The sequence below is a fragment of the Somniosus microcephalus genome, chromosome 7 (genome assembly GCF_052327205.1).
Source record: "Somniosus microcephalus isolate GS21.2 chromosome 7, FLI_Smic_1.0, whole genome shotgun sequence".
Classification (NCBI taxonomy): Eukaryota; Metazoa; Chordata; class Chondrichthyes; order Squaliformes; family Somniosidae; genus Somniosus; species Somniosus microcephalus.
The window spans coordinates 138,473,298-138,617,476 of record NC_140993.1 but is presented as its reverse complement, the minus strand read 5'-3'; the positions used below and the strand labels follow the sequence as shown (position 1 = coordinate 138,617,476).

General features: G+C 45.6%; 1 protein-coding gene across 2 annotated transcripts; it reads left to right on the top strand.

The window, feature by feature from the left end:
* Positions 1-32,426: 32,426 nt before the first annotated feature.
* nsmaf (neutral sphingomyelinase (N-SMase) activation associated factor) lies at positions 32,427-136,257 on the top strand. Of its 2 annotated transcripts, none has more exons than XM_085992997.1 (31): positions 32,427-32,602; positions 50,570-50,659; positions 51,832-51,910; positions 58,161-58,228; positions 58,329-58,365; positions 62,242-62,292; positions 64,624-64,695; positions 68,070-68,117; positions 68,550-68,602; positions 70,530-70,659; positions 72,756-72,827; positions 73,121-73,229; positions 75,238-75,414; positions 75,549-75,628; positions 82,141-82,231; positions 87,177-87,240; positions 87,332-87,383; positions 87,478-87,598; positions 89,901-90,032; positions 93,389-93,431; positions 94,342-94,508; positions 97,342-97,453; positions 98,186-98,244; positions 98,625-98,692; positions 99,817-99,881; positions 100,624-100,747; positions 111,083-111,166; positions 118,577-118,727; positions 123,805-123,907; positions 124,073-124,182; positions 133,849-136,257. In XM_085992997.1, the coding sequence occupies exons 1-31, from the start codon at positions 32,565-32,567 to the stop codon at positions 133,941-133,943; spliced, it is 2,745 nt and encodes a 914-aa protein (XP_085849123.1). In that variant the 5' UTR covers positions 32,427-32,564; the 3' UTR covers positions 133,944-136,257. The 2 variants fall into 2 exon arrangements, with proteins under 2 accessions (XP_085849123.1, XP_085849124.1); XM_085992998.1 differs by lacking the exon at positions 32,427-32,602 and adding an exon at positions 34,728-35,548.
* Positions 136,258-144,179: the final 7,922 nt, after the last annotated feature.

Here is a 144,179-nt window from a genome sequence, read left to right as displayed (position 1 = left end):
TATTAATCAAGAAATAATAGAGGCTTGTAAGAAAGCTACGGCTATAATCATGGGAGATTTTAATCTTCATATTGATTGGACAAAGCAAATTGGCAAAGTTAGACTTGAGGAAGAGTTCTTAGAGTGTATAAGGGATGGTTTCTTGGAACAATACATTGTGGAACCAACCAGGGAGAAGACTATTTTAGATCTGGTAATGTGTAATGAGGCTGGATTCATTAATGATCTCAAAGTGAAGGATCCTCTTGGGAAGAGTGATCATAGCATGGTAGAATTTCAAATTCAGTTTGAATGTGAGAAAGCTAGCTCTCAAACTAATGTCCTGAATTTAAATAAAGGTAATTACAAAGGTATGAAGGCAGACTTGGTTAAAGTGGACTGGGAAAATATATTACAAGGTAAGACTGTAGAAAAGCAGTGGCAAATATTTAAGGAGATATTTCATAACTCTCAGCAAAGATATATTCCAGGGAGAAAGAAAAACTCTAAGAGAAAGATGAACCATCCGTGGCTAACTAAGGAAGTAAAGGATGGTATCAAATTGAAAACAAAAGCATACAATGTTGCGACGAATAGTGGAAGGCCAGTGGATTGGGAAATTTTTTTAAACCAGCAAAGGATGACTAAAAAAATGATACAGAGAAGATAGCTTATGAAAGTAAGCTAGCAAGAAATATAAAAACAGACAGTAAGAGCTTCTACAGGTATATAAAAAGGAAGAGAGTAGCTAAAGTAAATGTTGGTCCCCTAGAGGAAGAGTCTGGGGAATTAATAATGGGAAACAGGGAAATGGCGGAGACTTTGAACAAATATTTTGTATCTGTCTTCACAGTAGAAGACACTAAAAGCATCATGGATAATCAAGGGGCAATTGGGGTAGGGGGGAAACTTAAAACAATCACTATCACTAGAAAGTACTAGGCAAACTAATGGGACTAAAGGTGGACAAGTCCACTGGACCCGATGGCCTGCATCCTAGAGTCTTAAAAGAGGTGGCTGCCGAGATAGTGGATGCATTGGTTGTAATCTACCAAAATTCCCTGGATTCTGGAGAGGTCCCAGCAGACTGGAAAACCACAAATGTAACGCCACTATTTAAGAAAGAAGGAGACAGAAACCAGGCAACTATCGACCAGTTAGCCTAACATCTGTCATTGGGAAAATGCTGGAGTCCATCATTAAGGAAGTGGTAGCAGGACATTTAGAAAATCATAATATAGTCAAGCAGAGTCAGCATGGTTTTATGAAAGGGAAATAAAGTTTGACAAATTTGCTGGAGTTCTTTGAGGATGTAACGAGCAGGGTGGATAAAGGGGAACCAGTAGATGTTGTGCACAAGATAAGAGCTCATGGGGTTGGGGGTAATATATTAGCAGGGATAGAGGATTGGCTAACTAACAGAAAACAGAGAGTTGGGATAAATGGGTCATTTTCAGGTTGGCAAACTGTAACTAGTGGGGTGCATGCCGCAGGGATCAGTGCTGGGGCCTCAGCTACTTACAATCTATATTAATGACTTGGATGAAGGGACCGAGTGTAATGTAGCCAAATTTGTTGAAGATACAAAGATAGGTGGGAAAGCAAATTGTGTGGAGGACGCAAAGAATCTCCAAAGGGATATTGATAGGCCAAGTGAGTGGGCAAAAATCTGGCAGATGGAGTTTAATGTGGGAAAATGCGAGGTTATCCACTTTGGTAGGAAAAATAAAAAAGCAAATTATTATTTAAATGGGGAGAGATTACAAAATGCTGAGGTACAGAGGGATCTGGGAGTCCTTGTATGTGAATCACAAAAAGTTAGCATGCAGGTACAGCAAGTAATTAGGAAGGCAAATGGAGTGTTGGCCTTTATTGCAAAGGGAATGGATTATAAGTAGGGAAGTCCTGCTACAACTGTACAGGGCGTTGGTGAGACCACACCTGGAGTACTGCGTACAGTTTTGGTCTCATTTCAGGAAGGATATACTTGCATTGGAGGCAGTTCAGAGAAGGTTCACGAGGTTGATTCCAGAGATGAAGGTGTTGTCTTATGAAGAAAGGTTGAGCAGGTTGGGCCTATACTTATTGGAGTTTAGAAGAATGAGAGGGGATCTTATTGAAACATATAAGATTCTGAAGGGGCTTGACAGGGTAGATGCAGAGAGGATGTTTCCCCTTGTGGGGGAATCTAGAACTAGGGGACATAATTTCAAAATAAGGGGGCACCCATTTAAAACGGAAATGAGGAGGAATTTCTTCTCTCAGAGGGTCGTGAATCTTTGGAATTCTCTTCCTCAGAGAGCTGTGGAGGCTGGGTCATTGAATATATTTAATATGGAGATAGACAGATTTTTGAATGGTAAGGGAGTCAAGGGTTATGGGGAGCGGGCAGGGAAGTGGAGTTGAGGCCAAGATCAGATCAGCCATGATCTTATTGAATGGCGAAGCAGGCTCGAGGGGCCAAATGACCTACTCCTGCTCCTATGTCTTATGTTTTTATGTTCTTATGTTCTAACTAAGGTGTCATCCTTGGCTCAGTGGTAGCACTCTCACCTTTGAGTCAGAAGGTCATGGGTTCAAGCCCCACTCTCAAGACTTGAGCACATAATCCAGGCTGACACTTCAGTGCAGTACTGAGGGAATGCTGCACTGTCAGGGTGCTGTCTTTTGGATGAGATGTTAAAATGAATCCCTGTCTCCTCTCTCAGGTGGATGTAAGAGATCCCATGGCATTATTTGAAGAAGAGCAGGGGAGTTTTCCTGGTGTCCTGGCTAACATATATCCCTCAACCAACATCATTAAAACAGATTATCTGGTCGTTTATCTCACTGTTGATTTGGGGCTTTGCTGTGCACAAATTGGCTGCTGCGTTTGAACATTGTATTCTATTCAGTCATGTATTTCATATAAAATAAACTACGTCTTTGGTTTACCATTGACCTTGTCTCACTAGACTACATATCAGTTCATCTTCCAGAGATAGGAGAAATGCACAGAGGGCAGGCACAGTACATACAATGAAATGTCTTATTGTTACAACCCTAATGTCACACTATTGTGTAACTAGATACTAGGTGATAATGGTACTTTCCAGGTGGCAGGGGACGCAAGGTCCACTTATGGGTGTGACTGGTGATGCTGAACCTCAGGGACTATCTATTGCATACCAGAAATTTGTAACACATATTCACACTTATTTAGTATTGTTTGTTTTGTTTATTGCAACTCCACGGTGATTTGATATTTTAGTGCCAAGTCTACTATAACTCTAATAATTCTTTCAAGTCCTCCGTTAGTTTTTTTTTTACGACATTCTAGCTAAGCTGTTCCAGTATAACTATAACACTGGCATCTACCCAACAATATGGAAGATTGTCCAGGTATGTCCTATCCACAAAAAAAGGATAGCCTGAAAGATCAACACAAATGCAATCTTGAAATGTGTCAGAGAGTAAGGTGAGAAGTTAGGAGAAATGTCTTTATGCAGAGGGTTGTTAGAGCATGAAATGCTTTGCCACATGGATTACTTGAGGCAGGGACTGTTCCATCTTTTAAGGGAAAATTGGATAATTATTTGAAGTAGAGGAAAATGCAGGATTATGGGGAGAGAGCTGAGCAGTGAGATTAGTTTTGGACTGCTTTAGCAAAGAGCCAGCAAAAAACACAATGGGATGAATGGCCTCCTTCTGTGTTGTAAACTTTGATGGTTCTATGACTTCTAGTTCTTGTAGGAGTATGTCTGTAATTTGCTGCTGATTCCTGTACAAGTATCTCTGTGGTTTACTGTTGGTTCCTATGGGACAGTCTCTGCTGGCTCCTGTGGGGTGGTCCATCTCTCTGCTGATTCTTGTATCTATGGTTTGCTGTTGGTTCCTGTGGAAACATCTCTCTGGTTCACTGCTGGTTCTGGTGGGGTGGTCTGTGTTTCTGCTGGTTCCTGTAAGAATGTTTTTTGGGTTGTTGCTGAGTGCTGTGAAATGGTATGTAATATGTATAAAGTTGAATATTTATCTTTGGTTAGAGATAGAATTGATATAAAAATACCATGTACAGGAAACTTTGGTTTATCCGGAGGTTGTATGTCCGGAAACCTCGATCTAACGGCAGAAATCAGCAGCCGTTTTGGTTAGGTTATTTTTCTTCTCCTAGCATTTTTTTTGTAACAGTCAGGCTCTGGAAAGCGTCTCTGTAGCTTAGCAACAGCTTCAGAGATGCTTCCTGTAAAGTCCGCGCCTCAATAATACACGGACTTCGGGAGAACAGTTTAACAGGTACTTTACTGAACAAGAGGCAGCTTGAAACTGAAACTACAGAAGCCTGCTAGGGCCTTTTATACAGGGGTGGTCACTGCCGGCAGTCTAAGACCAGTTATTCCCTTAAAGGTACATACACAACAATTCCTCCCCTTTTAGATAAACAGTACATAACATTCATTTAACAACTAAATAATAACTAATTACAATTACAATTTTCTCAGTAATATATACATCAACTGAAATAGTCATTTATAAGTTCAGTCTTTGAGGCGGCTTCCTGATCCGGACTGGATAGCGCCTTTCTCGAGTATCCTGTTCTGGCGGTGGAGTCAATTCTGGCTCATTGTCATTGGTTGGTTCGTCAGCTTCCAATACCCCTGCTTCTGAGGTAGGCGCAATCTGTACTTCGGGCTCATTACCAGGTGCACATGCTTGTGGTACAGGTTTGGCTTGTTCCTGTGACTCTGGAATCTGGTCAGCATGGCATCTCACGATGCTCTATCCAACGGCCACTGTGTACATTAGTGGTCCCTGCTGTGTGCATATCGTGCCTGGCTGCCTTTTTTCTGTTCGGTAGTCGCGGGCCAAGACTGGTTGCCCTATCTTGAAGCTCCTGGTTGGCTTCTCATTTATGTGCTGGAACTGCTTATCCTCAACATCTTGTCTTATGTTTCGTTTGAGCAAATCCAAGCGACATCTTAGTCTCCGGTTGAAAAACAGTACGGCTGGAGTTTGGTTGGTTACTGCATGTGTCGCATTCCGTAAGCAAACAGGAAGTTATCCACCTTGTGTTGCAGTGGTATGTCGTCATTATACATTGCCTTTATGGCCTTTTTAAAGGTCTGAACAAACCTCTCAGCCAATCCATTTGTGGCTGGATGATATGGGGCAGATGTGTAATGTTTCACCCCATTATTCTTCAGGAACCTCCGGAAATCCTCAGACACAAACTGTGGGCCATTGTCGGAACAGATCTGTTCTGGCAACCCATTCCTGGCGAAGATGGTCCTTAGGACTGCAATAGTTTTCTCCGTGGTGGTGGAGGACATTTTAATGACCTCTGGCCATTTCGAATGGGCGTCCACAGCGATTAGAAACATTGAGTCCATAAATGGACCAGTGAAATCAATGTGTACCCATTGCCATGGAGATGAGGGCCACTCCCATGGATGTAGCGGGGCCTGTGGTGGAGCGTTTTGGACCTTCTGGCATCCTGTGCATCTCTTGGTCATATCCTCGATTTCTTTATCGATTCCCGGCCACCACACAAATGCCCTGGCTAGGCTCTTCATTTTTACCCCTCCCAGATGACCCTCGTGAAGCTCATTGAGTACTCTATCTCTCAACTTGGGTGGAACTACCACTCGGGATCCACACATCAAGGTTCCCCGGCACACTGACAGCTGTTCCCTCCTTGGCAAGAATGCTGGCAACAGTGAGTCGCCATATGCTGGCCATCCCTTCACCATCAAATCATAGACCCGAGAGAGTGTCGGGTCATTTTGGGTTTCCTTCTCAATACTTGCGTTTGTAACAGGCAAACATTCGACTATGGTCACATGGAATATCTCCACCGGGTCCACTGCAGGTGCTTCTTCCGCCGTAGGCAACGATAGGTGCGACAGCCCATCAGCGTTTCCATGTTGTTTTGTACCTTTGTACTCTATGTCATACTGATGTGGCCCTAGAAAAAGTGACCATCTTTGCAGCCGTTGCGCCGTCATCACCGGAACGCCCTTCTTTGGGTTAAAAATTGAGACCAGGGGTTGATGATCAGTCAGTAGGGTGAATTTCTGCCCGTGCAGATAGTGATTGAACTTCTTCACCCCCCATACCAGGCTGAGGGCCTCCCTGTCTGATGTGCCTCAATAATGTCGAGACTCGAAGGTAGCAGAACAAAACAAGGCTTTTATTAACTTAGAACAAAACACGTAAGCGAGAGAGATGTTGTCCTTCTGGAGATTGGGGCTAGACTGAAGCTAGCTTACAAACGGGGCCAGGTATGGGCGGAGCCCTACACACAGCACATTCCAGCACATTCCAGTATACAATACAGCACATTCCAGTACACAATACAATGAGGTCTGGGGGAAGGGAAATGACACTGAAACCGATCTCAGTCACAGGCAGTGATGAATGGAAATATTTCATCACATTCACCCCTTCTATAGATTTAGTCTGTTCGGGGGTTTGATAGTCCTCTGCGACCGACGTGGCTGTTGCGGTGCCGCGGGTGTCGGCTGGGTGTCCCCGGTAGCCTCCTGGGTCTCTGCCGGGGGTGCCGCCAGGGTTGTTGAAGGGGTAGTTGGTGGGGGTGCCGTTGGTCGGTGTTCTTCCGGAGGTGATGAAAGAGTAGTGGGTGGGTAAGAGTTGCTGTGATCGTCGTTGCCGCTATTGCCGTGGTTGTTGTCGATGCCGGCTGGGGCGACGTCTTTTATGGACACGGTGTCCTCCCTTCCGTCGGCGTGCCGGACATATGCATATTGGGGGTTGGCGTGGAGTAGGTGTACTGGCTCCACGAGAGGGTCCGTCTTGTGGACCCTCACATGCCTTCGCACGAGTACCGGACCTGGGGTGGAGAGCCATGACGGCATGGATACGCCTGAGGTGGATTTCCGGGGAAAGGCAAACATTCGTTCATGAGGCGTGGTATTAGTGGCCGTACACAATAGCGACCGTATCGAATGGAGCACATCCGAGAGGACTTCCTGCCAGCGGGAGATAGGGAGGCCCTTGGTCCTTAGAGCTAGGGTGACTGCTTTCCATACTGTCCCGTTCTCTCGCTCCACTTGGCCGTTACCCCGGGGGTTGTAGCTGGTGGTACGGCTCGTGGCGATCCCCCTGGACAGCATGTACTGGCGTAGCTCTTCACTCATGAAGGACGCCCCCCTATCCGTATGGATGTAGCTCGGCATACCGAACAGGCAGAACAGGCTGTTGAGGCATTTAATGACCGTGGTGCTGGTCATGTCTGGGCAGGGGAAGGCGAATGGGAACCGGGAGTATTCGTCCACAATGTTCAGGAAGTAAACATTGCGGTCGACGGACGGGAGGGGGCCCTTGAAATCTAAGCTGAGCCGCTCAAAGGGCCGTGTAGCTTTGATTAAGTGGGCTCTATCTGGGCGGTAGAACCGAGGCTTGCACTCAGCGCAAGTGCGGCAGTTCCTGGTCAGGGACCGAACTTCCTCAATCGAGTAGGGTAAGTTACGGGACTTTATGAAGTGGAACAGCCGCGTGACCCCTGGGTGGCAGAGGTCATTGTGGAGGGTCTGTAGCCGATCCCCGGTGGCGCTGGCACACATCCCTCGTGAGAGGGCATCAGGGGATTCGTTAAGGGCCCCTGGCCGGTAAATGATGTCGTACTCGAAGGTGGAGAGCTCGATCCGCCACCTAAGAATCTTATCATTTTTAATCTTCCCCCTCTGTTTATTATTGAACATAAACGCTACCGACCGCTGGTCGGTAAGTAGGGTGAAGCGTTTGCCGGCTAGGTAGTGGCGCCAGTGGCGCACTGCCTCCACGATGGCTTGGGCCTCCTTTTCCACGGAGGAGTGTCTGATCTCGGGCCCTTGGAGGGTCCTCGAGAAGAAAGCTACGGGCCGCCCCGCCTGGTTGAGGGTGGCCGCCAAGGCGAAGTCAGACGCATCACTTTCCACTTGAAATGGAGTGTTCTCGTCCACTGCCTGTAGCGTGGCCCACTCAATATCCTGCTTAATGCTTTTGAAGGCGGCGTGGGCCTCAGCAGAGAGCGGGAAAGAGGATGCTTTCAAGAGGGGGCGGGCTTTGTCGGAGTAGTTGGGGACCCATTGGGAATAATAAGAAAATAACCCCAGGCATCTTTTCAGGGCTTTGGGAGTGTTGGGCAGGGGCAGCTCCCGTAGGGGGCGCAATCGGTCGGGGTCTGGTCCGATTTCCCCATTCTCCACCACGCTGCCTAGTATGCAGAGGCGCGTGGTGTTGTAAACGCACTTGTCCTCGTTGTAGGTGAGGTTGAGTTTTTGTGCGGTTTTCAGGAACCTCTCGAGGTTCGAGTCGTGATCCTGCTGGTTGTGACCGCAGATGGTGACGTTGTCGAGGTAGGGGAAGGTTGCCTGCAAGTGGTGGTCATCGACCATGCGGTCCATCTCCCTCTGGAAGACCGAGACCCCATTCGTCACCCCAAAGGGTCTCTGAGGAATTGGTAGAGGCGTCCGTTCGCCTCGAAGGCGGTGTACGGGCGGTCCTCTGGTCTGATAGGGAGCTGGTGGTACGCTGACTTGAGGTCGATGGTGGAGAACACCCGGTATTGGGCGATTTGGTTCACCATTTATGATATGCGGGGTAGCGGGTAGGCGTCTAGTAGGGTGTACCTGTTGATCGTTTGACTATAGTCGATCACCATCCGTTTCTTCTCGCTACCCCTGACCACTACCACTTGGGCACGCCACGGGCTGTTGCTGCGTTCAATAATGCGCTCTTTCAGGAGCCTGTCTACCTCGGTCGCGATAAACCGCCTGTCCTCCCAGCTGTACCTCCTGCTTTTGGTCGCTATTGGCCGGCAGTTAGGGGTAAGGTTCGCGAATAGCGAAGGTGGCTTTACCTTCAGGGTAGCCAGACCGCACACTGTGAGGGGCGGCTGGGACCCACCGTACTTGAGCGTGATGCTTTGGTGGTTGCACTGGAAATCCAGGCCCAAGATCACGCTCGCACATAGGTTCTTCATGATTAATACTTTAAAATTATCATATACAGTTCCATTAACGCACAATTGTACCGTGCAGTAACCCAGAATGGTCGATGTCTGGGTTTTGTCAGCCATAGAGATGGTACCCTGAGTAGGGACCACCTTTAGGGAGAGTTGTTGTGCCAGTTCTGGGTGGATAAAGCTCTCCGTGCTTCCACTGTCAATTAAGCATTTAACCCGGCACCCGTTTACCTCGATGTCCACCATTGATCTGGATAGCGGGTGCGGCCTGGTCTGGTCCACTGTGACCGATGCCACTGTAGGGCCCTGATCGATACAAGATGGCGTCCACGCTGTCTGCTCACAAGATGGCGGACCCCACGAGGTCGGGCAGGATGGCGTCCAAGATGGCCGCTCCCACGGCGCACATGCGGCGGTGGCGGGTTTTCCGGCGGGGTTCCCTCTGCACACCTTCCCGAAGTGCCCCTTCTTACCGCACTTAAAGCAGGTGGTGCCTTTCGCCGGGCACAGGTTTCTGGTGTGCTTTGGCTGCCCGCAGAAGTAGCAGTTGGGTCCCTGACGCGTCGCGGCTGTCGTAGGGCTTCTGGGGGGAGAGCGGGGCCCAGCCGGTGTCGGGCTGTCGGGCGGGGAAGATGCCTTCCAAGATGGCGGCGCCCTCGGTGCACACGTGGCGGCGTGGACGGCGCGGGCTGAAGAGTAGGCGTCCGAGTTTCTCTGGGCCACATCCAGGGATCGCGTGGTGTCCGCAGCCTGTTTCAGGTCCAACCCCGTTTTTTCCAGCAGTCTTTGCCGGATGTAAGTGGAGCTGAGGCCTGTGATGAAGGCATCGCGAACAAGCTCGTCAGTGTACACCGCGGCTTTTACATCTCGGCACTTGCAGTCTTTGCCAAGCATTTTCAGGGTGCTTAGGAACTCCTCCACCGATTCCCCAGGTCGCTGTGCGCGGGTGGCGAGCAGGTGCCTAGCATACACCTCATTCGTAGGCTGCTGGTAATGCGCCTTTAAGATGTCGCAGGCAGCCAGGTACATCTCGGCGTCTTGGATGAGGGGGTAAACCCGGTGGCTTACCCAATTCCGCAGAATTCCGAGTCTCATCCTTGCAGCGTCCGTAGCGTCTTTGACGGCTGCGGAATTGTCCAGGAAGAATTCCATACACTCAAACCAGTGTCCGAAGCGTGCTGATGCGTCCGGAGCATGTTGATCCAAATCCAAACGTTCGGGTTTCAGGAGTTGATCCATAGTGTTGAAAAAATAAGTTAATAAAATTGATGTGCCTCAATAATGTCGAGACTCGAAGGTAGCAGAACAAAACAAGGCTTTTGTTAACTTAGAACGAAACACGTAAGCGAGAGAGATGTCGTCCTTCTGGAGATTGGGGCTAGACTGAAGCTAGCTTACAAACGGGGCCAGGTATGGGCGGAGCCCTACACACAGCACATTCCAGTATACAATACAGCACATTCCAGTACACAATACAATGAGGTCTGGGGGAAGGGAAATGACACTGAAACCGATCTCAGTCACAGGCAGTGATGAATGGAAATATTTCATCACACTGTCAATCTGGGCGTAGTTACGCTCGGCTGAGATTAGCGAGCGCGATGCAAAGGCTATTGGCCTCTCTGAACCGTCACGGAATTTGTGTGACAGCACCGCTCCAATGCCGTAAGGTAACGCAACACATGCCAACCGAATCGGTAGTGTTGGGTTGTAGTGGGCCAATACTTCTTTTGAAGTGATTTGGCATTTACATTCCTGAAAGGCACGCTTACACTCATCACTCCATTTCCATGTTACACCAGTTTGAAGGAGGGCGTTCAGTGGGTGCAGAATTGTAGATAAATTCGGCAAGAACTTGTGGTAGTAGTGCACCAGCCCGAGGAACGACCTCAGTTGCGACACATTTTCTGGTGCTGGAGCCTTGGCTACAGCCTCAATCTTGTCCGGCGACTTATGCAACTCTTCCTCATCAATCATGTGGCCACAATACGAGATTTGTCTCCTGAAGAACTCGCATTTGGGACGGTTGGCTCATAGCCCATATTCCTGCAATCTCGTGAGCACCTGTTCCAGGTTGGCAAGGTGTTCATTGTCATTTTTGCCCGTAACCAGGATGTCGTCCAAATAACACTGGGTCCCCGGGATCCCTTGCAGGACTTGTTCCATTGCCCTCTGCCACATAGCCGGGGCCGATGCTACCCCAAATACCAGTCGATTGTACTGGTAAAGGCCTTTGTGAGTGTTTATCGTGAGGTATTTCCTCGATGCTTCTTCCACCTCCATTTGTAGATACGCTTGAGCCAGGTCAATCTTTGTAAAACTTTTCCCTCCAGATAGTGAGGCGAAAATATCTTCTATCCGCAGAAGCGGATACTGTACTGTGTGCAGGACTGGGTTCACAGTCACCTTGAAGTCCCCACAGATGCGAACCTTCCTTGGCTCCCCAGGCGTGCTGCTCAATGCTTTCTTCATTACAGGAATGATGGGTGTGGTCCACTCGCTCCAGTCCACCTTAGACAGCACCCCCGAACGCTCCAGACTCTCCAGTTCAGATTCCACAGCTGGGCGTATCGCGTATGGCACCGGTCTGGCCTTGAAAAATTTTGGGGTTGCGTTATCCTCAATCTTTATGGTTGCCTTTACTCCTTTTAGAGTCCCAAGTCCTTGTTGGAACACCTCTTCTGCATTAGATAGAATTTGTGACAGGCGTCCAGGTGCGACGTCATCATCTTTTTTGTCAGTCACAGTTAGTGCCAGAATGGAATGCCAATCCAATTGTAGTCTTCGGATCCATTCACGTCCCAATAATGGTGGTCCTCCATCTCGTAGTATATACATGTATAGTTTCTGTGTTTCCTTTCCGTTATATTCAACTGGCACGCTTATTTTTCCTCTGGGGTAGACCTTTTGCCCCGTGTATGTCTTCAATAAAATGGACGTGTCCTTTAAGGGTATGTGTGAGAATAGCCGCTCATAGTCTCGTCGATTCATGACAGTTAGGGCTGATCCTGTGTCCAATTCCATCTTCACTGGGGACCCTGCTATCATGAGGGTGACCCAAATGGTTCGGTGATCTTCTTTTGCGATCACGTTGTGTAACTTTAAACAACTTAGTCGCCTGCTCCCGGAGTCCTTATCACTCTCCTGATCTTCTGAACTACTATCTGTCAGTTTCTTTACTTTCCTGTACTGTTCCTTAGTAGTTCTTGTCATGTTGGTCTTCTTTCCCGACCTGCAGACTCTTGCTATATGTCCCATTTTCCCGCATTGCCTGCATATTTTGTCTTTAAACCAGCAGTCCTTCTGCTCATGGGTTGTTTTGCCACAGCGATAGCACTTTTCGGCTCCATACGCCATTTCGTTAGCGCTGTATTCTTGTGGTTTCTGTTGTATTTCCGCAGCTCCCCGTGCTGCTGCTTCGTAGGATACTGCCACGCTGAAAGCCTGTTCTAGCGTCAGGTCCTTTTTTGAAAGTAGTCGTTTCTGGGTTCCTTCACTCTGGAGCCCGCAGACAAACTTATCCCGTAAGGTGTCTGCCAGTCCTGCTCCGAACTGGCAGTGCTTCGATAACTTGCGTAGTTCTGTAAGATAGTCATAGATACATAGAAGATAGGAGCAGGAGTAGGCCATTCGGCCCTTCGAGCCTGCTCAGCCATTCAATGAGATCATGGCTGATCATCCAAATTCAGTACCCGGTCCCTGCCTTCTCCCCATATCCCTTGATCCCTTTAGCCTTAAGAAATATATCCAACTCTTTCTTGAATATACTTAATGAACTGGCCTCCACCGCCCTCTGTGGCAGAGAATTCCACAGGTTCACCACTCTCTGGGTGAAGAAATTCCTCCTCATTTCAGTCCTAAATGGCTTACCCCTTATCCTTAGACTATGACCCCTGATTCTGGACTCCCCGGCCATCAGAAACATCCTTCCTGCATCTAGTCTGTCCAGGCCTGACAGAATTTTATAGGTTTCGATGAGATCCCCTCTCAATCTTCTAAACTCCAGTGAGTATAAGCCCAATCGACACAATCTCTCCTCATACGTCATTCCTGCCATCCCAGGTATCAGCCTGGTGAATCTTCGCTGCACTCCTTCCATGGCAAGAACGTCCTTCCTCACGTAAGGTCAGCATTGCTCTCATCTTTGTGCTGGTTTCTTTTATGGAACTTGAATCTTTCTGCTATCAGCAGTGGTGTAGGGCTTAGATGTTCCTGTAAGATATGAACAATCTCCTCAAAACTTTTCTCCATTGGTTTAGCTGGGGTAATTAAATTCCGCAATAGGCCGTACATACTCGCACCCATCAGATTTAATAATACCGACGCCCTCTTTCCATCAGCCACCTCATTTGCCTTGCAGTACACTTCAGTTCTTTCCACATACGTGGTCCAGTCTTCTACCTCGTTGTCGAAAGCAGTGATACTGCCACTTTTTGGCATCTTGGGCGATTTACAATGGCGCCTCCCGCGCTTTTGCTTCTTCCCCAATGGAATAAAATGGCGCCTCCCGCGCTTTTGCTTCTTCCCCAATGGGATAAAATGGCGCCTCCCGCGCTTTTGCTTCTTCCCCTTACTGCCACGCTGCTCCTAGCGTTCTATGGGGTAATGGCGGCGACCCGCAGCTTCGGCGCGTCTCGCTTTCCTTCCCCCCCGTTTAGTTTCTCTCCGCTGTCCTGTTCTCGAGCACCGACCGCGCCCTGTGTGCTCCACCCTCTCTCTCGTTTCCTTTTCCCAGCGATGCTGCGCGGCCCGATTTGTAGAGCCGCTCGATCGAGCTTGAGCCCGCCGCAGTCCGGAAGGGTCAGCTAGCTACCTGCTACCAGCACGATTCGCTGGAACCACAGTCTCTCCCGCAATTCTCCAAACACCGATGGATTCTTTGGGCGGTTGCCCTCGGTCGATGCCCGTTGCTCAGACTACGACCTTCCAGGACCTTCCTTTCAGGCGAGATCCCCGTGAGATGATACCACACTGCAGGTGAGTTCGAACTTACTCGTCGCCACTGTAAAGTCCGCGCCTCAATAATACACAGACTTCGGGAGAACAGTTTAACAGGTACTTTACTGAACAAGAGGCAGCTTGAAACTGAAACTACAGAAGCCTGCTAGGACCTTTTATACAGGGGTGGTCACTGCCGGTACTGCAGTCTAAGACCAGTTATTCCCTTAAAGGTACATACACAACACTTCCAAGGTACGGGCCGAGTGTTTACAAGCTGTTGCTAAGCAACAGTGTTTGTTGTCAGATACGGAGATGAAAACCTCCGTATCCTTCAACATTAGCGCTGGTCTATCCGGAAGTTTTGATAGATCGGCAGCAGCTCGGTCCCGTCGGTGCTGGATATCGCGAAGCTTCCTGTATTCTGAAACCTGACCGAACAGCAGATAGTCTTCTTGCCGTGAAAATGTACTATAAACCGTCTTTGCTGTGAGTGGGTGTATCTGTCTGGATTGCACCTAGTTCACGTGGGACAGGCTAGCTGCTGGTTCCTATAGGAGTGTTTTTTGGTCTGTATCTCTGCTGGTTCCTGTGAGGCTATCTTTCAGTCTGTCTCTGCTGTTCCTGTTGAACTGTCTTTCAGCTGTCTCCATTTATTCTAGTGGGTGTATTTCTGGGTCCGTATCTCTGCTGCTTCCTACGGGATGGTCTGTCTCTGCTAGCTCTTGTAGAGATGCGTTGCAGTTTTAGTCTCTTCTGGTTCCTATGAAAGTGCCTCTCTCAGTTCATATCTGTGCTAGTTTCTGTAGGATGCTCTGTCTCTACTGGTTTCTGTGGGAATGTCTCTAGGTCTGTATTTCTGCTGGTTCTTGTAGAGCTGTATATTGGTCTGTGTCTCTCTTGGTTCTGGTGGCTGTGTCTTCTGGGTCTTTGCTCTGTCAGTTTCTGTGGGAATATCTCTCTCAGTCAGTGTCTCTGCTGGATCCTATGGAGTGTCTCGGTCTGTCACCTGCTAATTCCTGGGGGATGTCTCAGGGATTGTGTCTCTACTGGTTTCTGTGGGACAGTGTGCCCCTGTGGGTTCTTAGCTGTGTCTCTGCTGCTTTTTGTGGGAGTGTCTGTGGGTCTGTATCTCCTGTTGGAGTGTCAGATTTGCAGCTGGTTCCTATAGCAATGTCTGCTGCTTTCTACGAGAGTGCCTCTCTGTTTTGTAGCTGATTCTTGTACATCTAGTGTTTATAGGGAACGGTAGCATAGTAGTTATGTTACTGGACTAGTAATTCCGAGGCCCAGACTAATGATCTGGAGACGTGAATTCAAATCCCACCACGGCAGTGGGGGAATTTAAATTCACTTAATTAAATAAATCTGGAATGAAAAGCTAGTATCGGTAATGGTGACTGTGAAACTATCGGATTGTTGTTAAAAACCCATCTGGTTCACGAATGCCCTTTAGGGAAGGAAATCTGCTGTCCTTACCTGGTCTGGCCTATATGTGACTCCAGACCCACAGCAATGTGGTTGACTCTTAACTGCCCTCACAAGCCGCTCAGTTGTAAAATCCCGCTATGAAAAACAATAAGAATAAAACTAGACCACCTAGCATTGACCTTGGCACTGGCTACGAACACAACAATGGCACGCCCAGACCCTGCAAAATACTCATCAACAACAGCCTGACATAGTCATATCACAGAATCATACCTTTCAGCCAATGCCCCAAACTCCTCCTCCATCATCATCGTGGTATACAGTCAGGAAGGAGTGGCCCTGGGAGTCCTCAACATTGACTCCAGACCCCATGAAGTCTCATGGCTTCAGATCAAGCATGGCAAGGAAAGCACTTGCTGATTACCACCTACTGCCCTCCCTCAGCTGATGAATCAGTACTCCTCCATGTTGAAGAAGCACTGAGGGTAGCAAGGACACAGAATATACTCTAGGTGGGGGACTTCAATGTCTATCATCAAGAGTGGCTCGGTAGCACCACTACTGGCCGAGTCCTGAAGGACATAGCTGCCAGTCTGGGCCTGCGACAGGTGGGGAGAGAAAAACCTACTTGTCACCAATCTACCTGTCGCAGATGCACCTGTCCATGACAGCATTGGTGGCAGTGACCACTGCACAGTCATTGCGGAGATGAAGTCCCATCTTCATACCGAGGACACCCTCCATCGTGGTGTGGCACTACCACTGTGCTAAATGGGACAAATTCAGAACAGATCTAGCAGCTCAAAACTGGGCATCCATGAGTCGCTGTGGGCCATTAGCAGCAGCAGAATTGTATTCCACCACAATCTGTAACCTCATGGCCCAGCATATCCCTCACTCTACCATTACCATCAAGCCAGGGGAACAACCCTGGTTCAATGAGTGTAGAAGAGCATGCCAGGAGCAGCACCGGATGTACCTAAAAATGCGGTACTAACCTGGGAAAGCTGCAACATGCATGCTAAAAAGCGGAAGCAGCATGCTACAGACAGAGCTAAGCAATTCCACAATCAACGGATCAGATCAAAGCTCTGCAGTCCTGCCACATCCAGTCATGAATGGTAGTGGACCATTAAACAATTAATGGGAGGAGGAGGCTCAATGAATCTCTCTCTTAGGCAGTCCCTTGGAACCGAGGATGACTTGCTTCCACATTAAAAATGAGTTCTCAGGTTACTGATGAGTCCAATGCGGGACTTACAGTCTCTGTCACAGGTGGGGCAGATGGTGGTGGGTGGGGTGCTTGGGTTGATGTGCGTTCCTTCCGCTGTTTGCGCTTGGCTTCCGCCTGCTCCCGGCAAAGAGACTTGAGGTGTTCGGCGCCTTCCCGGATGCTTCTCCTCCACTTTGTGCGGTCTTGGGCCAGGGATTCCCAGGTGTCGATGGGGATGTTGCATTTTTTCAAGGAGGCTTTGAGGGTGTCCTTGAAGTGTTTCCTCTGCCCACCTGGGGCTCTCTTGCCGTGTCGGAGCTCCAAGTACAGCGCTTGTTTTGGGAGTCTCGTATCAGGCATGCGGACGATGTGGCCCATCCATTGGAGCTGATTGAGCATGGTCAGAGCTTCGATGCTGGGAATGTTGGCCTGAGCGGGAACACTGACGTTGGTGTGCCTATCCTGCCAATGGATTTGCGGGATCTTGCGGAAGCAGTGTTGATGGTACCTCTCCAGTGCTTTGAGGTGCCTGCTGTACATGGTCCATGTCTCTGAAGCATACGGCAGGGCGGGTATCACTACTGCTCTGTAGATCATGAGCCTAGTGCCGGGTTTGAGGTCCTGGTCTTGAAACACTCTCTTCCTCAGGTGACCGAAGGCTGCACTGGCACACTGAAGGCGGTGTTGGACTTCGTCTTCGACGTCTGCCCTTGTTGACAGTAGGCTCCCGAGGTATGGAAAGTGGTCCACGTTGTCCAAGGCCTCATCGTGGATTTTGATAATCGGGGGGGGGCAGTACAGTGTGGCGGGGGCAGGTTGGTAGAGGACCTTTGTCTTACGGATGTTTAGTGTAAGGCCCATGCTCTCGTATGCTTCGGTGAAGGTGTTGACGATGGTTTGGAGTTCGACCTCCGAGAGTGCGCAGACGCAAGTGTCGTCTGCATACTGTAATTCGATGACCTTGGGCTGGATTTTCATTGAGGAGTCGGGTAGGAGGCAGGACTACAACTTTTGGGGTTGAAATTTCATCTGTCAAGACCTTTTGACAGATGAAATATCAGCGTTTCACAGCTGTTTGAAGCTGTCAAACACTGACAATCTGTATTCCAGGTTAATTCCTTCCTCTCAGGGTGATTTAGAGATCTCCCCGGAACAGAAAGCTGAATGCTACAGATTTTGACAGCCGGCGGCCATTCTGCTTTCTGTGCCGGCGAGATGAGGGACTCCCGAGACCTGAAGGAAGTAAGGAAGGCTGTAAAGGTAAGTAAAGGTTAGTAGAACTTCTTTAAACACTTTACATACACCAAAAACACTTACCTCTGCACTCATGCACCCATCACTCACCTGAACACCAGACATCTCGACCCCTCCAAGCCCTTCATCCCGACGGCCCACCTCGCTAACTTGACGAGGTTTGGAGCCGTTTGGAATCCCACATTTCAACAATGAAAATAGGAATTAGGCTAAAAACTGCCTGTTACCTACCTGTTAACAGGCAGTTAATTGGCACTAATCCCCTTCCCGCCTCAGGGAGGCGGGTCCCAGTGTGGGGTGGGTACCCACCTCCTTTGAAACTGGCATGGAGGCGGGTTGGGGGCGAGATGGGGTCGGGACCCCCGATTTCGGGATTTTAAACCCCCACACGCCTCCAATCCCGACTCCACGGCCCAATGAAAATCCAGCCCCTTGGATCCGGACTGGAGGCGACAGAGGTTGAACAGTTCCCCGTTTGTTCTGTAGATTAGCGCCACTCCAGCGGGGAGCTTACTGAGGGTGAGATGGAGCATTGTAGCAAGGAAGATTGAGAAGAGCATTGGTGCGATGACACAGCCTTGCTTGACCCTGGTCCGTATGTGAATTGGGTCTGTGGTGGATCCGTTGGTCAGAATCACGGCTTGCATGTCGTCATGAAGCAGGTGGAGGATGGTGACAAGTTTTTGAGGGCAGCCAAATTTGAGGAGGACACTCCATAATCTCTCATAGTTGACAGTGTCGAAGGACTTTGTGAGGTCAAAGAATGCTATTTACAGCGGTTGGTGCTGTTCCCTGCATTTTTCTTGTAGTTGACGCACGGTGAAGATCATGTCCATTGTGCCCCTTAGTGGGCGGAATCCACAATGCGACTCTGGGAGGAGCTCTTCAGCCACTGGGAGAAGGCGATTGAGGAGGATTCTTGCGATGACTTTCCCTGTGGCAGACAGCAGGGAAACTCCTCTGTAATTACCGCAATCGGACTTGTCACCTTTCTTGAAGATGGTCATGATTACGGCGTCTCTGAGATTTCCTTTCATGCTCTTCCAAATAAGAGAAATGAATTCATGTATTCGCGCCAAAATGCTTCTCCGCCATGCTTTAGTGCCTCGGTGGGGATTCCGTCTGCTCCTGAGGCCTTGTTGTTCTTCAGTTGTCAGATGGCCTTTTCAACCTCATGCCGGGCTGGGGTTGTGCTGAGGTGGTGGCGGGTAGCATGCTGCGGGATGGAGTTGAGGACACTCGCGTCGAAGACAGAGTCTTGGTTAAGGAGATCTTCGAAGTGCTCCTTCCAGCGGGCACCGACTGCCTCTCTGTCCTTGATGAGTACCTCTCCATTCTTGGCCCGCAGTGGGGTAGGGCCTTGGGTGCTTGGGTGATCTTGACTGTGCTAAAGAATCCATGCACGTCGTGTTTATCGGCTAGCTGCTGGATCTCCTGAGCTTTCTCCACCCACCATCTGTTCTTTAGGTCGCGAGTTTTTTGTTGGACCTTTGCCTTCAGGCATCTGTAGAGCTGCTTTCTTGCTCTCAAGTTGTGTTGCTGTTTCCAGATCAGGAATGCCTTGTGCTTGCGGCTTATTAGCTCCTGGATGTCCTGGTTGTTCTCATCGATCCAGTCTTGGTGTTTCCTGGTCGAGTGTCTCTTCACAGGTGCTGATTATGGAGACCTTGAGTGCAGACCAGGCGCTGTGGACACTCTGTGATTCTGAATCACTGGGAGTCATCAGGCTGGTTCTGAGGTCAGATTGTGAATATCCCCATCCTCAATGATGGTGGAACCCAGCAAGTGAGAGCAAAATTCAAAGCTGAAGCATTTGCAACCATCTTCAGCCAGAAGGCCGAGTGGATGATCCATATCGGCCTACTCCTGAGGGCCACAGAAGCCAGTCTTCAGCCAATTCGATTCACTCTGCGTTATATCAAGAAATGGCTGAGCGCACTGGATACAGCAAAGGCTATCGTGCTGAAGACTTGTGCTCCAAAACTAGCCGCGCCTTTAGCCAAGCTGATCCAGTATAGCTGTAATACTGGCATCTATCCGACAATGTGGATAACTGCCCAGGTACATCCTGTCCACAAAAAGCAGGACAAAACCAATCCAGCCATTTACCGCCCCATCAGTCTACTCTCAATCATCAGCAAAGTGATGGAAGGTGTCATCGACAGTGCTATCAAGCAGCACTTACTCACCAATAACCTGCTCACTGATACAATAGCAAAGTACAGCGGATGCTGAAAATCTGAAATAACAACAGAAAATGCTGGAAATACTCAGCAGGCCAGACAGCATCTGTGGAGAGAGAAACAGAGTTAACGTTTCAGGTCTGGGATGCCCAGTTTGGGTTCTGCCAGGACCACTCGGCTCCTGACCTCATCACAGCCTTGGTCTAAACATGGACAAAAGAGTTGAATTCCAGAGGTGAGGTGAGAGTAACTGCCTTTGACATCAAGGCAGCATTTGACCAAGTGTGGCATCAAGGAGCCCTAGTAAAACTGAAGTAATGGGAATTGGAGGGAAAACTCTCCATTGGCTGGAGTCATACCTAGCATAAAGGAAGATGGTAGTGGTGGTTGGAGGTCAATCATCACAGGCCCAGGATAAGTATATTAAGGGCAAGAGGATAACCAGGGAAAGAGTAGGGCCCATTAGGGACCAAAGTGGCAATCTGTGTGTAGAGCCGGAAGATGTAGGTGAGGTTTTAAATGAATATTTTGCACCTGTGTTCACTATGGAGAAGGACGATGTAGGCATAGAAATCAGGCAGGGGGGATTGCGATATACTTGAACAAATTAGTATTGAGAGGGAGGAGGTACTAGCAGTTTTAGCGGGCTTAAAAGTGGATAAATCCCCAGGCCCAGACGAGATGTATCCCAGGCTGCTGTGTGAGGCAAGGGAGGAGATTGCAGGGGCTCTGACACAAATTTTCAGAACCTCTCTGGCCATAGGGGAGGTGCCAGAGGTCTGGAGAATAGCTAACATAGTACCATTATTCAAGAAGGGTAGTAGGGATAAACCAGGCCAGTGAGCCTAACATCAGTGGTAGGGAAATTATTGGAAAAAACACTGAGGGACAGAATTAGTCTCCACTTGGAGAGGCAAGGATTAATCAAGAATAGTCAGCATGGATTTGTCAGAGGGAGATCATGTCTAACCAATTTGATTGAATTTTTCGAGGGGGTGACTAGGTGTGTGTGTAGTGTATGTACCTTTAAGAGAGAACTACTTTTACAGCTCCTGTATACTGTAGTACCAGCAGTGACCACACCTGTATATAAGCCTTGAGCATGCCTCTGTACCCCAGTCTTGAGACTACCCTACTCCAGTAAATACCTGTTGATTGTTAAGTTACAGCATCCGTGTGGTTATTGAAAAACATCATACTCTCAGAATCACGGATCTAACAGTGGCGACGAGTGTCGATTCGAATCTACCTGCAACTCTGCATTTCCCTTCGAGGATTCGCTCCGGGAGGGCGGTGGAAGAAAGTCGAGGCCAGAAACATGGGCGTCGACCACGAGCAACCGCCCAGTTGTCCGGCAGAAAGTGAACATCGCAGGGGAGGCTGTGGAGAGCCGGGCTTGGTTCCCCAGCCACGACGATCAGCAATAGACTGACGACAGGTACAGCACAGACCCTTCCCGGACAGCGGCAGCTGGAGCCGACCGACGGCGGAGAAAAGCCGAGCAGCATCGACGGGGTAAGACAGAGGGTGAAGCGCACAGGGTGCAGCCGGGGGTTGAAAACCGAGCGGCGTCGAGGAAAAACAAAACGGAGAGAGGGTAAAGGAACAGCCGGGTTCAGGACCGAGCGGCGGAAACGGGAAAGGCGCAAAAAAAAAAAAGAATGCGCAGAGCACAGCCAGGGCTCAAGGGCTGAACAGTGTCCGCGGGGAGAAGAAGGGAGACTGCGGGAGATGCCATTGAGCCGCGGAGAAGGAAGAGCGCGGGAGACGCCATTTTTAGAAGCCGCAGCGGAGAAGAAGGGCGAGCGCGGGAAGGAAGGAAAGCGCGGGAGACGCCATTTTGTGCCAGCGGGGAAGAAGGGGTAGCGCAGGAGACGCCATTTTTGACAGTTAAATCACACCCAGGGATGCCGAAGAGTGGCAGTATCTCTACGTTCGACAATGAAGTCGAAGATTGGGCGACATATGTGGAACGTATTGAGGTGTACTGCAGGGCGAATGAAGTGCCAGATGCTAGGAAAGCACTGGTTTTATTAAATTCCATGGGTGCAAAAACTTATGGGTTACTGCGAAACCTAATAACCCCAGAGAAGCCTGTGAACAAGAATTTCGAAAGCATAGTAGAAATCCTACAGGACCACTTAAACCCCACACCGCTGCTGATAGCAGAATGATTTAAGTTCCATAAAAGGAACCAACACAAAGACAAAAGCAATGCTGAGTACCTAACGGAACTGCGCAAGCTATCGAAACACTGCCAGTTTGGAGCGGAACTAGCAGATACGTTAAGGGACAAGTTTGTGTGTGGGCTGCAAAGTGAAGGAACCCAGAAACAGCTTCTATCAGAAAAGGATCTTGCGCTGGACAAGGCTCTCAGTATGGCAGTATCACACGAAGCAGCCGCAAGGGGCGCTGCAGAGATACAACGGAGACCGTAAGAATATGGCACCAATGAAATGTCCTATGGAACAGGGAAGTGCTATCACTGCGGCAGAACAACACATGACCAGAAGGATTGTTGGTTCAAGGACCAAGAGTGCAGACAGTGTGGAAAAGCAGGACACATAGCAAGAGTCCGCAGGTCTGGGAAGAAAACCAACAGTAAGAAATCTCCACAGGAGAAGTACAAAAAGGTACACCAGGTGATGGACAGTAGTTCAGATGAACAGAAAAATGACAGAGACTCCGGAAGCAAGGAGCTGGGTTGTCTGAAACTACATAAGGTAACCAAAATGGAGGATCACCAGACTATCTGAGTTACACTCAAGATAGACGGAGTCCAAGTGAAAATGGAATTGGACACAGGATCAGCCCTAACAGTCATAAACCAAAGGGACTACAAGTGGCTATTTTCACATATACCCTTGAAAGCTACAGAGATTGTCTTGAAGACGTACACGGGGCAAAAAGTCTACCCCAAAGGAAAAATAAGGGTGAAAGTGATATATAAAGGCCAGGAAATGCCTAAAATGGATATATATGTATTGCCAGATGGAGGACCACCACTGCTAGGACGTGAATGGATCCGGAAGATACAATTAGATTGGCATTCCATACAGGCACTGAAGGTTGAGGCCAAAAAGGATGACGACGTCACACCTGGACGACTGTCAAAAATGCTAACTGACGCAAAAGAAGTGTTCCAGGAGGGACCCGGAACACTAAAAGGCATAACAGCAACGATTAAAATAGAGGAAAATGCAAGCCCAAAGTTTCTTAAGGCCAGACCAGTGCCTTATGCGATCAGACCAGCTGTCGAAGCAGAGCTGGAAGGGTTGGGACGTTCAGGAGTACTGTCCAAAGTAGACTGGAGCGAGTGGGCTACACCCATCGTTCCTGTAATGAAGAGGTCGTTGAGTAATACGCCTGGGGAACCAAAGAAGGTCCGCATCTGTGGGGATTTTAAGGTGACAGTGAACCCAGTCCTTCACACGGTACAATATCTGCTTCCACGAATTGAGGATATTTTCGCCTCGCTATCTGGAGGTAAACGCTTCACCAAAATTGATCTAGCCCAGGCGTACTTGCAAATGGAGGTAGAAGAAGCCTCGAAACAATACCTTACGATTAACACTCATAAAGGTCTTTATCAATACAACCGGCTGGTGTTCGGCGTAGCATCGGCTCCAGCTATTTGGCAAAGGGCGATGGATCAAGTCCTGCACGTGATTCCAGGGACCCAGTGTTATTTGGATGATATCCTGGTCACGGGCGAAAATGACAGTGATCACCTCGCCAACTTGGAGAAGATGCTCACCAGATTAAAGGAATATGGGCTACGAGCTAATCGCCACAAGTGTGAGTTTTTCCAGAAGCAGATCTCGTATTGTGGCCACGTCATTGATGAAGAGGGGTTACATAAGTCCCCTGAGAAGATTGAGGCAGTAGTCAAGGCTGCAGCTCCGGAAAATGTGTCACAACTGAGGTCGTTCCTCGGGCTGGTGAACTACTACCATAAGTTCTTACCAAATTTGTCCACGGTATTACACCCACTGAACACCCTACTGCAAACAGGGGTACCATGGAAGTGGAGTGACGAACGTAGACGAGCTTTCCAGAAGTGTAAAGAATTGATCACATCAAAAGAGGTGTTGGCCCATTTCAACCCAGCACTACCAATTTGTTTGGCATGTGATGCATCACCCTATGGTATTGGAGCGGTGCTGTCGCACAAATTCCCAGACGGGTTGGAGAGGCCAGTAGCCTTTGCGTCTCGGTCACTAACCTCAGCCGAGCTCAACTATGCCCAGATTGACAGGGAGGCCCTCAGCCTAGTATGGGGAGTAAAAAAATTCAACCACTATCTGCATGGGCAGAAGTCCACCTTGCTGACTGACCATCAACCACTTGTCTCCATCTTTAATCCTAAGAAGGGCGTTCCAGTGATGACTGCACAACGGTTACAAAGATGGTCCCTGTTTCTAGGGGCGAATCAATATGAAATAGAATATAAAGGCACGAAACAGCATGGAAACACTGATGGACTATCGCGCCTGCCACTGCCTACTGTGGAGGAAGCACCAGCAGCAGACCCTATCGAGATATTTTATGCGTCAATAATTGAACGATTGACAGTAACGAACGCGGATATAGAGGAGACCCGCAATGATCCGACGCTGTCTCGGGTATATGATTTGACGGTGAGGGGATGGCCAACACATGGCGACTCACTGTTGCCAGCATTCTCATCCAGAAGAGAACAGCTGTCAGTATGCCAGGGGACAGTGATGTGTGGATCCAGAGTGGTGATTCCACCCAAGTTAAGGGAGAGAGTGCTAAATGAGCTACATGAAGGTCATCTGGGGGGAGTGAAAATGAAAAGCCTTGCTAGGGCTTATGTGTGGTGGCCGGGAATCGATCAACAAATCGAAGACCTAACCAAGAGCTGCTCAGGATGCCAGAAGGTCCAAAATGCACCACCACATGCCCCTCTACACCCATGGGAGTGGCCCTCCTTTCCATGGCAACGGGTGCATATTGATTTTGCTGGTCCATTCATGGACTCAATGTTCTTAATAGCAGTGGATGCTCATTCGAAGTGGCCTGAGGTGATAAAAATGTCCTCAACCACTACAGAGAAAACGATTGCAGTCCTACGGACCATATTTGCCAGGAACAGCTTGCCAGAGCAGATTTGCTCTGATAATGGACCACAGTTTGTATCCGAAGAGTTTCAAAAATTTATGAGAAGGAATGGGGTAAGGCATTACACATCTGCCCCGTATCATCCAGCCACAAATGGATTGGCTGAGAGGTTCGTACAAACCTTTAAGAAGGCGATAAAGGCCATGTGCGATGATGAAATTCCACTACAGCATAAGGTGGACAATTTCTTATTAGCCTAACGAAACGCGACACATGCAGTTACCAACCAGACCCCGGCCATGATGTTCTTTAACCGAAGGTTGCGATCTCGTCTGGACTTGCTCAGACCAAATGTGCGAAGAAATTTTGAGGATAAACAATTCCAGCACATCAATGAGAAGCCGACAAGGAGCTTCGATGTAGGACAACCAGTCTTGGCCCGTGACTACCAAACAGAGAAATGGCAACCCGGAACGATATGCACATGGTAGGGGCCATTAATGTAAACAGTGGACGTCGGGGAGAACATTGTGAGACGCCACATTGATCAGGTCTTAGCATCACAGGAATGAGTCAACCCCATGTCTTGCGTACCTGGGGATGAACCCAACATACCGGTAGCATCTACCTCCGAACCAGTAGCAGTGGAACCCGATGAACTAACTGATGAAAAGGGGCCAGAATCGCCTCCGCACCAAGAACAAGAACCTCAGGAAAGGCGCTATCCCGAAAGGATCAGGAAGCCGCCCCAAAGACTGAATCTATAAATGGACTATTGTTGTTTAATGTACATGTTAACGTGTTAATTGTTATTTGAATATTATGGGTACTACTAATCTAAAAGGGGAGGAATTGTAGTGTATGTACCTTTAAGAGAGAACTACTTTTACAGCTCCTGTATACTGTAGTACCGGCAGTGACCACACCTGTATATAAGCCTTGAGCATGCCTCTGTACCCCAGTCTTGAGACTACCCTACTCCAGTAAATACCTGTTGATTGTTAAGTTGCAGCATCCGTGTGGTTATTGAAAAACATCATACTCTCAGAATCATGGATCTAACAGTGTGGATGAGGGTAGTGCAGTTGATGTAGTCTACATGGACTTTAGTATGGCTTTTGACAAAGTCCCGCATGGGAAACTGGTCAAGAAGAGCCCATGGGATCCAGGGCAATTTGGCACATTGGATCCAAAATTGGCTTAGTGGTAGGAGGCAGAGGGTGATGGTCGAAGGTTGTTTTTGTGATTGGAAACCTGTGTCCAGTGGTGTACCGCAGGGATCGGTGCTGGGTCCTTTGCTGTTTGTAGTGTACATTAATGATTTAGATATGAATGTAGGAGGTATGATCAGTAAGTTCACAGATGACACGAAAATTGGTGGCATGGTAAATAGTGAGGAGGGAAGCCTCAGGCTACAGGACGATATAGACGGGTTGGTTAGATGGGCAGAACAGTGGCAAATGGAATTTAACCCTGAAAAGTGTGAGGTGATGCATTTTGGTAGGACTAACAAGGCAAGGGAATACACAATGAATGGTAGGACCCTAGGAGGGACAGAGGATCAGAGGGACCTTGGTGTGCATGTATATAGATCCCTGAAGGCAGCAGGACAGGTAGATGAGGTGGCTAAAAAGGCATATGGGATACTTGCCTTCATTAGCCGAGGCATAGAATAGAAGAGCAGGGAGGTTATGATGAAGCTGTACAAAATGCTAGTTAGGCCACAGCTGGAATACTGTGTGCAGTTCTGGTCGCCACACTATAGGAAGGATGTGATTGCATTGAAGAGGGTGCAGAGGAGATTCACCAGGATGTTACCTGGGCTGGAGCGCTTCAGCTATGAAGAGAGACTGGACAGGCTAGGGTTGTTTTCCTTAGAGCAGAGAAGGCTGAGGGGGGACCTGATTGAGGTGTACAAAATTATGAGGAGCATAGATAGGGTAGATAGAAAGGAACTCTTCCCCTTAATAGAGGGATCAATAACCAGGGGGCATAGTTTCAAGGTAAGGGGCAGGAGGTTTAGAGGGGATTTGAGGAAAAGCTTTTTCACCCAGAGGGTGGTTGGAATCTGGAACTCACTGCCTGAAAGGGTGGTAGAGGCAGGAACCCTCACAACATTCAAGAAGCATTTAGATGAGCACTTGAAACAGCATAGCATACAAGGCTATGGACCAAGTGCTGGTAAATGGGACTAGAATAGACAGGGCTTGATGGCCGGTGTGGACACGATGGGCCGTAGGGCCTCTTTCTGTGCTGTATAACTCTATGACTCTGAGGGCTCAATTTTGCCATTGGGGTTGGGCTGGGGCGTGTCAGGTGGTTTTCATGTCAGGACCCCGACTCTGATGTGAAGTGGGAAAAAAGTGCGATTTCCCCCTAATTGGGCACTTGATTTCCAGCGTGTGGGAGCCACTGGCCAATTAGTCTTTCCATCCTGAAAGTCGCCTCCGATAACATCATCAGTGCTGCTGGATTTAAGGCCTGCAAGCAGCCTTGCTTCTTCTGGAGACTGGAAACGCTTTGGACATTGTATGAAGGACTTCATTTACCGACCATGTCCACCAACAAGCAAAAGTGTGCACCTCGCTTTGATGAGCCCTCCCTCCAAGCTCTGGTGTAGAGAGCAAGATCTAATAAGGAGGTGTTCTTCTCTTCCCCAGGGAGAAAAAAGCCACCACAACAGACTAAAGTTGTGTGGCTGCAAGTGGCCCAGGAGGTCAACTCCATCTCTATGTGCCGCAGAACCTGGCTGCAGTGCAGGAAGAGGTTTCATGACCTTCTCCGCACAGGAAAAGTGAGTATGACTTTCTCATCACCCTGAATCTGATACCCATCGCCTCTCCTCACCAGCACTCTGCTTTGCCAATCTCTTCCTCCACATCCCACTTGACACTTACATCCCTCTCTCTCTTTGGTAACATTCACTTAACTATTCGGCCATGCAGCCCTCACACTCTCTATCACTGTGATGCAATGACAACTTACAACACACAGGGAGGGCCCTTTGTCTCCTTCTAAACATCTATGCTATGGAATCTCTACACTCACTCCTTCATTCTCACTCAAACTCCACTTGTGTCCCTCATTGCAGGAAAAGAGAGCCCACAATAAGAGGGAAAGAATGAGGACAGGAGGGCTACCCTTAGTAGCACAGCTCAGCACCTCGGAGGAGGCGGCCCTGGAAATTGCTGGGATCGAGGAGGATTCCCAAGTGGAGGACGACCAGGCAGGCGCATCATAGCAAGCTGGTGACAGAATAGTTTGGCATCTCTCTCATTAACATTGCATGAGTCACTGATAATGAATCTGATGCTCTAACAGATTGACTTATGATCATCTGCACTATTCAATGTGCATGTAACCTTGACCTCACATCTCTAACTCTTTCTTTTACTCCCCCACAGGACCATCGACAGCCCCCATCCCCACTGTCCAGGAGGAAGAGCCTGAGCTTTCAGACTCTTCAGAGGAAGCGGCAACCTCTGAGGGTGCTGCGTCAGCAGAATTAAGTGCACACCTGCGCAGACAGTCACACCTCGGTGGGACCTTCGGGACATAGAGTAGTCACCTGGTGTATCCCAGCTCACAAGTGAGCATCAGCAGATGGTGGAGACAAGGACAGCAGTGGAGAGTCCTCGTCGGAGGGCGCAGGACGCTCCCAGCTCGGCTCCGCTGCATGACGACCCTGTGCCTCCGGGTCCATCCAGAAGGAGAGCGGTGCTGGAACTCCAGGAACAGGTGCAGGAGTCTCTGGCAGGTTTTGTCTCCAGGGTTGCTGCGAGTGTGGAGCGAATGGAGGAGTCCATCGCTAAACATAGAAACATAGAAGATAGGAGCAGGAGTAGGCCATTCAGCCCCTCGAGCCTGCTCCACCATTCAATGCAATCATGGCTGATCATCCAAATTCGGTACCCTGTCCCTGCTTTCTCTCCATATCCCTTGACCCCTTTAGCCTTAAGAAATTTATCTAACTCCTTCTTGAATATATTTAATTTAATGAATTGGCTTCTACTGCCTTCTGCGGTAGAGAATTCCACAGGTTCACTACTCTCTGGGTGAAGAAATTCCTCATCATCTCAGTCCTAAATGGCTTACCCCTTATCCTTAGACTGTGACCCCTGGTTCTGGACTCCCCCGCAATCAGGAAACAGCCTTCCTGCATCTAGTCTGTCTAGTCCTGTTAGGATTTTATAAGTTTCAATGAGATCCCCTCTCATTCTTCTAAACTCTAGCGAATATAAGCCTAATCGACCCGATCTCTCTTCATACGTCATTCCTGCCATCCCAGGTATCAGCCTGGTGAATCTTCACTGCACTCCCTCCATGGCAAGAACATCCTTCCTCAGATAAGGCGACCAAAACTGCACACAATACTGAAGGTGTGGTCTCACCAAGGCCCTGTACAACTGCAGCAAGACATCCTTGCTCCTGTACTCGAATCCTCTTGCTATGAATGCCAGCATACCATTTGCCTTCTTAACCGCCTGCTGCACCTGCATGCTTACCTTCAGCGACTGATGCACAAGGACACCCGGGTCTCGTTGCACTTCCCCTTTTCCCAATCTATTGCCATTCAGATAATACAGGAAACTCTTTTTTATCCAGCACCAGCGGGACCGGCGTGGTGCCAGTTTATCAAAAAGTCCGGGTTACAGAGAGGTATAGTAAAAGGTACGAGAGCCCCATACACGGCCACAGATCCAGGCGACCCTGTTGCATAACAACAGGTGCAGGAACCCCGGCCACAGATCCAGGCATCCCCGGCCACAGATCCAGGAATGGCCACTAATATGAAGTAAAACATACCTGAACCTACTCCTGAATTTTGCCGGTTAACAGAGATTTCCGGTTATTTAGGTGCCGATAAATCGAGAGTTTCCTGTAATCTGCCTTCCTGTTTTTGCCACCAAAGTGGATAACCTCGCATTTATCCACATTATACTGCATCTGCCATGCATCTGCCCAATCACCCAACCTATCCAAATCGTATTGGAGTTTCTCTGCATCCTCCTCACTGCACACACACCCACCCAGCTTTGTGTCGTCTGCAAACTTGGAGATATTACATCTAGTTCTCTCGTCTAGATCATTAATATATGTTGTGAATAACTTGGGTCCTAGCACCGATCCCTGCGGTACCCCACTAGTCACTGCCTTCCACTCGGAAAAAGACCTGTTTATTCCAACTCTTTGCTTCCTGTCTGCCAACCAGTTTTCTATCCAAGTCAGTACCTTACCCCCAATCCCATGTGCTTTAACTTTGCACGCTAGTCTCTTATGTGGGACCTTATCGAAAGCCTTCTGAAAGTCCAAATACACCACATGCACTGTGATGTAAGAAAAAGGAGACTTACCATCAAGTAACTTTAAAGTAAGCTTTAAGTAACTTATAAACACACTATATACACAAGAGAGGTCTTTACCATGCCTCTGGTAGAAGCCTCTTACAATACTGAACAGACCAGTATTTATACCAGTCCAACAGGAAGTGACATATGACAGGAAGTGAGGTATGTACACAGTTCATAGTTCATAGTTCACAGGAAGTGATGACATAACTTCCTGGAAGTTATCATTTTTATCACACACTGGTTCTCCCTTATCTATTCTACCAGTTACATCCTCAAAAAATTCCAGTAGATTAGTGAAGCATGATTTACCTTTTGTAAATCCATGTTGACTTTGTCCGATCCTGTCACTGTTTTCCAAGTGCTCTGCTATTACATCTTTTATAATGAACTCTAATTTTCCCCACTACCAATGTCAGGCTTACCGGTCTATAATTCCCTGTTTTTTCTCTACCACCTTTTTTAAATAGCGGGGTTACATTAGCTACCCTCAAATCCATGGGAACTGTTCCAGAGTCTATAGAATTTTGGAAGATGATCAGCAATGCATCTACTATTTCTAGGGCCACTTCCTTAAGTACCCTAGGATGTAGATTATCAGGCCCTGGGGATTTATCGGCCTTCAATCCCGTCAATTTCCCTAACACCATTTCCCTACAAATACTGATTTCATTCAGTTCCTCCCTCTCATTAGACCCTATGTTCCCCAACATCTCTGGGAGTTTATTTGTGTCCTCCTTTGTGAAGACAGAACCAAAGTATGTATTTAATTGGTCTTCCATTTCTTTGTTCCCCATTATAAATTCCCCTGATTCTGACTGCAAGGGACCTACGCTTGACTTTACCAATCTTTTTCTCTTCACATATCTATAGAAGCTTTTACAATCAGTTTTTATGTTCCCTGAAAGCTTACTCTCATACTCTATTTTCCCCCTCTTAATTAATCCCTTTGTCCTCCTTTGCTGAATCCTAAACTGCTCCCAATCCTCAGGTTTGCTGCTTTTTCTGGCCAATTTATATGTCCTCTCCTTGGATCTTATGCTATCCCTAATTTCCCTTGTTAGCCAATGTTGAGTCACCTTTTTATTTTTATTTTTATGCCAAACAGGGATGAACAAATTCTGTAGTTCATCCATGCGATCTTTAAATGTTTGCCATTGCCTATTCACCGTCAACCCTTTAAGTAACATTCCCCAATCCATCCTAGCCAACTCGCACCATATACCATCATAGTTTCCTTTATTTAAATTCAGTATCTAAGTCTCTGAATCAACTACTCTCCATCTTAATGAAGAATTCGATCATATTATGATCGCTCCTCCCCAAGGGGCCTCGCACAACAAGATTGTTAATTAATCCTTTCTCATTATATAATACCCAGTCTAAGATGGCCTGAGCTCTAGTTGGTTCCTCGACATATTGGTCCAGGAAACCATCCTGTATACACTCTAGGGATTCCTCTTCCACAGTATTGTTGCAGTGACTATACTTCAAAAGTAAAGCACTTTGGGACGTCCTGAGGTTGTGAAAGGCGCTGTATAAATGCAAATTATTTCCTTTTCCTGCTGGTTCCTATAGGAGTGCCTCTGGTCTGTGCCCTTTCTGTGGGGTGTCTCTGGTCTGTGTTCCTGCTGGTTCTTGTGGGAGTGTCTCTGGTCTGTATTCCTGCTGGTTCTTGTGGGAGTGTCTCTGGTCTGTATTCCTGCTGGTTCTTGTGGGAGTGTCTCTGGTCTGTATTCCTGCTGGTTCTTGTGGGAGTGTCTCTGGTCTGTATTCCTGCTGGTTTTTGTGGGAGTGTCTCTGGTCTGTATTCCTGCTGGCTCTTGTGGGAGTGTCTCTGGCCTGTATTCCTGCTGGCTCCTGTGGGAGTGTCTCTGGTCTGCTCTCCTGCTGGTTCATATAGGAGTGCCTCTGGTTTGTGCCCTTTCTGTGGAATTGTCTCTGGTCTGTATTCCTGCTGGTTCTTGTGGGAGTGTCTCTGGTCTGTATTCTTGCTGGTTCTTGTGGGAGTGTCTCTGGTCTGTGTTTCTGCTGGCTCCTGTGGGAGTGTCTTTGGTCTGTATTCCTGCTGGCTCCTGTGGGTGTATCTCTACTGGTTCCGTGGGGCGGTCCGTCTGCCTGGCTTCCTGTTGTGCCGTGATCGTGCTGGTTTCTCTCCGGTCCCGTTGCCCTGCGGATGTCACGTTCTCCGGATGGCATTTGTGAAGAAGCAGCAGCGCTGTAGGGAGAGGTCGGTACCGGCTCGGCCGGCGGGCGGGCATTGCTCTGGCTTCACGCCAACCCCCGGCTTTAGGATAGAAAACCAGGCCCGAGAACTGGGCCAAAAAATCTGTGGAGCCGGGCAGGAACGGAGGGTCCCGGGGGTGTCCCGAGGGGTGAGCCGGAAAGGGGTGGTAAGGAGGATCCTGGTGGTGGGGATGAGCTGGGTCGGGCGCAGTGAGGTGGGTCCTGGTGGGCGGTGAGAGTTGGTGAGGAGGATCCTGGGGGTAAGGGTGAGATGGGTCAGGCGTGGGCGCGGTGAAGGGGTCCCTGTGAGGGGGGTCCTGGTGGGCGGTGAGGCGGGTTCCATGGGTTGGGCGGTGAGGGGTGAGCCCCGGGGTCGGTGAACCCCGGGGTGGGCGGTGAGGGGTGAGCCCCGGTGTCGGTGAACCCCGGGGTGGGCGGTGAGGGGGGTCCCAGGGTCGGTGAGCAGGGTCCCGGGATCGATGAGGGGTGTCACGGTGAGGGGGATCCTGGGGGACGGTGTCTGTAACGTGTTGTGACTTTTCGGGCTGTAGTTGCAGCTCTTCGCGGGAAGCCTTATTTTGTGTTTAGGTTTTAATCACAATATGTTGCACCTTAAAGAGCCTTCTGTTTTCAGGTAGCTGCTGTATTCAAACTTGGATTTTGTCAGAATAATCTGATAATTTCCTGTGATGTTGAATATACATTATATCAAATCACTAAGTTTTATTTTTTTTTAATCTCACCCTGTTCAGTATTTGCTGCAGCTTTCTTCCTTTGTTGTTGTAGGGGTTGACTTCCTTATCTACAGGATTGCAATTTAAAATAATTTCACAGGGGTTCTTGTTCTCTAGCTGCTTCACTGTGTTGTAATTACAAAATAAAACTTCCTTTATTAATCAGTTTAAAAAAAATTAATAGTCACAACTATTATCCATTCCAAGTCATGTCTCATGTGGTAGAGAGGGCAGGAAACCTCCTTGGCCTTTACTTGGCTGTTTTGAACTGGCTGTTATATTTTCCCTGGTCTCTGCTCAGTGCGTCCCACATTAATTTGACCAAAATCGAAACTCAGTGATGTGAAGGATCATAGACAGACTCATGCTCTGTTCTGCAATGTATTTGTTAGATAGTGTACAAAATTAAGTGTACTTCCCAGATGGCTCAGGGATTTTATCCGGTGCCCAGCCACAGAGACCAGGAAGTTTAATAACCCCTCTTAGATGGTCTCGGCCGGAGTGGTGATGGGAGTTACATTTTCTCTCTGCTTCAGGATTAGGGAGCAGAAAATCAGCTGAGCTTATGCTCTTGATCACTATGCAGTAAATTATGTTAGAAGTGCAGAATGTAGACATAGGGTGTGGATAAGATTGTTATTGCTTCTGCAGTTAAATAATTTGCTGACGCTCATTGTCGAAGCTCAAAGATGAATAATGGGTATGGCCAGTTGGACGAGGTATCTGCTGCAATCCAGTGCGTGTGGCACTGAATACTGTCAGAAAGGTAGAAAATTGATGAGAACATTTAGAAAAAAATTAAGTGCAAGCCATAAGGTTGTAATTTAATAGCCTTCTGATTGATATGCAGCCTAGTGTTATTTGTAATGTGAATCAGAGTATTGAGTTGCAGCTTTTATTTACTGTCCTTTATTCGAGTAAAGCGTGCAAAGTGGCTTATGTGGCTCCTGGGCTGGCTGCTCCTTAATTGAGACATATCTGTCCGAATCTTTACCATGCCTATGTAGCCTTAATTTCCTCTGTCCATTCGCGTGGCCATTTTGGCAGTCACTCTGGACCTGAGCCCAGTACAACAACAACAACTTGTATTTATATAATGCCTTTAACGTAGTAAAATGTCCCAAGGCGCTTCACAGGAGTGTCATAAGACAAAAACTTGACACAGGGCCACATAAGATGTTACAGCAGATAACCAAAAGCTTAGTCAAAGAGGTAGGTTTTAAGGAATGTCTTAAAGGAGGAAAGAGAGGTAGAGAGGTTTAGGGAGGGAGTTCCAGAGCTTCGGGCCTAGGCATCTGAAGGCACATCCACCAATGGTGGCGTGATTTTAATCAGGGATGCTCAAGCAGACAGAATTTGAGGAGCGCAGATATCTCGAGGGGTGCGGTGGTTGTGGGGCTGAAGGAGATTACAGATGTAGGGAGGGGTGAGGCCATGGAGGGATTTGAAAACAAGGATGAGAATTTTGATATTGCTTAACCAATGTAAGTCAGCAAGCACAGGGGTGATGGGTGAATGGGACTTGGTGCGAGATAGGACATGGGCAGCCGAGTTTTGGGTGACCTCAAGTTTACATAGGGTAGAATGTGGGAGGCCAGCCAAGAATGTGTTGGAATAGTCAAGCCTAGAGGTAACAAAGGCATGGATGAGGGTTTCAGCAGCAGATGAGCTGAGGCAGGGGTGGAGACGGGCAATGTTACGGAGGTGGAAATAGGCGGTCTTAGTTATGCCATGGATAAGTTGTCGGAAGCTCATTTCAGGGTCAAATATGACACCAAGGTTGCGAACAGTGTGGTTCAGCCTCAGACAGATGCTAGGGAGAGGGATGGAGTCGATGGTTAGGGAACGGGGTTTGTGGCGGGGACTGAAGACAATGGGAAGGATTTTCATTGGGCCGTGGAGTCGGGATTGGAGGCATGTGGGGGGTTAAAATCCCAAAATCAGGGGTCCCGACCCCATCCTGCACCCAAACCCGCTCCATGCCAGTTTCAAAGGAGGCGGGTACCCGCCCTGCACTGGGACCAGCCTACCGGAGGTGGGAAGGGATTAGTGCCAATTAACTGCCTGTTAACAGGTAGTTAACAGGCAGTTTTTAGCCTAATCCCTATTTTTAAGGTTGGAAGTGTGGGATTCCCGACAGCTCCAAACCACGCCAAGTTAGAGGAGGCGGACCGTCGGGATGAAGGGCTTGGAGGGGTCGAGATGTCGGTGTTCAGGTGAGTGATGTGTGCATGAGTGCAAAGGTAAGTGTGTTTGGTGTGTCTAAAGTGATTTAGGAAGTTTGAATGACCTTTTCTTACCTTTTCAGCCTGCCTTCCTTTAGGTCCCGGGAGTCCCTCATCTCACCGGCACAGAAAGCAGAATGGCTGCGAACTGTCAAAAGTGACAGCCTTCAGCTTACTGTGCAGGAGAGATTTCTAACTGAGTCTGTGGAGAAGGACTCAGATTAGAAGTAAGACTCCGTGTTTGACAGCTTCAAACACTGATATTTCATCTGTCAAAACCTCTTGACAGATGAAATTTCAGTCTGTGACATCACCTGTTGCCGGGTGGCCCTTAATTGGCCTGCTGAGCCTGCTGGGCGGGCTCAACAAGGTCAATCAAGTTAAAATCGCGTGGATTGGCTGCATCTCGATGGAGGCGGGACTACAACCCTGAAAGTTGTAGTCCCGCCTCCAACCCGACTCCTGAATGAAAATCCTGCCCTATGGCTTCGGTCTTCTCAATATTTAATTGGAGAAAATTTCTGCTCATCGGACAAGCAGTGTGTCAATTTAGAAACCGTGGATGGGGTCGAGAGAAGAGGTGGTGAGGTAGAGCTGGGTATCATCAGCATCCAAGTGGAAACTGATGTTGTGTTTTCGGATGATGTCACCAAGGGGCAGCATATAGATGAGAAATAGGAGGGGGCCAAGGATAGATCCTTGGGGGACCCCAGAGGTAACGATGCAGGAATGGGAAGAGAAGCTATTGCAGGTGATTTTCTGGCTACAATTTGATAGATAAGAATGGAACCAGGTGAGTGCTGTCTCACCCAGCTGGACAATGGTGGAGAGGAGGATGGAGTGTCAAAGGCTGCAGACAGGTCGAGAAGGACGAGGAGGGATAGTTTACCTTTGTCACAGTCACAAAGGATCTCATTTGTGACCTTGATGAGAGCCGTTATGGTACAGTGGAAGCGGCGGAAACCGGATTGGAGGGATTCATACATGGAGTTCCGGGAAAGATGGGAACGGATTTGGGAGGCGACAAGACATCCAAGGACTTTGGAAAGGAAAGGGAGTTTGGAGATGGGGCGGTAGTTTGCAAGGACGGAGGGGTCGAGGGTTGTTTTTTTTTGAGGAGAGGGGTGATGATGGCAGATTTGAATGAGAGGGGGACAGTGCCTGAGGAGAGCGAACCTTTAACAATGTCAGCTAGCATGGGAGCCAGAAAAGGAAGTTGGGTGGTCAGCAGTTTAGTGGGAATAGGGTTGAGGGAGCAGGAAGTAGGTCTCATGGACAAGATGAGCGTGGAGAGGTCAAGAGGGGAGATCAGAGAGAAACTGGAGAAAGATGCAAGTTCAGGGCTATGGCAGGGGGGATCTTTAGAGGAAATTTGGCCCGGTGGTCATGGGGAAGGAAGGGACGTGGCAGAGGCAGCTGATCGGATGGTCTCAATCTTCGAGACAAAGAAGTCCACGAGCTCCTCGCAATTGTTGTTGGAGGTGAAGGTGGAGGAGACGGGAGAGGGGTTTAAGAAGACGGTTAGCAATAGAAAATAGTAGCCGGAGGTTATCTTTGCATTCCAGAATGATCCTGGAATAGTGAGCAGTTTTGGCAGACAAGAGTAGGACCCAATAATGCTTTATGTGGTCCAGCCAGATCTGGCGGTGAATGGCTAAACCAAGTGTGCGTTCCTTGGACTTGAGGGAAATCAGATGTGGGCCGTACCAGGGGGAACAGCCAGGGTAAGAGAGAGTAATGGTTTTAATAGGGACTAGGGCATCAAAGATGGTGGTGAGGGTGTGGTTGAGCACTTCGGTAGCTGCAGAAATGTTGTGGTGAATGGAGGGCCAAAGGCTGGACAGTTGGGATTTCGTAAGTGCAGTTGTAACAGAATTGGGAGAGTTTTTTCCAGGGGTGGACACAGAAGGAAGTAGGGTTGGGTGGGGGATGTGGGTGGAGAGCAATACAAGGAAGTGGTCAGGGATGGCCTTATCTGTGATTGACATGATGGGAGTAGCGAGGTCATGAGAGATGGCAAGGCCAAGGGGGTGGCCGTGAATGTGGGTTAGGGAGTTCATATGGAGGGAGAGATTAAGGGAGGGTAGTGAACTCAGAGGAGAAAGAGCATGATGAATTGACATGGAGTTTGAAATCACCGAGGGAGGAAAGCAGTGAGGATATCTTGGTGATAAATTTTTATTGCACTTGGGTGGGCAGTAGAGAACAAGAATTTTAAATGAGATGTGAGGGGGTGGAACAAGGTGCGATGCTCAAAGGAGGAGAAAGTGCCAGAGGAGTAGGGGGTCAGACCAAGGTGTGATTTGGTAATGAAAGCCACACTGCCATCACCGCGGTCTGAGCAGGGTAAGTGGTGGAAGGTATAGCCAGGTGGGGAGACTTCATTTGAGGGTAAGGCATCATCACCCCTCAACCAAGTTTCTGTCAGGGCCATGATGTCGATGCCATCGTCCACGATAAGCTCATAGATGGCAAGGGCCTTGTTCGCAAGTGAACGGACATTCTGGAGGGAGATGCGGAGAGGGTCAGTGATGGCTGACTCACTGCCAGCGTCCACAGGGTCCGCGCTTGGAGGGGTGAGTTGGACGGGGAGGAGATTGGCAAGATTAGTCCCCCGCAGGTGCGCTGGACGGGATGGTCAGTGAGAGAGTAGGATGGATCAGTTGGGGTTGCTACTCATGAGGAGACAGCGACGAGTGCCACGGTGAGCCCTTCGGAGGAAGCCAAGAGAGACACAGAGGGAGGCTGTAGGCTTACTTAAGAGGATGCCAAGCCTGGGACGGCGGCAGGAGTAGGAAGGTTGAAGAGTAAGGAAGAGTTAGGGTAGGGATTTGGGAGGGTATTGTATCCGAGAGAAGAGGTGAAGGGTGGCATGACGACAGGAGAGACCGGTCAGGGAGGGATAGAATGAAAAGAAAAGAGGGGGAGAAAAAAGTGGAAATAGAAGTGAACGGCTCGGGTCTGGAGCGGCAGCCAAAATGCGCACGCGAATGGACACGGAAAAACTCAAGTTACATAGGCCTGGTTATGTAGCAATCATAGGGTTACATATTTTCTGGTAGTGGCAGAGAATAGGTTGGTGACAATAGTAGGGAGTCCAGAGTTAACGTCGGAGGTCCCGTGGAAGGAAAACGTTGACATAGGTAGAATGGAGTCGGCATGGAGCATCAACGAACTGTTGTCCAAGTTCAGAGAGAGGTGTAGCAGGCGAGTGAAGTCCACAAGCTATTTGAAGGGTAGAGCATTGAAGGATGGAGTTTATTGCCGCGGTAACGAGAATCCGTTGCGGTGCAGGGAGATGTTGGCGAAGTTGGGGGTCACTGTAGATCAGAAGCAGCGGAGAAAATGTAAAACCACAAGCCAGTGACCAATAAAGCAGAAAAACCAGTAGAACGAGTCACCCAGCTCATCGGAGAAACAACAGCAACCAGCAGAAACCAACAAAGCAGAAAAACTAGTCGAATGAGTCATCCAGCTCAGCAGAGAAACAGCCACAGTGGGGAAGATAATTTCATAGCGGGGAGGAATACGCATCTTATCTTCCTTTTTCTTCCACTCCTCTTAATATCTCCTTCTTTGGCTCAGTGTTAACCTTTGTCTAATTACGCTCCTGTGAAGCACCTAGGGATGTTTTCCTACATTAAAGGCGCTGTATTGTTATGGAATATAAGGCATTGAATGATGGTTGGCCTAGTGAAAGTTTTATCTGTGCAAGTCCACTGTTTATTTGAGAGTAGTTTATTTCCTTTCAATCAGCATCTACCAGTATGTATTAAATAAAAGTGAGCACAGTGCCCATTGGATTTTCAGTTTACTGCATTATGATTTCACTTTCCCTTTAGTATTCACTCCACGGTTGTGTAAAATGTGATTGCAGAACAGAAACTATATTAAAGGTAGCGCTGTAATTATATTGAATGCTGTGAGAGGCTCATACATTGCTTGTGATTCACAGGATAGTATCGTAAGGATATTATTTTGCAGCTGGGAAGCAAAGCTATAAGGTACTTGAAATAAATTGTATCTTGAAAAATACACAGTACAGTGAAATGTACTATCATGTCCACATTACTTCACAGTGCACCAGTAATGAGACACTGATCCACAAAAGCTGCTTTCTGCGCATTGGTTATTGTTTTGGGCAGGAGGTGTGTATTGTAGAATATACATTATTAATATACCGTCAGGTAAAATGTCTCTTAATAACCTCTTTTTGTGGAGCCCAGTTTATGGAATGTCATGAAAATACTTGTAAATTGTGAAGGAATAAGAAATATACTTTACATAATTTAAGTTCTATGGGCAATTATCTAGAATCCTTTCTAAACAAATTGCAGTTTGTTGAGTTTTGAAACTGCGTCACCTTCTAGTATGTGCATACCATGTGATAGAGCCACATCTTGATCTACTGATTTTATTCCTGGCAAATATGTAGCATAAGATTGTAGTTGTCAAGGTCTGATTGGTCCACATCCATGTAACCCATGGGGGTGGGGACTTGACTTTTTTTTAACAGATAGAATCATACAGCACAGAAGGAGGCCATTCGGCCCATTGTGTCTATGCTGCCTCCTTGAACGGGCTGTCCAATTAATTCCACAGTTATAGCTGCTCTTTTGTCTCAGTTTTTTCAGACTTCTGTCTCAGTCCATCTGCCTCTCTCTCGCTCTCTCTTATTTAACAATGACAGACAGCTTGGATTGGTTATTTTGGAGCATGGGCGTGGTTTTCATTGCCATACTACCAAGTTGACCACTAATGAAGAGTGCTAGGCTTTCCCCACTGATGAGAGTACGCACCCAGCACTCTGGGCTGGGATCTCATTTTGTGCCCCCACTCAATTATGAGCAGGTAGCTAGACTCGTTATTGATCCGTCTTTCTGTTGGTCTTCCACTCTCTGTACAGATTGAATGCTTTCCTATTTCCTCTGTACATCTCTGATTGTCTCTGACTCTCTTCAATTACTCTTTTTCTCACTCTTTCTTTAAGTGTCGCTCATTCCTTCGAACTCTCCTTTATACATTCCACTCTTTCTGTGCAACTTTTTTTGTTAAAAATCCCACAGAAGAACGGGAGTCAGCATGTCAGAGGTGATTACTGGGACTGGGTAGAGAGAAGTCATAGGCTAGGCACAGAAAGGAGAAACCAACATGTGCTCGTGAGAGAGAACTCGGGACTTGGATCGACAGGAAGTTGAATTAAAGAGGACAACATAGAAGAACGAATCTTAGGATTAAAAAAAGAATAGGATCTCCCTGAGAAGAAGCAGGGGTGTGAGGGCTGGGAGGGATTGGGGTCACTGCAGCATGTGGCCAAGGGGAAGTGAGGGTGGGGCAGGTGGCTGGTTGAAGAAATGCAGAAGAAGTTCCTAAATACCAAACTGTTTACTTTTTATCTACAAGCAAGGGAGGATGCCCTAATTTCTTGTGTATTATTAGTAGTGATCCTTGTATATTTAAAAAAAAAAGGTAGAGCAGTATCTATGCTGTTTACTGTTTGTGAGGAAGATTGCAGTTACCAAATATTTGCAAATGTAGGAAGTCACACAACACCAGGTTATAGTCCAACAGCTTTATTTGAAATCACAAGCTTTCGGAGCGCTGCTCCTTCGTCAGGTGAAGTGAAGAGAAGCTTCTCTTCACCTGACGAAGGCTTCTCTTCACTTCACCTGACGAAGGAGCAGCGCTCCGAAAGCTTGTGATTTCAAATAAAGTTGCTGGACTATAACCAGGTGTTGTGTGACTTCCTACATTTGTCCACCACAGTCCAACACCGGCATCTCCACATCACAAATATTTGCAGAGTAAGTTCCTGATCCTGTTGGATGTTTAATGACAGCTCTGAGTGGCCCTGTTTACTAATTATTTGAACAAAGACAAGTGAGCAAGAGATTCAATGCCTTAACTATGAGTCATAGTTTAAACTGTGCTTCAGAAATATAGCTATGGAAATGAATTACTGTTTGCCACAAGCTGGCAATTTGAATTATCTGCTATAAATTGTGATTCCTGCTTAAAGCTAGAAAACATATTTTTTGTTTGCTGCAGTGCCTTGTTCTGACTGGAATAGCTCTTCCTAATTTTAGCATAGTGTTCTGCATTTTGACTTGACATATTTGTATACTGCCTGTTGCTTTAATACAATTTTGTAAATTTGAAGAACTGTTCATGCAAGTTTATGGATATAGGTTAAAATAACGCAGATTGATTTTTAAAATATTCGTCCCTGGGATATGGGCGTCGCTGGCAAGGTCAGCATTTATTACCCATTCCTAATTACCCTTGAGAAGGTGGTGGTGAGCCGCCGCCTTGAACTGCTGCAGTCCGTGTGGTGAAGGTGCTCCCACAGTGCTGTTAGGGAGGGAGTTCCAGGATTTTGTTCTAGCGACGATGAAGGAACAGCGATATACTTCCAAGTCAGGATGGTGTGTAACTTGGAGGGGAAATTGAAGGTGGTGGTGTTCCCATGCGTCTGCTGCCCTTGTCCTTCTAGGTGGAAGAGGTTGCGGGTTTGGGAGGTGTTGCCGAAGAAGCCTTGGCGAGTTGCTGCAGTGCATCTTGTAGATGGTACACATTGCAGCCATGGTACACTGGTGGTGGAAGGAGTGAATGTTTAAGGTGGTGAATGGGGTGCCAATCAAGAGGGCTGCTTTGTCCTGGATGGTGTTGAGCTAATTGAGTGTTGTTGGAGCTGCACTCATCCAGGCAAGTGGAGAGTATTCCATCACACTCCTTACTTGTGCCTTGTAGATGGTGGAAAGGCTTTGGGGAGTCAGGAGGTGAGACACTCGCTGCAGAATACCTAGCCCCTGACCTGCTCTTGTAGCCACAGTATTTATGTGGCTTGTTCAGTTAAGTTTCTGGTCAATGGTGACCCCGAGAATATTGATTGTGGGGGATTTGGCGATGGTAATGCCGTTGAATGTCAAGGGGCAGTAGTTAGACCCTCGCTTGTTGGAGATATTCATTGCTTGGCACTTGTGTGGCGCGAATGTTATTTACCACTTATCGGCCTAAGTGTAGTGTATGTACCTTTTATTAAGAGCCCCTGTGTACTGTAATACCGGTAGTGACCACTCGGGTATATAAGCCTGTATAGCGTCTTGTATCTTTTAGTTCACCTCCAGACTTTGTTCAGTAAACACCTGTTAAACCAACTCCTGCATTCCGTGTCTCCATTAACACACGGATACAACAGTGGCGACGAATTGGAAACGGACTTACCTGCAATTCAGCAGCACCTCAAGAAGATCGATTCCTCAGACGAAGGTCGAAGAAAAAAAAAGAAAAAAAAACAAACAAACACACTGGTTTCACCAGCTAGCCGGGCTGGTGGCAGGTACTGCACTAATCCTTCCTGGGCGGCGGGCTGGGGCTCGATCGGGTGGCTCTGCAGCGGGGCCGAGCAGCGAGTCGGAAGGCGGAGGCAAACAGAGACGGAGGGTGGAGCACTCGGGAGACGGCCAGCGCTGCAAAGCAGGTCGGCGTTCGGACCAAGCAGAGGGAGGGAAAAGTCCCAGAGTGTCCGGCGGGAACGAGTCTCCAACTATTAAAAATATCTGTGTAAATAAAAACCGCGGAGAACAACGTTGTCAGCGGCGGGAAAGCGCGGGAGACGCCATTTTCTTCTCGGCAGGGAAGAAAGGAAAGCGCGGGAGGCGCCATTTTTGATTTTCAGGATGCCTAAGACTGGCAATATTACTGCTTTCGATAGTGATATAGAGGATTGGACCACATATGTGGAAAGAGTGGAGGTATATTGCACAGCGAATGAAGTAGAGGATGATAAAAAGGCATCGGTACTTCTAAATCTGATGGGCGCAAGGACATACGGGCTGTTACGAAACTTAATCACTCCAGCCAAACCGATGGACAAGAATTTTAAGGAGATTGTTGATACCCTACAGGAGCACTTAAACCCAACACCGCTGCTGATAGCAGAACGATTCAAATTCTTCAGGAGGAATTAGCACAAGAATGAAAGTAACGCTGATTACCTCACCGAATTAAGAAAGCTGTCAAAGCACTGCCAATTCGGGGCAGGACTGGCAGATTCTCTACGAGACAAATTCGTCTGCGGTCTCCTAAGTGAAGGAACACAGAAAAGGCTACTTTCTGAGAAAGATTTGACACTGGACAAGGCTTTCAGTGTGGCTATATCATACGAAGCAGCAGCAAGAGGAGCTGCAGAGACACAGCAAAAGCCACAGGACTTCGGCACCCATGAAATGACACGTGGTTTCGAGAAATGTTATCGCTGCGGCAGATCCACCCATGACCAGAGGGACTGCTGGTTCAAGGACAAAGCATGCAGGCAATGCGGAAAGATGGGACACATTGCACGTGTATGCCGATCTGGAAACAAAAAATCCACTGACAGAAAAAAAATCAATAAGGAAAAGTACAGAAAGGTACAAATGATGACGGACAGTAGCTCCGAAGACCAGAAGAGCGATAGCGACTCCGGAAACAAGAGACTAAGCTGTCTCAAATTACATAATGTAATTGCCAAAGAAGATTACCAGACCATTTGGGTTACCCTCACGATAGCGGGGTCCCCAGTTAAAATGGAGCTAGATACAGGATCAGCTCTGACCGTCATAAGTCGACGTGATTACGAGCGGCTATTTCCGCATATACCTTTGAAAAACACATCCATTATCTTGAAGACATATACGGGGCAGAAAGTATACCCCAGAGGGAAAATAAGGGTGCCTGTTGTATACAACGGCAAGGAAATACAGAAGTTGTATTTATACGTTCTGCAAGATGGTGGTCCACCGTTGTTGGGACGTGAATGGATCAGGACAATACGTTTAGACTGGCACTCCATTCAGGCACTGACGGTGACCAGTAAGAAAAAAAATGATGACGTCATACCTGAACGATTAAAAGACATCTTGGCTAACGCCAAAGAAGTGTTTCAACAGGAACTAGGAACCTTGAAAGGCGTCACCGCCTCAATAAAAGTGGAAGATGCGGCAATTCCCAAGTTTTTTAAGGCAAGGCCGGTGCCATACGCAATTCGTCCAGCAGTTGAGGCAGAGCTGGAGAATTTGGAAAAAGCAGGCGTGTTATCCAAGGTAGATTGGAGCGAGTGGGCAACACCCATCGTCCCGGTCATGAAGAAAACGTTGAATAATGATAAATCTGAAGAACAGAGAAAAATTCGCATCTGTGGGGACTTCAAGGTGACTTTAAACCCGGTCCTTCACACGATACAGTATCCTCTTCCGAGGATAGAAGATATTTTCGCCTCACTATCCGGAGGGAAACGTTTCACCAAAATTGACTTGGCACAGGCATATCTACAGATGGAGGTTGAGGAGGCCTCTAAAAAGTATCTCACGATAAACACACACAAAGGCCTGTACCAGTACAATCGACTGGTTTTCGGAGTAGCATCAGCTCCAGCTATCTGGCAAAGAGCTATGGAGCAAGTCCTGCAAGGGATTCCGGGGACTCAATGCTACCTAGACGACATCCTTGTAACAGGAGAAAACGACAAGGAGCACCTTGCCAATTTGGAGCAGGTGCTCACTAGGCTGAGAGAACGGGGCCTACGAGCAAATCGCCCCAAGTGCGAATTTTTCCAGAAACAAATACCATATTGTGGCCATATAATTAACGAAGAAGGGTTGCATAAGTCACCTGAAAAAATTGAAGCGGTCATAAAAGCCCCAGCACCTGAAAATGTCTCACAATTAAGGTCGTTCCTGGGATTGATAAATTACTATCATAAATTTTTACCGAACTTGTCAACTGTTCTGCACCCACTTAACGCACTGCTACAAACGGGAGTAATTTGGAAATGGAGCGAAGACTGTAAATGTGCCTTCCATAAATGCAAAGGCTTGATCACGTCCAAGGAAGTGTTGGCTCATTACAACCCATCACTGCCAATCAGACTGGCGTGCGATGCATCCCCTTACGGCGTAGGAGCGGTATTATCGCATAGATTCCCTGATGGCTCGGAGCGGCCAATAGCTTTTGCGTCACGCTCATTGAACTCAGCTGAGCGTAACTATGCCCAGATCGACAGGGAAGCACTCAGCCTGGTGTGGGGAGTGAAGAAATTCAACCATTACCTACACGGACAAAAATTTACCTTGTTGACTGACCATCAACCCCTTGTCTCCATATTCAACCCTAAAAAGGGCGTTCCCATTATGACAGCGCAAAGGCTACAGAGGTGGTCCCTTTTCCTAGGGGCACACCAATATGACATAGAATACAAAGGATCAAAACAGCATGGGAATGCTGACGGTTTATCGCGCCTACCGTTGCCAACGGTAGAAGAGGCACCTACAGTGGACCCAGTGGAGATGTTTCACTCAACCATAGTGGAATGTCTACCAGTAACAAATTCTACCATTGAAAAGGAAACGAGAAATGACCCGACTCTCTCTCGAGTCTACGATTTAACGGTGAAGGGATGGCCAGCACATGGCAAACCACTGTTGCCAGCATTCTCGCAAAGAAGAGAACAGCTGTCAGTGTGCCGAGGAACCTTGATGTGTGGATCCAGAGTGGTGATTCCACCCAAACTCCAGGATAAAGTGCTAAAGGAGCTTCACGAGGGGCATCTGGGTGGAGTGAAAATGAAGAACCTAGCCAGAGCGTTTGTGTGGTGGCCAGGTATCGATGGAGACATCGAAGAAATGACCAAGAGCTGTCTAGGATGCCAGAAGGTCCAAAACGCCCCACCACAAGCCCCTCTACATCTATGGGAGTGGCCCTCATCTCCATGGCAAAGGGCACATATCGACTTTGCTGGTCCATTTATGGACTCAATGTTCTTAATCGCGGTTGATGCACACTCCAAGTGGCCGGAGGTAATAAAGATGTCCTCCACCACCACGGAAAAAACCATCACAGTATTAAGGACCATATTTGCCAGGAATGGGCTGCCTGAACAGATCTGTTCTGATAATGGACCGCAATTTGTGTCCGAAGAATTCAGGAAGTTCTTAAAAAAACAATGGGGTTAAGCACTACACGTCCGCCCCATACCATCCCGCCACCAATGGATTAGCTGAAAGGTTTGTCCAGACCTTCAAGGAGGCCATAAAGACCATGGGTAATGAAGACATAAATCTACAACATAAGGTAGATAACTTCTTGTTTGCGTACAGGAATGCAACACGTGGTTACAAACCAAACTCCCGCCATGATGTTTTTCAATAGAAGACTAAGATGCCGGCTGGATTTGATCAAGCCAAACATCAGAAGGGTCGTAGAGAACCGGCAATTTCAAGGCATGAATGAAAGGCCAACTAGAACCTTCCAGATAGGTCAACAAGTTTTGGCCCGGGACTACCGTACTGAGAAATGGCAGCCTGGAACTATTTGCACACGACTAGGACCGCTGATGTATACCATGGACATTGGTGAAAGCATAATAAGGCGCCATGCTGACCAGATTATAGTCATCCGAAAAGGGACAACCTACACCACAGCTCTATACGCCTAATGATGAAGCAGCGATACCCATAGTATCTACCTCCGATCCGGTGATACTGGAACCAGATGAACCCGACACTGGCATTCAAGCCGAATCAACCTTGCCAAAAGAACCTACTACACCACCGAAAACTACTACACCACCGAGGCGTTATCCGGACCGAGTCAGGAAGCCTCCAGAGAGACTGACTTATAATTGATTAACTGCAGCAAATGTGTAGATTATTGTTCTTGTAAACATGTTAATTAATGATTACTTAAAATGTTATGTACTAATTATCTAAAAGGGGAGGAATTGTAGTGTATGTACCTTTAAGAGCCCCTGTGTACTGTAATACCGGTAGTGACCACTCGGGTATATAAGCCTGTATAGCATCTTGTATCTTTTAGTTCACCTCCAGACTTTGTTCAGTAAACAAATGTTAAACCAACTCCTGCATTCCGTGTCTCCATTAACACACGGATACAACACTAAGCTTGAATGTTGCTCAGGTCTTGCTGCATGCGGGCATGGACTGCTTCATTATCTGAGGAGTTGCGAATGGTGCTGAACACTGTGCAGTCATCAGCGAACATCCCCAGTTCTGACCTTATGATGGAGGGAAGATCATTGATGAAGCAGGTGAAGATGGTTGGGCCTAGGACACTGCCCTGAGGAACTCCTGCAGCAGTGCCCTGGGGCTGAGATGATTGACCTTCAATCACCACAACCATCTTCTTTTGTGCTAGGTATGACTCCAGCCAGTGGAGAGTTTTCCCCCCGATTCCCATTGACTTCAATTTTACTGGGGCTCCTTGATGCCACACTCAGTCAAATGTTGCCTTGATGTCAAGGGCAGTCACTGTCACCTCACCTCTGGAATTCAGCCCTTTTGTCCATGTTTGGATCAAAGCTGTAATGAGGTCTGGAGCCGCGTGGTCCTGGCAGAGCCCAAACTGAGCATTAGTGCACAGGTTATTGGTGAGTAAGTGCCGCTTGATAGCACTGTCGATGACACCTTCCATCACGTTGCTGATGATTGTGAGTAGACTGATGGGGCGGTAATTGGCCGGATTGGATTTGTGCTGCTTTTTGTGGACAGGACATACCTGGCCAGTTTTCCACATTGTCAGATAGCTGCCAGTGTTGTACCTATACTGGAACAGCTTGGCTAGAGGCACGGCTAGTTCTGGTGCCCATAGCCTTTGCTGTATCCAGTGTGCTCAGCCATTTCTTGATATCACGTGGAGTGAATCGAATTGGCTGAAGACTGGCTTCTGTGATGGTGGGGACCTCGGGAGGAGGCAGAGATGGATCTCCACTCAGCACTTCTGGCTGAAGATGGTTGCAAATGCTTCAGCTTAACCAAACTGCTGCTTCAGCTTACCATTACTAGGAAGGTTCTTGTTAAAGAGAGGTCTACAGGAAAGGGTTAGTCCAGCTATTTGCTACACTTACATTTAGACTTGGTAAAATATTAAAATTACTAACGGCTCAGATACCACATGGCCCGGAATGGTGATGTCCTTCCACAAGCTTATGGCATAATCAGCCACAAGGCAAACTTCTGTCTGGAAGGAAATGTTGAGCTGTAATTTTCTCGATCTGACTTGCACCAAATTTTATCCTGGTTTCTATGCCGATCTTGCTGACAGTAACTTGCACAAAAATTTCTTGAGAGGTGCCGTAAGCTGCAAGGCTACGGACCAAGAGCTGGAAAGTGGGATTAAGCTGGATAGCTCTTTTTCTACCGGCGTGGACACGATGGGTCGAATGGCCTCCTTCTGTGCCTTAAATTTCTATGATTCTATGGCCTAGAAATTTGGCGCCAAGCTCACCTGGGCACCGGAAGTTCCGCCCCGGAAGAAGCCGATTGTGCCAGCGCGATTTCAGTTTCAGCGCCCCAAACGGAAGCGGGGCGCTGCTCAAGACGCCGCGCGTCCCTCTTGGGCGCTGAAACTGAATATCGCAGCGCAACGTGCCGCAGCGCCACACGCTGCGGCATGGCGCGCTGCGGTACTGCAGGCCTTCCTCCCCTTCTTAAAGGGGCAGGGCCTGCACCAGCGCGATCAGAGATCGCGAGTGCCGGCAAAAGAGCCTGGCACCGAGGAGAGGTGCCAGGCTCTTGGGACGCAGCCGGCACTGCCCGGGGGGGGGGGGGGGTGCTCAGGAGGCCGGGGACGGCGGCGCGAGGAGGTGCTGGCAGGCGGCCAGCAATAAAAATGGGCGCCCCACACCTCCCCTTTAATTAGCGCCACTACCGCCGCAGGTCAGCCCCCCTGAACCGGTCGCAGATTGCGACCAGCGTTACAGCGGGGGGCGCGCCCCAATATTGCGATCGGGGCGCTGCGCACACCGATGACATCATCGGTGGCGGCGCAGCGCTACAGGCTAACGCCGCCATTAGCGCCCCGCTAAATTTCGTGGGGTGTGTGGCCAGTGGCGCTAAAGCCACTAAGTGCCCTCTTTGGGCGCTAACTGGTGGCGCAGCCCACCGAATTTCTAGGCCTATGACTTGTATTAGCTTACAGCAGAATGTGAAGACTGATATAGAACAGGTGAAAATCAGTGCAAGCAATCGTGGCTCAAGGAAAGTGTGGGATATATGCCATTTTCTTTCTTTAAGTCCCTATTAATCTTAGCTTCAAACTTTAATTTTCATATCACTATCAAACCATCATTCATGCACATTAAGCACAGTGTGTTTATAAAAAAAAAAAAAGCAGGTGTAGCTTTTCTCTTTTTAATGCATCAGATTCTGATGCGATAAAAAAGCATTCAAGGATATAGAAAATACTTTGCAGGTCTCGGTAAAGAAAAAGCAAAAAATCGCTTTAAAACAACAGAAATATTGTCTTTGGATCCTGATGCGCCTAAAATATTGGTAACTTTATGCTGTTCAGAACTGGCGTGAATGCAGGAAACTTATGCTTGGGGGCAGAGCAATGTTAATCAGCTAAGTTGGGTTTCAGTGGATGTAACTTGGGAACAGCGCAAATAATTGAGGAAATTCGCACGTATCGATGTTTCAGTGTAAGACTATAGTAAGTCACTTGCGCGGAAATTTCTGCGGGCGGTGGGGGAGGGGAAACGGCACAACTCTGCTCATGCGTCGTATTTACGTTAACCTTCCCAGGAAATTTAGAGCCAATGTTTTACTTTCAGAAGAGTTTTTAAATAGTCAGTCTTGATGTTTTAGTGCAATTCTTTGTTTTCTGAAGTAAATTGCTATATATGTTGTATATATGCTTGGCTTGTTGGTAGAATTTTCTCTTTATATTTTGTTGTGTATGCATAATGATATATTCTATTGCGCGCATGTGTGTGTATCTGAGGGACATCCGTTTTAGTTCTGTAATGTTATGGCTGCATGGTTCCTGAATGCAGTATTTTGTATATGTTTTATTTAAAAGCTGCTGTGACCTAGTGTGTAAATATATTGTGTATAAATCTTATGGCTGTTCCTCTTAATATCTACTAAGCAATAACCTAAATATAAAGCTTTGGTGTTTGGAAGTGGAAATTAATTTTTTTGGCGCCCTGATTCATATTTATTTTTTATATCGCAGGTTTTCTCTGCTGCTGCTTGACCTCGAAGAGTATTACTTTGACCATCACACATTTTATTATGTATTTACCAACAACAAAGGAGAAAAAAGGTACTATATATATGAATTCTGGAAGTGCCGACTCAAGTTATTGTGTTGGGTAATTGGTACCTGCTTCTTACTACTGGTGTGTTCAAGCAGCACTGCTGAAGTGCCTCAACTTCCCATGGCAAATGGGAGGCTGTGTGAAGTATAGCAGCTAATCTCTAGGGTAAGAAAGAAACCGACCACAGTGTATTTGGAGGATAATTTTCCCCGAAGTTGCTTGCAAGTTAGAAAATTACTCTTATTTTTAAGCTTGCCCTAGGCTAGAAAGTGAGTTGAATTTCTAGTCCTTGTTCCAGGTGGTTAAAGGCCAAATACTTGGCCCATGTTCTGAACATTTTTGGAAATAATTAAATAATGCAATTTTTAAAAAACCAGCAGAGATGCTACAATTGGCCTCTGTCACCCTGGGCTTGGGAGAAGACGACTCAGTGCGGGCTCCCACTTCCGATTGCTATCTGGTGACTGTTGCTGGAAATGGATGTATATAAATGTCAGGTGAGACTAGGAGTAGGCTGGATGCATAGGCTGCCAATATCCACACTTGCAAGATGGATGGTCACTTGAGTGAGGTACTGGGGGGTGGGGGTGCTATCAGCACTTGTGGCATATCTCCAATCATTCTGATTTATTAAAAAAAATGTCAACTAACATCTTTATATCTAATCTTTTTGTGGTGTGCGATCCAACATAAAATGCTCACATCCAGAGAAAATCCTTCTACCTGTCTGCTTAAAGAAGTTTCTGATGAAAAGGATTGTGTGTCCCAATCAAGTGTTTGTCATACTTGATGCTTATTTTCTTTATATCCTTTACAGTTGATAAGAAACTGAATCTGTTTAGCTTTGGGTTGTGTTAAAAACCATAGTAAGTTCCTCGTACTTAGGATTTCATGTTTTATAAGAAAGTCTACAGCACACTTGACAACACTGCTGTTTGATTCTTTTTCCTTATCTCTTTCGATGTTCTGTTGTTTCTTTTGCTTACATCTGTGTATCCATGTTATAGTAACACTTTCAATGGGGGAAAGTTTTCTTTTTTACTTTCTGCTCTGGTTCCGACTGACCAGTTGCTGTGGGGCAGACAGAGATGCATAGGCCTGTGCTCACTATAATAGTTATCCATCATGATATGTTTATCTGACACCAACACTTATAAATGCCTTTTTTTTGTTACAGAACAATTAAAGGTTCCCTGAAGATATGTTCCAAATCACTGATCTTTGAACCAGATCAAATATCAGAACCTGTTTTAAAGGTACAGTCAGTAAGAACTGTTCTGCATGTTTACAGTACCTGGTGTATGTTGGTCAATATTTATGTATCGCTACAATATTTGAAAACTTTTAAATATAACGCACACTTATTCCTTCCAACTGGGTATTTTGGTGTATGCTGGTAAGGTTTAAATTTGACTATATACTTATTATCTCTACCTTTTAGTCCTTCCAGCTCATAATTTGCATTTCCAACGTAGATGGTGCTATCTTCCACAGAGCAACTCCCTTCATATTACTTTTTTTCCCTGGGTGTGATCATCTTCTGGCTTCAGATTCAAGGCTTTGTCTCTGGCCAGATTATCCTCTTGCCCCAATCAGCAGCCTGCACCCACAACCAGAAAATATACCGGGCTCCCCAGATCCCATTGCCGATCACCACCTGCAGCCCTGTCTGCACCTGCAAATAACGTAGCCTGTGGCTCTTGACAGCACCCTTCCCTCCCATACAATGCCATGCCACCCCACTCCACCCACCAGCTCCCATTCAAAAGTACAGAAGGGAAGAAGAGAAAGAGACACACACAAGCATAAGAAGACATAAGAGGGAAAAGCAGAAAAGAAGACAGAAGTGGGGAGGGAGGGAACCAGGAAAGAGAGGGACAGAAAGAGGAATTGAAGCAGATGAGGGAGAAAAGCAGCAACAAGATGACACAAGCCAGGTAACGATAAAAGAGTATTTCTTCCGATTGGCTATGCAAAATGCCACAAGATTTCCAAATATATAAAAGTGTATGCAAAGAAAGAAGAAATTTATCACAGTTGCACTAGAAGAAAGGCTGATTGAGCTGAGGAAGTGCTTTTCTTGATGGGTGATACTTACGGTCTTAAGTTGGCTTTTGGCCGCATGTACACTCAAAGTTGTGCTATGTTTTCTGTGGTTTTGGCCAGGATAGACATTGCCACAAATAAAATGGGATTATTTCATTTAAAAGTGTTCACTCAAAGCGTTGTGAATCTTTGGAATTCTCTACCCCAGAGGGCCTGTGGATGCTCAGTCGTTGAGTCTATTCAAGGCAGAGATCGTTAGATTTTTGAATACATAAGGAATTAAGGTATATGGGGATACAGCGGGAAAGTGGAGTTGAGGTAGAAGACCTGCATGATCTTATCGAATGGTGGAGCAGGCTCAAAGGGCCGATTGGCCAACTCCTGCTCCTATTTCTTATGTTCATTATGTAAAATTAAAAGCATGAGAGACAGTGGCAGCATGCGAGAGAGCAAGCAAGAGAAAGAGTGTGCACGAGAGACAGGGTGCACAACAGAGAAAAAGCACACATTCAAGAGAAATAAAGATGGAAAGATTGAGCGATTCTTACCTGACGATGTAATAGTTTAATTTTTTTAATGGGTTAGTGTCATTGAAATAGGTGCTGTAGCTGTAGGTGGTAATGCAGAAGTTGTGCTATGAAATTCCTTACTTCACGACTCATCCATTTTTTAAAGTAGAAATAGGTACAAAATATGGCAATGATCAGAAGTTTTCATCTAAATTTATATTTAATTGTATTACAAAATACCTCTATAAGAAATAACAACAGAAAATGCTGGAAAAACTCAGCAGGTCAGGCAACATCCGTGGAGAGAAATTTGAGTTGATGTTTCGGGTCGATACCCTTCTTCAAAACTGGAAAGAAAATAAAATAGATCGAAGGCAAGGCTGCGAGCGAACAATAGAGACAATAAAAGGTACTCGAAGCCAGACGAGATGGTAATAGGCCCGTGGAGACAAAAGGCAGCTGAGATTAGGTGTGAAGTGTACTGGCAGGTAAGAGACAGCTGCCAGGTGAGAGAGAGAAACAAAAGGAAAAGAGGGGGGGGGAAGGAGGACCCAAAACAAAGGGGTGGAAAAAATTATAAGTAAGTAAGTGGCTAAAGTAAATGTTGGTCCCTTAGAGGATGAGACCGGGAAATTAATGGTGGGAAATATGGAGATGGCAAAAACACTGAATGAATATTTTACATCAGTCTTTACAGTAGAAGACACTAAGAATATCCCAACACTGGACAAACAGGGGGCTAAAGGGGGGGGAGGAGCTAAACACGATCAAAATCACTAAGGAAGTGGTACTCGGTAAAATAATGGGACTCAAGGCGGATAAATCACCTGGACCTGATGGCTTACATCCTAGGGTCTTGAGGGAAGTGGCGGTAGGGATTGTGGATGCATTGGTAATAATTTTCCAAAACTCCCTGGACTCGGCAATGGCCCCGGCAGACTGGAAAACTGCTAATGTAACACCCTTATTTAAAAAGGGCAGTAGACAGAAGGCTGGAAACTATAGACCGGTTAGCCTAACATCTGTGGTAGGTAAAATTTTGGAGTCCATTATTAAGGAGACAGTAACAGGACATTTGGATAATCATAATTTAATAGGACAAAGTCAGCATGGTTTTATGAAGGGGAAGTCATGTTTGACAAATTTGCTGGAGTTCTTTGAGGAAGTAACATATAGGGTGGATAAAGGGGAACCAGTGGACGTAGTGTATTTAGACTTCCAAAAGGCATTTGACAAGGTGCCACACAAAAGATTATTGCTTAAGATAAAAAATCACGGGATTAGGGGTAATATTCTGGCATGGATAGAGGATTGGCTATCTAACAGAAGGCAGAGAGTTGGGATAAATGGTTCATTCTCAGACTGGCAATCAGTAACTAGTGGTGTTCCGCAGGGGTCAGTGCTGGGTCCCCAACTCTTTACAATCTATATTAACGATTTGGAGGAGGGGACCGAGTGTAACATATCAAAGTTTGCAGATGATACTAAGATGGGGGGGAAAGTAGTGAGTGAGGAGGACATAAAAAACCTTCAAGGGGACATAGACAGGCTAAGTAAGTGGGCAGAGATTTGGCAGATGGAATACAATACTGGAAAGTGTGAGGTTATGCACTTTGGCAGGAAAAATCGTAGAGCAAGTTATTATCTGAATGGCAAGAAACTGGAAAGTACTGTAGTACAAAGGGATCTGGGGGTCCTGGTGCACGAAACTCAAAAGGTTAGTATGCAGGTGCAGCAAGTGATTAAGAAGGCCAATGGAATGTTGGCTTTCATTGCTAGGGGGATAGAATATAAAAATAGGGAGGTATAGTTGTACAAGGTATTGGTGAGACCGCACCTGGAATACTGCGTACAGTTTTGGTGTCCATACTTAAGAAAGGACATACTTGCTCTCGAGTCAGTACAAAGAAGGTTCACTCGGTTAATCCCGGGGATGAGGGGATGGACATATGAGGAGAGGTTGAGTAGATTGGGACTCTACTCATTGGAGTTCAGAAGAATGAGAGGCGATCTTATTGAAACATATAAGATTGCGAAGGGGTTGGACCGGGTGGATGCAGGGAAGATGTTCCCGATGATGGGTGAAACTAGAACTAGGGGGCATAGTCCTAGAATAAGGGGCTGCTCTTTCAAAACTGAGATGAGGAGGAACTACTTCACTCAGAGGGTGGTAGGTCCATGGAATATGCTGCCCCAAAAAAACTGTAGAAGCTACATCATTACATAAATTTAAAACAGAAATAGACAGTTTCCTAGAAGTAAAGGGAATTAAGGGTTACGGGGAGCGGGCAGGAATTTGGATATGAGTCTAGGTTCGGATCGGTCATGGCCCTGTGGGTAGCGGAGTGGGCCCAGGGGCCGTGTAGCCTGATCCTGCTCCTATTTCGTGTGTCTAATTCTGTTAGATGCAGGAGATGGTTCTGTGATAGTGGATTGGCAGTTAGGATCAGATCAGCCATGATCTTATTGAATGGCGGAGCAGGCTCGAGGGGCCGATTGGCCTACTCCTGCTCCTATTTCTTATGTTCTTATTATGTAAAAAAGTAATAGGGGCCGAGGTTATGATCTGAAATTGTTGAACTCGATATTGAGTCCGGAAGGCTGTAAAGTGCCTAATCGGAAGATGAGGTGCTGTTCCTCGAGTTTACGTTGAGCTTCCATGGAACAATACAAGAGGCCAAGGACGGTGAGGTCCGAGTGGGAATGGAGCGGTGAATTAAAATGACAGGCGACCGGAAGCTCGGGGTCACCCTTACGGACTGAACGGATGTGTTCCGCAAAGCGGTCACCCAATCTGCGTTTGGTCTCCCCAATGTAGAGGAGACCGCATCGTGAGCAGCAAATACAGTATACTAGATTGCAAGAAGTACAAGTAAATCGCTGTTTCACCTGGAAGGGGTGTTTGGGGCCTTGGACAGTGGGAAGGGGGGAGGTATAGGGGCAGGTGTTACATCTCCTGCGCTTGCACGGGAAGGTGCCAGGGGAAGGGTTGTTTGGGGTGATAGAGGAGTGGACTAGGGTGTCTCGGAGGGAGCGGTCCCTACGGAATGCTGAAAGGGGAGGGGAGGGGACGATGAGTTTGGTGGTGGGATCACTTTGGAGGTAGCGGAAATGGCGGAGGATGATCCGTTGAATGTGGAGGCTGGTGGGGTGAAAGGTGAGGACAAGGGGAACCCTATCGTGGTTCCAGGAGGGAGGGGCAGGGGTGAGGGCAGAAGTGCGGGAGATCGAACGGACATGGTCGAGGGCCGTGTCGACCACGGTAGAGGGGAATCCTCGGTTGCGGAAAAAGGAAGACATGTCGGAAGCACTGGTGTGGAAGGTGGCATCGGAGCAGATACGGCGGAGACGGAGAAACTGGGAGAATGGAATAGAGTACTTACAGGAGGCGGGGTGGGAGGAAGTGTAGTCCAGGTAGCTGTGGGAGTCAGTGGGCTTGTAGTGAATATTGGTCGATAGTCTATCCCCAGAGATGGAGACGGAGAAGTCGAGGAAGGGAAGGGAAGAGTCAGAGATGGACCATGTGAAGGTGAGGGAAGGGTGGAAATTGGAGGCAATGTGAATGAAATTGTCTAGTTCGGGGCGAGAGCAGGAAACAGCACCGATACAGTCATCAATGTATCGGAAAAAGAGGTGAGGGAGGGGACCTGAGTAGGACTGGAACAAAGATTGTTCCACATAGCCCACGAAAAGGCAGGCATAGCTAGGACCCATGCGGGCACCCATAGCAACACCTTTGATTTGGAGGAAATGAGTGGAGTTAAAGGAGAAGTTGTTCAATGTGAGAACAAGTTCAGCCAGGCGGAGGAGGGTGGTGGTGGATGGGGACTGGACGGGCCTCTGTTCAAGGAAGAAGCGGAGCGCCCTCAGGCCATCCTGGTGGGGGATGGAGGTGTAGAGGGATTGTACGTCCATGGTGAAAAGGAAGCGGTTGGGGCCAGGAAACTGGAAACTGTTAAAGTGGCGGAGGGCGTCCGAAGAGTCGCGGATGTAGGTGGGAAGAGACTGGACAAGGGGAGAAAAGATAGAGTCGAGATAGGAAGAGATAAGTTCCGTGGGGCAAGAACAGGCTGAAACGATGGGTCTACCAGGGCAGTCCTGTTTGTGGACCTTGGGAAGGAGGTAGAAGCGGGCTGTGCGGGGTTGGGGAACTATGAGGTTGGTGGCAGCGGGGGGAAGATCTCCAGAGGAGATGAGGTCAGTGACAGTCTTGGAAATGGTGGTTTGATGTTCGGTAGTGGGGTCATGGTCTAGGTGGAGGTAGGAGGAGGTGTCAGAGAGTTGGCGTTCCAGCATCTGCAGTATTTTGCTACCTCTTTATAAGAGTTGTTTTCAAATTTTCTATCAGAGACTCCCTGCACATATTGGTATATTTCCACAGATCCCTTCTGCTAAAATTTCCAAAAGTCACCTTCAATATACTAATAGTAAACCGTGCTATTAGTGCAGAGGTTTTCCATGCAAATCAGGCCCTGCCGTTAAATTTGACATGGCCTGCGAGGAAACCCATTTTCCTGGGTTTCCCAACCATTTCCGAGACCCCCCCCCCCCACTCCCAACCCGCCTCCCATTAAAATTCAGGCCATTGTGCTTGGATGCTGATCTGTTGAAATTGCGGGTGCTCATGGATCCTTTGGGAAGATCTCGTTGACCCTAGGATATGCAAATTTCAGTTTGAAAACCATTGCTTTCCAATCCATTCTCAGTCAGCATTTCTACAAGGATCCGCTGTATTCGTACCCAATATGTAAAATAATTTTATACATGTACAATTTTGAACTAAGATGGGAATCTTTCCACTTTTTATTGTGAAGACTGACATTAGCAGTCTGTGTACAAAGTCTTTACATTTCTTCGATTGAATAGTAATTTCCTGTGTTTGAACTCCAGTCCTTGCATATAACTTTGAGATTGGAATTGTTGCTGTACACTAACCTTTGAAAATTTGCAGTTCCCTTTCAGAGACTGCAGCAGAATTGAAGAGATAGAAGATAAGAACAGTAGTAATCCTTTTGAAGAGTGAGTTTAGACATATCTATGTACAGGCTTTCAATTTTATGTGAGGTACAATGGCCAGTGGTGAATTCATGTTTATTTGTAATAAATCATGCTTTTTCAGAAATCGAATTTGTGGATTCATCATCACGTGCTGTCAGGTAAGATGCACTCAATATTTCCATCTTTATTTCTCTTGTGTGTGTGCTTTTTCTCTTTCGTGCACTCTGTCTCTCGTGCGCACCCTTCCTCTCGCAGGCTGTCATCGTCTCTCATGCTCATACTTCCCCTCTCACTCAGTCTATCACTTGCGTGTTCTTGTGCTCTATTGCTTGCTCAGTGCCTCCTTCCTCCACTTCTGTTTCTCTTTTTCTCCCTCGCTTTCCCTGCTCTTTTTCTTTTCCCCTTTCTTACTGTTCTCTTTTTAATCTATCTCTCTTTCGTTTGGTTTACAACCAAGAGCAGGGAAAGGTAGCAACACTGGACTCTGGCAAGCAGGCTGGAGGTTGCAGCATTGGATGCTTGGTGATGAGGGGCTATTTACTAAGCTGGGAGGGAGTGGTCTGAGAGCATCTGGGTTGCTGGCTTTCCATGGACAGTTGGAGCAGGGTTACTGGCATATCTAGCCTCAGCAGCCTCTGTAATCCACTTTAAGGGCTTGTTTGGTGGGCTGGCCAAGACTTGCCTCAAGCCTTTCTTACTTGCAGCACTGAACCATTGAATTTGGTGTTTCCTGTATCAAATCCCATCCCTTGCAGGGTGCTCTCCAACATAGCAAAATGGAACTTAAGTAAATCCTTTTGAAGATTGAATCTCAGAAGCGTTCCCTGTGTATGGAAGCATCTCCTTTAACACCTGCATTGTGCATTTTGCAAAATGTCTTTAGCTGAAGTAAAATTTTGTTATTTCGGCTATGTGGATAAATGGCTCAGAAGTTGATAATATAAAGCCCAAATTAATTTACTTTATCATTATTTAAAAGGCATCTGTATTTAAGTTCAATAACATACATTTATTACATGCACTGGAATCATTAAAACTTCTCCAAACACCTGGCCGAGACTTTGCGGGGGGTCAGCGGGTGCGATCGGTGTGGATCGGGTGGGAAAGTGTTTTTTTCCCTAGCGGGTCGGGACTCCACTGTGAACCCGCCACCATGCAACTTTCCCAATGTCAGGTCTGTCAGCGTTGAGCAGAGCTGACACGTAGTGGCGGGGGACCCAATTCAGGTAATTATGACCTTGTTTAGAGATTATTAAGAATACATTTGAGCTCATCTTTTGATTTTACGTGCTCGCCCACGGGGTCCACGCCGGACGGGGTCCTCGCCGGCCGCGGCCCACGGGGGCCGCGGCCCACGGGGTCCACGCCGGCCGCGGCCCACGCCGGCCGGGGCCCATGCCGGCCGCGGCCCACGGGGCCCACGCCGGCCGCGGCCCACGTCTCTCCAGCTGAGGCGGGTGTTCAGTGGCCATTGAATCAGTTGTTGAGTTGACAGCTTCAAATGTACAGTAAAAACTCTCACCTTACAGAGATAGCTTCCCTCAGCCACAAGCTCCTCCTCACTGCATTTCCACAACAGATTCACCATGCTGTAAGTCTTTACACAAGTCTCCATCCAGTCTGACGTCATTACCTCTCTCACCATTGACGGATCAATTCTGTTATCTCTACTTCACCTGCCATCTATTACATCAGCATGGGTGCCCTTTATACTCTCTCACCTTGGTCCTCAGAATCCCACCACGACCAGCATCACCAGGCACACCAACGGCACCAATAACAACACCAACAACCTTCTCCGCAATCACCTGATGCTGCACAGGACAGAGAGCATTAGCACCCGAGCACATTGCTGCCCGGGATGGCCTCACCTTGGCCACATTTACTTCACTTGACGCTGTAAACCCTGGCTGCCACATGATGCACCAGGCTGGCACCACCCCACACCAACACAATAAAGCATTCCTACAATGCCCAAGCCATTCCATTCACACCCATGACCATTGCGGGGGGAGGGGGGGGTGGTGGGTACCGTTCTGTCTCATCATTCACTGCAACTCACCAAGCCACTTCCAAAAGGGCACACAAATCTGTCCAAGAACGCAAAGTGTTGAAAATAAAGGTTTCAGTGTTTGACAGCACATTAACAGAAACTTTACATGAACATTGCATAAAACACACAACTGCCTTTCGTTGTGTGTTGTTAGTTTGTATGATTGCACAAGGATGAGGGTGAGTGTGAGGGGTGGCTAGTGAGTTGGGGATGTGATAATGTAGATAGGGATGGGTGGAGATGCAAGATAAGTTGGTGTGAGTAAGCATGTGCAGGAATAGGGTAGGGAAGGCAGAGTGATGGGGATGTGATGAGAGGCACAGCAGGATGAGGTTGAGTTTGGCTTTGTACTAACGTTTCGTGATCTACTGAGATCATTGAAATGTTTGCAGCACTGCACCAAGGTCCACCTGACCACATCCCTGCTTGTGCCCTCCTCTGCAATGTGCAACTAGGCTGAGTTGATTTCCTGGGGAGGTCTCTTCTGCCCATGGGAAGGGAAAAGGACCTCCCTGTGTGTTGTGACTCCCTCCATAAGAATATGCAGGGAGTCATGGGGAGAGCCTGGGTGCAGCCCTGCACCTCTGAGCAGTGCTTGTTAGTGTTTGCATCACCTCAGTGCTGTAGAACACTGACAGCACAAATGTCAAAAGAAAGTTGGCCATGGTCCCTTTAAGGAAACCAACTATTGACGCATCATCAAATGACTTCACCAGACCCGCTTCCTCTAATTGGGCGGGCTTAACAAGCCCCAGCAAAGGAAATTAATTTCAGAGCGGGATGGAGCCAGCAGCGGGATCGGGACCCACCACCGACGTCGCCCGCCACAGACCCGCCGAGGTTAGTAAAATCCTGGCCCTGCTATCTGTAGAAATGCTGCAAATCCTGAATCGTGTTTGGAGGTGAATAATTTTTCCTCTTTGCAAAATGTAAATGTTTCAGAATAATCTTGAGGAATATGGCATTGTTTTCATTCTAAAGTTTTAATGCCCTGTGGTTTTCTAAATTTTTTGTATCCTTGCCAGAACCAATTTCAACATAGGTATTATGTATTGATTAAAACAAAGGAAAACTTTAAAACTTAGCAATAATCCTGGAAAAATTAGTATTATTTATTTCTAGTTTATCACTTTATATTATTACAGGGCACACATTAGCACATCCATGTGTTATAGAGCAGTTAGGAGTGTGGGCTCATGTCTGTGCTCCTGCTGAGTTTCTAATCTTGGCTGTGCCAGCTTGGCATGGCACAGGATGGAGGGGAAAAAACTGGACAGCTTCAGAATGGCATTAGTGGAACATAAGAGCATAATAATTAGGAGCAGGAGTAGGCCATACGGCCCTTTGAGCCTGCTCCGCCATTCAATAAGGTCATGGCCGATCTTCGACCTCAACTCCACTTTCCCGCTCGATCGCCATATCCCTTGATTCCCCTAGAGTCTAAAAATCTCTCTCTCTCAGCCTTGAATATACTCATTGACTGAGCAGCCACAGCACTTTGAGGTAGAGATTTCCAAAGATTCATAACCCTCTGAGTGAAGAAATTCTTCCTCATCTCAGTCTTAAATGGCCAACCCCTTATCCTGAGACTATGCCCCTTGGCTCTAGACTCTCCAGCCAGGGGAAACAACCTCTCAGCATCTACCCTGTCAATCCCCCTCAGAATCTTGAATCTCTGAAGCCTGAGAACAGGACCATCTGCCTGCCATTTTGCGTGTGGATGATGCATATTTCAGTGACAACTTTGGGGAAGTGGAGGAAACATAAGGGCTGCAAGGGAAATCTTGCCCTTCAGTTACTCCAGTACAATAATTAGAAACAACTTGGCTGCATTACATTGTATGTGTCAGACTTTCACTGACCGGTAAGCTACCAACTAAAGCTGATTTTACTCTTGAAGTTGCAGTTAAAGGCTGGAATTTGGGGACTTGAACTTTTGTATTTTGCATTGGCAGTAATTGTGTTTTGTTTTGTCTTTTAGATCTGTTTAATCAAAGAACAAAGTCTAGTGGCTCCATATAAAATTGAAAGAGTAGGTTGTGGGGTCTCCCTTATTTTCCTTAGTTATTAACCTTGCTAATGAACTGCTGAATTCTGTGTATGTATGCACTAAATTTAAGCATGTGAAAGAACAAAATGATTTTAACTTGCATTAAAATATGTCTAATGTCTGCAGCAAGCTCCCACTGTATTTGATATATGCTTTGCTTGTAATGATCTCTTGATGTATAGTTCAGTGTGATCTGATCAGAAGTTCATTGTAACTCGTTTGAAATGAAATTGAGCAGACTGACCTTTGAAGATGTGGTATTTGTAGATCTATGCCAGACAAATGAAATTGCATTGGCCCCAGTTTGTTTTGTAAATGTCTCAAGTGGCCTTATTACTGTAGATCCACCTCATCAAAACGTGGTTGAAGATGGGTGAATAGCTTAAATTCTACTTACCCATTAAAAACCACTTTTTTGTGTGTTTGAATTTAATTCTTTCAAAATCATTTTGCCGGGGGACGCTAACTGGGCGCAAGCGACTTTCCGTCCGGGCGCGGCACCACTAACGACTCCTGCTAAATTCAGCGGGAGTTTAGCGGTGGCGGTAACTGGTAGCGGCCTGCTCTGCTGCGCAGGCGATGATGACGTCATCACCGTGCGCAGCTCCCCGTTTTCACACAGCCTGCAAAATTGGCCCGCGCCCCCTGAATCTGCGCCGGGCGATGACGGCGGCCGATTCAGGGGGCGGGAACGAAGCGGCAGGAGGCTTGCGGGGCGGTAACTAAAGGGGAGGTGGCGGGCGGGGGAAAGAAAATTGTCCGCCTTCTTGCGACCCGTTGCGTCTTTGAACGCGGGGTTCGTGCTGCGATCTGGCTCCACTTGAGCAGCCCGGCACCCTGCTCCTTGGTGGTCCAGGTAGGGCCCCGCAGAGTTATGGGCTTCGCCCCTCCCCTTTAATGAGGGGAAGAGCCCTTCCATGCGGCAGCGCTATGTGGCCCAGTGCATAGTGCTGCAGAACGCACCGCCCGATTCTCGAGGTTAGCGCTCTAAGAAGGAAGTGGAGTGCTTGAATTAGTGCTCCATCTCCCTCTTGGGGCGCTAAAACTGAAGTTAGCGATTGCCAGTGGTATTTTTCGCTGGGTTGTTAGCAACCCAAATGGTCGCTACCGAATTTTTCCTCCATACATTTTTCTATTCTAAGTGCATTCTTTAGATTTAGGGACCAGGTCTAGTTTTGCAGATTGGATCACATTTTTGAGGGGAGGGAAGATATCAACCTTGGGCATAAATTAGATGAAACATTGCAGTGCAAGCTTTTCCCAACACTTTTGTCATTACAGCAGTTCCAGAAATAGACCAAGGCTCCTATGAACCAAAACCTGCATTTTTGTTTGAGCCACCTTGCCAGGTTCAAAAATTAACCCCTAATTACAGTATATTGCCCATTGAAGAATATGTGGGATGCCCACTTATTTTATCCTGTTCCCTCTCAAAGGTGGGCAATAAAACACTGTCAGACCAGTGCGCAAAAGCTTAAACCGTTTGGTCAGATTTTGTAACAGTCTAAGTAATGCACAGAAGCCAAAAGAAACTGAAAGAGAATAAAATCAGTCCACAAGGGGTCAGCATATCCATTTTCGAATGGTATCCTTAGTCTGATAGGCAGCAAGACTTGTAAATGTAATAAATTTGTTTCTTGATAGACCTTCAAAATGGGAGGCTTGTGAACAATGCAGTTGGTAGTTTTCCTTAGGAGGTTAGTTGCTTTTGCTGAAACTAAAACTTTGCAGTTGTGTTTTATGCCTCAATGTTTTCATTTTAAAACCATTTGTTTGAAGAAAACAAAGTGAGAGTTTTAACAGTTCTTCTGCATTGTGAGGTGAGACTTTAATAGCTGGATGGAGTAATGCCCCATAATGGATTCTTGTAAAGGCTCAGTATTTTATGTACCCTGATGTGCTTTGAAACAAGGGATGGGGGTGGGGGGGAACTTTTTCGGGCAGACGTTTCTCTTTGAATGTGATGTGGATGTCTTGGTCTAATTGTGTGTATCCATTCACATGTATTGGTTACCACATAACCAACTTTACAAAAGAACAATGGGATCCTCACACAGATCTCTCAAAGATATAGCTGGCTGAAGCCATTTAAAAAAAATTGAATTTAGCCTATATAAATCACATAAAATAGAAATGTCTCCCATTTTAAAGTGATTACATTTTCCCTGTACTGTGCACTTTAGTTCATGTATCGTTGACAAGTTGAATATATATTTTGGCATGGTTAGAGTGAACTGCACAGGAGAAATTTTTAAATAAACTGATTCAAAGTAATTTGGGTAATTTAAGTAATTTCATCTCATTCTTAACTAGGGCCCAAAGGACTATGTTTTCCGGATAGAGGACACTTCAAAAGCAGAAGATGTTGTGCAAAGTTTACTTCAGGTAAAATGTTATGAAGTGAAAGTACTTTTGAGTCATTCTGTGATTCCTTGTAAAATGTTATTTCAGTTCACCACCATACACTACATCACAACGTCAATAACAGAAAAAAGTGGATGAGGACCAGCTTCGACAGTGACTATGGGCTGGATTTTCATTCAGAAGTCGGGAAGGAGGTGGGACTACAACTTTCGGGTTTTAGTCCCGCCTCCATCGACGTCCAGCCAATCCACGCGATTTTCCCTTGATTGACCTTGTTGAGCCCGCCCAGCGGGCTCAGCAGGCCAATTAAGGGCCACCCGGCAACAGGTGACGTCACAGACTGAAATTTCATCTGTCAAGAGGTCTTGACAGATGAAATATCAGTGTTTCACAGCTGTTTGAAGCTGTCAAACACCGACAGTCTTACTTCTAACCTGAGTCCTTCTCCACAGACTCAGTTAGAAATCTCTCTGGCACTGAAAGCTGCAGGCTGTCACTTTTGACAGCTCGCGGCCATTCTGCTTTCTGTGCCGGCTGAATGATGGACTCCCGAAGCCTAGAGGAAGGAAGGCTGTAAAGGTAAGTACAGGTAATTTAAACTTCTTTACACACACCAAACACACTTACCTTTGCACTCGTGCACCCATCACTCACCTGAACACTTGACATCTCGACCCCTCCAAGTCCTTCAACCCGATGGCCCACCTCCTCTAACTTGGCGTGGTTTGGAGCCGTTGGGAATCCCACATGACAACCTTCAAAATGGGGATTAGGCTAAAAACTACCTGTTAACAGGCAGTTAATTGGCACTAATCCCTTCCTGCCTCGGGTCGGCGGATCCCAGTGCGGGGCGGTTACCCGCCTCCTTTGAAACTTACGTGGGGGCGGGTTTTGGGCGGGATGGTGTTGGGACCCCCGAATTCAGGATTTTAGCCCCCCGCACGCCTAAAAGCCCGTCTCACGGCACACTGAAAATCGACCCCTATATGTCACAATGTCTTTCCAGCTACCTTCATAATAGATGACGATTCATTCAAGACAGTGGAATCATTGGTACAATTCACTTACTTAGGCGACATGATTTCCTCCAATGGAGACTGTTTTTCGACCTGCTGTAGGTGCATTGCACTTAAGCTCTGCAACAAACTCTCTCCCACATATGGAGATCAAACATAAGTTGCAAATCTCCAAGTATGTCTCTACAACGCATTAGTAATATCCATATCTAAACATAGCTCAGAAACTTGGGCCCACACCAAAGTAATGAATAGGCAAATCGATGGATTCGATTCTAGATGCTTCGCACATTACTAAAGGTTAAGCCTCAGAACAAAATCTTAAATGAGACTTTACGCATCCTAATTAACCATCATTGTCCTGTTTGGTTGATCATTACAAACTCCTCTTGTATGGGCACCTCATAAGAACATAACATAAGAAATAGGAGCAGGAGTAGGCCAATCGGCCCCTCGAGCCTGCTCCGCCATTCAATAAGATCATGGCTGATCTGATCCTAACTGCCAATCTACTATCACAGAACCATCTCCTGAATCTAACAGAATTAGACACACGAAATAGGAGCAGGATCAGGCTACACGGCCCCTGGGCCCGCTCCGCTACCCACAGGGCCATGACCGATCCGAACCTAGACTCATGTCCAAATTCCTGCCCGCTCCCCATAACCCTTAATTCCCTTTACTTCTAGGAAACTGTCTATTTCTGTTTTAAATTTATGTAATGATGTAGCTTCTACAGCTTTTTGGGGCAGCATATTCCATGGACCTACCACCCTCTGAGTGAAGTAGTTCCTCCTCATCTCAGTTTTGAAAGAGCAGCCCCTTATTCTAAGACTATGCCCCCTAGTTCTAGTTTCACCCATCATCGGGAACATCCTCCCCGCATCCACCCGATCCAACCCCTTCACAATCTTATATGTTTCAATAAGATCACCTCTCGTTCTTCTGAACTCCAATGAGTAGAGTCCCAATCTACTCCACCTCTCCTCATATGCCCATCCCCTCATCCCCGGGATTAACCGAGTGAACCTTCTTTGTACTGACTCGAGAGCAAGTATGTCTTTTCTTAAGTATGGACACCAAAACTGTATGCAGTATTCCAGGTGCGGTCTCACCAATACCTTGTACAACTGAAGCAATACCTCCCTTTTTTTATATTCTATCCCCCTAGCAATGAAAGCCAACATTCCATTGGCCTTCTTAATCACTTGCTGCACCTGCATACTAACCTTTTGAGTTTCGTGCACCAGGACCCCCAGATCCCTTTGTACTTCAGTACTTTCCAGTTTCTTGCCATTCAGATAACTTGCTCTACGATTTTTCCTGCCAAAGTGCATAACCTCACACTTTCCAGTATTGTATTCCATCTGCCAAATCTCTGCCCACTTACTTAGCCTGTCTATGTCCCCTTGCAGGTTTTTTATGTCCTCCTCACTCACTACTTTCCCCCCCATCTTAGTATCATCTGCAAACTTTGATATGTTACACTCGGTCCCCTCCTCCAAATCGTTAATATGCACCATTCTGAGCCTGACTCGACCAGAGCATTCACCATCAAACCACTACCAACATGGAAAAGGCCATGAGGCAGACCCAGAATAGGAATGACAACATAAGTTCTCAACATCGTGGTCCTTACTGCCAATGAGGTGCAAGTGAGAACCCTGAACCATAACGGTTGAAAGAAGCTGGCAGCAGCAACGTACTCTTATGGACAAGCCCCAGATGATGACCTTGCCTTGCCATGGGAATTTAATTAAATGGTTGCGTACAGCATCAGCTGAGTTACTAAGGGTGGAATTTTAAAATGGGAGGGCGTTAATTTGGGAAAAATTCCGAGCGAGTCGGGAAGCGAGCTCGAATCTGCCGACTTCTGGGTTTTACGGAGGCGGGGCAAGGGGCAAGCAGCCAACCCGCTCCCAGGAGGCAGGTTAGCATTTTAAATATATTGATGAAGCTGGAAGCCTCTGATTTAACCTGCTTTGCAGGTTTTACTGTGGGTGGCTGGGTTTCCCAGGCTGGACAGCTTCGGGGAGAAGGTAAATGCCTTCAAAGCACTGTTTGTGGGCCAGGAGGAGCAGGAATGCTGCTTCCCGAACCCCTGTGGCTTGCTCCGGAGTGCTCAACTGGAAGCCAAGCTGATCAATCAGGCTGACTTCTAGGTGACAAACCTGTAGGGGCCAAAAGACGCAATGCTTACAGGGAAATGCAGACTTCCGGATTTCCTGTCCGAAACTCCGCCCCAGTAAATATCTAGGCCTAAGTATTTGACGTTGTTTGCTTTATGTTTATCTTAACCAATATGAGTATTTTTGGTTAAAATACTTTAGTTCTATAATAAACCTCTAAAATGTTTAATTATGAATGTTTCTTTCATAGCTTCACAGAGCTTCTCAGTTGGACAAAATGGCAGACCAGATTGCCATGGTAAGTGATTTCTGCATGAAAATAAAAGTTCATGGTTTTTTTAAACAAGTGATGTAGCTCTATTTGTTTTATTGAATTTAACTCGAGATTCGGACAGCAGGCTACTTGGATTCTGAGCAGCAAAGCACTCCAAACAAAAATCCATTCCTATATCATTCTTAGCTTTAAATTTGTGTGCAACTTCATGAATTGTAATCAAATGAATGCAGAGTTTGTAAATTTTAGAAAGGTGTGCATATCTATTTGTTATGAAGTAGCTTCTTCGACACATTGTGCTTTCTTTAAGTATCATTTAATTTAATATATAGACATTAAAACTAGTGTATTGGATTAATCTTAGCTCATTACATTAATTTTATTTGTACTAACATTTTCTGGGATAAAACCTGCCTTCCTCTTCATACCTTTCTCTCTCCCCCTCTCCCATTGTAGATCACAGCCATTTTGCAATCTCGATTGGCTAGGACTTCATTTGATAAAAACAGGTACTGTACACGAGATATAATGATCAGATGTGTAATACTCAACCTATTAATATGTCTAGTGAATGCTGTTCTGTGATCTAATGCACAAGATTGAGAACAGGTTTCCAGTATCTAAATAGAAATTTCCACTGCTTTTAATTTTAAGTCATTTTTGGTGGGGAGTGCTAATAGTACTTGATTATAACACTTGGTTCTTGCTGATTACTGTGCAGTGATTTTATTACTGGGTAATGCTTTACTAATGAATGCATGTAACACAATAGTAGAAATGAAGTAAAAAAATCTTTTTTTGTAATTTCTGAAATATTTGTACCATGAATTAGGTTATGAATGCTGGACAAATTAAGAACCAGGTACTGAAGCATAGTATGTTAGTTTTGATGTACCTTTTTCATGGATGCTTGACAATGTATGTGAATATTCTTCCTCTTTTATTTCACTGTCTTTTGTTGTGTCTTAGAATATTTTTAATGCTATGATTTTTTTAATGAAAATGGAACAAATGGTATTTGATAGTCAACAAATAAATAAATGTTTATGGCTAGTTACTTAGACTACCAGCTACCCAAGAGCAAATCTGTTAAATTTAGCTTCAATAATAAATAATTTAGCTTTAAATAACATTGTTGTATTTGCCCAACCACTGCTATAACAGCCTACAGTTATATAATGCGTTTAATGTAGTGAACGTCCCATGGCCTTCACAGAGCCAGACAGAATGAGAAGAATTAGGGGAAACAGCCAAACACATGATTAAAGCATTTTGAGGAGGCGTTTGAAGGTGAAAGGATTTTGGGAAGAGTCCAAGAGTGTGGTGTCTGGACAACGGATAGCTCCCTTCTTTGCTGTTAAATATTGGGAAGACCGAAGCCAATGTCTTTGGTCCCTACCACAAACTTCACCCCTCTTCCTGGCCGCTGGCTGAAGCTGAACCAGACCGTTCACAAGCTTGGCGTCCTATTTGACCCTGAGCAGAGCTTCGGATTCCATATCTTCTCGATCACCAAGACCGCTGACTTCCACCTCCAGAACATCGCCCGTCTCCACCTCTGCCTCAGCTCATCTGCTGCTGAAATCCTCATCCATGCCTTTGTTACTTCTAGATTCAACTATTCCAACACTCTCCAGGCTGGCCTCCTACCTTGCACCCTCCGTAAACTTGAGCTCATCTAAAACTCTGCTGCCCGTGTCCTAACTCGCACCAATTCCCGTTCACCCATCACCCCTGTGCTCGCTGACCCGTGTCCTAACTCACACCAGGTCCCGTTCACCCATCACCCCCTGTGCTCACTGCCCCGTGTCCTAACTCGCACCAAGTCCCGTTCACCCATCACCCCTGTGCTCGCAGAGCTCCATCAGCTCCTGGTCGGTCAACGGCTCGATTTCAAAATTCTCAACCTTGTTTTAAAATCCCTCCAGCCCTACAACCCTCCAAGATCTCTGTGCTCATCCAATTCTGGCCTCTTGCACATACCTGATTTTCATGGCCCCACCACTGGCCTTCAGCTTCCTAGGCCCTAAGCTCTGGAACTTCCTCCCTAAACCTCTACCTCTCCTTCTTTAAGATGCTCCTTAAACCCATCCTCTTTGACCAATATCTCCTATGAGTCTCGGTGTCAACGTTTGTTTGATAACGCTCTGTGAAGTGCCTTGGGACTTTGTACTACATTCAAGGCGCTATATAAATGCAAGTTGTTAATATTTTATGGCCTGTTGCTGCTGACTAATTTTAGGAATCAATTTCTCCAACAGCTTTTTGCAAATGAAAAGAAAACATACTGGAATTCGTGCATCATAACAAAATAGTAATTTTATGATCTGTACAGTTTTGTAATGTATGTAATGTCTTATTAAACACATTGCTTTTAGGCTGATATTTACCCCCCCTTATTTTATCAATCAGTGGTATAACTGATGTCTCTTGTAGATTTCAGAGTGTCACTGAAAGGCCCCACATGGAGTGTGAGGCTGAAATGGTAACTCCTTTGGTATCTAATCCTGGACATGTCTGCATCACAGACCAAAACTTGTATTTCCAGCCTCTGAATAGCTATCCAGTAAGTTATTTGCTATCATTATATTACACAATATAATTTCAATAATTTGTTTAGAATCTAGAAGATTCCTTGATGTTGTACATTTACCTTTACACCTCAGTTTTTTTAAAGGTTTTTAAATTGTTCTCTTCCATTGAGCTTTTTGTTAATTTAAAAAAAAAAGCTGCTCATATCCCTAATGACTCACCGAGTGTATGTCCTGCCTGTTGAGCCATACAGACCAAGAAATCCCAGATTTAATCAGTGACGGCTGGTGACCTGTTTGACAGGTCTGTCACACATTATACAGGCTGAGCCACGACAGCGTGTTACCATGGCAATGGGCCTTGTGCAGTCAGCTATATATTTACACACTTTTTTTTCAATCTGTTGTAAACAAACCAGTTGGAATTATTTTCTCTTTTTTTAATGTCACATTGAAAAAGCAGCATTTCACAATCCCAAACAATTCACCCAAAGCACCAAGGGATTTGGTGTTTGGTGTTGGTTCTCAGGTGACCAGGGCACCAGTTAAAAGTAGATTCTTGTGTAGTACTTAGTTAAAAAGTTTAGAAAAGGCTTGTAATTAATTTAATTTTTGCATTTGACATTTGGTTAATATTTGTAAGAAAAAGTGATCGAGTTACTAATAATTTGGGTTTTTGGAAAAGAAAGGCTTGTTAATACTGTACAACTTCTATGGGTGCATTTAACAGTCCTCCTTTAAAGCTGGAGTGTAAACAGAGTCAGAAGTGATCTGACTCATGGTCACGCTTGGAATTGGAAAACCCAAACTACTGATCTCTGACTGCAATATAATGGTCTTCAGCAGTTCGGGTGCCAAACTATTTTTTCCCATCATGGGCAGTCCTGTAAAGTCATCGCATCAGAAGGCTAGAAAGAGGAAGTGAGAGGGGTTTGGAAGAGCCACAGTAAAAACAATTTGCTCTTCATTCGCTGTATGACTTGTAAATGCACCCTGAGTCAGCCTGTTGAATGTGATGCTGTTTAATATTGGCTGAACTAAATTCAGTGAACTTGATCACTGCATTAAATGTGAAGTTGTGTAGGTTATAGTGGGAGAGACATCTTTGCTCACAGGGCTTATCTAAGGAGCTCTATAATCCTCCCATTCTCAATTGACTTGTATGGAGCTGGCATTCGTGGATTGCAATGAGCCAGAGATTGTCTTTGGGATACCTGCTCCACAGCAAATGATCTTCTTTTGTCAGTCTGGTAACAACTGGCCTTAGTGAGATTTTGTTCCCTAAGTTTCTGTTATGGTGCAATGAAAGAGATTCCTGTTGGCTATCCTGATTTCAGCCTGTGCACTTCGTATAGGCAATGAGGGATGAATGTTTAGAGAGGAGCTTTGTAAGCAAAAACATTTCTCCCAAACCCACAATTCCATTTTTCTTTTAATTGAATCTACTATGGAAGAATTGACAGGTAAAGTGGGTCTCGGAGACAATTAGATGTGTCTGTGGTCAGAAAAGGGACGGAGACCTATTTCCACAGGGGACAGGCATATCGGTTGAATAAGGAATGCACCCATGACAGCACATATCCACAAAGTTGCCTTCTTTGACATTTACTTCATGGTGTACCATGTGTAAGGCGTGCAAGTACTAAAATTCAGAGCTTAACATTTTGTGGCCAGTGAGTACCGCCATCTCCTTCAGTCGCGCAGTATTTGTGTGTATATTGAAGCACATTTTCTACAGTGTATGTGCAGTGTCATTTTGGTGCAGATGAATATTTTGTGATCTGATCAGACTTTTATTATGGAAAACTGAGATACATTGTAATCTGGTTTCTCGTGCTTGAAGCCATACTGCACCATCTAATATACTTGATGCAGTTCAACTCATTGCAGTTTCTTTAACTGTTGCATCTCACACAATAAGCATGATTTTGAATTTCTTTGCCCTAACTGTTTGAAGTACTTAGTGGAGCTTTTAGGGTGAATGGCAGAATATCAAATAAATCAATGTATAAGTTACACTCGGGTGCACAGATCATAAAAGCCCGTGTAAGTGTGTGACACCAAACTCTTGTTTTGTAATACTCCTAAATAACTATTAAACTTTGCATTATTATCCTATTATGTGTTTTAGGAGACAGTTGTACAAATAAAGTTGCATGATGTAAGACGCATTTACAAAAGGCGGCACGGATTGAAACCTTTGGTGAGTAACTGGTGACATTAATTTGATTTGTTTGACTTTATTTTGGAACAATTTACAATCGATGTGCATAAATAAAACATTAAAAGAATTGGAAAATACTTCAATCATTGTTCAGTGTTCTATATTTTCTAATATCATCCCTAGTACTGTACAACAAGGTGTCTTGCTTTTAAAGTGAGGCCTATACTCTAATTTCACCATAGAACTTTGGAGATTATACAATGTTTGCTGTCATATGGGTTGACCTTGAGTTGTAATACAGTGACATTAACTACTTTTTTTTTTCCTTTTAGGGTCTTGAGGTTTTTTGCACAGAAAATGATCTTTGTTCTGATATCTACTTGAAATTTTACAACTCCAAAGATCGTGATGAACTCTATTACTATATTGCAACCTTTTTAGGTCAGTTAATTCACAAATATGCTACCCATGTATTTTAGCTTATTTTCCATTTAATTGTTGAATATAGAATAGCAAATGCCGATCCTGGAAAAAGAAAATTTAACCAACTCAAATCTGCTTGAAAACTGACCACATTTTTTGAACTGGGATAGGCTGATTCAAGTGGTAGTCAGACATGGGACTTGAACTAGTCTGTGTTTGCTCAGGTGAAAGTGCTACAACATACCATTTTATTTGTTGACATGTAAAATTATTATTTTGACATACAGCAAATTAATTCACTGAAACCAATGTGAGACTTTTGCACTTTGAACTTATAATTATTTGAACTTATACTTATTTGAACTTATGATCCTTTTTCAAAAGTGAAATGCAACAAAAAAATCGTGAACCACTGTATTGTCTTTTTCTGCCTGTTTCTGTTTATTTTGTGTGAGCAATGTTCAGGGTCAGTCAGGGGAGCTGGCATAGAAGATTTGTGAGATCCCACAAAGAAGCTGAATTGATGCACAGCAATGATTGCTGAAACACTCTGGGTTAATGAATAATAATTTTAGCAACCAAGTTCCCTGTTTTCAGTCACTATTTAACTAAGTGTTTATCAGAAATATTTTTACTTGATGATGAGGCCTGTTCTGTACTGTGTGTTTTGTGGCCTATCCGATGTGAATTTATATAACTGTTTAAGCATTGCAGCATCAATGAAATTTAGCTTTGTTTACTACTTCTGCCTTGTACCATATCTTAATTTTATTTCATGGTTTAACATTGTAGAGTGCCCCGCAAGTATTATATTTTGAGCAGTTTTAAGTTTTTAGCTGTGGATCAGAATCATAAAGTAACCTCTCATTGCTCAGTTTGTCTATTTTTGTGGTTTGACCCAAGCCTAAGTCAAAGGCTGTATTGGTAAGGATGAACTGAGGTGCCAAAGTGGTAAGAGGTGGGATTTATTATGTCCATAAATCCCTGTGTGACTATTCTCAATCTCAGGGGAGATGCTAAGTGGATTGGGTCCTTTGTCAACAGAAGGAAAGAAAACAAGCAAGTCACAATTGGGGTTCTTGTGCACTTGTTTCCTCTGTCGCAGAATTTTACACATCATGGCAATGGCGTTATGGAGTAGATGGGGATAAATGGGTTTAATTTAGCTCCTTTAATTTTTTTTCAGTTTTTAATGTGAGTTTTAAAAAAATATCAAATCCATGTTCTTACCCACTACTTAAAACCACCTCCAGCCCTACATTTCAGTTTGTACAGTCTGCTGTTCTAACTCTGATCCACATATGGTAGGGGTAATTTTGATGGTGTAAAACAGATGTTATATAGCTCCCGATTTTCATTTCCAACTTCAATGGAAATGAAAATCAGGAGAGATGAATAACGGGCGGCTGAATCGATATCGCCTATTTTACACTATCATCCAACGTGCAAATTACCCCCGGCGTGTCTACTTTATTCTCCCCCTCCTCCTCCTCCCCCCACTCAACCATCAGGCCCCTGGACTCTGGAATACTTTTTCTAAACCCCTCTACCTTGTTACCTCTCTTCCTCACCTTTTGAAAGTCTCCTCAAATTATATCTTTGACCATACCTTTGGTCACCTTCCCTAATTCTGCTCTTCCCACTGTTTTCTACTGTTCTCTCCTCAACCAATCCCCCTTTTTGCTGTGGTAAAGGTACCATATAATTGCAAGCTGTTTTTGGGTTGTCTTCATACATCATGTGCTGGTGTTGGCAAAGGACCAGGGCACCTCTCCTGTCTTCCTCCTGAAAGAAGAGATAGTGAGTGGGATGGGGCGTAGCTAAACTCAATTTATTACAACTATGTACCAGAAAAAGCCTTTGTGATTATACGATGTTTAATTTCAATCTGCAAAGTACATATAATTTAAAAGGATAAGATGAGTACAGAATTACTGGTTCCTTTATAGAAAGAAATGAACATTTAGTTACATTCTGAATCAGTAATTGTGAAGGTTTTGTTTCCCCATAAAATTTCTTTCTACAGAAAATCACATTACCGAGCACACAGCTGAAAGCTACATGCTACAGTGGCAAAGAGGACATCTCTCAAATTATCAGTACCTCCTGCACCTCAATAATCTGGCTGACCGCAGCTGTAATGACCTGTCTCAATATCCCATCTTTCCTTGGATCATAGCTGATTACACTTGCTCAGAACTAGGTAACACTGATATCTGTTATTTTCAGAAACTTAAGGGCCCACTTGTATCTTAAAATTGGCATGTTCTTTTAAATGGTGTTTGTACATATGTGTGCAGATATAATGGCACATCTCTAACTTTTGTTTTGAAACAGATCTGTCAAATCCTGAAATATTTCGTGACCTTAGGAAACCAGTGGGTGCCTTAAATAAAGAGCGACTAGATCGATTGTTGGTAAGGGTTCTTTTCAAATGGAAAAACATATTTGGTGATATAATTCTATGAGTATATCTTGTCAGCTTTTTGGTTGAAAGTAAATCTCTCGCTAGTCAATTGAATAACCATTGAAAATTCCAGATGTTGTTTTCAGTTTACAATAGCAAGTCATTTGGCCAAATCTGGTGTGCAACAGGGTATTTGTGTTTCTAGGTGTTAAAAGCTTTAAATGCAATATGGTGCAAACCATAACACTCAGCATTTCCCATCTCCATTTGTTTAGTGCAGGCTACTTAAAATGGAGGTGGTTAAACTAGAATCATAGAAATTTACAGCACAGAAGGAGGCCATTCGGCCCATCTTGTCCGTGCAGGCAGATAAAGAGCTATCCACCCTAATCCCACTTTCCAGCACTTGGTCCGTAGCCTTGTAGGTTACGGCACTTCAAGTGCATATCCAAGTACTTTTTAAATATGATGAGGGTTTCTGCCTCTACCATCCTTTTTAAGTAGTGAGTTCCAGGCCCTCACCACCCTCTGGGTGAAAAAAAATTCTCCTCAGGGCCCCTCTAAACCCCCTACCAATTACTTTAAATCTATGCCCCCTGGTTATTGACCCCTCTGCTAAGGGAAATAGGTCCTTCCTATCTACTCTATCTAGGCCCCTCATAATTATATACACCTCAATTAAATCTCTCCTCAGCCTCCTCTGTTCCAAAGAAAACAACCCCAGCCTATTCAATCTTTCCTCATAGCTAAAATTCCCTAGCCCAGGCAACATCCTCGTAAATCTCCTCTGAACCCTCTCTAGTGCAATCACATCCTTCCTGTAATTCCTAGCTGTGGCCTAACTAGTGTTTTATACAGTTCAAGCATAACCTCCCTGCTCTTATATTCTATGCCTCAGATAATAAAGGCACGTTTCTCGTATGCCGCCTTAACCACCTTATCTACCTGTCCTGCTACCTTCAGGGATCTGTGGACATGCACTCCAAGGTCCCACTGATCCTCTGCACTTCTCAGTGTCCTACCATTCATTGTGTATTCCCTTGCCTTGTTAGCCCTCCCCAAATGCATTACATCACACTTCTATGCATTACCTCACACTTCATGTGAGCATGTGGTCTACATGCTGAGAGCCCAGGGCAAGATATGAGATTTCTCAATAATGAGTCACCCACAAAAAATCTGTTCACTCCAATGCTAGTTACTACTGACCAGAGGCCTTTATCACCTTTACTTGTCTGATTTTCTTAAACCTGTTTTACCTTTTTTGTAATGATCGTGAATACTGCCTGGCCCAAATCTAAACTGGCTTGAACAGAAGTAATGTCAACTGATTGAATGCCGTTCCTCTTTCTCTCTCACTTATGATTGACTGTACTGTATTTTGCTGTTCTCCTCTCAGCCCTGTGTTTTAATGTTCCTGACTTCACAGCAGGGCCATGAGACTAACAAGTGAAAAATGTTTGTCACTTTAGTGATTTAATTCATATTAGACCGCTTTGTGTCTAGTTTAATTTAAAAAATGAAAAGAGCAGTAGCCAGAAGCATGTCTTACTTTGTTTATGCTGAGACTTGGTGTCCTAATAGAAACATAGTAACGTAGAAGATAGGAGCAGGAGTAGGCCATTCGGCCCCTCAAGCCCACTCTGCCATTTAATGAGATCATGGCTGATCATCCAAATTCAGTACCCTGTCCCTGCTTTCTCCCCGTGTCCCTTGATCCCTTTAGCCTCAAGAAATATATCCAACTCCTTCTTGAATATATTTAATAAATTGGCCTCCACTGTCCTGTGTGGCAGAGAATTCCACAGGTTCACCACTCTCTGGGTGAAGAAATTCCTCCTCATCTTAGTCCTAAATGGCTTACCCCTTTCCTGTCTGCCAACCAGTTCTCTATCCAAGACAGTACCTTACCCCCAATCCCATGTGCTTTAACTTTGCACGCTAATCTCTTATGCGGGATCTTATCGAAAGCCTTCTGAAAGTCCAAATACACCACATCCACTGGTTTTCCCTTATCCTACCAGTTACATCCTCAAAAAATTCCAGTAGATTAGTCAAGCATGATTTACCTTTTGTAAATCCATGTTGACTTTGTCCGATCCTGTCACTGTTTTCCAAGTGCTCTGCTATTACATCTTTTATAATGGACTCTAGCATTTTCCCCACTACCGATGTCAGGCTTACTGGTCTACAATTCCCTGTTTTCTCTCTACCACCCTTTTTAAATTGTGGGGATACATTAGCTATCCTCCAATCCATGGGAACTGTTCCAGAGTCTATAGAATTTTAGAAGATGACCAGCAATGCATCTACTATTTCTAGGGCCACTTCCTTAAGTACCCTAGGATGTAGGTTATCAGACCCTGGGGATTTATCGGACTTCAATCCCGTCAATTTCCCTAACACCATTTCCCTACAAATACTGATTTCATTCAGTTCCTCCCTCTCATTAGACCCTATGTTCCCTGACATCTCTGGGAGATTGTTTGTGTCCTCCTTTGTGAAGACAGAACCAAAGTATGTATTTAATTGGTCTGCCATGTCTTTGTTCCCCATTATAAATTCCCCTGATTCTGACTGCAAGGGACCTACGCTTGACATCACCAATCTTTTTCTCTTCACATATCTATAGAAGCTTTTACAGTCAGTTTTTATGTTCCCTGCAAGCTTACTCTCAATCTATTTTCCCCCTCTTAATTAATCCCTTTGTCCTCCTTTGCTGAATCTTAAACTGCTCCCAATCCTCAAGTTTGCTGCTTTTTCTGGCCAAATTATATGTCCTCTCCTTGCATCTTATGCTATCCCTAATTTCCCTTGTTAGCCATGGTTGAGTCACCTTTTTTGTTTTATTTTTATGCCAAACAGGGATGAACAAATTCTGTAGTTCATCCATGCGATCTTTAAATGTTTGCCATTGCCAATCCACCGTCAACCCTTTAAGTAACGTTCCCCAATCCATCCTAGCCAACTCGTGCCTCATACCATCGTAGTTTCCTTTATTTAAATTCAGTACCCAAGTCTCTGAATCAACTACTTCACTCTCCATCTTAATGAAGAATTCTATCATATTATGATCGCTCCTCCCCAAGGGGCCTCGCACAACAAGATTGCTAATTAATCCTTTCTCGTTATATAATACCCAGTCTAAGATGGCCTGATCTCTAGTTGGTTCCTCGACATATTGGTCCAGGAAACCATCCCGTATACACTCCAGGAATTCCTCCTCCACAGTATTCTTACTAATTTGGTTAGCCCAATCTATATGTAGATTAAAGTCACCCATGATAACTGCTGTGCCCTTATTGCACGCGTCTCTAATTTCACGTTTAATGCCATCCCCAACCTCAGCATTACTGTTTGGGGGTCTGTATACAACTCCCACTAACGTTTTCTGCCCCATGGTATTTCTCAGCTCTGCCCATACAGATTCCACATCATCCGAGCTAATATCCTTACTTACTATTGTGTTAATCTCCTCTTTAGCCAGCAATGCTACCCCACCTCCTTTTCCTTTTTTCCTGAATATTGAATACCCCTGGATGTTGAATTCCCAGTCTTGGTCATCCTGGAGCCATGTCTCCGTAATCCCAATTATATCATATCCGTTTACATCTATTTGTGCAGCTAATTCATCCACCTTATTACGAATGCTCCTCGCATTAAGACACAAAGCCTTCAGGCTTGATTTTTTAACACTCTTAGTCCTTTTAGAATTATTATTTACTGTGGCCATGTTTGATTTACACCCTTGATTTCTCTGCCTTCCACTTTTGCTTTTCTCCTTCCTGTCTTTTGTTTCTATCCTTGCTTCCCTTTCCTCTGTCTCCCTGCACAGGTTCCCAATCCCCTGCCATTTTAGTTTAAACCCTCCCCAACAGCACTAGCAAACACTCCCCTTAGGACATCGGTTCCGGTCCCGCCCAGGTGCAAATCGTCCAGTTTGTACTGGTCCCACCTCCCCCAGAACCGGTTCCAATGTTCCAGGAATTTGAATCCCTCCCCCTTGCACCATTCCTCTAGCCCCGTATTCATCTGAAATATCCTTCTATTTCTTCTCTGACTAGCACGTGTGGCATTGGTAGCAATCCTGAGATTACTACCTTTTTGAGGTCCTATTTTTAAATTTACCTCCTAACTCCCTATATTCAACCTCATCCCGTTTGTTACCTATATCGTTGGTACCTATATGCACCATGACAACTGGCTGTTCACCCTCCCCCTCCAGAATGCCCTGCAGCCGCCCCGAGACATCCTTGACCCTTGCACCAGGGAGGCAACTTACCATCCTGGAGTCTCGTTTGCGGCCGCAGAAACGCCTATTTATTCCCCTTACAATAGAACCCCTATCACTATAGCTCTCCCACTCTTTTTCCTCCCGTCCTGTGCAGCAGGACCACCCATGGTGCCAGGAAGTTGGCTGCTGCTGCCTTCCCCTGATGAGCCATCTCCATCAACAATATCCAAAGTGGTATATCTGTTTGAAAGGGGAATGGCCACAGGGGACCCCTGCACTACCTGCCTGCGCCTACTACTCTGCCTGGTGGTCACCCATTCCCTTCCTGCCTGTGCAGCCTTTACCTGCGGTGTGACCAACTCCCTAAACGTGCTATCCACGATATCCTCAGCATCGCAAATGCTCCAGTATGTATCCATTCGCAGCTCCAGTGCCGCAATGCGGACTGTCAGTAGCTGCAGCTGGATACACTTCCCGCACACGTGGTCGTCGGGGACACGAGAAGTGTCCCTGATTTCCCACATAGTGCAGGAGGAGTATGCCACGGGACCAAGCTGTGCTGCCATGACTTACCCTTTAATTAATTCAAATTAAATCAAATCAATACCACTAATTACACTACAATTAAATGATATATTCAAGGGCCCTTGTTTACTGCCACTCCCTGCTACACAACAGAGACCCTAGAAACTATAAACCACAAAAATTAAGTTTGGAAAAATCCAGGCTCAATATTAAAATTTGCTGCTTCCTTTTTATGGATCTGCCTTGTTTATACAGCATGCTGCTCTAAAAACAGAGAAGCAATAAAATGTCCTTGCTTCAGCTGCTTCCATGCAGATTTCTCTTTGCCTGATGTTAATTTTGCTTGATGACTGTGAAATTGAAGAAGGGAAAAACAGTTCTTTGTTAAATGGAGGGCGTGGTAAGAGCCTCTAGACCACCCTATTCAGAGAAAAAAGCAAAGTAGTGTGTCTGGCAGAGTTTCAAACAGAACATTAAAATATTAAGAGATATTTAAGTAGAAACACAGGCTTAAAACTGATGGGATTCAACATTGCCAAGTCCTGATTGAAAATTACTAAATGTTGGGAGATTTGGATATTCCAGGGCCTATTAAAGCTGTGTTCTCTCGCCTTATTCATGCCTTTGTCACCTTTGAACTCAACTATTCAATTGCTCTCTTGGCTGACTTCCCAGCCTCCACCCTCCATAAATTTCAGCTCATCCAAAACTCTGCTGCCCATATCCTATCCTTCACCCATAACCTCTATGCTCATTGACCTACATTTACAGTCCCCTAAAGCCTCACATGCAAAATTGTTATCTTCATGTTTAAATCCCTTCTTGGCCTCATTCCCTCCAATCTTATCTCTGTAACCTTCTTCAGCCCTATAACCCTACGAGAACTCTGCATTACTCCATCTCTTGCCTCTTGTGCATCCCCCCTACTTTTGCACCACAATTGGTAGCTGTGCTGTCAGCCATCTAGGCCCTACGCCCTGGAATCCCATCCCTAAACCTCTCCATCTTCCTCTCCTTTAAGACCTGCCTTAAAACTCAACTCTGACCAAAGTCACCCCTCATAAGGTCTCCTCCTTTGGCTCTTCGTCCAGTTTTGTCTGATTGTGCTTCTGTGAAGTGTCTTGGGGTGTTTTTCTATATTAAAGGCGCTATATAAATGAAATTATGTTGTGGGCTGGATTAGATTCCAGCCTAAGCTGAAGCCAGCTGTCATGAGTTCCTGCATGAAATGAGTTGGGACGGTCTCTGTCTGGTTTCTAATAAGTGTGAGTTCATGATACGATATTGCCCACAGGTTGGTACAGGTTGGCTATCTCACTCAAACGTCATAAAGGTGAATATTGTGAAAAGTGGAGACACTAGGCTGAGTTTGGGGCTAAGGTACATTGTTAGAGTAGAACGGAGGTGGCTAAAATCTATAATAACAACAGAAAATGCTGGAAAAACTCAGCAGGCCAGGCAACATCCGTGGGGAGAAATTAGAGTCAACGTTTCGGGTTAAAACCCTTTATCAAGGCTTAAATCTATATCTGGCCATGCCTGGGCGTACTCGCTGACAGTGAGTGCCCAAAATAGGGACGTGTTCCATTTCCCAGTACTAACATTTTTTCTGTTGATTAGTGCAAAAGTTCAAGGGGGAGAGTGGGGTGGGGACAATGATTTTACAAAACACGCATCTGTGTTCCTTATTAACTTTATCAAAATCAAACTGAGTAAATAAGCACAAACACAGCAAATAGATTGTCAATGTTCTTTCATTTTAGACTCGCTATCGAGAAATGCCCGACCCAAAATTCATGTACGGAAGTCACTATTCTTCCCCAGGCTATGTCCTCTTCTACCTTGTGAGAGTTGGTAAGGTTACATTTTTTTTTTACTACTGTTTGGTTGAAAATTCTCTCTGACTTTTTGTACGGGTAGAAAATCAAAGTCCACATAAAAGCAAATAAGCATAACTTCCCTTGTAGCTTGCCCAGGATAATACTGTAAAATCTGGTGCTGATGTTGCCCTTTGTGTTAAACCATCTGTGATTTAAAAAAATTCAAATTGTGCGTCAGGTTTCCAGGTCTTTGAAAAGCTGTCTGAAGAGGTGACCTAAACACAGATTTTTTTTATGATGATCTAAAACTTCTGATCAAATTGCAGTTTGTAAATATGTAATCTATTTAATGTTGTGCTGAAGAAAATTTGTATTGAGTGAGCAACTCCAAATTTATAGAATTTTTTATTTACTATTCCCCATCTTGTCCCCTCACCAAAGTCAACTGCAGCTGTGAGCATGGCGCTGCTGGTTCATCAGGACACTGCAATGGAAAAGCAGTGTTCAAAAGTGTTCTAATGCTGCATGCTTGACTTGACCAATAGTACCACTATGGAGTAGTGCTACCCTGCATACAAGTCACTAAAACTGTACAGTTCAGAAAGTGAAAGCGGGGAGAGGAAGGTAAAGATTAAAACAGGTTTTTAAATGACCTGTTGCCATTGGATGCTTTCTCTGCCCTTCAATCTTCCATTCTTCTTTGTGAGTGTTTGTTAGTAATATATTTAATTGATAAACATTACAAATACGTGCTCTTGGCATAGAATCTTGGGCCTAGAACTTGGATAAGATCCGAAAACGGGCACGGGTATCACAATGTGCAACTACCCGCGCCAGTTCCTTCTGCTGCAGGCAGCATGCAAACTTGGTATTGCCTGCTAATTTAAATGGCGGCAGCGTGCAGCCAGCGCTAAGCGAGCTGTTGAGTGGCTGCACCCCTCAGCAGGGGGCCCAAGTTCATGCGAGGCTTGCACCAATTAAAGCTAGCCTGCACTTCTTAAAGCCACTCTTAATGGGGAGGTGCATTCTGGCTGCAGCAGGTACTGGAAGAGGTTGGGGAGGAGTGTGTGGCCTACAGGAACAGCGAAGATGGCACAACATGGCAGAGAGAGGGCTCCCAGATTTTCTGATGCAGCACTCAAGGCCCTGGTGCAGCATGTGGACAGGAGGAGAGGTGCCATCTATCCACAGGGAGCCAGGATCGCCTCCAGAAACATGCTGAGAAGGGAATGGGAGCAGAATAGCTTTCGCTGTCAGTGCAAGCAGTGTAGCCCCGAGGACCTGGCTGCAGTGCAGGAAGAAGTTTAATGACCTCATAGGAGTGGTCCAGGTCAGTGAATTCATCTTCAAATTCCATATCCCACCATCTGCACCACCAGCCTCACACACTGCTCAATGCACATCATCCCCATCATTCACCTACCAACAATCTCTATCAAACACGACTCATACCTCACATTCATAGCTTTACCTCACCCTCACACAGGTACCACTGCTGCAAGCTTCACACGTACATCTCACAGCTTGCACACACAGCCAGCTATTCAACTATGACAGGCACACCACCCAAACACATTTCACCACATTCACTGACACACTTCCCTTTCTCTTGCAGGACAAGGTGGCTCATAAACAGAGGCAGCAGGGGCTACCCGCAGGGAGACGGGCATGCCTGCATGACCTAATCCCCATGGAGAAGACGGTGCAGGAGATAATTGGAGAAGCCATTGCTGAGCCCATGGCCAGTGGCGGGACTGAAACAATACAAGATGACTTTATCCTCATACCTAATCCGCCTTCTCATATCCCACTTCACCCTCATCCCACAATCTTTTCTGATTTATAAGATACAGATGGTGTAAGCATGCACCTCTTGCTTTCCCCCCCTCCCTTCACTGCATCCCTACCCTTGTGCCTTTCTCCTTTCAGATAGCCAAGAACTGAAAACTGGCCAGGCAGTGGTGGAGGAGCAGGAAGTGCAAGAGGAAGGAAGAAGTGATGCAGAAGATGCGCCATCACTTGATTTCACACTCTGAGCCACCAGCTCAGATACTGACACTTCGCCTACTTTAGAGGATGGGTTAGACACGGGATCTGCACCTGGTGAGACACCGGGCACGAGTGGCCAGCAGCCAGGGCACGGGGAAAGGGTAGCGCCGATGCCAGGCCCCCGGAGGATGAGATCACACATGAGTTCTGCTACACGGGACTCGGATGAGGACTTCGATGGGGCGGCCTACTGAAGAAGGCTGATGGGTATGCACAATGACATGCTTGGTGTATTGGTAGGCATGCCAGAAAACTTGAGTGCAATGTCAAGGAGCATGGAGGAGTCCGGCACCAACCTTGCGCAGGGTTTTGCGCAGAGCTTGGAGCCCATCCTTTCCAGCATGGAAGTGATGGGTAACTCCATTAACGCACTTGTGGACCCAGCCATGATGCAGCGTCTGATGGCTGATGTCTCATCTTCCATTGCAACACAAGCAGAAGCCACCCAACGTCTTGAGTGCTCCAGTGGGAAGCTCAGACTAAAGTCATGCAAGCACAGCTTGTTGCCATGAAAGCACAGCTTGCTACCACACAAGCTCAGACTGGTGTCATCATGGCTGCGGTTACCAGTGTTGAAAGGGGCTTGTAGGGTGTCGCAGCAGTCCAGCAACCTGTCCTCCAACAGGTTACTAGGATTGCTGAGGCGCCGCCCCGGGGGACGGTGGCTCTGTGGAGCACGAATCTGCTGTCCTTTCTCAGGATGACAGCACTCATTCTCCCATCACTGCCACTCCACCAGTGCCCTTGCTGTTGCCCGTCAGCCAGCTAGCCCAGACTGCTGCTGCCCATGCCAAGGTGGTGCAGTCTACAGCCGGGCCTTCTAGGTCCAGAACTGCTCGAGTTCATCCTGCAAGGTCATCTGCTGTCTCCCCCACTGAAAGCTATCAGCCTTCCACCAGCCATGCTGCAGCCACTGGGGTAGCACTGTGTAGGAGCACTAGGACAGCCAAAGGCACATGGAGGACAGGCACTAAGGGAATGCACAAGTGTGATTCGTTGACTTTGTTATGTAATATTGGATGGATAGATGTATAATGTTGGTTTGGAAGGTTTGTTTTGTGGTGGCTTTTATTGTAGCATTGTGGCCAAGAGGATGCTCTGATGGTTCGTAACAGAGGTAAGGTAAAGTGTGGGACTGCGGGTGAATGGGGAATTGGGGTTGCGTTCACTGGTAACACTGTCGGATCAGTTGATCATGGCAGCTCAGCCAGAAAGGGGCTGTGTTGCCTGCCTCCTCCCTATCGGCTATCTGCTCCCATTCCCTTCTCAGTGTGTGTCCTCCTTCTCGTGTTCGTCTCCGTCGTGCCCTATTGATGGCGAGGTTGTGCAGCTTGCAACAGACCACGACGATTCTTGAGCCGTGAGTACTGCAGGGCTCCTCCAGAGCGGCCCAGGCAGCGGAAGTGTTATTTAAGGACGCCAATGGTCTGCTCGATCAAATTCCGTGTGGTACCATGGCATTCGTTATATGCATACTGCCCACGTGTGGTTGGGTTCTGCACCAGAGTCATGAGCAAAGTGGTCAGCGGTTAGCCCTTGTCGCCCAGAAGCTGCCCTCTGGTTTGTCGTGGTGGCTGAAAAGCGGATGATACAGCGGACTGCCGCAGAATGAAGGCATCATGGCTGCCAGCAGGATACCAAGCATTGACTTGCATGATGCGCTGAGTATGGTCGCACACCAGCTGGACATTGAGGGAGTGGAATTCCTCCCGGTTGCGGTACATCTCCGAGTTCACTTGCAACGCCCACAAAACAATGTGTGTGCAGCTAATGACACCCTGCACCGTGGGGAAGCCTGCTATTCTGGCAAAGCCGAGTGCTTGCTCCACCTGCTTCTCTCTGGCAAGAGAGATTGAAAAGTATTCACCTCTCTTTACATACAGAGCCTCGGTGACCTCTCTTTTGCAACGGCGACTGGCGAACTGAGAGATGTTGCAAATGTCACCTACTCCAGCCTGGAAAGAGCCCGACACATAAAAGTTCATGGCCACGCTCACCTTCACAGCCACTGGCAATACCGTCCTCACACTGCTCTGAGGTTGCAGTTCTGCCTGCAACAGGTGGCAGATTTCAGTGAGCAACTCCGTGGCGAAGTGGAGACATTGCATACACTGTTCCTCGCTGAGGTCGTGGTTAGTATTGCTCCATGAAGACCCTGGGTGGATATGGCCTCCAGCTGAGAGCCCTTTTCCCCCTCCTCCTCCCCACTACCCCTGTCTTAAAGCAGCTTGTCCTCCTCTGTGTCGCCTCTGCTTATTCTCCCTGTCATGCTGCAGGCCAAGGGGGATACAAACTACTGCACCCATGTCTGTAAACAACTGGTCTGAGCAGAAGCCTTAAAGTAACCTGCCACACCACTCCCTGGAGACTTCAACTTCAAATAAGATAACAAACCACCAAACACCTCTACAAACTTACCAAGAGCCAGTAGAAATCAATCAGCAACTAACCTGCAAGTTAGTGATGATCCCTTTAAATAGCGCTGGTGTGGGGTAATTCCTGCTGCAGAACGCATGTTCATCCACTAAAATTAATAAATGGAAAATCATTGGGCATGTGTGCTTTCACAATATATGCTCCTGGTGGATGAGACTCCCTTTAATGTCTTTTTAACTTGGATAGGTGTTGCAAATCAAGTGTATATTTTTAAAAAATTAGTCATCTTTTTTCTGGGAAAGTTCCACTGTACTCAAAGGGTTAAAATGATTTAATTTACAATGTAAATATTTTAAAAACTGCAAATTCTGGAAATCTGAAATTAAACTGAGAATGCAGGAAATACACAGCCGGCACAGAATATTAACTGGGGTTTACTCTTTACAGATGCTGACAGACCTGCTGTATATTTGCAGCATTTTCTGTTTCTAAATTGAAGGATTATGTATATAGAAAGTTTTTTTTGAAAATAAGACATTCCTTTTCTTTTTCAGCCCCCGAGTACATGTTGTGTTTACAAAATGGAAAATTTGACAATGCAGATAGAATGTTCAACAGGTTAGTATTAATACCTTGGAACAATCTGATACTTCATTATAAATATTTGTGTGTGTGTGTATATATATATATATCTCTATACTATGTTCAGTTTTGCAGAGACCTGGAGAAATTGTTTAGAAGGTGCGACAGACTTCAAAGAGGTAAGAGATGAATGTTATATTTATTTTGGTACCATCCATGGAATAAAGTATCTGAATTGCCAACTGTTTTGCTAATAATTATTTCAATTTCTAGTTGATCCCAGAGTTTTATGGCACAAATTCCAGCTTCATTGTGAACAATTTGAAATTGGACCTTGGGAAGAGGCAGGGAGGGAAGACGGTAGACTCTGTGGAGCTTCCACCATGGGCTTCAGGTAATTAGACCTGATATAGCTTCTTAAGCTCTTTGTTCTACTATTCCATGCATGGAGGTGCCGCACATATTTCAATACTCACAACAACTTGCACTTTTAATGTAGTGAAACATCCAAGGCACTTAACAGGAGCGTTATCAAACAAAATTTTACACCGAGCCACATAGGGCAGGTAAAGAGGTAGGTTTTAAGGAGCTTCTTAAAGGTGGAAAGAGAGGTGGAGAGGTTTCGGGAGGGAATTCCAGAGCCTAGGTAGCTGAAAGCATGTCCGCCAATGGTGGATGTTTTTTTTTATAAAACGTGCCAGAGGTCAGAGTTGGAGGAGCTCAGAGATCTGAGGGTTGTACGGTTGGAGGAGGTTACAGAGATAGGGAGGGGCGAGGCCATGGAGGGATTTGAAAACAAGGTTGAGAATTTTTAAATTGAGATGTTGCCGGACCGGGAGCCAATGTAGGTCAGCAAGCACAGGGGTGATTGGTGAACGAGACTTAGTGCGAGTTAGGATATGGGCAGCAGAGTTTATGGAGGGTGAAAGATGGGAGGGTTGGATTAGTTAAGTCTCGCATATCCTGAGAATCAAAGGATTTATTCCCTAAGGGATGTAGTAGATGTTGAATTGCTCAAAGCCTTCTGTCTATTAGTAAGATGGAGCATGCTTCATTTAATTGAGAACATACAGTCCATCTCCCAGAACTCTAATTTTAGAATCATACAGCACAAAAGGAGGCCATTTGGCCCATCGTGCCTGTGCCGGCTCTTTGAAAGAATTATCCAATTAGTCCCATTCTCCTGCTCTTTCCCCATAGCTCTGCAAATTTTTCCTTTTAGAGACCCTTATGGACAAGGCCATCTTTTCCCTTCGCTAAAGGCTTAAAGTACCCTAAGGCTGAAACGTAAACAATAATGGTGTACATTTAATTATGAAAATAGAGGTTGCTAGTTAGGATACTTCTCAACATAAATTTTTAATTTATAATCTTGTCTTCTTCCCCGCCCTGCCATATACACATGGGGGAGGAAAAATATAGTAACTTGCTGACATTGTTTTATATGCTTCATGTATTTCACACAGGAGCATTTGTAATCAGTTAATCAAGCCTGTGGCAGTAGAATTGGTCAAGCAAACTGCTCTGTCCTGGATGGTGTGTAACCTCTTGAGTGTGGTTGCAGCTACACCCATCCAGGCGGGATGGCCTTGTCTGTGATTGAGAGAAAGGAGTAGAGAGGCCACGTGAGATGGCAAGGTCGAGGGCCATGCATATGGGTAGGAGAGTTTTTTTTTAGAGGATGAAGTTGAGAGGGGACCGGAAGGCAGTGAATTCAGAGTAGAGAGGGCAAGGTGAGTTGAGTAAGATTGGGAATGACATTGGGAAATGTTGGTGTTCAGAGGGACCTGGGTGTCCTTGTACACGAATCACAAGTACAGCAAGCAATTAGGAAAGCAAATGGTATGTTGGCCTTTTATTACAAGAGGATTTGAGTATAAGAGTAAAGACGTCTTACTGTAATTATATAGGGCTCTGGTGAGACCACACCTGGAGTATTGTGTACAGTTTTGGTCTCCTTACCTAAGGAAGGATATACTTGCCATAGAGGGAGTGCAACAAAGGGCCAAATGGCCTACTCCTGCTCCTATTTCTTATGTTCTTATGTAAACACTCCATGCAATATCGTACTGAAGCGGTGTGAGACTAATGCCTCCATCGAATCTCTGCTTCACTCCAGAGCTACATTGACTTCTTGACTCCAGAATTACGCTGCAAATTTAGCATTGGTGCAAAGCGGAAATCACTTTGAACTAATTCTAAACTTGCAGTGTATGCATCTTAACATTCTAGGTATTGCAATTTCATAAATTTAATATTTGTTCATTCTTCCACTGAACGTGCAATATAAAATAATGTTTAATTTCAGTACTTGATTTTCAATTAAAATTATTTGAAATAAACCAATATGATTACTCTTAATTTGGTTTGAGCAAAATTGCAATAATACGACAAAATGCAATATAGTACTTAATTCTGTGATAGATCTTTTTGTTACAGCATTAGTCATTGCTGACATTGAATAAGATTACACCAGTGAAATGTGAGAGTAAAGGAGCTTCAGAGTATGGTGGATGATTTATAAAACACAGTATTGAAAAATCAACAAAATTTACAGTGGCCAGCCAATTTGAAAACTAGGACAGAGTTGTGAGGGAACATGTTAAATCTGCTATTTTATCCATTTTATAAAAATACTATTTACATTACTGAGTTGACGTGGCTAAAGAAGAGTTCAAATTAATTGTGCCTTTTAGGTCCTGACGATTTCCTCCAGAAGAACAGAGATGCTTTAGAGAGCCAGTATGTTTCTGAACATCTGCATGAGTGGATCGATCTAATATTTGGCTACAAGCAAAGGGGGAGTGAAGCCATTGCAGCCTACAATGGTATGATTTTCTGAGCATTGTTAACAGATTTTAAAAACAACATTTTTTTTAACAGTTGTAATATGGAATTTTGTTAAGTAATAAAATGCATATTTATGTGTAAACATTTGTATCCCCATGCCAGTTAATCGTTTCAGCGATTGAAATGTCAAAACCGTGAATTTAAAGGCATAAAATGCATCTGTAACTTAATTTTACGGCCTTGCTGTCTGTGCAGTGTTTACTGAATTAGAAGCTTAAGCAGTTTAGCAGAAGTGGAACCTGTGGAGACTGAATATGGAGGGACAATCATCGTATCCACTCTCCACAAGCTCTGATTCAGACTTCAGATACAGTATGCTATTACTGATTCACCAGCCCCTTTGAAGGTACATTCCGACAGTCTGACTGGACCATTTTTTGTGCACAACCATCAGTACATTCAGCACACAGCATTATTAGGGCTAATAAAGTAGGGAACAGGATAGAAAGGGTACGATAGCAAAATACTGCAGATGCTGGAAATCCGAAAAAACAACAGAAAATGCTGGAAAAACTCAGCAGGTCAGGCAACATCCGTGGAGAGAAATTAGAGTCGACGTTTCGGGTCTAACCCTTTTTCAAAAGGGTGTTGTGGAGTGTATGGGAAGAGAGTGAGCAGCTCAAATGACACAAGGGAGTTCCACATTAAGGCCCAGCTATAGAGACATCACAACTTTCCCCACGATTTGCAGCGTTTTTTTCCATTAACAAATTACTTGCAAGCTATATTATATTCAATCAAAGAATGATTTAAAGATGAATAATTTACCTTTTATCAATCTATACAACCTTTTGATCATGCTTCAGGAAGAACCTAATGGAGACCTATTCGTTCATCAAGTCATCCTAAGTTAATTATGATGCATATGTTACATTGTTAGGCCTCCATCAGATATTTCTGTCCTGCTCGGTGCCAAAGACCACTCCCATAAGGGAATCCTTGTTCTCTACAAATCGAAGTGTGATTTTATATCTGGTCATGTAGCATTGCTCAGGGGTCAAACTAAAACCTTTTGTCAGTTTAAGTACTGTAGCTTTCTGAATTAAAATAAGCCCTTTTATGTTCACGCAGTCTATGAATAGTGAAAGAATAAACATGCTATAAGACCATGTGAGTTAAGCTAAAACTATGACCAATATTATTGAAAATAAAAAAACAATAGCCGAAAATTAATAGCCAATTTCACTGGCTAGTTTTTTTTCTTTCTTTCTTTCAAATAGCATTCCTTAATATCAGTTGCCCAGTGGTTGGAAACTTAAGTTTAAAGTTTGAAAACATATTCAGTGTTTATTAAAAATTATGATGAGTCTTCCAAGTTAAACCTTTACTTGTAGCCTACACTTTTGTCATTTAATTCTTGTGAATTTTATTGAAAATTTTACAAAAGCATGTGATGAATTTTGTTTTTTTTTTAACCTCCAAACCAGATTCTTTTGAATGCTTACTTTCACTGTACTGGATCCAAATCTGAGTATTTTCTGTATGTACTTCAGTGTTGATCAATCGGCTTTACCCTATCAGTGCTGCTTTGTGTTTCTTTTCACTTCAAAATGGTTGAACACAGGACTCTATGGGGATCCATGTAATTGGGATTATTAATTCTAAGTCATAGCTAATTCTTGTGTCGTTTCAAGGACAACACATACATGATGGATTGTTTCACTCTTTTATCCTAAGTTACTTGTATAGCTACAAACTATGCGTTATATTGCTTGTTTTCAGATGTTGAATATTTTAGTATGTTGTCTTGAGTGCCAAAAACAATCTCCAATTTGGCTTGATTGTAACTATAAAACTAGTAAATTTTAGTTCATTGGTATGAAATGACCCTTTTTGGTTAAGCTTCATTTATTTTCAGTATTGTAATGGAGAGTTCTTACAGCTACAAACACTTGATAGGCCCCTAGCTGAATTTATGCTGGCGAGAAAACATGCTCATCTGCCTTCTGCCTTGTCAATTCCTGTTAATAGTGTTAATAGTACTGTACGTGCATTAAATCATGCTTCTTTTCTAACTGTTGTAGAAAAAATGAAATTTTTGAAACTTTTCCTCTTCCGCTTGGATTTACAGTAATGAGAAGATAACCCCGATTCAATACAAGTCTTGTAAAAACAGTTTACATTCCTATATCAATCCACATGTAAATAAAATGTCTGAGAATTTAACAAATGGAAGAGAAGAAGCAGACGTTTGAGTTGGAGAGGAAAAGGAAAAAAGTGGGAGTTGGGGCGGGCAGGGTGCTGAAAACGCCCAGGGGGAAAAATTGGGTCGTGCTCCCTTTGAGGCGCTAACTTCGCCGCCCCAAAAAAACTAGCGCCCCCGTGGCCATAATTCTCCGGTCGTGCCCCAAGAGGGAGGCGGGGCGCCAATGCGCCCCGCCTCCCTCTTGGGGCACTGCGAGTGAATATTGCAGCATGTCGCGCCGCAGTACTGCAGGCCTTCCTCCCCTTATTAAAGGGGAGGGGCCTTGTGCAGCGCGACTTGGTGCTGGAGTGCCGGCAAAAGAGCCCGACACTCAAGAGAAGTGCCGGACTCACGGAGTGCAGCCGGCACTCCGCGGGGGGGGGGGCGGGTACTGTAGAGGAGGCCGCGGTCGGTAGAGGGGGCAGGTGCTGGCAGGTAGCCAGCAACAAAAATGGCTGCCCGGCACCTCCCCTTTACTTTGCACCACCCCGGCCGCAGGTAGGCCCCCCGACCCCGTCGGACATAGTGTCCGTCGGTAAGTCAGGGGGCGCTACCAAAGATCACGGCCGGGGCGCGAGCTGGGCGCTGTGCACGGTGATGACGTCATCGCCGCGGGCGCTAACGGTTACCACCGCCGCTAACCTCCCGCTGAATTTCGCGGGGGGCATTGACGGTGCCGGACCCAGGCGCTAGTTGCTTTGCGCCCCGTTAGCTCCCTCTGGGTGTTAACGGGAGGCGCAAATCAACCAAATTTTTAGGCCTGGAGTTTTAGGAAGACTTTTGAAAATTGAGTGGGAGATATAAAGGCAGAGGGATTTAGGGAGACTTATGGCTGGCAGAGATCACTGAGGTACGATGCCAACTACAAGGGAAGATGAGACAACGGCGGAAATAGGCTAGCTTTGCTTTTTACCACTGCATCAATATTTTATTATACACAGTAATACTCTGTGCCTTAGAATGCTTGAGGCCAGAACCCAGCTGAGAGTCTTAGCATAAAAGAGGTACTTGATGTTTGATTTACATATTCCTTAATAGTTCCTAATTGAGTTTTTTTAAAGTCACTGTTATCAATTCTGTTATGAAAAGAAAATTGTAAAATTAAATGCCCCCCAAAAAACTAACTGTAATAATTTTAATTTGTTACAGTGTTTCATCCTTTGACTTACGAGGGAGGAGTTGATTGGGACAGGTAATGAACTAACATTTTGCTTGCTTCTTTGAAACCTAATTTACATAATTTTGTAGCATGTTAAAGCATCAGGATGAAGGACATAATTTAAAATGTACAGTACTTTACCTGAACTGTTTGTGAGCCAATCTGGAAATAAACTTAGTGGGGGGGAAAATTCAGTTGTTTGCGCCTCTCGTTGGCGCCTTAAGAGGGTGCCAATTGGGGCGCAAAGCAACTAGAGGCCGGGCGCGGCGATGTTTGTGCCGCTCGCGAAATTAACGAGTCATTTTGCGGCAGCGCTAAACACTACCGCCACGGTCTCCTGCACCGGCAGATTGTGACATCAGTCAAGTGCGCAACGCCCCATTAGCGGCCTGGACCGGATATTGAGTGGCATCCCCGCCTTACCGCCTGCCGCTAGCAACGACAGGTTGAGGGGAGCGTTCTGCTGTCAGAAAGGGACTAGGGGAGCGCTATCTAAAGGCGACCGCTTCCTGCCTTTTTTTGTCGGTGACATTTTTGCACCACGCATTCTGAGAGAGAGAGAGACTTCTGGAGAGATTCAACGCTGTGTGAAGGAGTTTTGAGTACTGAGCAGCACTTTGCAGGTTTATTTTGATTTGCCCTTCCTTGCTTCGCCAGCGCTCTGAGGTAACGCCTCGCTCCTCGTCCTTTGCGCCTTAAGACAGGTGTGAAGCGCCTGATTTAGCACTCCAATCCCCTCCAGGGGCGATAAAAGCCAAGTTTGCTGTCGGAGGCGATAATTAGCGCCAGGCGCTGAACTTTGTGCACCGCCAATAATGGCGCCCCAAATGGGGCGATACCGAATTTTTCCCCCAGTGTCTTTTTATAGTAGCTTTCATTTAGCAGTTGCAAATGCAACACTGGGATCAGTTCAATACTCACATTTACAAACACTTGTCCTCAGCATCGAGGATCCAAATCAGAAGATAGCAATGCTAACCCAGATCCTGGAGTTTGGACAGACTCCAAAACAGTTGTTCATCAGTCCACATCCTCAAAGAATAATGCCAAAGTTTCAGAGTCTTTCCAGAGGATGCAACCGGAGTACTTCCATGGCAGAGTTGTCTCCAGGTAAACCTGCAAGATCAGTGGGCTGCAATTATAGTTACTCTGTACTAATAATGAACAAATCAGTGATCCAGAAGCCTGTGCCATTATTATGATAGGGTAATTTATTTTTTATACCACATTTACTTCAATGCTTTGCCACCAATTGCAGGCTTATGTGTGGTGACACAGCAGTAAAGTAAATCAACTGGTAGTGTGTACCACCAATCAGATAGTATGAGGCATTCTGTACCACCAACAAGGTGATATTACATAGAACGTACAGCACAGGAACAGGCCATTCGGCCCAGCTGGCCCATGCTGATGTTTATGCTCTACACGAGCCTCCTTCCACCCTATTTACATCTAACCCTATCAGCATCACTTTCTATTCCTTTCTCCATCATGTGTTAGTCTAGCTTTCCCTTAAACATATCTGCGCTATTCCCCTCTACCACTCCTTGTGATAGAGAGTTCTATGTTCTAACCACCTTCTGGTAAAGACATTTCTCCTGAATTCCCTATTGGATTTTTTAGTGACTATCTTATAATTATGGCCCCTAAATTTGGTCTCCCACAAGTGGAAACATCTTTTCTACTTCTACCCTATCAAACCCTGTCATAATCATAAAGACCTCTAATAGGTCACCCCTCAGTCCTCTCTTTTCTGGAAAAAAGAGCCCCAGCCTGTTCAATCTTTCCTGATAGGTATAACCTCTCAGTTCTTTATCATCACTGCAAATCTTTTTTGCACCTTCTCCAGTGCCTCTATCTCATTTTTATAATATGGAGATCAGAACTGTGCACAGTGCTCCAAGTGTGGTCGAACCAAGGTTCTATGCAAATTTAACATAACTTCTCTGCTTTTCAATTCTGTTCCTCCAGAAATGAACCCCAGTGCTTGGTTTGCTTTTTTTAATGGCCTTAACCTGTATGAACCAGGACCTCTGATTGTAACGCCACCATTGACAACAATCTAAGCCATTGGAGCACACCTTATAACTACCTCCAATGGTCCTAATTTTTTATTCATCGGCCTGCATGTTGTCTTCCCCAGGCATTGCCACGTCTCATGCTAAAATGCTGATCTGGTGTTGTAGCAACTGCTGTGTAAAATAAACAGTGTGGGTTTTTAAAGCACAAAGAGCTGTAATCTGGCATTGGAGAATCATTTCTTAGTCATTCTGCAATATAAACACAGTATTATACAAGACAAGTTATATCTGTTAAATTTATACTCAACAACAACAACTTGTATTTATATAGCGTCTTTAACGTAGTAAAATGTCCCAAGGCGCTTCACAGGAGTGTTATAAGACAAAAAATTGACACCGCGCCACATAAGAAATTAGGGCAGATGACCAAAAGCTTGGTCAAAGAAGTAGGTTTTAAGGAGTGTCTTAAAGGAGGAAAGAGGTAGAGAGGCGGAGAGGTTTAGGAGTTCCAGAGCTTAGGGCCTAGGCAGCTGAAGGCACAGCCACCAATGGTTGAGCGATTATAATCAGGGATACTCGAGGGCAGAATTTGAGGAGCGCAGATATCTCGGGGGAGGGGGTTGTGGGGCTGAAGGAGATTTCAGAGATAGGAAGGGGCGAGACCATGGAGGGATTTCAAAACAAGGTTGAGAATTTTGAAATCAAGGCGCTGCTTAACAGGGATCCAATGTACGACAGCGAGCCCGAGTGATGGGCAAACGGGACTTGGTGCGAGTTAGGACTTGGGCAGCTGAGTTTTGGATGACCTCAAGTTTACGTAGGGTGGAATGTGGGAGGCCAGCCAGGAGTGCATTGGAATAATCAAGTCTAGAGGTAACATAAGCATGAATGAGGGTTTCAGCAGCAGATGAGCTGAGGCAAGGGCGGAGACGGGCGATGTTACTGAGGTGGAAGTAGGCGGTCTTTGTTATGCTGCGGATATGTGGTCGGAAGCTCATTTCAGGGTCAGATATGACGTCAACATTGCGAATGGTCTGGTTCAGCCTCAGACAGATGCTAGGGAGAGGGATGGAGTAGGTGGCTAGGGAACGGAATTTATGGTGGGGCCTGGAGACAATGGCTTCGGTCTTCCCAATATTTACTTGGAGAAAATTTCTGCTCATCCAGTACTGGATGTTGGACAAGCAGTGTGTTAATTTAGAGATTGTGGCGGGTCGAGAGAAGTGGTGCTGAGGTAGAGTTGGGTGTCAGCGTACATGTGGAAACTGACACCGTTTTCGGACGATGTCGCCAAGGGGCAACATGTAACTGAGAAATAGAAGGGGGGCCAAAGATAATCCTTGGGGGACACCAGAGGTAACGATGTGGGAGTGGGAAGAGAAGCCATTTCATGCAGACCATTCGTTAATTTTAATCTCCTGCAATTATAAAAGTTGTGCTGGGAGAACTGGGCTCCAGGATTAATTTTGGATTGCTCTAGCAAAGAGCTGACACACAGGATTGAATTGCCTCCTTCTGTACTGTAATCTTCTACGGTGATGCAGTTTTCCCCTATATTATTTGATTATAATATGGCCAAATTATAAATGGATGTACTTATGTGGCACTTCTATTTATTGAATTAATGCAGACATTTTAGTAGTTTTATGATGTAAACTCATTCCAACTAGGAGTGGGATTTAAGTGCATGCAAATGTATTTCAGCAAAGAACTTTTAAAAGTGAAAACCATCCTATATATTGGGATTGAAGTTTTGAGGTGGGATCAAAGACAGGATTTTAGGTGCTACTCTATCCTCTTATCGAGCTAAGTTTTTTAATTCAAATTAAATTAGGTTTTGATTTATAAATAATATAGTACCGTGCTTTCTCTTTGGATGCTGGAGTTTCCTGTACCACTGTAACCAATTTTCTGTATTGCAGTTTCTCCCTGTGAAGATTCTTCATTTGAAGATTTGACAGAAGAAAGCCTAAAACTAGCATGGAGTAATATCAGTAAACTGAGTATAGTGTACCAGCAAAAGATTCACAAGGAGTAAGTTATATATCTCATTCCATGCAATTGAGTGACGAACAGTGTAATAAGGATAAGCTGACGATGTAAATATATTCTAGCTGGATTGTAGTACTGATATTTATGTATCCAGGAAGAGAAAAGGCCATCAAGCCTGTCATATTTGTTTGCTCCTATCCTTGACTGAGGTCATCCACATATACCAACCCATTCACTCGCTTCCCACCTTCTGGGAGAGGCAAAACACAGAGAACTGTAGTCAATTCAGAAGTTAAAGGTCCTTTCCAGCTCCCCATGGGTGAGCACGCAAGCTCTCGGATGCCCCAAATCCACAAATTATTTTTCAGAATAATCTACTCTTGCATTCCATATGCTGTGATAACCTCATTTTCCTGAACTCCATCTACTGCTTTCTTAAAGGACTGTAAAGAATCCGTATGGATAATTTTAACTTTTAGCGCTGGGTAAAAAATAGCTGATAGCGAATCGGCAGCCCGTTTTAAATCTCCCCCGATTTTCTTTTCCATTATTAATTAAATAAACATCATTGCCAGTAATTTCCATTATGGAACAGAAAATTGGACATGTAAAAAGGGCTGTTGATTCACTAATGCCCATTTTTTTGCCCGGTGATAAAAGTTAAAATGACCCCATCAGTCTTCACTGCCTCCTCCGGAAGGCTTACCTGTTACTGTTGTGGCTTCTGATTGTCTTTGTCTTTGGATTTTATCTTGGGTTCCTTTTTGCAATTAGGGCAGTGACTGGAATCGCTGTAGCTAGTAATGGAACTTCAGTCTTCACGACTTCTCAAGGTAATTTATTAAACTCCGAGTATGTGATCACTTGTAATTAGGAAAACTAGCCATGTGTTCTGTCTTCAGCTTGGTACTAGGCTACAAATTTAGATTTGATGAAGTAAAAGCAAATTTTTACCAAACTTCGTTTAGTGTATGGCAGTGATCCTGCAGCAATGGTTTACACTGCCTCTCAGTTGAGCTACTAATGATATTTCTGGGTATACTGCAAGATGATTTTTTAAAAATAATATTGTTTAGCAGTTTGTGTTGCTGACTAGCATAATATTCCATTTTATAGCACGTCTCTGTTTTTGTTTGCATTCTGTAATGTCTATATAGCTTCCAATTCCACAGCCATGAAGTTATGTTGTACTTTCTTCTAATTCACACCACAGATTCAACACTCAAAATGTTTTCCAAGGAAACAAAATTGTTACAACGGAGCATGTCCTTTTCAAATATGGTGAGTTCTGATGCTGTAGAAAAAAAAATTGTCAGACAAAGAATCCCCAAATGTTCATTGCTCCTGAGGGTAAAGTAGCAAATAATTTTAAACCAAGGAAAGTCTACTTTAATGCATGTTTTCGTCAAGGTCTATTCCAGAGGCTCGGTGGGAAACTGCACTGTGCGGCATACCACCGAGACATTCTAACCTGGAGCATGCCAGGTCTGATGCCTTTGTGGTGTGTTGAGATAGCTGGTCTCAGAACATTGGTGGGAGTGCTGTAATAAATCTCTGTTTCTGAGTAAGGGAAGGCACAAATCAGTGCGGGTTCTTGCTACTAGTTTCTGGTAAGCTGCTGAAAATGCACATATGGTCATCGGGTGATAACAGGATTGAGTTTGGCTGTAATGTCCCACTAGAGGTGATAGCCTACTGATGTTCATCATCTAGGCTTCCAATTGAAGACTGGCTTCTTAGATGAAGTATTGATGGACTACTAAAAGCTATAGTTTAGTCTTTCACGAGAGCTGGGGAAAAATCATCAAGACAACTGGAGGGTATTAAATATATTTTAGTCCATAGAAGTCTCCCTGCTTTGACTGATTTAGATTATATAGCTTCCCATATATTTCAAGTTTCAGTGTCATTCTGTGATCATTCCCGGTAAAGCCTCACCATTGAAATCTTATAGGCGCTTCATGGTATAAAACCAATAATTACATGTTTCTGTGCTTTGAAGGGAGAAAGGAACAGTTTTTTCCCCTCATTTCTGTGATGATATTGTTGATCTTGATTAACATTTTTGTCTGTATGCTAATTTAAGAAGGAAGTGTGGCCTATATTAAAATGATTACAAAATGTAAAATCATTAAATAAATAATCAACATCGTCAGTAATTTCCGCAGGGCTTCCCAATCTCTTGCCGAAGCTAGTGATCCTAATCTCTCGCTATAACTTCAGCAAAAGATTGATGGAAACTCGAGCGAAATGGCATAAACATCAATTTACGCTGTGTCTCCTGGGTTTCCACCAATCTTCTGCCGAAGTTACAGCATGAGATTTCTGCGGAGCATCTTCCCCCATATATTTAATTCTTTGGTCTGTAAACAGCCTGCTAAACTGACCCATCAATCTTTTGTTAGGCCCTGTCATCTTGTTTGTTACTGGAGGATACAACTGTCCTATGTTCATCGTGGGATAACAATGTGTAAGTATTGAATGGCCTGTTTACCAAATGTTGCTAATTATGGAAACGTGCTTTTAAAAGAAAATATTGTACACTGTATTCAGGAGGGAAAGACCTTTCAGGAGTGAAATTAGGAAACACTTCTCCACACACAGGGTGGTAGAAATTTGGAACTCTCTTCCGCAAACGGCAATTGATGCTAGATCAATTGTTAATTTTAAATTGGAGATTGATAGCTTTTTGTTAACCAAAGGTATTAGTTCCTCAGCCATCTCCTCTTTTTAAAGGCAGCCCGTTGTTTGTTTACAGTTTTGCCTGCCTATCTTTGATTCCAATTTACCCGGGCCAGATCCATTCGCAACCCACTGAAATCAGCTTTCCTCTAAGTATTTTTACTCTAGATTGCTCCCTGTCCTTTTCCATAGCTAGTCTAAACCTTATGATACTGTGGGAAATGAGGAGCAATGTTTTCACACAGACGGTTGTTCTGATTTGGAACGCACTACCTGAAAAGGTGGTAGGATCAGATTCTATAGGAACTTTCAAAAGGCAAGTGCACATGTACTTGAAGAGGACTAATTTGCAAAGTTATGGGGACAAAGCTGAGGTGTGGAACTAAATTGGACAGCTCTTTCTAAGAGCCAGCACAGGCACGACATGCCAAACGGCCTCCTTCTGTGCTGTAAGATTCTATGATTCAAGTAAGTGTGTTTAGTCAGTATAGTAGATAGTCTCTGATATTTCTCTGAATTTCCTGTTATAGATATTTTTACTCAGTAGCTTATGGACGAAGGCAAGATACACTGATGGGCCACGATGATGCTGTTAGCAAGATCTGCTGGTACAATGATCATTTATACACTTCTTCCTGGGATTCTACAGTCAAGGTTAGTGCTGCTGTTTATAATGGCCCAGAAATTCGGGTCTCCACGGGTGAGTACGCACGGGGTACTCGCCCGTAGGCCCGATGGAAGTGCCGGTTTCCTGCATACACTGCGCATGCGTGGGAAACCGGCACTTCCGTTCCTCTGAACGAAGGGGTTCAGAGGTCGTGCGCGGGAGAGGCTGCGCGTGCGCATCGAACTTCGTCTTTTTTTACAGGTTTTCCCACGAGGGTAAGCCTGCAGAAGTTAGAAATGTAAAAAGCAGGCGTAAGGCCTGCTTTTTACAAGGTAAGTGGTGAATTAATTAAAATTAAAACATTTTTTCCACAGGTTTATTATTTTTAAATACTTTAAAGCGAGGTAAGTTTATTTTTAGCCCCGTTAGAAAATAAAATGATTTTTTTCAAACATTTAAATTATTGTTTAAAATAGTTATTTCATGTAATTTATAGTTTATTTAAAAAATGTGATGTTTTTCAAAAATGTATTTGAAGATTTAGTGCTATTTTGGGGCCGTAGTATTTATAAGTCTTGACAGCACTTCCTGTCAGACTTATGAATGGAGCATTCCCTGCTCCGATTGGCTCCCCGTGGCCCACGTGATCCCAGGGGACGCATTGAACTAACTGCGCCTCTGGGATACGCAAGCACTGCGCGCCGTCAGCTGGACCAGGCCCCGGATCGGAATTCCGCAGGGGCCCAGAGCTCAACGGCCGGCGCGCAAGGTAAGTGCAGATCGGGGGCTTACACTCGCGAGAAGCCCCCGACCCGAATTTCTGGGCCAATAAGTACTAGTTCATCTCATGTGGCTTTGCAGATGGTAAGTCCAGACCAAGTGTAGTCTTCAGGTGAAGGGGAATAATTGGACTAGAGTACACAAATGTAATACAGATCTTGTAATTACATTTACATTATTCAGCTGTCAGCCTTGTCTCAGTGGTGGCACTTTCACCTCTGAATCAGAAGGTAATGGGTTAAAGCCCCACTTATGTGAGTTTTCAGCACATATTCTAGGTTGACACTTCAGTGCATTACTGGAGGATGCTGCACTGTCGGAGGTGCGGTTTTTCAGATGAGACATTAACTGAGGCCCTGTCTGCTTCTCGGATGGATATAAAATATCTCATTGCACTTGATGTGCCATCAATAACTCAAAGACAAGGAGTTTAAAGGATTCAACTAAAGGCTTTTAATCACTAAGAACATTGCAGGTCTTTCCACATCGGGTTCGTCTGATAGAATGACTCATACAGCTCTTGAGACCTTTATATGACAAAAGACAGGGGCGTAGCCAATACACACAATAGGAAAAAGGGGGCGGTACACACAATACAAAGCAGGTAAAACACAGGGGCTGATGAAGGCATATATTTCATCACATTCACCCCTTCTACAGATTTAGTCTGTCCGGGGGTGTGATAGTCCTTCCTGAACGTCGCAACAGTACCTCGGGTTCCGACCGGGAGTCCGTGGTGCCCTCCTGGGCATACCCATGTGTTGGGGGTGTTGCAGGTACTTCTGGGGGTGGTGAGCCTGGGGATGGTGGAGGTTCTTCTGGGGGTGGTGGTGATGGGTCGTCGTCGCTTCCTGCCGAGGCGAGGTCCTTTATGGACACCGTGTCCTCACGCCCGTCGGCGTGCTTGACGTACGCGTACTGTGGGTTTGCGTGGAGTAGGTGTACTGCCTCCACGAGGGGATCCGTTTTGTGGCCCCTTGCATGCTTCCGTAATAGGACTGTCCCTGGGGTGGAGAGCCACGAGGGTAGGGACACTCCTGAGGTTGATTTGCGGGGAAAAACAAACATCTTCTCGTGAGGAGTGGCGTTAGTAGCAGTACACAGTAGCGACCTTATCAAGTGGAGTACGTCTGGGAGGACCTCTTGCCAGCGGGAGGTGGGGAGGCCTTTAGACCTTAGTGCTAAGGTGACCGCCTTCCACACTGTCGCGTTCTCCCTCTCCACTTGCCCATTACCCCGGGGGTTATAACTAGTGGTCCGACTCGTGGCTATCCCCTTCGACAGCAGGTATTGGCGCAGTTCGTCGCTCATGAACGACGCCCCCCTGTCAGTGTGGATGTAGTTAGGCATGCCGAACGTGCAAAACAGGTTGCCGAGGCACTTGATGACCGTGGCACTGGTCATGTCTGGGCAGGGGTAGGCGAATGGGAAGCGGGAGTACTCGTCCACAATGTTGAGAAAGTACACATTGCGGTCGGTGGAGGGGAGTGGTCCCTTGAAATCTAAGCTCAGGCGCTCGAATGGCCGTGTAGCTTTGATCAGGTGGGCTCGGTCGGGCCTGAAAAAACGGGGCTTGCATTCCGCACAGGTGCGGCAGTCCCTGGTCATCGACCGGACCTCCTCGATGGAATAGGGGAGGTTACGGGATTTTATAAAGTGAAATAGCCGGGTGACCCCCGGGTGGCAGAGGCCATTGTGAAGGTCCTGTAGCCTGTCCCCCTGGATGCTGGCACACATCCCTCGTGATAGGGCGTCGGGGGATTCGTTGAGGGCCCCTGGCCTATATATTATGTCGTACTCAAACGTGGAGAGTTCGATCCGCCACCTGAGAATTTTGTCGTTCTTGATCTTCCCCTCTGTTTGTTGTTAAACATGAAGGCTACCGACCGCTGGTCGGTAAGCAGGGTGAAGCGTTTGCCGGCTAGGTAGTGCCTCCAGTGCCGCACTGCCTCCACTATGGCCTGGGCCTCCTTCTCTACCGAGGAGTGCCTGATCTCTGGCCCTTGGAGGGTTCTTGAGAAAAAGGCTACGGGCCGCCCATCCTGGTTGAGGGTGGCTGCTAAAGCGAAGTCGGACGCATCGCTTTCGACCTGGAAAGGGATGTTTTCGTCCACTGCCCGCAGCGCGGCCTTCTCAATGTCGTGTTTAATGCTGTTGAAGGCGGCGTGGGCCTCGGCCGTGAGCGGGAAGGACGTTGATTTCAGGAGGGGATGGGCCTTGTCGGAATAATTGGGGACCCATTGGGCGTAATAGGAGAAGAACCCCAGGCACCTTTTCAGGGCCTTGGGAGTGTTTGGTAGGGGTAGCTCCCGTAGGGGGCGCAATCGGTCGGGGTCCGGGCCGATTTCCCCGTTTTCCACCACGCAGCCCAGGATACAGAGGCGCGTGGTGCTAAAGACACACTTATCCTCGTTGTAGGTGAGATTGAGTCTGAGGGCGGTTTTCAGAAATCTCGCGAGGTTCGAGTCGTGGTCTTGCTGGTCGTGGCCGCAGATGGTGACGTTGTCTAGGTATGGGTAGGTGGCTGTTAACTGGTTCTCATCGACCATGCGGTCCATCTCCCGCTGGAAGAACGGGACCCCATTCGTTACCCCAAAGGGGACGCTGAGGAAGTGGTAGAGGCGTCCGTTCGCCTCGAAGGCGGTGTATGGACGGTCCTCCGGCCTAATGGGGAGCTGGTGGTATGCCGATTTTAGGTCGATGGTGGAAAACACCCGGTATTGCGCAATTTGGTTAACCATATCCGCTATGCGGGGCAGAGGGTAGGCGTCTAGCTGGGTGTATAGATTAACCGTCTGGCTATAATCTATCACCATCCGCTTCTTTTCGCTACCCTTAACTACTACTACCTGGGTGCGCCACGGGCTGGTACTGCATTCGATGATACCCTCCCGCTTGAGTCTTTCTACTTCCGACGCAATGAACCGTCTATCCTCCCAGCTGTACCGCCTACTCTTGGTTGCTATGGGTCGACAGTTGGGTGCGAGGTTGGCGAACAGAGAGGGCGGCTTGACCTTCAGGGTAGCCAGACTGCACACTGTGAGGGGCGGCTGGGACCCGCCATAGGTAAGCGTGATACTTTGGTGGTGGCACTGGAAGTCCAGACCCAAGATCACGCTCACACAGAGATCTGGCATTATCAATAGTTTAAAATCTCTGTAATCAGTGCCTTTTACCGACAACATAACTGCGCAGAAACCTGTAATTTTTGAGGTATGAGTCTTATCAGCCATGGCGATTTTGCCCTGTGTGGGGACTATCGTTAGTGAAAGTCGTTTTACCAGGCTAGGATGAATAAAGCTTTCGGTGCTCCCGCAGTCAATCAAGCATTTAACCTTGTTCCCGTTTACCTCTATGTCCATCATCGATTTAGACAACAGATGCGGCCTGGATTGATCCACTGTGATCGAGGCCACCAGTGGGTCCTGGAGGTCCATGTAGTCGGGGCAAGATGGTGGACTCCATGAGGGTGGACAAGATGGCGTCCAAGTTGGCCGCCCCCACGGCGCGCACGCGGCGGTGGTGGAGTTGGAGGCGGGGTTCCCTCTGCAGACTTTGCTGAAATGTCCTTTCTTCCCGCATTTAAAACAGGTGGTGCCCTTCGCTGGGCACAGATGCCTGGAGTGTTTGTCCTGGCCGCAGAAGTAGCATTTCGGGCCCCGATGCATCGCGGCAGTAGTGGGGCTCCTGGGTGGGGGCTGGGGCTCCGATGGTGCTGGGCTGGCCTGAGACCTGGGAGGTGAAGATGCCTTCCAAGATGGCGGCCCCCACGGCGCGCACGAGGCGGAGTGGGCCGCGTGGCCTGAGGAACAGGATTCAGAGTTCCTCTGGGCCATATCCAGCGATCGCGCTATGCCCATAGCCTGTTTTAAGTCCAGTCCCTCCTTTTCAAACAGTTTCTGCCGAATGTAATTTGAACTGAGGCCCGCAATAAAGGAGTCTCGGATCAGCTCCTCCGTGTACACGGTGGCAGACACGGCCTTACAGTTACAGTCTCTGCCCAGTACTTTTAGGCTTAGCATGAAGTCCTCTAGTGACTCACCATGCCGCTGCGTGCGAGTAGTCAGAAGATGCCTGGTGTACACCTCGTTTATTGGCCGCACGTAGTGGGCCTTCAGAATGGTGCAGGCATCCCCGTAGCTGGTGGCATCTTGGATGAGAGGGGAGACCGGATGGCTCACCCAGTTTCGCAGGATTCCCAGTTTCACGTCTCCGGTGGCGGTTGCGGCTGCTATGGCGGTGGATGAGTTTGCGATGAAAAATTCGAAGCATTGGAACCAGTGTCCGAACTGTGTGGCTGCGTCTGAGGCATGGGGGTCCAGATCCAAGCGCTCTGGTTTCAGGAGTCGATCCATCTTGGTGTTTTAGTGATTAAAATTGATGTGCCATCAATAATTCAAAGACAAGGAGTTTAAAGGATTCAACTAAAGGCTTTTAATCACTAAGAACATTGCAGGTCTTTCCACATCGGGTTTGTCTGATAGAATGACTCATATAGCTCTTGAGACCTTTATATGACAAAGGACAGGGGCATAGCCAATACACGCAATAGGAAAAAGGGGGCGGTACACACAATACAAAGCCGGTAAAACACAGGGGCTGATGAAGGCATATATTTCATCACAGCACTATTCAAAGAAGAGCAAGGGACTTCTCCCGGTGTCCTGTATTTATCCTTCAATCAGCATCACTCAGAAACAGGCTGTCTTGACATTACTCTCATTGCTATTTGTGGGGCCTTGCTGTGCACAAATTGGCTGCCACATTTACATTACAACAGTGACTACATTTCAAAAATACTTGACTGGCTGTGAAGTACTTTGGAATGTCCTGAGGTTGTGGAAAGTGTTATATAAGTGCAAGTTCTTTCCTTTCAAATTCCACAACTACGTTTGCAATGGAAATGACTAGTAACTGTATGTAAACTTGTCATGCTGTAATTATACCCTCCCTCCATTAGTGGAGGTACAACATATCCACTGATGGGAGAGTGTGTTTACAGCTTGACTAGTTTACACACAGTTACTATTATAAAAGTGGATATAGGAATTTATAATAGGAATCAATTGATGGAAGTGCACACACGTTTTTTTTTCTAATTCTCAATAGCGTCTTCTGAGAAAAATGTCTGCAAGTGCTCCACATAAAGTGAATTACTTTGAGACGTAGTGACCTTTGTTAAATTTTGTGCACAGCAAAATCCCGCAACAGCAGTGAGATTAATCTGTTCTGTGGTATTGATTGAGGGAGAAATATTGACCAAATCACCAGAAGAACACGTCATACTTTGAATACAAGGGGCCAGATTTTCAGTGTGCCGTGAGGCGGGCTTTCAGGCGTGCGGGGGGGGGAGCAAAACTCCTGAATTCGGGTGTCCCGACACCATCCCGCCCAAAACCCGCCTCCACGTAAGTTTCAAGGGAGGCGGGTACCCGTCCCACACTGGGACCCGCCGACCCGAGGCGGGAAGGGATTAGTGCCAATTAACTGCCTGTTAACAGGCAGTTTTTAGCCTAATCCCTATTTTGAGGGGTGTCGCGTGGGATTCCCGACGGCTCCAAACCACACCAGGTTAGAGCAGGCGGGCCGTCGGGTTGAAGGACTTGGAGGGGTCGCGATGTCAGTGTTCAGGTGAGTGATGGGTGCATGAGTGCAAAGGTAAGTGTGTTTGGTGTGTAAAGAAGTTTAAATGACCTGTACTTACCTTAACAGCCTTCCTTCCTCTAGGCGTCGGGAGTCCATCACTCAGCCGGAACTGAAAGCTGAATGGCTGCGATCTGTCAAAAGTGACAGCCTTCAGCTTTGAGTGTCAGTGAGAGTTCTAACTGAGTCTGCGTAGAAGGTCTCAGGTTAGAAGTCAGACTGTCGGTGTTTGACAGCTTCAAACAGCTGTGAAACACTGATATTTCATCTGTCAAAAACTCTTGACAGATGAAATATCAAAAAGTTAATCTGTCTCTTTCTCAATATTGAAACCGTATATTTCTGGTATTTGCATTTTTCAGTTCTAATCCCAGTACTCTGAGTTGATCTTGAACCTAGCCCCAGAGATGAAAGGGCACTAATTACCCAGTTGGAAATTTCCACTTGCCTGACTTTTATTTTTCCTTTTCAGTCAGATGTTTTATTCACCAGTAAAATTGTGTATATTTTGAGGGAGGGTGGAGGCGAGAATCTCCTGGAAGCAGTAAACTATAACATATATTTTCCTGAATGTAGTAATCTCTTGTGGTTTTTTAAAATGAAAGCCCTGTTCCTTTACCCAAAATGATACGTAAAGTGTACATCGGTGTTCACTTTCCTGTTTTCCCTCCTCCTCCCAGCCTGCAGCGGTCAGACTTCTGAAAGCTTCCCAGCACACGGAGAACATTAGCGGTATCAAGATGTCAGTTTGTGTTTGTTATCTGACCTATGAAACCATTTGCACAGATGTTCTGCTGTACAAGGACTGTTGGAAGATGGTGCATTGAGCAGTAGCAACAATTGACCATTCATACAAAAAAAAGTTTACATTTACAGTCTTTGTTTCCTGCATTTTATTATTGCACTGATATAATTTCCTTGTCAAATATGAGTTGGCCGCTAAAAGGTTTTATTTTAAAATACATAAACATCACAGTTCCGTTAATGTGGGTTTTGTTTTTTTGCTTCCAGTGTCCGTTTACCAGGATCTTCCATGGGTATATGTGCTCTGGTCAAATTGTCTTCACCTTTGGCGATGCTGGCACCCAATTTTAAAATCTGCAAAAATGTTGTGGATCCTTCCCAGAAATTAACATCCATGACACTTGTTTGCTTATACATCATGGGGACAAAATTGGATGGCTGACTGGCAGACTCCTGCCGTGTATCTGGCAAGAATCTGCCAGAACAACCACACACTTCGCTGATTCGCTTGACCTCGGACTTGCCTTGCAGTTTCCTGTGGTCTTGTTTAGGGGCGGAGCCTCTGCCGGCCCAAACAAGGCCACTGACTCAAAAAGGGTGCTGACTCTCTAGCTGGGAGCTCTTCTTTCTTGGCTTTACAGAGGATCAGTGTAAGCTTGGAGGCTGGTAAATGGATTAAGCAGAGGTGTACTGGCCTCTTGATGGGCGCAAGTGGGCTCGGTCAAGGATGGGGAGGGCAGGCCAGCATTGTGACCTGGACTCTGAAGAGAAGAGATAAGATAAACATTTTAAAGTGGCCCCCTTCCTTGGTGGCATAAACTAGTGCTTCTGGAGGTGCCCCAACACTCATTCCTTATATCCACCTCACCTTCCCTGGCCACCAACACCTCATCTTGCAGCCTTCCGGGTTGGCTGGTATCCCCAAGATGAGACCCTAGTAGCACAGGTGCCCTCCTAGCCCATTCAGAAATGCAAAGCCTGCTTCAAAGTCAGCAAAACAACAGCAACAACAATAACTTGCATTTATCTACTGTCTTTAAGTTATAAAAATGTCCCACAGCACTTCAGACATGTGGTGGGGAGGGTGGGTGCACAGGGCTTGTGTTTGCTGGTAGTTAATAGTACTGACAAATTCAGAGTTACTTGTATGCAATGAGTAATCTTAAGCTCTTGTTCCTCTAAGTACGTTCCAGTATCACACTCAGGAGGGCAAAAAGCATACCTCGCTAGAGCAATATTCTTTGTTTACCACTTACACACATGATTTGGACTTAGGCACAAGAGGATTGATAGAAGTTTTCTGATAACAAACTAGGGGGTGTATATGGAAGTATACAGGAGGACAAAGTCACAGATAACAAACTCTGTGTCTGTGGTGCATTGTTCCTCCTCATCCTCCTCGACTTCTATGCAGCCTTTGATACAATCAACAACATTATCCTCCTCCAACGTCTCACCTCCATTGTCTAGCTCAGTGGGACAGCCCTTGCTTGGTTCCATTCCTGCCTAAACTATCTTAGCAAGAGCACCTCCAGCAATAGCTTCTCTTCCCACCCCCACACCATCACATCTGGAGTCCCCCAAGGATATATTTTTGAACCCCCTCCTGTTCCTCATCTAAATGCTGCCCATTGGTGACATCTTCCACAGACATGGGGGCAGCTTCCACATCTTCAACACCCAACTCTACCTCTCCACTGCCTCGATGTGGTCAGACTGATCTTCAGTTTTGGATGAGCTGCAGTTTCCTCCAGCTAAACATTGGAAAGACCAAAACCATTGTCTTCCACCCGCACAAACTCTGTACCCTTGCCATTGATTCCATCCCCCTCTCCGGCCACTGTCTCCAGCTGAATCAAACTGTTTTCAACCTCAGCATCCTATTCAACACTGAGCTGAGTTTTCAACCATGTCTCCTTTCCATCACAAAAATTGCCTACCACCACCTCTGTGACATCGTCTGCCTCCGCCCTAACTCCGATATCTGCTGCTGAAACACTCATCCATGTGCTTGTCACCTTTAATATTGACTTTTCCGATCTCTTCTGGCTGGCCTCCAATCCTGCACCCTCTGTAAATTTCAGCTCATCAACACTTTGTTGCCCATAGCTTATCTGGCATTGTCCTGTTCACCTATCACCCCTGTCCTCAATGACTTAAAGTGGCTACCAGTCCCTCAGCATCTCAATTTTTAAAATTATAATCCCATATTTAAATCCCTTCATGGCCTTGCCCCTTACTATCTCTGTAATCTCCAGCCCTACAAGCCCCCTCCCCTCAAACTCTCCGTTCCGAATCCTCTGATTTCAGCTCCTTGTGTATCCCCTCTCTTCACCCCACTGTTAGCAGCTGTGCTTTCAGCCACCTAGGCCTCACACTCTGGAATTTCCTCCCTAAATTTCTCACCTCCTGCTCCTCCTTTAATACCCTGCTTAAAACCCACCTCTTTGGCCAGGCTTTTGGCCACCCTTCATAATATCTCCTCCTTTAGCTCGACAAAGTTATTTTGATTAAGCCTCTGTGAAGTGCCTTGAGACATTTTTCTACATATAAATGCAAGTAGTTGTTATTGTTTGGATCAGGATTCGGTAAAGAGGCCAAAGCAAGAATATATATGCCAGCAATGACTTGTGATGTCTGTGTGTAATGAAAGTCATCCTGTAATTGATGCGATTTGATGCCTTCTGGGGCTACAAATAATCTTAGGAATGTGCTTTATTACTGTTCTGTTGAATACTGCTCCATCTGCAATGAAATCAATATCTAGTATTACTTCATTTGAAAACTGGTCAAAGCAAGCTATTTTTATATAATGAAAGTGGCCCTGTGAATGATATGATACATTTCTCAGCACTTGCACTTTATTAACTGAATACTGCTTGGCTATTGTTGGTTTATGGTACTATGCGACGTATGATATCATCGGGAAAGAAGGCGTCTGTGTGTGGTTTTGTCATAAGTATGTTATATTTTCTGGCCCATTAAATACTTTAAGTCTGATATCTCAATAGTAGCCATGACATATACTTTTAAGCCTACTTTATGGCTTGCTATTGTTTGCTTTTTTTTAAATTGTCTATCTCTTTCCAGTATTGAAAGTTGTTTTTCTTTAATTTAGTTAAAAAAAATAACAATTTAGAAACTTGGCTTCTAATGATGAATAATCAAGTTTCAGTAGCTGAATAAAATTAAGTTTTACCTTTGGTTGGCTGTAGGTCTGGAGATGTGCCTCTGCTGATCTCTCTAGCTCTAGAAAGAATAGCTGTGAACTAATGGCTGAGTTGGAACATGATGCAGGTGTAAGTACACAACCCTTCAAGTATCTTGTTATCCATGCATTCATATGACAACTCAAAGGTCAAAAAATGTGTTTCTCTTTGATGTGGCCAAATCTTGATGAAAGGGAAGGGAATTTTTTCACTGAAAGAAACCTGAGCAAATTATCAAATTTATGCCCGCTTCATCTGAAGAGAAATTTGCGATGCAGGACAACAGCTTAAGGCAAAGCGCAATCAGTAATGAAAGAAAGACTTGTATTGATATTGTGCCTTATCACATTGCAGAAATATACCAAAGCACCTTGTGTATTGAATTACTTTAGCTGTTATGTAGGCTAAAGTAGAAGCCATATTAAGCATAGCAAGATCACAAATAGCAATGAGATGAATATCAGCTTGATCTGTTTTTGGTGGTGATTGAGGAAAGAATATTGTTGAGGACACTGGGAGATCTGTGCTTCAAAATATGCCATTGACCTTTAATGTCTGCTCAAATTATAAGGACAGGCAGATGAGACGTGATTGTCTCAGCTGAGGGATAGCACCTCTGTCAATACAACAGTTCTTCATTACTGTACTGAAGTGCCAGCCCAAGTTATGTACTAAGTCCTGGAGTAGAGCTTGAACCCACAACCTACTGACTCAGGCGAGGGAACTACCAACTGAGTCAAGTTGACACAAAATTAATTAGGCAAATTTATTGGATTGTTTTGCAGGTAGTGCCAGTTTTGTAATGTGTTTCCTATCGCCTAGTAAATATTTCAGCTTCTCAAACTAGTAGTTACACAGTTTTTAGAAAATGATCTATGATCGATAAATAATAATAGTTCTGCCTCATATTCTCCCTTTTTAAAAAAAATTCTCTCTCAATCTTCGCCCCCCCCGCCTCCACATGCACTATTTCCCTCTTCCAACTTGCTCTTTTGTACTTCACTTGTTTTTTTCCCTGCTGCCTACCAGGCATCAATGCCAGATGAAGGGCCAAGGCCAATAGTGCCTTCAAGGTTGAAAAGAGCAGAAATAACAACAGAAAATGCTAGAAATACTCAGCAGGCCAGGCAGCATCTGTGGAGAGAAACAGAGTTAACATTTCAGGTCTGGGACCCTTCTTCAGAACTTGAAAAAGCTAAAGATGTAACAGATTTGGGGAGAGGAGGGGGAAGGGGAAAAGAGCAGAAGTAGGTCAAGAAGTAGTGATTACATGACGCCAAATTTGACTTTTAAAACCATCTACATTGTAAGAGGGAGGAAACACTGAGGGGGGTAGAGTTTCATAGCTAAGGTCCTGAGAGAGAATGGCCTAGAAATTCAGTTGGGCGCGCCAGCCGTTAGCGCCTTAGGAGGAGTAGATCTCGAGCGCTAGGCGCTTAGCGCCCGGGCGCAGCGCGATCTGCGCCTCGCCCCAACTTCAGTACACATTTAGCGCCGGCGCAAAGTCTTAGCGCGCGCCCTGCTGCGCGCGCAGATCATGACGTCATTTACTAGTGCAACACCCTTTGTGCGCCCCGAACCGGAACTTCACTCGCGCCGGGCCATTGTGCGCCGGGCGGCCCTAACGACTGTGAAGTGGAACGGTACACAGCCGAGGCGGGCCGCGGGGAGCGCTAATTAAAGGGCACTTACCCTGCACTATAAAGGGCAGCCATTTTGCAGCATTCACTCTTGTGCAACGGTTTTTTGGAGAGAGACCAAGGAGGAGAGCTTACTGGTTTGGACCAACACTATGACAGGTATTTTTGGCTCAGGCCAGAGCTTAGCAATTATCTTTGCCTTCATTGAGAGCTCAGTGTTTGCCAGCATATAATGGGGGCTGCATTGGGTGCCAACGCTGACTTTCAGCCTTATGCCAGAAGAGCTTACAGACGCCGTGAGAGAGTGGCAGCCCTGGCTAGACGCAGAGGGGGCAACAGGCGTCGCCAACTGAGGCCTTACCCACCCAGGGTATACCGCCAGCAGTCCTCCTATCTGACCATGTCTGCCGCGATGTGTGTTAGGAGGCTGCGATTCAGAAGGGAGGTGGTTGCAGACATCTGCCAGCTGCTTCAGAGAGATCTGCAGCCACAGCTGATGCGCAGGACGTCTCTGTCGGTGGCAGTGAAGGTGACGGTGGCTCTCAACTTCTATGCCACCGGCTCCTTCCAATCCGCTGCTGGGGACATCGCTAACATCTCCCAGTTAGCCGTGCCTTGCTGCATCCGCCAGGTGACCGAAGCCCTTTTCAGAAGGAGACATCAATTCATCTCCTTCCCCATGACCCTGGACAAGCAGCAGCAGCGTGCAGTGGGATTTGCAAGAATAGCGGGCTTCCCCATGGTGCAGGGCGCCATTGACTGCACGCATGTGGCTTTGCGGGCACCTCTGGGGCATGCCGAGGATTACCGCAACCGGAAGGGCTACCATTCCCTCAACGTACAGCTGGTGTGTGACCACAGGCAGCGCATCCTAGCTGTCAATGCCCGCTTTCCAGGCAGCAGCCACGATGCCTTTAGCCTGCGACAGACAACTGTGGCTGACATGTTCCAGGCACAGCCTCCCCCAAGAGGATGGCTTATCGGGGACAAAGGCTATCCTTTGTGTACCTGGCTCATGACCCCGCTCCGCGCGCCCACGACCCCTGCTGAAGAGGCATACAACGAGAGCCATCAAGCGACTAGGAACATCATAGAACAAACAATCGGCGTCCTCAAGCAACAGTTCCGCTGTCTCGATCGCTCCGGGGGAGCCCTCCAGTATTCGCAGGATCGAGTCTCCCAATTCGTCGTCGTTTGCTGCATGCTGTACAACCTGGCTATCTGCAGGACTCGGGCACTGCCACCTCACGTTGGACCCCCACCTCAGGGGGAGGAGCATGAGGACGAGGAGTACCAGCCCAGGAAGGAGGCAGAAGGTCCAAGGGCCGCCCGTCGGCGGCTTATTGAACGTCACTTCTAGGCCCCCTGTCAGGGAATGGCTTGTGCCAATGAAAGAACATGATTGCAGCCGCTCCGCAAGCCCTCAGCCGGTTAAGGCAACAAACACTTCAAAGATCAAACATGGACAATGTTAATAAATAAAAAGCTTTATTGTACAAACTCGGCCCTTCACACATGAAAACCAAAAACAGATGAAACCCCCAAAAAACACTCAAACACATTACTCGCTCCCACAACCTGGAGAGGATTAACAAAACAGTGCAACTAAAATGGCCGTCATCCTCGGCCTTCGTAAAAAACAAACATCACATCCTCGGCCTCAAAAAAACAAACATCCAATTCTCGGCCTCAAAAAAACAAACACAACTGGCCACACATTTGACTTTTTGGCCCGCTAGGGCGATGCCTTGGCCATCTTTGTGTGGCCCCTGCCCGCCCTGCTGCTCCTCTTCAAAGTAAGGCCATTGGCTGCTGCAAGGCTGGGGGCAGGCTCCAGAGGGGCACATGTCGTGACGGCAGATGCCCTTGAGGGTCGGCCTAGTCGAGGTCTGGCCGTCGAGCGGGCGGCTGTTGAATGCTACAGCTGTGGCTGGCCAGCATCAGTCGCTGCAGCAGCTCCTGGCAGCTCCACTGGGGGAGTGGCAGTGGCGGCTGGAGGAATGGGGGCAAGCTGGCGGATGGCAGGCGCTCGCTAGTCGCCTGAGACACTGGCACTCGCCCGGGCCAGCACTGCAGCATGCGCACCAATCTGCCGAGGGACAGACCGCTGTGCTGCTGCAGCGCGCCGGGTGCCCTGGCGATGCCTGGCTGACACCGAGTGGCAGCAGTGAGTGCCCGTGTTGACCTGTTCAGTGACCTCATCAGAGCACCCAGTGACTGCACGGCACCACTGATCAGCTGGCCACTCGCTGCCTGAGCTGCCCCGAATGCCGCCCGACTCGCTGCCTGATCTGCCCCGAATGCCGCCCGACTCGCTGCCTGCTCTGCCCCGAATTCCGCCAAACTGATGGCCTGTGAGGCCCCGACGTCGGTGACACTCCGAGAGAGGGACTCGATGGCCTCAGGCAACCGTGCCACTACCCCCATGAGCTCCGTGTGCCGGCGCTCCGAGTCCGCGGACAAGTCCTCGAGGCGTTCCATCTCCTCGGCGAAGACCATCTCCGGACTGGAGGCCGGACTCTCCCTCTGGGGAGAAGGCCGCCGAGCTGGCCGACCCTTCCTGCGTTGCTGGACACCGCTGGGCCCAGCAATTGGACTCCCCTCCGACCCTTCCCCCCTCTGGGGAGAAGGCCGCCGAGCTGGCACCCCCCCTCCCGCGTTTCTGCAGGCCGCAGGTCCCATGAGCTCCCCTCCCCTCCGACGCTTCCGCCACGCTCCCCTCCAGGGAAGACGTGTCCCCTACATTCGCATGGGTTGCCACGGCTGAGGGTTCCCCTGATGGGCCGCCTTCCTCTTGCTCCTCCTCCTCCTCCTCCTCTTCTGAGGGGCTGTCACTGGCAAGTTCAGGGACCTCCTCCTCACCATCTGAAAGCAGGAAGGCACAAGAGTAGCTTTAGAGTGAGGAGAGGGCGTCAGCGAGGGATGCATGAGTGGTGGCATTCAGCGCATTGGTCGGACAGTGGCAAAGGATGTAGATCTGATGCGCAAGTGGGACGAGAGAGGTCCAAACGTTGATGTCCTTACCATTGGTGCCCAGAACAGGGTCGGCATCTCCACATGCAACGGGGCCAATCACCCGGCCACCCATGATGCGCTCCACGCGATGTTGCAGCTCGGTGAGCGGCTGGATCTGGGGTCGGCCTCCCCCGGTCGCAGTCCGGCTCTTCCTATTATTGGCCAGCTTGGCCTGCAAGAGAAAGGACGGCCTCTAAGTACAGTGTGTCGCCCTGATCTTGTGTACACTGCCTCCCATGGTGGAATAGCCTGGCCAGTGTGTCGCCCTGATCTTGTGTGCACTGCCTCCCATGGTGGAATAGCCTGGCCAGTGTCGCCCTGATCTTGTGTGCACTGCCTCCCATGGTGGAATAGCCTGGCCAGTGTGTCGCCCTGATCTTGTGTGCACTGCCTCCCATGGTGGAATAGCCTGGCCAGTGTGTCGCCCTGATCTTGTGTGCACTGCCTCCCATGGTGGAATAGCTTGGCCAGTGTGTTAAGTGCAGAATGTGCAATTGATGTTCATGCCTGTCCCATAGCTGCTGGATGAGGGCTGGCCATTAGGGCTTTCAGGTCCCTTTGCCCATAATGTGAGGTGCACATGCAAGGATGAGGAGGTCACTGGAAAGGGTACTCACCCTGACAATCCGCGTGAGGTCATTAAACTTTTTGCGGCATTGGACACCGGTCCTGGGGACCTCGCTGTTGGCTGACACCTTGCTGGCGACATGCCTCCAGGCGCGGACCGGCGCCTTCCTGCCATTGTCCGGGTACAAAATATGGCGCCTCTTCTCCACACCACCAACCAGCACACTCCGATCACGCTCTGAGAAGCGCTGCACTCGTTCACGGGCCTTCTGCATGGCTTCAGGCGCTATTTGGGTCCAGCAGCAGTGTTCAGGCCTAGCTGGAGGGCTCCACTACCCAGGGCGTGGCAGCAAACAAAGTCGACCCTTCCCCCTTAAGAGCTGGCCGGCGCCGGGGTGTCTGCTGTCAATCACGAGATGGCCGCACCTGCGCTGCGCCCAGCCTCGGCGCTCTCGCTCAGCACCTCCGGCTTAGCGCCTAAAGAGAGGCGTCCAGCGCCAGTTTTAGCGCTCGAGCAAACTCTTAGGGTGAAGCTAATGAATATCGGAGAAGTGGCCTCGATTTGGCGGCGGGCGCAAACTTTAGCGGCCGCCCGACTTTACCGCCCCAAAAGTGGCTACAATGAATTTCTAGGCCAATGTGTTTAAGGTCATGTGACGAGTTTTGGGCCTAGAAATTAGATTAAGCCACCACGGCCCAAGGTTAACGGCCACCGATAAAAAGAGTGCACAAGTACCGGTATTTTGGTGTTGCCTGCTGATTTAAATGAGCACAGCGCAGAACCTCCCGTGCAACGCACTCTTTCAGGCACTAAGATCAGCAGGAGGCCGAAGGTCGGGTCTAAAGTATCTGTGAGGTGTTATCAGGAAATCGCGATCGATGAAAGTGAAGTACAATGTTTCCAGTTACGTTTCTCAGTTGACAAGAGAGGGTATGCAGGATAAATGAAAGCCTAAAAATACACTAATCTGTCATATTTTAAAGAATGCAACCAATATTTTCGATTCTACTTCTTAGAAAGAAATAAAGCAACCTATTCTTTTAATACACATACATAGTGAATACCTCTGTCATTACAGAGGCTTTTCACTGCAAGTCTTTTTAGGAGTATATCCCTCTAGAAAGTACCCGGATCAGCATTTTGAAAGGGTAACGGTGCACTGGAATTGGGAGATTTGTTTGCAATACTGGATGTCCGAGCCGGCACAGGTGATCCATGATTCCTCCCCATCAATGGCTGAATGCACGGGTGTGCTTTGGGGAGGGCGGTAAAGGGAGCGGCGACGTCCAAAATTGCTCAGCGTGCGTCAATTTGGTGTTGCATGCTGATTGACGTCACGCTCCTGATCATTAAAATATTTGAGGCGAGTGCAGACAACAGCAGCACTGCCGACCTGCCCAAGATGGTAGCTGCCGTGTTCTGTGCCGGAAGTGGGTGGAAGCAAGGCAGCCGCCATTTTTTCTTCAAAACCGGTCTTAATGGCTGGCACTAAAGGTTTCAATTTCTAGGCCTTGATTTCAACAATGAGAAGGAAGTGTATGTAGGATGCAGTATTTGAAAGGTACAAGAGGCTGGCAACACAGAGAAGGGATAGAAGGCTAGAGGTGAGAAAAGGTTTGCCTATCACATCGTAAACTTTTCTTGTATCCTGTCCTGGAAAGTGAAAAAGTTCTGAATAGTCTAGTAGCCTTAAGAAATTTCCAAAGCACACCCGTGCATTCAGCCGTTGGCGGGGAGGAATCATGGATCACCTGTGCCGGCTCTGACATCCAGTATTGCAAACAAATCTCCCGATTCCAGTACACCATTGCTATTTCAAAATGCTTATCCAGGTACTTTCTAGAGAGATGTTTTTCTGCTTTATATTGATTCTCAGCATCCATGTTGCTGTAATGAGTAGCAGGGGGAAGGTGACAGGACCCAAGGCTCGGCATCAGAAAGTAAGACTATAGCGTCCTAATTGGGAAGTCTGTCACTGCATCGTGAATTATAAATTCCTTTAGAATTATATACAAGGCTCTATTCTCCAGGCAGATAATACACTTGTTTATTTTAAAGCAAAGACTGTAGATGAAGCTATATAACCAGAAGTGCACTATAAATATTCAAACCCATTGTTTCATTTTGTGGTGCCTGGCAGACTCCATAATTGGATAAATATATTTGAAGTCACTGTCAGGTCTGGAGGGTTTTTTTTTGTGTGTTTTGCATGAAGGGAAATTCTGGACTTGTGCTGTTCAGGATGAAAGTAATTTAGTTTGGATTTTTATTTGACAGGTAAATACGATCAGGCTGAATCCTATAGGCACAATGCTGGTTTCAGGCAACAAGGACGGGACTGTTAGCATTTGGGACCTCACCACCTTAACTGTTTTACATCAAGTTCATTGTCATTTAGGCACCATCAATGATGTTGCATTCAGCCCTGGTATGTTTCAGGCTTAAAAGTAATTTATTTATCAAGTGTAAACCTCATTATGGAATGTTTTTAAGGTGCATGAATTTGATGGCTTGCTTTAATTATGGTGCTGTATAAACAAATCCTTGCTTTACCATTAAGATAAAGTCTTTCTAAGCCAAATAAGAACATACGAACATAAGAAATAAGAGCAGGAGTAGGCCATACGGCCCCTCGAGCCGATCATGGCTGATCATCAACCTCAACTCCACTTTCCCGCCCGATCTCCATATCCCTTGATTCCCCTAGAGTCCAAAAATCTATCTATCTCAGCCTTGAATATATTCAAAGACTCAGCATTCACTGATACAAAATATTCATTCAGTGTTTTTTGCCATCTCCACATTTCCCACCATTAATTTCCCGGTCTCATCCTCTAAGGGACCAACATTTACTTTAGCCACCCTTTTTCTTTTAATATAACTATAAAAACTCTTACTATCTGTTTTTATATTTTTTGCTAATTTACTTTCATAATCTATCTTCCCCTTTTCTTAATCAATCTTTTTGTTATTTTTTGCTGTCTTTTAAAGTTTTCCCAATCCTCTATCCTCCCACTAGATTTGGCTACCTTTTATATGCCCTTGTTTTTAGCCGAATACTATCCTTAATTTCTTTACTTAGCCACGGATGACTGTCTTTTCTTTTACACCCTTTTCTTCTCAGTGGAATATATTTTCTTTGGAAGTTGTAAAATAACTCCTTAAATGTACACCACTGATCATGTATCGTCTTACCCTTTAATCTATTTTCCCAATCCACTCTACTCAATTCCACTCTCATACCTTGTCTCCTTTATTCAAGCTTAGCACGCTTGTTTGAGATCCAACCTTCTCACCCTCTAATTGAATATGGAATTCAACCATGTTATGGTCACTCATTCTAAGGGGATCCTTTACTAGGACATTTTTAATTAATCCTGTCTCATTACACAGGACCAGATCTAAGGTTGCTTGCCGCCTGGTCGGTTCAGTTACATACTGCTCAAGAAACCCATCCCTAATACACTCAATGAACTCATCTTCAAGGCAGCCCTGCCCAATTTGATTTGTCCAATTAATATGATAGTTAAAATCCCCCATAATTATAGATGTTTCCTTATTACAAGCCTCAACTATTTCCTGATTGATACTCTGTCCAACAGATTTGCAACTGTTCGGAGGCCTATAGACTACGCCCACTAGTGTTTTTTTCCCCTTATTATTCCTTATCTCCACCCAAACTGTTTCATTATCCTGATCTTTTGACCCAATATCATTTCTCTGTATTACAGTGATTCCTTCCTTTATTAACATAGCCACCCCACCTCCCCTTCCTTCCTGCCTGTCCTTCCTGATCGTTAAATAACCTGGTATGTTTAATTCCCAGGCATTGTCACCCTGCAGCCATGTTTCTGTAATGGCCACAAGATCATACCCATATGTAGTTATTTGTGCCATTAACTCGTCTATTTTGTTACGAATGCTACGTGCATTCAGATAGAGAACTTTCAAAGATGTTTTGTGACACTTAGTTCCTGCTTTTGCCCTTTTTATTACTTTACCTTTTACTCCATACCTTCAAATGTAACCCCGCTATTTAAGAAAGGAGGGAGAGTAGAAAACGGGAAACTACAGACCTGTTAGTCTCACATCAGTAGTTGGGAAAGTGCTGGAATCTATTATAAAGGATGCAATAACTGGGCACTTAGAAACTAATAGTAAGATTGGGCAGAGTCAACATTGATTTATGAAAGGGAAATCCTGTTTGACAAACCCATTGGAGTTCTTTGAGGATATAACTAGTGGAGTAGATAAAGGGGAACCGGTAGATGTGGTGTATTTGGATTTTCAGAAGGCCTTCGATAAGGTCCCACGCAAGAGGTTGGTGAACAAAATTAGGGCACATGGAATTGGGGGTAATATACTAGCATGGATTGAGAATTGGTTAACAGACAGAAAACAAAGAATATGGATAAATGGGTCTTTTTCAGGATGGCAGGCTGTGACTAGTGGGGTACTGCAAGGATCGGTGCTTGGGCCCCAGCTATTCACAATCTATATCAATGATTTGGATGAGGGGACTAAATGTAACATTTCCAAATTTGCTGATGATACAAAGCTAGGTGGCAGTGTCAGTTGTGAAGAGGCTTCAGGGGGATCTCGACAAGCTCAGTGAGTGGGCGAGAACATGGCAGATGGAATATAATGTGGATAAATGTGAAGTTATCCACTTTGGTAGGAAAAAACAGAAAGGCAGAGTATTTCCTAAATGGTGAAAGATTGGGAAATGCAAATGCTCAAAGGGACCTGGGTGTCCTTGTACATGAGTCACTGAAAGTGAATGTGCAGGTGCAGCAAGCCATTAGGAAGGCAAATGGTATGCTGGCTATTACAAGAGGATTTGAGTACAGGAGCAAGGATGTCTTACTCCAATTATATAGGGCCTTGGGGAGACCACACCTGGAGTACTGTGTACAATTTTGGTCTCCTTACCTAAGGAAGGATATACTTGCCATAGAGGGAGTGCAACGAAGGTTCACGAGATTGATTGATTCCTGGGATGGCGGGACTGTCATATGAGAAGAGATTGAGTAAACTAGGCCTGTATTCTCTTAAATTCAGAAGAATGAGAGGGGATCTCATTGAAGCATACAAAATGATTATAGGGCTTGATGGGGTGGATGCTGGGAGAATGTTTCCCTTGGCTGGGGAGTCTAGAACCAGGGACCACAGCCTCAGGATAAAGGGTAGGCCATTCAGGACTGAGATGAGAAGAAATTTCTTCACACAAAAGGTGGTGAATCTTTGGAATTCTCTACCGCAGAGGGCTGTGGAGGCTCAGTCATTGGGTATATTCAAAACCGAAGTCAATAGATTTCTGACTAGTAAGGGCATCAAGGAAGGGATATGGCAATAGGGCCAGTGAATGGAGTTGAGGCAGAAGATCAGCCATGATATCATTGAATGGCGGAGCAGACTCGAAGGGCCAAATGGCCTACTCCTGCTCCTATTTCTTATGTTCTTCCTTAGGTAAGGAGTCCAAAACTGTACACAATACTCCAGGTGTGGTCTTACCAGGGCCCTATATAATTGCAGTAAGACGTCTACTGTTATACTCAAATCCTCTTGTAATAAAGGCTAAGATACCATTTGTTTTTCTAATTGCTTGCTGTAATGTTAACTTTCTGTGATTCATGTACAAGGACACCCAGGTCCCCCTCAATAGCAACATTTTCCAATCTCTCACCATTTACAAAATATTCTGCTTTTCTGTTTTTCCGACCAAAGTGGATAACTTCACATTTCTCCACTTTATATTCCATCTGCCATCTTATTGTCCACTCACTTAACCTGCCTATAGCCTCACAACTCACTTTCCCACTTAGCTTTGTATCATCAGCAAACTTGGATACATTACACTCGGTCCCCTCATCTAAGTCATTGATACAGATTGTAAATAGTTGAGGCCCAAGCACTGATTGTTGCTGTACCCCATTTGTTACAGCCTGCCAACCAGAAAATGACCCATTTATTCCTACTCTCTGTTTTCTGTCTGTTAACCAATCCTCAATCCATGCTAATATATAAACCCCAGTCCCATGAGCCCTAATTTTGTATAACAGCCTCTTGTGTGGCACCTTATCAAATGCTTTTTGAAAATCCAAGTACACTACATCCACTGGTTCCCCCTTATCTACCCTGCTAGTTATAACCTCAAAAAGCATCAACAGATTTGTCAAACACGATTTCCCTTTCATAAATCAGTGTTGAGTCTGCCCAATCATATGATTTTCTACGTGCCCTGTTACCGTGTCCCTAATAATAGATTCTAGCATTTTCCATACTATAGATGTCAGGCTAACTTGTCTATAGTTCCCTGTTTCCCCTCTCCCTCCTTTCTTGAATAGTGGAATTACATTTGCTACCTTCCAATCCGCAGGGACTTTTCTAGAATCTAGGGAATTCTGGTAGATCAAAACCAATACATCCACTATCTTTGTAGCCACATCTTTTAAAACCCTGGGATATAGGCCATCGGGTCCAGGGGCTTTGTCGGCTTTTAGTCCCATTAATTTCTCCAGGACTCTTTCTTTACTAATACTAATTTCTTTAACTTCCTCATTCTCACTAGACCCTTGGCTCCCCACTATATTTGGAAAGTTTTTTGTGTCGTCTTCCGTGAAGACAGATACTAAGTATTTGGTTAATGTCTCTGTCATTTCCTTATTCCGCATTATAATTTCTCCTGTCTCTGCCTGTAAGGGACCCACATTTACTTTTGCTAATCTCTTCCTTTTTACATACCTATTTTATGTCTCTTGCTGGTTTACACTCATTCTATTTTCTCTCGCTCTTTATCAATTTCTTGGTCATCCTTTGCTAAATTCTAAAATCCTCCCAATTCTCAGCCTTGCTACTCTTTTTGGCAACATTATAAGCCTCTTCCTTTAATCTAATACTATCTTTAACTTCTCTTAACCACGGTTGGACCAATTTTTCAGTGGGGTTTTTATTCCTTAGGGGAATGTATATTCTTTGCGAATTATGAATTGTTTCTTTAAATATTTGCCATTGCTTATCTACCGTCATATATTTTAATCTAGTTTACCAATCTACCTTAGCCAGCTGACCCCTCATACCTACATAGTTTGCTTTGTTCAGATTTAAGACCCCAGTTTCGGACTTGACTAAATCACTCTCAAACTCAATATAAAATTCTTTCATATTATGATTAGTCTTCCCCAGAGGCTCCGTTACTACAAGGTTAATGATTAACCCTGTCTCATTGTACAGTGCCAGATCTAAAATAGCCTGTTCCCTAGTTGGTTCCTCAACATACTGATCTAGAAAACTATCTTGTATGCATTCCATTTATTACCTTTATTTGATTATGCATTCCATTTATTACCTTTATTTGATTACCACACTTTTATCAGTATGGTTACTTTTTTAAAATGTAACTTGAGCTTATGTTGATGCAATCAGAAACAGTTTTAAAGTTTAGTAGACTGTCAAGCTCAATAAATTCTAAAAAATGGTCAAACATACGTATGATTTAATTGCAGATAGTCGACATGTTCTCAGTGCAGGAGAAGACTGTTGTCTTAAAGTTATTGATGTACAGACAGGGATGTTGATCTCCTCTTTGCCCACAGATCAGCAACAAAGGTAAAAATTGTTACAGTAACATAGAATATGATACATAAAAAAAATGGGAGTGCCATGCTCTGTTATAGACAGAATAAGGCAATATAATTTCTTTAAGTTGAAGATTCTATTTTGCTATTGTAATAAACATGGGAGAGAAAATATATAACAAAGTTCTATTCACAGGTGTTTCTGCTGGGATGGAAACACTGTTCTTTCAGGCAGCCAGTCTGGTGAACTTTTAGTATGGGATCTGATGGCAGCAAAAATTACTGAAAGAATTCTTGCACATTCAGGTATGACCTCAGCATTGTTTTTCTATATTTGCTTAGTAAAACTGTCTGTCTGTCCGTCCCGTCCCTTCCCTTCTCTGAAGTCATGTAATCATTTCCGTTACTACATTTCATAACATAGGAGATAGCAGCAGGAGTAGACCATTGGCCCCTCGAGTCTGTTCCACTATTTAATGAGATCATGGCTAATCATCCAAATTCAGTACCCTGTCCCTGCTTTCTCCCCATATCCCTTGATCCCTTTAGCCTTAATAAATATATCTAACTCCTTCTTGAATATATTTAATGAATTAGCCTCAACTGCCTTTTGTGGTAGAGAATTCCACAGGTTCACCACTCTCTGGGTGAATAAATTCCTCCTCATCTCAGTCCTAAATGGCTTACCCCCTATCCTTAGACTGTGACCTCTGGTTCTGGACTCCCCCGCCATCGGGAACATCCTTCCTGCATCTAGTCTGTCTAGTCCTGTTAGAATTTTATAAGTTTCAATGAGATCCCCTCTCATTCTTCTAAAATCTAGCGAATATAAGCCTAATCGACCCAATCTCTCTTCATATGTCATTCCTGCCATCCCAGGTATCAGTCTGGTGAATCTTCGCTGCACTCCCTCCATGACAAGAACATCCTTCCTCAGATAAGGCGACCAAAACTGCACACACTACTCAAGGTGCGGTCTCACCAAGGCCCTGTACAACTGCAGCAAGACATCCTTGCTCCTGTACTCGAATCCTCTCGCTATGAAGGCCAACATACCATTTGCCTTCTTAACCGCCTGCTGCACCTGCATGCTTACCTTTAGCGACTGGTGCACAAGGACTATGATTCTAAAAAAAAATGAAAAAGCCTTCCTGCATTGGAATTAACCAATTTATAAAGCCTCAATATCCAAGATGTTTCAGTGTCACAATTTCAAATTCTGTTGTGGGATTTATCATTGGTAATTTTGGCAATATAATGGTAGTAGCTCCAAATAAATTCCCAGCTTTTGAAATTGGGCACAGTCCAAATCTAAATAAAACACCAACACCATTCCGGGTCAAATAGATTTCTCTAACATAGGAAGCTTATCATAGTTGGTTGTGGAATTAGTTTTCAAGAATATCAGTCAAGACCAATGGATTAGGAAAAAAAGGGAGGCTTTTGGCAGATACAAAGGACTAAAAACAGTGGAAGCCCTAGAGGAGTATAGAAAGTGCAGGGGGGTACTTAAAGAAATTAGGAGAGCGAAGAGGGGGCATGAAAAAAGACTGGCAGGCAAAATAAAGGAAAATCCCAAGGTGTTTTATAAGTATATTAAGGGCAAGAGGATAATCAGGGAAAGAGTAGGGCCCATTGGGGACCAAAGTGGCAATCTGTGTGTAGAGCCGGAAGATGTGGGTGAGGTTTTAAATGAATATTTTGCAGCTGTGCTCACTAAGCAGAAGGACGATGTAGGAATAGAAATCAGGCAGGGGGATTGTGATATACTTGAACAAATTAGTATTGAGAGGGAGGAGGTACTAGCGGTTTTAGCGGGCTTAAAAGTGGATAAATCCCCAGGCCCTGACGAGATGTATCCCAGGCTGCTGTGTGAGGCGAGGGAGGAGATTGCAGGGGCTCTGACACAAATTTTCAGAACCTCTCTAGCCACAGGGGAGCTGCCAGAGGACTGGAGAACAGCTAATGTAGTACCATTATTCAAGAAGGGTAGTAGGGATAAACCAGGGAATTACAGGCCAGTGAGCCTAACATCATTGGTAGGGAGATTATTGGAAAAAATTGAGGGACAGAATTAGTCTCCACTTGGAGAGGCAAGGATTAATCAAGGATAGTGAGCATGGCTTTGTCAGGAGGAGATCATGTCTAACCAATTTGATTGAACTTTTCGAGGGGGTGACTAGGTGTGTGGATGAGGGTAGTGCAGTTGATGTAGTCTACATGGACTTCAGTAAGGCTTTTGACAAAGTCCCACATGGGAGACTGGTCAAGAAGGTAAGAGCCCATGGGATCCAGGGCAATTTGGCACATTGGATCCAAAATTGGCTTAGTGGCAGGAGGCAGAGGGTGATGGTCGAAGGTTGTTTTTGTGACTGGAAGCCTGTGTCCAGTGGTGTACTGCAGGGATCGGTGCTGGGTCCTTTGCTGTTTGTAGTGTACATTAATGATTTAGATATGAATGTAGGAGATATGATCAGTAAGTTCGCAGATGACACGAAAATTGGTGGAGTGGTAAATAGCGAGGAGGGAAGCCTCAGGCTACAGGACAATATAGATGGGTTGGTTAGATGGGCAGAACAGTGGCAAATGGAATTTAACCCTGAAAAGTGTGAGGTGATGCATTTTGGGAGGACTAACAAGGCAAGGGAATGCACAGTGAATGGTAGGATCCTAGGAAGGACAGAGGATCAGAGGGACCTTGGTGCGCATGTACATAGATCCCTGCAGGCAGCAGGACAGGTAGATAAGGTGGTTAAAAAGGCATCTGGGATACTTGCCTTCATTAGCCGAGGCACAGAATGTAAGAGCAGGGAGGTTATGATGGAGTTGTACAAAACGCTAGTTAGGCCACAGCTGGAATAGTGTGTGCAGTTCTGGTCGCCACACTACAGGAAGGATGTGCTTGCATTGGAGAAGGTGCAGAGGAGATTCACCAGGATGTTACCTGGGCTGGAGTGCTTCAGCTATGAAGAGAGACTGGACAGGTTAGGGTTGTTTTCCTTAGAGCAGAGAAGGCTGAGGGGGGACCTGATTGAGGTGTACAAAATTATGAGGGGCATAGATAGGGTAGATAGAAAGGAACTTTTCCCCTTAGTAGAGGGGTCAATAACCAGGGGGCATAGTTTCACGGTAAGGGGCAGGAGGTTTAGAGGGGATTTGAGGAAAAACTTTTTCACCCAGAGGGTGGTTGGAATCTGGAACTCACTGCCTGAAAGGGTGGTAGAGGCAAGAACCCTCACAACATTCAAGAAGCGTTTAGATGCGCACTTGAAACGTCATAGCATACAAGGCTACTGACCAAGTGCTGGAAAATGGGATTAGAATAGACAGGGCTTGATAGCTGGTGCGGACATGATGGGCCGAAGGGCCTGTTTCTGTACTGTATAACTCTATGGGGTAGATTTTCATTGACCCGTGAGGCGGGATTTCAGGCGTGTGGTGGGGGAAAATCCCAAATTCGGGGGTCCTGACACCATCCTGGCCAAAACCCACCTCCACGTAAGTTTCACAGGAGGCGGGTACCCGCCCTGCACTAGGACCCGCCGACCCGAGGTGGGAAGGGATTAGTGCCAATTAACTGCCTGTTAACGGGCAGTTTTTAGCCTAATCCCTATTTTGAGGGATGTCGTGTGGGATTCCCGACGGCTCCAAACCACGCCAGGTTAGAGCAGTCAGGCCGTCGGGTTGAAGGACTTGGAGGGGTTGCGATGTCGGTGTTCAGGTGAGTGATGAGTGCAGAGGTAAGTGTGTTTGGTGTGTCTAAAGTGTGTAAAGTAGTTTAAATTACCTGTACTTACCTTAACAGCCTTTCTTCACCAGGTTTCGGGAGTCCATCACTCAGCCGGCACTGAAAGCAAAATGGCTGCGATCTGTCAAAAGTGACAGCCTTCAGCTTTCATTGTCGGTGACAGTTCTAACTGAGTCTGTGTAGAATGACTCAGGTTAGAAGTCAGACTGTCAGTGTTTGACAGCTTCAAACAGCTGTGAAACACTGATATTTCATCTGTCAAGACCGCTTGACAGATGAAATTTCAGTCTGTGACGTCACCTGTTGCCGGGTGGCCCTTAATTGGCCTGCTGAGCCCGCTGGGCGGGCTCAACAAGGTCAATCAAGGGAAAATCGCGCGGATTGGCCGTACGTCGATGTAGGCGGGACTAAAACCCAAAAGTTGAAGTCCCGCCTCCTTCCTGACAGCTTGAGGAAAATCTACCCCTATGACTCTGACCAGGTCTGTATATTTTTGTATCTCTGAAGAGAAACATTAGATTCATCCATGATCCAGCAGTCTTTCAACTCTTAACCGAAATATCTCTCTCATTAGATGCTGAGATAATTATGTAGGTGAGAATATCTGCTCTGAAGTCCTTCAGAGAAAAGGTGTAACCTTAGAATCTTACTAATGCTGATCTGACTGGAGGTTCAATCTGGAAGGTGTGTGCCAGCCGCAGCATTTCCATATTTGGTACATGCAACTCCAAGCAGGGTGTCCTGTTCCATATATTGGGTCTTCCTGAGCACCAATTGAAGTTGTTCAGACTCCTTTTTCAGAGTTTGGAGAAAAAATTTAAAGTGCTGGAACATTTTTCTAGAAAAAAATCTGAGAACTATCCCTTAATGACCCACATGAGATGGACAACTTCAAAGGCAGCAAGGCATCATCCTATAAAGTGAAATAAACTTCCTTTAGTGGACAAAGACACTTTAATGCACTTATTTTTAAACAATCTAAAATAGGAAATTAATTGCTTAACTTTCATAGACTGTTTTCCTTAGTGGCCAGCAGTGTCTGTTGGTCACCCTTTCACTTCTTTCTGGGCTAACTGCCGTTTTAAGGAAAATATTCTTGGGATGTTGGCGTTGCTGGCAACACCCAGTTACCCAGAGAAGGTGGTGGTGGGCCACATTCCTGAGCTTCTGCAGTCCATGTGGTGAAAGTAACAGTTTGATACAACTGAGTGGCTTGCTAGGCTACTTCAGAGGGCAGTTAAGAGTGAATCACGTTTGTGTGAGACGGAAGCCACGTATAGGCCAGATCGGATAGGATGACAGGTTTCCCATGGTCTTCTTACTCCCATGGTCTCGATCACTGATGAGGCCATCACTGAGTACTTCCTTGTATCCTTTATCACCCACATCTCCCTACCTTCTTCTAACCCAATTTCCTTTTCCTGGTGGAAAAAAACTCCCGCAAGGAGCTTATAACTGCACTTTCAAACTCCCAACTGCCTAGCCTTTTGCCCTCCATTCCCAATATCTGTGCAGCTGTTGATTTGCTTATCTCTACTTCTGCTGGTCTTGTCCCTAGCAAAATCTTTGCTGTCTCCCATCCTGTTCATTCCTCCAGTATGGCCCTCATTTTCACTTAACAAAGGCATGGCTGAGGTTTTCAGCAGGGGCAGAAACAGGTGATGTTACGGAGATAGAAATAGGCGTTATGCCGCGGATATGTGGTTGGAAGCTCATTTCGGGGTCAAATTTGACACCAAGGTTGCGAAAAGTGTGCTTCAGCCTCAGATTGAAGCTAGGGAGAGGGATGGAGTCAGTGGTTAGGGAACGGAGATTGTGGCGGGGACCGAAAATAATGGCTTCGGTCTTCCCAACATTTAATTGGAGAAAATTTCTGCACATTCAGTACTGGATGTCGGACAAGCAATCTAACAATTTAGAGACCGTGGAGGGGTCGAGTCGAAGTGGTGGTGAGGTAGAGCTGGGTGTCATCAGCGTACATGTGGAAACTGATGCTGTGTTTTCAGATGATGTCGCCAAGGGGCAGCATGTAGATGAGAAATAGGAGGGGGCCAAGGCTAGATCCTTAGGGGACAACATTATAAGCCTCTTTTAATCTAATATTATCCTTATCTTCTTTAGTTCGTCACGGATGGATCACTTTCCCCGTGGAGTTTTTATTTCTCAATGGAATCTATATTTGTTGAGAATTTTAGATTCTTTAAATGGTTGCCATTGCTTATCTACTGTCATACCTTTTAATCTAATTGCCCAATCTACCTTGGCCAACTCACCCCTCATGCCTACGTGATTGGCTTTATTTAAGTCTCTAATTTCGGACTTAAGTATTTCCCACTCAAACCCAATATGAAATTCTATCATATTATGATCACTCTTCCCCAGAGGATCCTTTACTATGAGATTACTAATTAACCCTGTCTCATTACACAATACAAGATCTACAATAGCCTGTTCCCTGGTTGGTTCCACGACATCTTGTTCTACGAAACTGCCTCGAATGCATTCCATGAACTTGCCCTCCAGACTACCTTTGCCAATTTGATTTGCCCAGTCTATGTGAAAATTATTGCATTACCTTTGTTACAAGCTCCTATTATTTCTTGATTAATACTCTGTCCAACGGTACAGCTACTGTTCGAGTGTTTATAAACTATTCCCAACTGTGTTTTCTGCCCCTTGTTATTTCTTATCTCCACCCATACTGATTCTGCTTCCTGATCTTCTGAGCCAAGATCCTTTCTCACTACTGTCCTTATGTCATCCTTTATTATCAGGGCAACCCCCCCCCCCCAGCTCCTTTTCTATTCTGCCTGTCTTTTCGATAAGTCGATAAGTACCCTGAAATATTTAGTTCCCAACCTCGGTCACTTTGCAGCCATGTCTCTGTAATGGCTATCAGATCAAACCCATTTATCTCTATTTGTGCCACTAATTCGTCTATCTTGTTACGAATGCTTCGTGCATTCAGATAAAGAGCCTTTAATTTGAATTTTTACCATTATTCCCTGTTTCCACCTTATTCGCTGATGTCCTATTACCATTAAACTCTCTGTCCCTTCCTGTCACACTCTGCTTATCTTTACCCAAATCGCTACACTGCTCCATTGCCTTGACTTTCCTTTTTAGATTTCTAAATTTCCCCTCACTTGACCTCTCTTTCCCCCACCCACCACCTTTTAGTTTAAAGCCCTATCTACAGCCCTAGTTATTCAATTTACCAGGACACTGGTCCCAGTCCGGTTTAAGTGGAGCCCATCCCAACAGAACAGCTCCCTCTTTCCCCAGTACTGGTGCCAGTGCCCCATGAATCGAACCCCCTTCTTCCCACGCCACTCTTTGAGCCACGCATTTAACTCTTTGATTTGCTTGTCCCTGTCCGTGGCTCAGGTAACAATCCAGAGATTATTACCTTTGAGGTTCTGCGTTTTAATTTGGACCCTAGCTCCTCAAACTCTCTCAGCAGAACCTCATTCCTAATTCTACCTATGTTGTTGTTTCCTACGTGGACCACGACAACTGGATCCTCCTACTCCAGTTTCTTCTCCAGCCACAAGGAATATCCTTAACCCTGGCACTGGGCAGGCAGCACAGCCTTCGGAACTCCCAGTCGCGGCTGCAGAGAACAGTATCTATCCCCCTGACTATACTGTCCCCTACAACTACAACATTCCTTTTCACTCCCCCCCCCCCCCCGCTTGAATGGCCCCCTGTTCCACAGTGCCATGGTCAGTTTGGTCATCCACCCTGCAGACTCTGCCCTCATCCGCACAGGCAGCAAGAACCTCATACCTGTTGGATAAGGGCAAAGGCCGAGGCTCCTCCAGCACTACACCTGGGGTCTCCTTACCTGCCTGAGTCCCAGTCACACCCTCGTGCCCGTGACCAATAACCAGACCCGTACCACTACCTAACCTAAGGGGTGTGACTGCCTCCTGGATCAGAGTGTCCAGGTAACTCTCCCCCTCCCTGATGCCCTGCAATGTCTGCTCAACAACTCTGAGCTGAATTTCCTCGAGAAGCAGACACTTACTGCAGACGTGGTTGTTTGGAATCATAATGCTCTCCATAAACTCCCACATGCTGTAGTTGCGGCACACCACCTGCACTGCCATCCTTATACAGGAAACTTTGTGCTATCCAGCACCCACCGGACCGAGCTGCTGCCATTGCCTAAAAAGTGCCGTACTCTCCAGAGTTAATGTTGAGAGATACGGAGATTCTTATCTCCGTATTTGACAACAAACACTGTTGCTTAGCAACAGCTTCTAAACACTCGGGTGTGGCCCTAAAGCTCTGTAGCTGAAGCTGTTGCTATAGCTACAGACCTTGCACAGCTTGACTGTTCAAACAAAGCAAAAAAAACAAAGAAAGAATAAAAAACGGCTGCTGATTTTTGCCGGTGGCTCCAGATTGCCGGATAGCTCACCTCCGGATAGCACAAAGTTTCCTGTATAAACTTGTTTTATTTATTTTATTAATTAGAGTTTATGTATTTAATTAACTTAGCGTATAGTTTTGTTTTTTAACTAATTACTTGATCTAGTTTAAGTTATAGGTAGATTATTAAATATTTACCTGTAACACAAAGCACTACAAGTATTGGAGGCAAAAAGCAGCACTTCCTTCCCCCTCTGCTCCGAATTCCCACTCTCTCCAAATTCCCAATTTTAACACTGTTTAGAAGCACTCCATTTAAAACCACGCTGTGCAGACCACTCGAACCCTTTCCCCTCACCTCTAATGAGAAGTGTGAGGAGCTCATGGACTTCTTTATCACCAAGAAAGACCATCTGTTCTGCTGCATCCCCCCTTTCCCTTTCCCACCAAGCCAAACCTCGCTCCTGGCCCTCCATACTAGCCTGAAATTCAGCTCTTTTTAGTTTCTCTTTTATCTCTGCCCACGACCTCTCAAAGCTCATCTCATCCATGAAACACACCTCATGCTCCCCAACCCCACTTCTCTCTCCTCAGACACTGTCCAACGTCCTAGTAGCAACAAATAAAGATGCCTTTCACAAATGGTTCTAGTCGAGAGGAGCAGGCTTATTTTGCTATCCTCCGTTTTTTCTCCTCCACTTCTCTGCTGAAGCTGTTGCTTTCTTGCTGGGGTATGATTCCACAGGCACTGATCACTCTCTGGTACCTTGGCCATTAATCTTGTGTAAATCTTAGCAGTAGACTGTGATATGGGGGAAGTTCCAATATGTTGTGTCTCATAAATCAAATACTACACAGATCCTGTGGATTCAACTAGATGTGGCATGCATGGCATATTACCCAAGTTATGCAGTCAAATCCACTCATTGTGTAAATGTTACCTAGTCCCTGGACAAAATATGAAGCCTGGAGTGTCTCATTAACCTTGCAGCACCCATTAATTGCTTGTGGAGTTGGTCTTTTTTGTCACCAGATTTAGTTACCAATGGTACAGGATAAGATCATAATCCCTTTTGATCACAATTTAATCCTGTACAAATGAATCAACCTTATCCTTGTCGGGTTGGATAGTATCCCAGTTATATTAATGAAAGCACTATGCAATTGTCTAGATGCAGCTTTGTTGCAACTTTTCAAATAGAAATCTCAGTTGGCTGAGCATCATTCAAGACTGTGCTTAGACAGAATGCAGCCATATTAATATTTGAATGTGAGCATAGTAAAATTGCATAGTGAGGTATCAGTTTAACTCAGAACCATGTTAACTTTGTGCAATGATTTTGAAAATAAGCTAATAAAATTTGATTTTTGATTTTTTTTTTAAACTTGGCTGTTTCATTTATATCTGTCTATGCAATTTATTTCATTTAAGTGCTGCATAACGCCTATGTTTGGATATTGCAAATTACATAGGATTACAAAGGATATACAGCGCCGAAACAGCCCAACCAGTCCATGCCGGTGTTTATGCTCTACTCGCGCCTCCTCCAGTCTTTCCTCATCTAAATCTATCAGCGTAACCCTCTATTCCCTTCTCCCATATACGCTTATCTAGCCTCCCTTTAAATGTATCTATACTATTCGCTTCAACTACTCCCTGTGGTCGCGAGTTCCATATTCTCACCACTCTCTGGGTAAAGAAGTTTCTTCTGAATTTCCTATTTGATTTCTTGGTGACTATCTTATATTGATAGCCTCTAGTTTTGTTCTTCCCCACAAAATTGCCAAAGGAATTCATTTTTTTTAAAACATCATTTGACATAATTGCTTTATTTTGTTTTTGTCAGGTGCTGTCACATGTATGTGGATGAATGAGCAATGCAGCAGCATCATAACAGGAGGAGAAGATAAACAGATTATTTTCTGGAAGCTGCAGTACTAAGTGCCTTTCTCTGAATTCCTTCGAGACTTCAGCTTCGAGCACTTTTTTAAAAATAACATGAAGCAAGAACTGTTTTAAAGTTACATTGCCCACAATCTATAAGTAGTCATTAAGACAGTAAGATTAACCTACTTCTCCCGCTCCCTGTGGAAATACATCTCTCCATTCAATAAACCTCCCAAAGCTGAGAATTCAGCAGCCTGGAAACATTTGGCCTGTGTCTTGATAGCTTGCGAGATCTTGCATTGGTCCTTCCAATATGCTGTGTCACTGCAGCGCAGGAGCAAAGTATTTTTGAGTGTTTCTGATAATTGGAAAAAATAGTAAACCATGGGGAAATAGAACTAATTTTATTTGGATTTGACCAAATTTTGTACTGTTAAAGATATTTATTGCATTTTAGTTGCTGTATAGTCAAGTGTTCTGCATCAAGTGCAATATATAGTAACATGCATTTATCATAAGTTTGTGACGTTCATCTAGTATTAAGAATGTGTGTGAGTCTAGTCAACTGGATTGAATTAAGATTAGTCATGAAGTAGCAGAATCATCTGTCATAGAAGAATTCTGAACCTGAGCTGAGCTAAGGTTTTGCTTTCATTAGTAACTCTTTCAGTTCAATGGACTGGAGCCCTTTCATGCCAGACCAAATTGTGTGTCTATGAAAACTGATGTACCTTCATAATACACAAGTGCTTTTATCTTTAGATAAGTTGTGAAGTTTAAAACATGTTCTGACACAGTTAATGTGAATATGGTTGGTTGTCCACAATAGTTTTTTTTTATTATGATTGTGCCTTGATACCCTTTAGTAGCTGTAAGAAATTACTTGAGGACATATGCATCTGTGATGGTTACTGAAGAAAAATTAAAGGTTACGTAAAGTATTTCAGGTAGTGTCGAAGATAAAAACTTTGCCAGTGACTAAGTCCTCTGGGTAAATGATTTTGTGGATGGATGCTGCTGAGTAAACTCTGTCATTCTGGGGAGTATTTCATCACAAAACAAAATTTACTCTATATGTGGCATCAAAAGTATTTCTTGTCAACTGAAATTATACTAGATAATCTTTTTTTATATCTGTAGAGTTATTGTAAAGAAAATTTTTGGGATGTATGGGTACAGTTTGGAATTTTTATGTACTCTGGTTCATCTACTAATGGATTATATGTTCAAGATGACAGCAGATTTACATTTATATTTTAGATTCTGTTCTGCACAGCAGCATTGCAAGGCACAAACTATCACTAAAATTGGATATCGAATCACAAACGTGAGAATGTCTCCCTCCCCATTTCCTGAACATTATTTTGGTGCCATGTTGTGAAATCCAGGCCAACTATTAGATTTGTTTTAAGTAGTAAGAACCCTTATACTGGAGATCTGTTTCTACTCCCTCCTCCCACCATAGTTTTAGGTAGCTCTTGTCTCCTAATTGTCTAATTCCTTGTGGAATGTCAGTTAAATCTCTCCACCATTTGGCACAAATTAATATGAAAAATTATTTTTAAAGTTCTCGATAGGAAAAGGATAATTTAACTGGTTTATTTGTGGTAAATATTAGGCCCTGTCCCTCTGCTGAGCTACACCGGCTGTGCGCATCCTGTCTTGTGAATCTTCCACACACCGTAAACTCTGCAAGTGTATTTCTTGCTCAAAGTGAGACGGTGCATTAAAACCGATTTTTATTTGCTAGCATATTTGACTTGAGAGCACCAAAATATTTGTGTATAGTATTCCCAGTTAGAGTTAGAAAGGTCACCACAGAGAAGGGAAAGTAAAATGAATGTGGAAATGGGAATTTTTTAACTTGCACAAATGTTTTATTGCTGCTGATTTACATCATTCAGAGCTCATTGGTTTATGGTGTTTTTGGAGATGCATAACTTATAATGAAAAGGAAGTTTTTATTCTGTTCTTTAAAGTTGTTTGTGGACATGCTTAGGTGTTTGTTATATCACACCAAATATTACATTATTGTAAACAGTAAAGAAACAAGTATCAGTCATAATTTAACAATATATATTGAATGTGTTTTGATTAAATTTGTATAATTTCATATTTCATTTTGTTTTGCAGTATTTGAAATTTCTCATTGGTGTGGGAGCATAGTTAAATTTAAAAATTGCAATATATTTTTGCACGTATAATATCAATGACATGCACTTTTCCCAGTTAAAAATTTTTCTTAAATTTAAAAATTATATTAACCAAGTACTTCAGTTAAGGCTGTGCACTAGATGGAGCTGACCATAGCTAATTATATGGCCACCATGCACATAAAAATAAACTGTATTCTGATGCACCTCAAGAAGTATCCTGTGTTGTTTATTCTTCTAACTCGAACATAAATAAATTTACTATTCTGCGTTTTACGTAGCTAGTACACCTATCTGATAATCACAGAATCACACAGAAACCCCACAGTGCAGATAGAGGCCATTTCGGCCCATCGAGCCTGCACCGACACATATCCCACCCGATCCCCGTAACCCCTACACCAACACATATACCACCCTATCCCCGTAACCCCACGTATTTAATCCCCCTAACACTAAGGGTCAATTTATCATAGCCAATCAACCTAACCCGCACATCTTTGGACTGTGGGAGGAAACCGGAGCACCCGGAGGAAACCCACGCAAACACGGGGAGAATGTGCAAACTCCACACAGACAGTCGCCCGAGGACGGATTTGAACCCGGGTCCCTGGCGCTGTGAGGCAACAGTGCTAACCACTATGCCACCGTGCCATCCCAACCTTGAAAACAACTCATGACCACAGGTTTAATCAGCATTCTGGTAATTAAGTAGTGTGGTTACTACGGCTTAGAAATTGGAATCTTTAACGCCGGCTGTTAAGGCCGGTTTTGAAGAAAAAATGACGACCGCCTCGCTTCCGACACGGAACACTGAGGCCGCCATATTGGGCAGGTCGGCAGCGTTGCCGTTGCCTGCGCTCGCCGCAAGTATTTTAATTGCTGCGCACGCAGCGATTTTGAACATCACCACTCCTCTTGCCGCCCTCTCCAAAGCACGCCTGTGTGTGCAACCGCTAACAGCGTGTAGAGCCGGGAGAAAACGGCGGAGATCATAGATCGATCTCCGCCAAAGTCTTCAATAACTGCAGTGTGTGTCCAGTCCAGTGAGGTGGCTCATGGTGATTGCTGCAGAAACGCATCAGATTTAAGGCCTATTCTACACACATTAAGATGCCAGCACTCAACCAGAGCAGGTCAGTGAGTTCTGGCACATAATATGCACAGAACAACATGTGGTTACAAACAGTCTGGGGAACTTGTACTGCATCTAAAGGCCTGATCCATTACTGTCGCTTCCAATTGTGTCAGTAAACTGGAAATGAAATTATATTTGGGCTTTGTAAATATTTACTGTTATTGTTACAAACGTCATATTGAATATGCATCCTGTCCCTCTGAAGTAACAGGTGTGAGCTTATTACATTTTCAGTTAAAGGAGACCTAATGACTTTTTCCTGTTTCTGAAGGAATTTGTTCGTCTGCATTTACTGGTATCGATATTCAGGTGTTCAGGGTGTCCAGTAAACTTTTCACATCTCTTGGTCTATTCAGGGAGGTATCATAGATCACCTGTGCCGGCTCTGACATCCAGTATTGCAAACAAATCTCCCAATTCCAGTACACCGTTGCCCTTTCAAAATGCTTATCCGGGTACTTTCTAGAGTAGGGGTGGGCAATTATTTGGGTTGGAGGGCCACTTAACAAGGTTTGGTGAGCTGTTGAGGGCCGCACACCAATGTTCTCACTAAGGTGCACGGCTACGCACCAATCGCGAGTCGCCAGATCCCGCGCAGGCCCCTCACCAGTTAGAGATGCCGTGCATGTGCGGCCCTGCAGCAAATTTAAAGGGTCCGTGCATGAAAAAAATTAAATGGAACGTTGCATAAACATAAACATAAATTCAGATAGTAGTCAGATACTATCTTAAATACATAAAATGTAGTGTAAAATGTTCCGTTATTAAATGAAGGAAATGATTGAGCGATCAATTAGATGTTGTACTGAAAGCTGTGACTCGAGTCTGCGGGGCCTCCGACATGAGAGGTGTTCTCTTTAGTGTGCTGAGTACTGGAGCCCAAGGCTTCGCAAGGCCTGAACTACAATGGCATTACTTGGAACTCCGGGATCCATTCCCGTGTCTAAGAAGGCAATGCGAACTCTCCTACCATCGTACTCTGGGTACCATGGACGCAGCGCCAATCTCTTAGGTAAAACTGAGTCATCTGGCTTCAGTGTGGGGTGAGTTCAGGGCTGGGAGTGTGGGGTGAGTTCAGGGCTGGGAGTGTGGGGTGAGTTCAGGGCTGGGAGTGTGGGGTGAGTTCAGGGCTGGGAGTGTGGGGTGAGTTCAGGGCTGGGAGTGTGGGGTGAGTTCAGGGCTGGGAGTGTGGGGTGAGTTCAGGGCTGGGAGTGTGGGGTGAGTTCCATGAGAGGAAAGACACAGCACCGGTCTCTTTGGTAAAACGAAGAGTCGTCGAGATGAGCAGCCATGACGTGCCGGAGGAGGAACGTCCAGTGCATACGTGAGTGGCAGATTTGGCGGGTTTTAGAAAAGTGGTTCGCAGGAGAGAGCTGACGTTAGGCCGGCTCCGAGACACAAAAGGGAAGCAGATCGGCATCAGACATATAGCAGCAGTCCCAACAGCTTTTTTTAAATAGTCCCAGTTCAGGGTCGCAGCCTATTCCCAGGCTGCAGTAACCCTGAGTGAGCTCTCCTCGGGGCCTCCCTTCGCAAGACACAGACGAATGTGTAGCTCAAGCTCCAGCGGACCGGATAGAATGAACTGCTGGGCTGGATACATTGTTCCAGAAAGATACACTCCTAAAAAGACTTAGTGAAAAACCTTCACTATGTCTGTGTATTAAAAGAATAGGTTGCATTTATTTGTATTTTAGGGAGTAGAATCAGAAATATTGGTTGCATTCTTTAAAATGTGACAGATTGGTCTATTTTGACGCTTTCATTTATCTTGCATACCTTCTATATCAACTGAGAAACATAACTGGAAACATAGAAGTTCACTTTAATAAATCGCGGTCTCCTGAGAACACCGCACCGATCCTTTAGACCCGACCTTCTGCCTCCTGCTGATTTTACCGCCGGAAAGAGCAACTTGCACGGGAGCTTCTGCACTGCCCTCATTTAAATCAGCCAGCAGCACCAAAATAACTGGTACTGCCTGCACTCTTTTTGCTGGCGCCGGTTAACTTTGGCGGTTAAGCTAGGAGGAGCATTCCAGCTCCTAGCTCCACAGAAATGTAACTATTTAAAAGTTTTCCAGCTGTTTTTTGAGCAGCCTCCAGTGGTAAGCCTCGGGCACAAGCTCTGCCCATTTGTAGACTACTTTCAATCTGGATCCTACAACCAGTGTTAGGTGCCTTGCATATGCAAATCATAGTCCTAACGCCCTTTTCAGATGGGCACCCTCCACACCTAAAAGTTGCCAGTTTTCAATTTTACAGCCAGCACACTTCCAGGGGACAAAAGCAAAATACTGCAGATGCTGGAAATCTGAAAGGAAATGCTGGAATTACTCAGCAGGTCAGACAGCATCTGTGGAGAAATAAACAGAATTAACGTTTCAGGTCGATGACTGGAAAAAGTTAGTGATGTAACAGATTTTAAGCAAGTGCAGGGGTAGGGAAAGGGGGGAGGTGAAGAAAGAACAAAAGGGGAAGGTCTGTGATTGGGTGGAAGACAGGAGAGATTAAATGACAAAAGGGATGATGGTGCAAGGGAATGTTAATGAGACAAGTAAAGAAACACAATACGGGTCCAGAGGAGGTGAGCAGAATCATTACCAACAGGTGCTGCCTGGAAAAATTGGAGTGGTGGTTATGAGCTGAAATTGTTGAACTCCAGGATGGTGTGTTGCCTCCCTGGTGCAAGGGTCAAGGATGTCTCAGAGCGGCTGCAGAACATTTTGGAAGGGGAGGGTGAACAGCCAGTTGTGCATATAGGTACCAACGATATAGGTAAAAACTGAGATGAGGTCCTAAAAGCTGAATAGAGGGAGTTAGGAGGTAAATTTAAAAAAAAATAGGAACTCAAAGGTAGTAATCTCAGGATTGCTACCAGTGCCACGTGCTAGTCAGAGTAGAAATAGAAAGATATTTCAGATGAATACATGGCTAGAGGAATGGTGCAAGGGGGAGAGATTCAAATTTCTGGGACATTGGAACCGGTTCTGGGGGAGGTGGGACCAGTACAAAACAGACGGTTTGCACCTGGGCAGGGCCGGGACTGATGTCCTAGGGGGAGTGTTTGCTAATGCTCTGGAGGAGGGTTTAAACTAAAATGGCAGGGGGTTGGGAACCTGAGCGGAGAGACAGAGGAAAGGGAAACAAGGATAAAAGCAAAAGACAGGAAGGAGAAAAACAAAAGTGGCAGGCAGAGAAATCAAGGTTTTAAATCAAACATGGCCACAGTAAATAATAATTCTAAAAGATCTAAGAGCATTAAAAAAACAAGCCTGCAGGCTTTGTGTCTTAATGCAAGGAGCATTCGTAATAAGGTGGATGAATTAGCTGCACAAATAGAGGTAAACGAATATGATATGATTGGGATTACGGAAACATGGCTCCAGGGTGGCCAAGGCTGGGAACTCAATATCTCGGGGTATTCAATATTCAGGAAAGATAGGCAAAAAGGAAAAGGAGGTGGGGTAGCATTGCTGGTTAAAGAGGGGATTAACACAATTGAAAGGGAGGATATTAGCACTGATGATGTGGAATCTGTATGGGTAGAACTGAAAAATACCAAGGGGCAGAAAACGTTAGTGGGAGTGGTATACAGACCTCCAAACAGTAATGCGGAGGTCGGGGATGGCATTAAACGGGAAATTAGAGAAGCGTGCAATAAGGGCACAGCAGTTATCATGGGTGACTTTAATCTACATATAGATTGGGCTAACCAAATTAGTAACAATATTGTGGAGGAGGTATTCCTGGAGTGTATACGGGATGGTTTCCTGGACCAATATGTCGAGGAACCAACTAGAGATCAGGCCATCTTAGACTGGGTATTGTGTAATGAGAAAGGATTAATTAGCAAACTTGTTGTGTGAGGCCCCTTGGGTCAGAGCGATCATAATATGATAGAATTCTTCATTAAGATGGAGAGTGAAATAGTTGACTCAGGCTAGGGTCCTGAATTTAAATAAAGGAGACTGCGAAGGTATGAGGTGCGAGTTGGGTAGGATTGATTGGGGAATGACACTCAAAGGGTTGACGGTGGATGGGCAATGGCAAACATTCAAAGATCGCATGGATGAACTACAGAATTTGTTCATCCCAATTTGGCATAAAAATAAAACAAAAAAGGTGACTCAACTGTGGCTAACAAGGGAAATTAGGGATAGCATAAGATCCAAGGAGAGGACATATAAATTGGCCAGAAAAAGCAGTAAACCTGAGGATTGGGAGTAGTTTAGGATTCAACAAAGGAGGACAAAGGAATTAATTAAGAGGGGGAAAATAGAGTATGAGAGTAAGCTTGCACGGAACATAAAAACTGACTGTAAAAGCTTTTATAGATATGTGAAGAGAAAAAGATTGGTGAAGTCAAGCGTAGGTCCCTTTGCAGTCAGAATCAGGGGAATTTATAATGGGGAACAAAGAAATGGCAGACCAATTAAATACATACTTTGGCTCTGTCTTCACAAAGGAGGACACAAATAACCTCCCAAAGATGTCGGGGAACATAGGGTCTAATGACAGGGAGGAACTGATAGAAATCAGTATTTGTAGGGAAATGGTGTTAGGGAAATTGATGGGATTGAGGGCTGATAAATCCCCAGGGCCTGATAATCTACATCCTAGGGAATCCTACATCTTAAGGAAGTGGCCCTAGAAATAATAGATGCATTGCGGGTCATCTTCCAAAATTCGATAGACTCTGGAACAGTACCCATGGATTGGCGGGTAGCTAATGTTACCCCACTGTTCAAAAAGGGTGGTGATGCGCCATCAATAACTCCAGAAGACTAAGAGTTAAACTTATAACAAGTAGGCTTTTATTAACAAAAGAATACGAGCATGCCTCTGCTGGTAGACCGATCCTTAAAGCCAGGGGGACTGGAGGTCAATCACCTTTATACCTGGGCTTAGGGGTGGAGCTAGGGGCGGAGCCAGCTGAGGCATGCCCAGACATGTTCTGTACAGGCAGATTAGTGGTTTACCACAGGTGGTAGAGAGAAAACGGGGAATTATAGACCGGTAAGCCTGACATCGGTAGTGGGGAAAATGCTAGAGTCCATTATAAAGGATGTAATAGCAGAGCACTTGGAAAAAAGTGACCGGATCAGACAAAGTCAACATGGATTTACAAAAGGTAAATCGTGCTTGACTAATCTACTGGAATTTTTGAAGATGTAACTGGTAAAATAGATAAGGGAGAACCAGTGGATGTGGTGTATTTGGATTTTCAAAAGGCTTTCGATAAGGTCCTGCATAAGAGATTAGCATGTAAAATTAAGGCACATGGGATTGGGGGCAAGGTATTGACTTGGATAGAGAACTGGTTGGCAGACAGAAAGCAAAGAGTTGGAATAAACGGCTCTTTTTCCGAGTGGCAGGCAGTGACTAGTGGGGTACCGCAGGGATCAGTCCTTGGACCCCAGCTATTCCCAATATAAATGATCTGGATGAGGGAACTAGATGTAATATCTCCAAGTTTGCAGACGACACAAAGCTGGGTGGGCGTGTGTGCTGTGAGGAGGATACTGAGAAACTCCAGTATGATTTGGACAGGTTGGGTGATTGGGCAGAAGCATAGCAGATGCAATATAACGTGGATAAATGCGAGGTTATCCACTTTGGTGTCAAAAAAAGGAAGGCAGATTATTATCTGAATGGCAATAGATTGGGAGAAGGGGAAGTGCAACGAGACCTGGGCGTCCTTGTGCACCAGTCGCTGAAAGTAAGCATGCAGGTGCAGCAGGCGGTTAAGAAGGCAAATGGTATGTTGGCCTTCGTAGCAAGAAGGTTTGAGTACAGGAACAAGGATGTCTTGCTGCAGTTGTACAGGGCCTTGGTGAGGCCACATCTGGAGTATTGTGTGCAGTTTTGGTCGCCTTATCTGAGGAAGGATGTTCTTGCCATGGAAGGAGTGCAGCGAAGATTCACCAGGCTGATACCTGGGATGGCAGGAATGACGTATGAGGAGAGATTGGGTCGATTGGGCTTGTACTCACTGGAGTTTAAAAGAATGAGAGGGGATCTCATCGAAACTTATAAAATTCTAACAGGACTAGACAGACTTGATGCTGGAAGGATGTTCCCGATGGTCGGGGAGTCCAGAACCAGGGGTCACAGTCTAAGGATAAGGGGTAAGCCATTTAGGACAGAGATGAGGAGGAATTTCTTCACCCAGAGAGTGGTGAACCTATGGGATTTTCTACCAAAGAAGGCAGTAGAGGCCAATTCATTAAATATATTCAAGAAGGAGTTGGATATATTTCTTAAGGCTAGGGGGATCAAGGGATATGGAGAGAAGGCAGGAACAGGGTACTGAATTTGGACGATCAGCCATGATCTCATTGAATGGCGGAGCAGGCTCAAGGGGCCGAATGGCCTACTCCTGCTCCTATCTTCTATGTTTCTATGTAACTCAGTATTGAGGCTGGAAGGCTGTAAAGCGCCTAATCGAAATATGGGGTGCTGTTCTTCGAGCTTACGTTGAGCTTCACTGGGAAAGTGTAGGAGGCCAAAGACAGAGAGGTCAGAGTGGGAGTGGAGTGGAGAATTAAAGTGACAGGCGCCCGGAAGCTGAGGATCACCCTTACGGACTGAACGGCGGTGTTCTGCAAAGCGATCACCCAATCTGCGTTTGGTCTCCCAATGTAGAGGAGACCGCATCATGAGCAGCGAATACAGTATACTAAATTGCAAGAAGTACAAGTAAATCACTGTTTCACCTGGAAGGAGTGTTTGAGACCCTGGACGGTGGAAAGGGAGGAGGTAAAATGGCAGGTATTGCATCTCCTGCGCTTGCATGGGAAGGTGCTGTGGGATGGGGAGAACCATTTATTTTTCACCCAAAAAACAGGTGGTAATGTTGAGTCTCTCTCCCAAAGTGTCTTTTTGAGAGCTTAACAGTACAGCCTAGAAATTACTCGTTATAGCAATGAAGTATTAACTTAACATTACTTAAGTTATGTAAGTTATAAAGGACACTCCTGAACCTGCATTTTTGTTT

Bases quoted from the DNA above. Each gene is read 5' to 3' on its own strand.
- nsmaf (XM_085992997.1), top strand. From the start codon at position 32,565: ATGGCATTTGTGAAGAAGCAGCAGCGCTGTAGGGAGAG. The intron at 70,660-72,755 runs GTAAGTTATTTG...TATGTGTTTTAG, and splicing joins AGCCTCTGAATAGCTATCCA to GAGACAGTTGTACAAATAAA. The intron at 98,693-99,816 runs GTGAGTTCTGAT...ATCTTTTGTTAG, and splicing joins GCATGTCCTTTTCAAATATG to GCCCTGTCATCTTGTTTGTT.